Source organism: Salvia splendens, chromosome 3 (genome assembly GCF_004379255.2).
Source record: "Salvia splendens isolate huo1 chromosome 3, SspV2, whole genome shotgun sequence".
NCBI lineage: Eukaryota > Viridiplantae > Streptophyta > Magnoliopsida > Lamiales > Lamiaceae > Salvia > Salvia splendens.
The window spans coordinates 2,097,400-2,223,018 of NC_056034.1; the positions used below are offsets into that span (position 1 = coordinate 2,097,400).

The 125,619-nt window shown below is 37.1% G+C and overlaps 14 protein-coding genes and 4 long non-coding RNA genes across 22 annotated transcripts in view; 9 read left to right on the top strand and 9 right to left on the bottom strand.

Moving 5' to 3' along the window:
* LOC121794282 (probable inactive ATP-dependent zinc metalloprotease FTSHI 2, chloroplastic) overlaps window positions 1-3,068 on the top strand; it is a 5,058-nt gene extending 1,990 nt beyond the window's left edge. The window contains exons 2-12 of the mRNA XM_042192373.1: window positions 118-290; window positions 659-760; window positions 849-1,013; window positions 1,081-1,221; window positions 1,401-1,559; window positions 1,650-1,735; window positions 1,804-1,882; window positions 2,040-2,162; window positions 2,273-2,329; window positions 2,401-2,650; window positions 2,737-3,068. Of these exons, the coding sequence (XP_042048307.1) occupies window positions 118-290; window positions 659-760; window positions 849-1,013; window positions 1,081-1,221; window positions 1,401-1,559; window positions 1,650-1,735; window positions 1,804-1,882; window positions 2,040-2,162; window positions 2,273-2,329; window positions 2,401-2,625 (1,310 nt within the window). The 3' untranslated portion in view covers window positions 2,626-2,650; window positions 2,737-3,068. The remainder of the gene's footprint in view (window positions 1-117; window positions 291-658; window positions 761-848; window positions 1,014-1,080; window positions 1,222-1,400; window positions 1,560-1,649; window positions 1,736-1,803; window positions 1,883-2,039; window positions 2,163-2,272; window positions 2,330-2,400; window positions 2,651-2,736) is intronic.
* Window positions 3,069-3,618: 550 nt separating this feature from the next.
* LOC121794283 (pectin acetylesterase 11-like) lies at window positions 3,619-6,865 on the bottom strand. 2 transcript variants are annotated; one of them, XM_042192376.1, is made up of 13 exons: window positions 6,718-6,865; window positions 6,184-6,306; window positions 5,990-6,072; window positions 5,746-5,887; window positions 5,574-5,653; window positions 5,283-5,369; window positions 5,076-5,200; window positions 4,918-4,978; window positions 4,754-4,807; window positions 4,356-4,433; window positions 4,162-4,258; window positions 3,923-4,080; window positions 3,619-3,841 (listed from the first exon to the last, which is right to left on the bottom strand). In XM_042192376.1, exons 2-13 carry the CDS (start codon window positions 6,293-6,295, stop codon window positions 3,695-3,697), a joined length of 1,224 nt encoding a protein of 407 aa, XP_042048310.1. In that variant the 5' UTR covers window positions 6,296-6,306; window positions 6,718-6,865; the 3' UTR covers window positions 3,619-3,694. The 2 variants fall into 2 exon arrangements, with proteins under 2 accessions (XP_042048310.1, XP_042048308.1); XM_042192374.1 differs by having other exon boundaries at window positions 3,619-3,853.
* A 3,023-nt stretch (window positions 6,866-9,888) lies between these two features.
* On the bottom strand, window positions 9,889-10,947 carry LOC121793770. The gene is made up of 3 exons (XR_006049161.1): window positions 10,635-10,947; window positions 10,480-10,548; window positions 9,889-10,268 (listed from the first exon to the last, which is right to left on the bottom strand). It is a non-coding gene; the product is annotated as an uncharacterized LOC121793770 (long non-coding RNA).
* Window positions 10,948-21,347: 10,400 nt separating this feature from the next.
* LOC121793397 lies at window positions 21,348-22,710 on the top strand. The gene is made up of 2 exons (XR_006049101.1): window positions 21,348-21,530; window positions 21,695-22,710. It is a non-coding gene; the product is annotated as an uncharacterized LOC121793397 (long non-coding RNA).
* Window positions 22,711-31,761: 9,051 nt separating this feature from the next.
* On the bottom strand, window positions 31,762-35,057 carry LOC121795512 (wall-associated receptor kinase-like 1). The gene is made up of 4 exons (XM_042194054.1): window positions 34,659-35,057; window positions 33,885-34,380; window positions 33,625-33,786; window positions 31,762-33,008 (listed from the first exon to the last, which is right to left on the bottom strand). Exons 1-4 carry the CDS (start codon window positions 35,055-35,057, stop codon window positions 31,762-31,764), a joined length of 2,304 nt encoding a protein of 767 aa, XP_042049988.1.
* A 17,384-nt stretch (window positions 35,058-52,441) lies between these two features.
* On the top strand, window positions 52,442-53,575 carry LOC121793606. The gene is made up of 4 exons (XR_006049129.1): window positions 52,442-52,579; window positions 52,700-52,755; window positions 53,099-53,140; window positions 53,232-53,575. It is a non-coding gene; the product is annotated as an uncharacterized LOC121793606 (long non-coding RNA).
* Window positions 53,576-53,707: 132 nt separating this feature from the next.
* Window positions 53,708-56,433, bottom strand: LOC121793604. The gene is made up of 6 exons (XM_042191636.1): window positions 56,333-56,433; window positions 55,648-55,806; window positions 55,238-55,411; window positions 55,057-55,163; window positions 54,581-54,978; window positions 53,708-54,505 (listed from the first exon to the last, which is right to left on the bottom strand). Exons 1-6 carry the CDS (start codon window positions 56,369-56,371, stop codon window positions 53,799-53,801), a joined length of 1,584 nt encoding a protein of 527 aa, XP_042047570.1. The 5' UTR covers window positions 56,372-56,433; the 3' UTR covers window positions 53,708-53,798.
* A 1,562-nt stretch (window positions 56,434-57,995) lies between these two features.
* LOC121797172 (cleavage stimulating factor 64-like) lies at window positions 57,996-61,702 on the top strand. Its single transcript, XM_042195912.1, has 7 exons — window positions 57,996-58,165; window positions 58,311-58,388; window positions 59,663-59,701; window positions 59,781-60,329; window positions 60,416-60,508; window positions 61,072-61,248; window positions 61,355-61,702. Exons 1-7 carry the CDS (start codon window positions 58,073-58,075, stop codon window positions 61,478-61,480), a joined length of 1,155 nt encoding a protein of 384 aa, XP_042051846.1. The 5' UTR covers window positions 57,996-58,072; the 3' UTR covers window positions 61,481-61,702.
* A 2,538-nt stretch (window positions 61,703-64,240) lies between these two features.
* LOC121794286 (CRM-domain containing factor CFM3, chloroplastic/mitochondrial-like) lies at window positions 64,241-68,409 on the bottom strand. Its single transcript, XM_042192378.1, has 9 exons — window positions 67,557-68,409; window positions 66,776-67,238; window positions 66,572-66,702; window positions 65,996-66,334; window positions 65,634-65,790; window positions 65,231-65,523; window positions 65,034-65,093; window positions 64,784-64,867; window positions 64,241-64,614 (listed from the first exon to the last, which is right to left on the bottom strand). The coding sequence occupies exons 1-9, from the start codon at window positions 68,376-68,378 to the stop codon at window positions 64,525-64,527; spliced, it is 2,439 nt and encodes an 812-aa protein (XP_042048312.1). The 5' UTR covers window positions 68,379-68,409; the 3' UTR covers window positions 64,241-64,524.
* Window positions 68,410-69,244: 835 nt separating this feature from the next.
* On the top strand, window positions 69,245-70,727 carry LOC121794735 (mitochondrial arginine transporter BAC2-like). Its single transcript, XM_042193042.1, has 2 exons — window positions 69,245-69,630; window positions 70,009-70,727. Exons 1-2 carry the CDS (start codon window positions 69,397-69,399, stop codon window positions 70,633-70,635), a joined length of 861 nt encoding a protein of 286 aa, XP_042048976.1. The 5' UTR covers window positions 69,245-69,396; the 3' UTR covers window positions 70,636-70,727.
* An 886-nt stretch (window positions 70,728-71,613) lies between these two features.
* LOC121794287 (kinesin-like protein KIN-13B) lies at window positions 71,614-75,900 on the top strand. The gene is made up of 12 exons (XM_042192379.1): window positions 71,614-72,010; window positions 72,132-72,347; window positions 72,829-73,023; window positions 73,277-73,378; window positions 73,500-73,577; window positions 73,680-73,761; window positions 73,850-74,009; window positions 74,079-74,381; window positions 74,578-74,796; window positions 74,883-75,225; window positions 75,300-75,365; window positions 75,442-75,900. Exons 1-12 carry the CDS (start codon window positions 71,849-71,851, stop codon window positions 75,616-75,618), a joined length of 2,103 nt encoding a protein of 700 aa, XP_042048313.1. The 5' UTR covers window positions 71,614-71,848; the 3' UTR covers window positions 75,619-75,900.
* A 1,503-nt stretch (window positions 75,901-77,403) lies between these two features.
* LOC121795022 lies at window positions 77,404-78,450 on the bottom strand. The gene has a single exon (XM_042193454.1). The coding sequence runs from the start codon at window positions 78,152-78,154 to the stop codon at window positions 77,585-77,587; it is 570 nt and encodes a 189-aa protein (XP_042049388.1). The 5' UTR covers window positions 78,155-78,450; the 3' UTR covers window positions 77,404-77,584.
* A 1,022-nt stretch (window positions 78,451-79,472) lies between these two features.
* LOC121795021 (ATP-dependent DNA helicase DDX11-like) lies at window positions 79,473-83,746 on the bottom strand. The gene is made up of 9 exons (XM_042193453.1): window positions 83,581-83,746; window positions 82,797-83,420; window positions 82,618-82,706; window positions 81,868-82,218; window positions 81,418-81,690; window positions 81,110-81,340; window positions 80,801-81,022; window positions 80,142-80,682; window positions 79,473-79,951 (listed from the first exon to the last, which is right to left on the bottom strand). Exons 1-9 carry the CDS (start codon window positions 83,690-83,692, stop codon window positions 79,731-79,733), a joined length of 2,664 nt encoding a protein of 887 aa, XP_042049387.1. The 5' UTR covers window positions 83,693-83,746; the 3' UTR covers window positions 79,473-79,730.
* Window positions 83,747-84,917: 1,171 nt separating this feature from the next.
* On the top strand, window positions 84,918-86,245 carry LOC121794290 (60S ribosomal protein L37-2). The gene is made up of 4 exons (XM_042192385.1): window positions 84,918-85,054; window positions 85,158-85,293; window positions 85,826-85,927; window positions 86,006-86,245. Exons 1-4 carry the CDS (start codon window positions 85,052-85,054, stop codon window positions 86,050-86,052), a joined length of 288 nt encoding a protein of 95 aa, XP_042048319.1. The 5' UTR covers window positions 84,918-85,051; the 3' UTR covers window positions 86,053-86,245.
* Window positions 86,246-86,631: 386 nt separating this feature from the next.
* On the bottom strand, window positions 86,632-94,757 carry LOC121794288. The gene is made up of 15 exons (XM_042192380.1): window positions 94,180-94,757; window positions 92,865-93,267; window positions 92,598-92,775; window positions 92,347-92,486; window positions 91,058-92,219; window positions 90,861-90,961; window positions 90,358-90,502; window positions 89,357-89,425; window positions 88,649-88,694; window positions 88,207-88,574; window positions 87,948-88,027; window positions 87,710-87,845; window positions 87,309-87,501; window positions 87,121-87,203; window positions 86,632-86,920 (listed from the first exon to the last, which is right to left on the bottom strand). Exons 1-15 carry the CDS (start codon window positions 94,289-94,291, stop codon window positions 86,792-86,794), a joined length of 3,345 nt encoding a protein of 1,114 aa, XP_042048314.1. The 5' UTR covers window positions 94,292-94,757; the 3' UTR covers window positions 86,632-86,791.
* A 1,180-nt stretch (window positions 94,758-95,937) lies between these two features.
* Window positions 95,938-101,185, bottom strand: LOC121794289 (RING-H2 finger protein ATL79-like). Of its 3 annotated transcripts, none has more exons than XM_042192384.1 (2): window positions 99,185-101,185; window positions 95,938-96,050 (listed from the first exon to the last, which is right to left on the bottom strand). In XM_042192384.1, the coding sequence occupies exon 1, from the start codon at window positions 99,752-99,754 to the stop codon at window positions 99,209-99,211; it is 546 nt and encodes a 181-aa protein (XP_042048318.1). In that variant the 5' UTR covers window positions 99,755-101,185; the 3' UTR covers window positions 95,938-96,050; window positions 99,185-99,208. The 3 variants fall into 3 exon arrangements, with proteins under 3 accessions (XP_042048318.1, XP_042048315.1, XP_042048317.1); XM_042192381.1 differs by lacking the exon at window positions 95,938-96,050 and adding an exon at window positions 96,112-96,301; XM_042192383.1 differs by lacking the exon at window positions 95,938-96,050 and adding an exon at window positions 96,112-96,343.
* Window positions 99,604-101,997, top strand: LOC121794291. The gene is made up of 2 exons (XR_006049278.1): window positions 99,604-99,741; window positions 101,193-101,997. It is a non-coding gene; the product is annotated as an uncharacterized LOC121794291 (long non-coding RNA).
* An 8,767-nt stretch (window positions 101,998-110,764) lies between these two features.
* On the top strand, window positions 110,765-113,881 carry LOC121797115 (calcium-dependent protein kinase 32-like). Of its 2 annotated transcripts, XR_006049796.1 has the most exons (9): window positions 110,765-111,774; window positions 112,039-112,162; window positions 112,243-112,386; window positions 112,563-112,715; window positions 112,797-112,912; window positions 112,995-113,162; window positions 113,246-113,476; window positions 113,548-113,763; window positions 113,863-113,881. XR_006049796.1 is itself a non-coding variant. In XM_042195839.1 (8 exons), exons 1-8 carry the CDS (start codon window positions 111,280-111,282, stop codon window positions 113,701-113,703), a joined length of 1,587 nt encoding a protein of 528 aa, XP_042051773.1. In that variant the 5' UTR covers window positions 110,765-111,279; the 3' UTR covers window positions 113,704-113,831. The 2 variants fall into 2 exon arrangements, 1 of the variants encoding a protein (XP_042051773.1); XM_042195839.1 differs by lacking the exon at window positions 113,863-113,881 and having other exon boundaries at window positions 113,548-113,831.
* Window positions 113,882-125,619: the final 11,738 nt, after the last annotated feature.

The following is a 125,619-nucleotide window of genomic DNA, read 5'->3' on the forward strand; positions in this document are numbered from 1 at the left end:
ATTTAAAAAATTGACTCGGTTTTAGGATCTGAGATGTGAAGAATATATGATCTATGCAACAATTCGGTTTAGGAAGTAGAAATATATGTTGCCTAATGTTGGGTTGGAATACGTCAGGTGGTATACTTCTTTGTGGCCCTCCAGGAGTGGGGAAGACATTATTAGCAAAAGCTGTTGCTGGTGAGGCAGGTGTAAACTTCTTCTCCATATCTGCATCTCAGTTTGTCGAAATATATGTGGGAGTTGGTGCTTCTCGTGTACGAGCACTCTATCAAGAAGCAAGGGACAATGTGAGATTTCAATTCCTTTTATCTGATTATGGCGATTGTTGGACTTCATTGGATCAAGCAAATAGGTTCACTAGTCAGAACGTGGAATGCTTTTGATACTCGATTCCTAAATTCTATTATTTTGTTATGATTCCACCTTTGAGCTAGCATTTTTTTTGTGGGGGGGGGGGGGTTCCATTTCTTGCAAGTTCGATGAGAGATCAGAACATGTTTGCTCTCTTTGCTCATTAATTCTAATATTTGCTCCTTTTTGTCTATGAGATTCTTACTACATTTGCTCATCAAAGACCATGCATTGTTGTTTTCTTACTTTCACATAGCTTATATTTGTGGAAGTGATGTGATGTGAGTGAGTCGTGCATTTGCAGGCTCCATCTGTTGTTTTCATCGATGAACTGGATGCTGTTGGAAGGGCACGTGGTTTGATTAAGGGGTCTGGTGGGCAAGAACGTGATGCTACTTTAAATCAGGTCTCTTGCACATATTTGATTGCTTGTAGTTGTGACACAATAATGGTATGATTCGACTCTAATATAAAATACCTTATCGATCCTCTAGCTTCTTGTGTGCCTGGATGGGTTCGAAGGCAGAGGAGAAGTCATTACCATTGCTTCTACAAACAGGCCAGACATTTTGGATGCAGCGCTTGTGAGACCAGGGAGGTTCGACCGGAAAATACACATACCCAAGCCTGGACTGATTGGCCGTGTTGAAATTCTGAAGGTGCGATTTGTTGCTTCCATCAGCAGTACTTTCAATTGGTCTACGCAGTCTCATTGTTTGGTCTCAGGTTCATGCTAGGAAGAAACCAATGGCCCCTGATGTGGACTACTTGGCTGTTGCGACCATGACTGATGGAATGGTTGGTGCTGAGCTGGCCAACATTATCGAGGTTGCTGCTATCAACATGATGCGCGATGAAAGAACAGAGGTATTTCACTTGAAAACCTTCACTGGCCACTCCTCGCTGTTAAAATAGGCAGAGATTGTTAGTTTGTCATTTGCGAGTCGAAATTCTTTTATGGAATATTTATATGCCTGTCTTTTATTCGTGTTTTATCATCATCGATGGTTCCATAATTGCAAATTTGTTTGATGCGCTCATGACAGATTACTACTGATGATTTGTTACAAGCTGCACAAATAGAAGAAAGAGGCATGCTTGACAAAAGAGAGAGAAGCCCCGAGATCTGGAGGCAAGTAGCTATAAATGAAGCTGCAATGGCCATAGTTGCTGTCAATTTCCCGGATCTCAAAAATATCGAGTTTGTATGTTATGATCTTTGCCTAGCAGCACTTTTATTAAATTCTGTTAATGAAATAGGAATTTCTTAAGTACTATCGTTTTTTTCGTTTTAGGTGACGATTTCTCCAAGAGCCGGAAGAGATTTAGGTTATGTCCGCCTAAAGATGGACCATATTATATTTAAGGAAGGAATGTTGAGGTAGTTACCCTTTCAATTATAATCAAATTTGAAGTTCTGCCACACTTGCTGATTCAATTTGTTTTCAGCCGGCAGTCTCTCTTGGATCACATCACTGTCCAACTTGCTCCACGTGCAGCAGACGAACTCTGGTATGGGGAAAATCAGGTAACAAGACCCCAAGTTTCGATCTTCATATTTAATTTTGGAAATGAATTTCATATATACAATTCTGTTCTTAATAAACCGGTGTAAGTTACCCGAGTATTGTCCAGTATCTGGAATTTTGTTTCTGATGGTCCTACTGTTGAATTGATGTACTCAGTTGAGTACCATCTGGGCAGAGACGGCCGATAATGCTAGATCTGCTGCACGAACCTTAGTGCTTGGTGGTCTTTCCGAGAAGTATTTTGGCTTGAACAGTTTCTGGACCGAAGATAGAATTGACGTAAGTTTCCTTCCATATCTCGCTCGCGGTCATGAAAGCAAAGAAACCGAGATGTTATATGATATATCAGTCATTGTATAATGCCCAACATACAAAATCTTGATTTTCAGGAAATTGATTCAGAGGCGCTGCGGATCCTTGACGTCTGTTATGAACGTGCAAAAACGGTACTGTGTGAAGAGATTCACCGTTTTTTTCATGTCTGTGGGCAAAAGATATTAAGACTTTGTTCATGCAGATTCTTGGGAGAAACCGCGAGCTTTTGGATGCCGTTGTGGACAGGCTCGTGGAGAAGAAGAGCTTAACCAAGCAAGAATTCTCCGACTTAGTTGAGCTCCATGGATCTGTACAAACTATGCCGCCTACCATACTTGACATTAGAGCCGCCTCACAGTTACAGCTGCAAAACATTCTTTCAGACACCGAAGAAGCGGCAGCTCGTTCGAGCATTGTTTCAACATGATCATATATATATATATATATAAAAGGTATAATCCACGTCCTCTGTATTCCTGGGGATCATCAAATGAAGACTCTCAAATATAACTTTTAAACACTGTTTCTTATGTTTTAGGGAAAAAATCATGTTTCTTCACCCCGGGAACAGAGGTATGGGCTTATTATATTCTCAATTGGTAACACACGATTGAAAGCCGAGCTTCGTCCCTAGAATGCAAACGAGCAGCTCCGGCCTGAGTTTGTTCCTGAATCCGGTATATTCTCAATTGTGTTTTAGCAGTTCTCCTCTTTTGGTTTGAATCAGTATTGTGACTGTATACATAATATGTTATGGTAGGTATGATAATCTTTGGTTATGTAATCCAACAACGAAAACATAGTAGTAGTAGATCATAAGATAAAAAGACATTGTTTTAAGTAATTAATCTTATATAATTTGATCATAAACAATTTGTATCCATAATAATACAATTACTATTATTTAAATGAAGTTAGAAAGATAGGGTTATGATCAGCCTTGACAATGTTGAAGTACGGCTGAAGCTCTACCGGGAGCGGCGTCAGGGCGTTGGCAAGGGTAATTGTGTATTAAGTCATCAACAATTGCATAGTAGCAATCCCAACTCATCACCACATCATCAAGGAAACCACAACAAATACCATTAGGGTAATCATCATCATAAATAAAATTGCAGATCTCTTTCAGCAGCGAAAATTTACAATCATCATTCCAAATCTTGTAGCACTCTTTCACATCCACGCTTACTGAATCACTCATTACAACCATACTACTTATCATAATCACCATCACCACGATTGAGTTTTGAGGACTCATGCTTCTAAGATACTATAATATCCATACAACATCCCATCTTGCTTTTATACATCTCATATCACCCACCTACTTCCATTCATTTCATAACTCGTAACCTACATTATCAGTTAATAACCTCAAATTTAACCAACCATCAATTAAATTGTAATTAAGAAGCTGAACTTAAACTGAAAATTTTAAGCCTTCGTTCATAACTGAAAATAGAAATTTAAATCCACATGCTGTCAATTCTTGGCATCTAATGATGAATATAATAATCGATACACTTTTTCTTCAAAATAGGTAGGTCGTCGCCAGTGCAGTTCCGTGGCAAGTTGTTCACCATATCCATCTCCTGGAATTCGCTCCGGTCGAAATACCAGTCTCCCACGGCTTCTGCTATATTCTGAAAAATGCACTTCATATTAAATTAGTAGTGTGTGGCCAAACAATTTGTGTGACAGATACTTTATATAGTTTCACTTACTTTGTTAGCAAGTCCGTTTCCAACAATCAATGAGCATGTCGAACCGCTTATCTCTTCCATATGGCCATGTCGGTAGCAGCTATGTACAAAATAGCCTCTCCTTGAGGAGCTATTCGCAATTGCACTTTTCAGCGTATTTATCAATATGAACCTAAAACCTAAACAAAAATAAAACAAATAGTATGAGAGATAGATTCATATTAAATCGAGTTAAAAAATAGTAATTATATTGTATATACCTTTCATGATTTCTATCTCAGTCCAATTGCAAGACATTAAGTTATGGATGCAACTGGTCCATTTCGGGCTTCTATTAGGGAACAAAGTAACTCCTATCTGTGAAGATTGGAAATAAAAAATATATATTATTAATGACATCAAAGATTTTATGAATACTAATAATTATTACTGTGCATTATAAGATTGCCCATACCTGATATGCGTCAAATGCTGATTCAATTAAAAATAGTGGGGTTTGGATATCCGGGACCAAATTTTCAGGAAATAAACACTACAAAGATAAATATAATTATGAGGAATGCTTAATTATATTGTCCGGAAAAGTAACGAATATAAGTTAGCTAATACTCCCTCTTTCTCGCGTTACTTAAGTCACTTCTTTTTTGCACTCGTTTCGGAAAATGATAATAAATAGTTAAAATGTAGAGAGAGCAAATTAAGAGAGAGAATAATATAGAGAAGAGTCTTCTCATTTGTATTCCCTCACTTACTTTATTCCTTTTTTAACTATTTATTAAGTATCATTTTTCCAAAATAAGTGCAAAAAAATGACTCAGGTAATGTGAGACGGAGAGAGCACTATAATCATACCAGAGTTGGGCTAAATTTGGATGTGCATGATGTGGGCAACATATTCGTCAAACCCTATATATACATAATAAAAATGAGGAATTAATGTAAGAATCCACGTGTTAATAATATATAATACAACTTGATTATATAACAAAATAAACTGAAAGAAAAATAGTACATACATGTGTTGATACCACTCTATAGAAGAAAGATTCTCTCCAATCAGCCCCCAAAAAATGCTCTCTAGTAGCCAAACAAAATTAATCAATGATATAGTAGTTTACAATAATACATTCATAATATTTTTTGATAATTAGGTAATTAATCTAGATAGTCTTACCCATGAATGAAAAAGCCTGAATCAGATACGCACTTCACTCTAGTTGTGATGTGAAACAACGATTGAAACTTATCACAATGTAAAGTCGTGGCTAATCCACCTGCCGAACCGCCTGACAATAAAGCCTATAAAAATAATATAAATTAATATCACATAGCAATCAAAATTTAACTAATTCAAGAGTTATTATAATTTAATAGCACATACATTTTTTGCATTTCCCATTCCGATACGTAGGAGCTCATCCATCATGGCATCATATATTCTCGCACCTCTATAAGTCAGGTTGTACTTCTATGTAAATGTTTCAAAAATTGAAAAATGAGTGAAACGATGTAGCTATAATTGAATTGAGTAAAACATACAATTAGGACTAAACTGGACTCATCAACCTTCTAGTTCGTGTCGAACTATCCAGTCCGGATTTAAAAGAGTGAATGTTAGTTTAATATAACTAATTGTGCTTATTGGTGACATGCAAAAAATTTAAAAACTTACCGGGTCTACATCTTCAACATCGGACATGAAAGATGAGCCGTCACAGTAGAAGATTTTGAACACGTTCCAATTGTAGAAATCTGAAATCATACATATGCGAGAATTAAGGTATATATTTCAAATTAGAGAAATGAAATTGTGATTTTGATAATATTTAACTACACATATATACCAGGGTTCAAGGTGGAATTGGCTTCGAGCATCCCTCCGAAGGTTACACTACCATTAACCTTCGATATAAGCTTAGCACTACTTCCTAGATCATTTTTGGATCTATTGAGGCATTCAGTTACATCCCAACACCACCCACCACCCTTGCAACTCCAAATTGTTAATCATAAAAGCTTATAAACTCAATAATATATAATAGAAGTATTTATGATAAAAATCCACAAAAGTTGTTCATATTCATATACCTGAAGGATTACGTGCCAATTGTCGATTCCGTCTCCGAACCCTGGACTATAAGCATAGGCTGGAGGGGTGCCGTCTAGACAAACTATATATATATATATAAATCATTTATAGTTTAGTTAGTTAAGCAAACAATGAATTAGTAATAATTAAGAATTAAACATATACTACTATATGTGCGTGTGTATGTATATACCAGCTCCTTTGGCAATAGCGGAGTCCAATAGGGAGACGGTTACTTTTTGGTCTGCTTCGATTCCGGCCATAACCAAACATAATATAGTCAGTGCCACTAGTAATGTAGCCATCACTTGTGTCTCTGCACAATGATTGAAATTAAATTAGCTTCTTAATTACTTATCAATGACAAGAAAAAACACAAAATATGAAGTAGAAACACAACAATAATTCATCATAATTTTCAAAGGGCATAGGACTCACAGATATGAAGAAAACTGAGGTCAAGTTTTTACTATATTAAGTACTATATAGCATCATTAGTTTGGGAAGGGATTAATTAACCTAAATTACAGAAGAAAATTACTATTAATTGATAAAAGCAGTGATTAATTAGAAGGGTATATGAACAAGCATTCTGAATTACACCTAAAAATTCATATATAGTCAACGGAAGTAATTTTTTCAAAACCAAGGTTTCAAAAATGAGATTTGTGCAGCAGATCTGAAAGGAAAGGAAAGGAAAGGAAAGGAAAGGGGAAGTATAACATACGTAGACAGAGACGGAGATGGAGACGAGTTCAAAGACGAAGCTGAAATTCGAAGCAGAGGCAGAAGTGTGTGTGTGTGTGTGTGTGTGACTGAGAGAGGCGGAAGTGTGAGACTGAGAAGCAGTATGAATCTCCACTCTTTATTAATAGAGCTGGAGATGGAGATAAATTTTCCTAAATCTGCATGGAATTGGAGCATTGTGATTGGTCTACACAAATAGTATTATTCTTTATTTATATTCTCACTCTCAACATACATATCCCAAATTTAAAATAACTCACACTCCTACTAAATTACTCCACCTATAAATCAGATTATATGCTACTAAAACTTCAAATAAAGAGCTTATATTTTTATCAATAAAAATAAAAATGATCAACAAATATTAGGTCTTCAAGACTTCAACTAATATAGATTATTGATACTATATCGTATTCGAGTTTTACTTAGTTATTAATCCAACCAATTTTGAGATTTTTCTCTATAATATTTTAATCAATACTATATGAAAATTAATGGATTGTTATATGCCCGTTAATTTTTTGGATTATAGAATAGGGAGTATTTCCAAAGAAAAAATCATTCAAAAATTACTCCCCCTTCCGCCAACAGGAGTCCCTTTTTTCCATTTCGGTCCGTCTGCAAACCGTGAATAGGAATCCAGGTTCATTTTTACTACTCCATCCGTCTCGACTAAGACGACACATTTCTTAGCCGACACATGATTTTAAGAGTTATTGGTTAATGTATTTAACTGAAGAGAGAAAAGTGATGGTAAGTATTAAAATAGAGAGAGAAAGAAGATGAATATTTAAATAGGAGTGAGAAAATGTGGTTAGGTGTATTAATTGAAGAGAGAAAGTTACCAAAAAAGAAAATGTGTCATCTTAGTTGTGACAAACTAAAAAAGGAAAACGTGTCATCTTAAGTGGGACAAAGAGAGTATTATATAGGCCTTACGTTCAACTAATTCATTCCACTTATATTTCATTTAAAACTACTCCGTATATAATATAAGTAGACTCTTATTCCACGAACTTTTTTTACACACTTTTCTTAACAATTTTTAAAACCCGCATAAAAATATGAGACTCCTATTTGCGGATAAGAAGCTCTCCGTGTTTTAGAGTTACATCTATCCTTAGAAATTGACTCAATAATGTATCTAGCTACTCCCATTGTAGTAGGAATTCACGTGAATTTGTATTCCCAAGATAGGAATTCATTTTAATTTGACCAATTTGACAAGTTACATTTCCCAACTTGATGTGATATATGCCCACTATATAATAATGGAGCATTAACATTAATATGTCAAAACATATCAATTGATGCATCTTGATATTGCATTCACTTTTTTGCCTGCTGAATCTTGTAAAACATGGGCCATAAATTTATTATTGCACCAAAGGTAGTGTAAATGAAGGCGAGATAAGTATTTTTGACAATTGATTTTAACTTTAAATAGAACAAAATTCCTAATCTTTAGGTATATCTGTTTTGCCATTAAAGGAATGAATTTTGGCCTACCATCCAATTTGTCGCATTTGTGATCTTTCGCAATATCATATCCATAGATTAGCAATATAGTAATTATTTTCAATTTAACTCTTGAAAATAGCAAGTGACGATATTATTTCAACAGTTCAACTCAAAGACAAAGAATCATAAATGGTTGTGAGTACTCCATTAATTAGAGATCAACAAATTGGTAGTATGTTTTTCAGATAATACATTATACTAGTATTAACTAAAGTTAACCGATAAGAATGAGTATTAATTAGAGATCAAGAAATTGGGAGTTCAATGTATTAAAACCGAGGCTTGATAAATATCCTTGTGATAAATTTATTTTCATTATAAATTCACAAAAAAATACACTTATTTATTTTGGTCTATAAAATGACTTTGTGACTTAACCATAGTACTCTTATAAGACACTCCTAATTATTACTACTAGAGTTGGGTAGTATTTCCTGACCCAGTTATTTTTTAATGTACTAAATAAATATTTTGCATAACTTAATTGAAAAAACTTAACTCTTCTATAAAAGTAACTTGAGTAAATGATCTTTCGCAGCATCATAATCCTAAATCCATACATTAGCAATATAATTATTTCAATATAACTCTTGAAAATAGCAAGTGACGATATTATTTCAACTTAAAGAGAAAAAATCATCAATAATGTATGTACCCTTATTGTGAGTACTCCATTAATTAAATATCAACAAATTGGTGGCTGTTTTGGCGATAATACATTATACTACTAAGCTAAAATTATCACAAAAGTTAGACTAATTTAATTCATGAAATAAATCAAAAGCAAGTTCACTAGTAAATTATTTTAGACAACAATGCAAATAATATATAAACTCGCCTTATTTTGCAATTTGGGTGTTCCTTTCCAATTTGGGAGTAAGTATTATGCAAGACAAGATGAATTGAAAATTAAATGTTAATAACTAATAATTATGATTGAAAATTGAAATACTAAGAATTTTGATTTACTCACAAAGCAATAAATGGGCTGTCAATATGGGCTTGTCAATAAAGAGGCTAATGGGCTATGAGTCATATTGCTATTCTATTTTCTATTTTCAGCCCAATCGCTCAACACTTCACCTCCTTCGAAGTTTTTATTTTTTATTTTTTTATTAAGAAATCAGTGTATTATTCGAAACTTATTTAAAATAGAAGAAAATTTATATAAAGATCACAAGTAGACCAAGACGATATAATATCAGCTATGACCCTATGTCTTGATACATTCCATTTGTTGTTATCTTTTAATCTTTTGTATGGATTGGGCCTTTCCTAAGTAGGAGTATCAACCATTTCTCTATATGTGTAATATTTTATTTATATACATAATATCTTAAGGTAAATATGATAATCTTTGGTTATTTATTTTACTATTTTTCAATAAATAAAACATGTTTGTTATGAATTAAGAAAGGATCAACTAATAGGACAAATGAATGAAAAATAGACCATAAGATAAAAAGACATTGTTTTCACTAATTAATCTCATATAATTTGATGACTAATACAATAACAAATTTGTATCCATGATCTACCCTTATTAAAATTAAATGAGTTTAAAATAAATGATAGAAGTATCAGTCTACACAATTTAGTCACATATATGTAGCTATACTAAGAATAAAGATTAAACAAAAAATTTACCCTTCATTAATTAACTAAAAGTACAAATTAAACTTCAAAGACTACCAATTTATGGTTTCTTATGTTGCATATTATCAATACATTTTTTTTCTCTCAAAAGTAGCTTCGTCGTCGATAGTAGTGCAGGTCCGTTGCAAGTCGTTGAGCATGTTCATCTCCTAGCACTTGTTTTGATCAAAGTACTAATCGCTCTGCTATCGTCTGAAAAATACACGTAAAATTAAACTAATAGTGTGTGATCAAACAATTCTTTTCTAAAAGATTGAAATGGATTGGGCTAGAGTTTATATATACGTATGTATGAATGTACCCGCTCCTTTAGCTATAGCCAACTCCAATAGAGAGATGGTGACATTGCTGGCTCTGTAGATTCCCACCGCAACCAAAGAAAATATAGTAAGTTTATAAATGAATTATTTATAATTCTTATATTGTGAAATTCAAAAGAATGGTTTAGTTTAATTATTACTATGTGAATATATGTTCATTCAAATTGGAAGACAAAAGTTTTATCTATTGAATCTATATATCGTGTTTCACAAAAAATCGAGGAAGTGTCATAATTATATAGTACCTCTAAACACATGCCAGTTGTCGATTCCGTCTCCAAATCCTTGGGGCGGAGGGATGCCATCCAAGCAGACTATACAAAAAAAAATCATTTACGCTAGTGAAACAAATAATGAATTAACAATTAATAATTAGACATATATACATATGTATATGTACCTGCTCCTTTGGCAAAAGTAAGAGCAGTCTCCAATATGGATACCGTAAACGTTGCGAGCTCCATTGATTCCGACCACAACCAAGGAAGGCATAAGCGCCGGTAGTAATCTAGCCATGACGTCTCTTGAAACTCTGCAACGGCGAAACCAGGTGACGGCGGAAGGCGATAAGGGAGAGGGAGATGAGGGGAGAATTAAGGAGGGAAATGCCAAAGAAGATGAAGAATAATGGAGGGAGAGTGCCTTGTATATATTAACCTTTTTGATGATACTCTTAAAAATATCCAGCTGTCAACATACTTTCACTTCAAACATAAACAACACACATGAAATAGATTAGGAAGCCATATTTGAACTGAGAGTAAAAATTAAAATAAAAGGCTTACTTATAGCATTTTATGATACATGATCATGTCACAAATCAGATAATTTTCTAATCTGATAAAATTACAACTCCAGCAGGGGTTGACTCTAATCTGAAAAAATCTAAAAATTTCTGATTTTCACAACAGATTTCTAGCATATCATTATTTAATTAAAATTCGTAATTTTGTGATGAATTTGACCCAAATTAAGAAAATAAATGTGGTTGCATTTGCATGGTATAACATTCTTTAAAGTTGAAATTTCTTTGCGTTATTTACTCGCATAGAATATATATTGCTTTCCAATTCGTGTATATTGATTTAAAATGAGTATTTAGAAAGATCTCAAAATGCAATTCAATATGAATTATTACTACTAGTTAAGCAAATTTCGTATACTAATTAATGGAGATATAATCAATCAATCAATCTATCTATATTAATTAGTTGCAGACCTAATAATTAAAATGTCGTGATGCAAAATGTCATAAATTAAATTAGTAATTTTGATTGTAAGTTAATAAATGGCTTATTAATTGTAGCTAGAGTAATTAGTAGGATAGTTTTCACTTGGATTCCAAATCTAATGCACTCAGTTTTACAATTTTGTGTTACGATGATTGTAAAAGGAAATAATTTCATGATAATATTCAGCATTGACGAGTGGGAGTAAATATTGTGGTGAATGGGAGTAAATAGTGATGGAAGTAGAAGTAGTAATAGTCATGATTTGGGAAATGAGTGGGATCATGATTTAGACATATGATAGGAGTAAATAATGGTGAATAAAAATGAGAGAAAAAGGGAGGGTAGGTGGGTTGATAGGAGTAAATAATGGTGAATAAAAATGAGAGAAAAAGGGAGGGTAGGTGGGTGGTGATGTGGGATGTGTCAGTAATTAATATTCCATCCGTCCCAATGAAGATGACCTATTCTATGGGCGACACAAGAATTTTATGCAATATTATTTTGTGTGTGAAGTAAAGAAAGGAAAGTAAGGGAAAAGAATAAAGTAAAGATAAAGATATTTTCATTTTTAGTAATGAGTCATCTTGGTTGGAACAATCTAAAAAAGAAAGTGAGTCATCTTTAGTGGAGTGGAGGGAGTAACAAAATGTGGAGTCACGGGGCGGAAGTATCAATGGATGGTTTGATGGATTGGCCTGAAATCGGAAAGTTTCACGTAAGTGTTTTAAATTTTTAACAAAAAAAATTATAGTAACTCGAATGGCTTTTAAATTTTTAACAAAAAAAATTATAGTAACTCGAATGGCCCGTACATAAATATCACTTTAGCTGACCCGATTGACATAGGCAAAAAAAAGTGTTGCAAAATGAAAAGGAAGAATAGACAAAAATATATTATTGGTCTTTTATTGATAACTCGTGACAATTTGTGAAAACTATTAGTAGTACACTAGTACTACTAGTTTATAATTATAATTTAAATTTCTCTTTTTTGTTTATTGTACATACTATCTGATGAAGCCGCGAATTTCTGATGTTTGTAAATGCTGGTAGAGAATAAAGATCACGACACAATGAATTTACGTGGTTCGATTTACTGAAGTAAATCTACGTCCACGGGAAGAAAAGAGGGCAGAGTTGTATTGCTTGATCTGGGATTACAGCTTACAATACACACTTGCTATATAGTCTATTCTGTCTCTAGAGAACGAAAGAGAGAGAGTCTTTCTGTCAGATCTAAGTTCTATTTATATATTGAACTGAGATTGTGGCTTGCATCACCACCCTAAGTCGTGGAGGTCATGGAGGTCATGAGATCCTGCATGGCCTCTAACTAGGCAGTGGCTTACATCATCAGTAATTATGTCGTGGATGTCGTGGAGGTCATGAGATCCTGCGTGGCCACTAACTAGGCAGTGGCTTACATCATCAGTAACTATGTCGTGGAGGTCATGCATGAGTCCGCTATCTCCCAGTTCGGTCAAATACTGAGACCGAACTGCTGAATTATTGCCGAGTAGCTTTTGCCGATCTGAGAGTAGAGCTTGATGCCGACCTGAGAGCAGAGTTTGATTGGTTGGCTTTTACCGAGCTGTAGGCTGGGGCCGAACTCTTTGGTTGTGCCGAACTGAACTCTTGAGTCATGCCGGACTGATATTCTTTAGCCATGCCGAACTGATACTCTTTCTTGGGCTTTACTGCTGTTGGGCTTGTTTAGTATTTGTTTAGTACGTACTCCATCACTACCCCCCCCGAAAAGTGAAGTGAATCACTTCGGCATTCTGGATAAAGGTACGGGGTAAGTTGATGTTTGTCCTCGGTCTGATGAAGTGAACTCTTCTTTGACCGGACTTGGTTTGTGTCCTAATTTGGCGAGTTTTATCGCTCGGATCGAACTTTCCGTTGTCCTAATTTGGGGATCGAACTTTCCCTTGTCCTAATTCGGCGAGTTTTATCGCGTGGATCGGACTTTCCCTAGTCCTAATTCAGGCAAGTTTTATCGCGAGAATCAGACTTTTGTTGCAGTTCGTTTCAGACGAAGTGCTTGATTCTTAAGCTGAATTGTGGTCTTGTATCTTCTGTAGAAGCTTGGACTTCACAATCGTTGGCTTATTGCAGCTCGTTTCAGACGAACTGCTTGTTTAAGCTGAATTGTGGTCTTGTATCTTCTGTAGAAGCTTTGACTCACAATCGTGGGCTTGTTGCAGCTCGTTTCAGACGAACTGCTTGTTTAAGCTGAATTGTGGTCTTGTATCTTCTGTAGAAGCTTTGACTCACAATCGTGTGCTTGTATATGTTCTAAGAAGGGGATCAGCCTTCGAAGAACAAGATACCTCAGTAACATTTGTAAGAGACGACACGCACAGAGACAGACAAAACACATAGACAAAACGCATAGAGGCAAATAAAAAGCACATAGAGAAACAAAGATCAAGCAAACCAAATAAAGCACATTGACCGGACAGGACTCAAGACTGACTGACCGGACTGTCTCTTACAAATGAAACTTCTTGAGGTTGGAAATGTGCCATGTTCGGGGTACCTGTTCTCCTGACATGTGAGCCAATTTGTAAGACCCTTTGCCGAGGACTTCTGACACCCGATACGGACCTTCCCATGTGGGTTCGAGCTTGCCCAGCTTTTCTGCTCGGCTTACTTCGTTGTTTCTCAGGACGAGATCTCCCACTTGAAATTGCAGCTTCTTCACCCTTTGGTTGTAATACCGGGCTACTTGCTCCTTGTACTTGGCTGCTTTTATGCATGCCAGTTCTCTTCTTTCTTCGGCAAGATCTAGCTCGGCTCTCAGTCCGTCGTCGTTTATTTCTGAGGAGAAATTTAGAGTCCGGGGACTGGGTACGCCGATCTCCACCGGAATTACGGCTTCAGTGCCGTACACCAGACTGTACGGAGTTTCACCGTTGGAGGTTGTGGGTGTAGTTCGGTAGGACCATAGGACTTGAGGGAGATTTTCTACCCATTGTCCTTTGGCTTGTTCTAACCGAGCTTTTAACCCTTTCACCAGGATACGATTTGTTACCTCCGTTTGTCCGTTTGCTTGTGGATGAGAGACCGAAGTGAACCGTTGTTGAATATTCAGCTCTTGGCACCAATTCTTGAACGTCTTGTCGGTGAACTGAGTCCCGTTATCCGAGATGAGGATGTGGGGTATGCCGAATCGGCACACTATGTTCTTCCAGACGAAATCCAATGCCTTCGAGCTCGTTATCGTAGCTAATGGTTCAGCTTCCACCCACTTCGTAAAGTAGTCCACGGCAACGATAAGGAATTTCATTTGCCGAGGAGCTTGTGGTAGTGGTCCTACTATGTCTATACCCCATTGCATAAAAGGCCAAGGGCTTTGCATAGTGGATAGATTGGTCTGCGGCATCCTTGGGATATTTGCATGGATTTGGCACTTCGGGCATGTCTTGACGAGCTGCACTGCTTCTTGTACCAAGGTTGGCCAATAATATCCCCATCTTAGAACTTTTTTAGCTAAAGCTCTAGCTCCGATGTGGCTACCGCACGATCCTTCATGAACTTCTCTGAGGATGTAGTCCGTCTCTTCTGGTCCTACGCACCGCAATAACGGCTGGAGGTAAGACTTTCTGAAGAGGACTCCTTCATGAAGTTCGTACCGAAGTGCTCGGCACGTGATCTTCCGAGCTTCTCTCTTATCCTCGGGCAATTGTCCTTGATCTAGATATTGTAAGATCGGCGTCATCCAGTTCGGCGGGCTGGTTACTGAATGTACCTCAGCTTCATCAATGCTTCGATGCATCAATTCCTCCACCTTTGAGCTTGGACATGCGGCTAACTTACTTAAAGTATCTGCTCGGCTGTTTCCTGCTCTGGGAATGCGGACTATCCGAAAATAAGAGAAACTTCGGCTAATGCTTTGCGCTTTGTCTAAATATTTCCTCATCCTCTCATCACGGGCTTCACTTGTACCCAGCATGTGATTCACTATGATTTGTGAATCACAATGGATTTTGAGAGACTTGATACATAGACTTTGTGCTAGCTGGAGTCCGGCAAGGAGGGCTTCGTATTCGGCTTCGTTATTAGTGGTTGGGAATGAGAACCGAAGTGAATAGGTTACCTCGTGTCCATCGGGAGCAATAAGCAGAATACCAGCTCCACTTCCCGTTTTATTCGAAGCTCCATCTACGAATCCGCTCCAGCAGTCCGGCGGCTCTTCTTCGGATTCCAAGGGCTGTGCTAGTTCGGCATTGGCAGAATTTTTCTGTTCGGCAATGACAGGGATTGCTTGATCGAACTTGGCCTCTGCAAGAAAATCTGCCAAGGCTTGTCCCTTGATGGCTTTTCGAGGTAGGTACTCGATTGAGTGTTCTCCCAGCTCTATGGCCCATTTGGCGATTCTGCCTGATGCTTCTGGCTTGGTCAAAACTTGCCGAAGAGGCAGATCGGTTAAGACGCATACCTTGTGAGCATAGAAGTATGGCCGCAGTCTCCTTGCTGCATTTACTAATGCCAGAGCAATTTTTTCTAGAGGTTGATACCTTGTTTCTGGACCTCTTAATGCTCGGCTTGTAAAGTAGATGGGAAACTGCTTTAGGCCTTCTTCTCGTACAAGCACCGCACTAATGGTTTGATCGGATGCCGCTAAGTATAAGAAAATCACTTCGGCATCTGTTGGGGCAGAGAGAATTGGAAGCTCGGCTAAATAACTTTTGAGCTCGTCAAAAGCCTTTTTCTGCTCGGCTCCCCACTCAAACTTTGGTGCCTTTTTTAACACTTTGAAGAACGGCAGTTGCTTTTCGGCTGCTTGGGAAAGGAATCTATTCAATGCGGCTAGACATCCAGTTAGTCTTTGCACATCGTGTATGGACTTCGGCATCGCCATGTTCTGAATAACTTGAACTTTTGAAGGGTTTGCCTTGAGTCCGTCCTTTGAAACCCAACAACCCAGAAATTTTCCCGAATCTACCAAAAAGGTACATTTTTGGGGGTTGAGTTTGAGGTTGGCTTTTTGGAGCACGTCGAGAGTGGATTTGAGGTTGTCTTCGTACTCCGAAGTGCTTTTGCTTTTGACAACTATGTCGTCGACATACACTTCAACCTGTTTTCCGATTAGGTGCCGAAAAAGCTTGTCTACCATCCTTTGATAAGTGGCTCCGGCATTCTTTAAACCGAATGGCATCTTTTTATAAGCGAAAATGCCGAAATCGGTAATGAAAGCTGTTTTCGGAGCGTCACTCTCATCCATCAACACTTGGTGATATCCTTTGTATAAATCAAGAAAACAGAAAATTTCGAAGCCGATCAAAGCTTCTACTTTTTTATCTATATTCGGAAGGGGATAGCAATCTTTAGGACAGTGCCTGTTTAGATCGGTAAAATCTATGCACATCCGCCATCCTCCTCCTTTTTTCTTGATCATCACAGGATTGGCCACCCAAGAAGGATATTTCACCTCGAATAGTACATCCGCTTTTAGTAATTGGCGGACTTCGTCATGGATGACTTGGCTTCTTTCTGCCGCAAAGAGTCTTTGCTTCTGTTTTACTGGCCGGATTGAAGGATCAATATTTAATCGATGAGTGATTACCTCGGGGGGCACTCCGGTCATGTCCAAAGAAGACCATGCAAAGACATCTTTGTACTCCTTGAGGAGCTGAATGGTCCTTTCTCGGAGTAGAGGTGTTCCTGCGAAGCCGATCTTGACCGTTCTGGATGGATCATCTTCGTATAACCGGACGGTCATTGAGTTCGGCTCTGAAGTGACTTCGGTCATCTCGCTTGCCTCTGACTCCGGTTGCTGTGATTGCTATGCTTGATGGTGCCGAACTGATTGCTCGGCACTTTTAAGCGCAATCTGCAGACATTCTTTTGCTCTCTTTTGATCACCTCGGATGACCGCTATCCCACCTTTAGTGGGGATCTTGATGGTGAGGTGATAAGTAGAGCAAACGGCCCGAACTGTGTTGAGCCAGTCTCTCCCCAGGATGATGTTGTACGGGGACCGAGCTTTTACCACAAAGAACTCGATCATCGTGCTGGAGCTTGTAGGCGCTTTTCCCACCGTGATCGGAAGGCTGATAATACCTTCAGGGCGGGTGTCCTCCTGGGCGAAACTTTTCAGAGGAAGTGGAGCCGGACTGAGCCGAGCTGGATCCACTTCCATTTTATCGAAACATTCTTTAAAAAGAACGCTGACGGACGCTCCCGTATCCACAAATACTCGGTGGATCAGTTTGTTTGCCACTCCGGCTTGAATGACAATAGCATCTTGGTGAGGAGAGATGGCTGGGACGGGATCGGCATCTGAAAATGTAATCACTTCGTCTTTCTTCAGCCTTTTATGTGTCGGCTCCTCTTGATTGGGACCTCTGCGTTCTGCTTTTAGGGACGACTTAGTCTTCCCGGCAGGGAGAGCATCAATAGTCTGGATTACTCCATCATATTGCGGCTCGTCGTCGTCTTCGGGATCTTCATGCCTTTTCGGATCCTGAGGATTGCAGTTCGTACCTCTCTGCTTTTTGTTCTTTTTCGGCTGCTTGCTTTGGTATTTTTTCAATGTTCCTGTTTTCACAAGAACATCAATACCTGCAGCCAAATTTCGGCACTCCTCGGTATCATGACCGTGGGCCTGATGAAAGGAGCAATATTGATCCTGAGGTCGCCGCGCGGCTGATTTCGTCATCCGCTTTGGTTTTTCGAACATATCGGAATGTAGTTCGAAAATTTCCGTTCTTGACTTGTTTAATGGTACGAACTGAGCGGGCGGCTTCTCAGGATTGAGCCGTGGCCCCAATCTGCCTTGGACCGGTGCCCTTTGAATTCTTTCAAAAGGAGTTCGGCGAGGAAGCACCTGGCCGCTTTGATCGGGCTTCTTTTTCTCTTCTCGGGATGAGCTGTCTAAAGACCGTTTTCGACGGTCTGCCTCATCCGCACGGGAAAACTGGTCCGCAATGTCCCACATTTCTTGAGCTGTTTGCGGGCCGCACTCCACGAGCTTTCTGTAGAGAGCTCCGGGCAGGATTCCATTTTGGAATGCCGAAATGACAAGTAGATCATTGAGATTATCTACTTGTAGGCATTCCTTATGGAATCTCGTCAGAAAGTCGCTGATCTTTTCGTCGCGACCTTGACGTATAGAAAGCAGCTGAGCCGAGGTAATTCGGGCTTCCGCTTTCTGAAAGAACCTCCTATGGAAAGCATCCATTAGATCTCGGTAGGATCTAATGCTGTCTTGAGGAAGGCTGTCGAACCACCTTCTGGCGTTCCCGATGAGCAGCTCGGGGAACAGTTTGCACATATGGACCTCATTGAGACCCTGGTTCGCCATATTATACTGATAGCATCCCAAGAAGTCATGAGGATCCACTAGCCCGTCATAAGTCATTGACGGTGTCCGGTAGTTCCGCGGCAAAGGAGTTCGGGTGATATCTTCCGAGAACGGAGTCTTTAATGATCCGTACATGGCGAACCCGACATCTCTTCGGTACGGAGGAGAAGGAGTTCTCCTGTGATTCCGGTGCCGAGGAGAAACAGGAACATGTCGGGGTTGAGGATTCTTCTTCCTGGAAGACACGGCACTACTGCGGTAGTGACTTTCATGTCTGGATGAGGAAGGGGAATCCACCGCTTTCGTCTTCGGTTTTTGGCCTGTTTGCAGGAATGCTAAGAATTCATCCTGCTTCTCGGCCAAAAACAACTTGACAGCCTCGTTCAAATCGGGCTGCTGGGAAGACTCGGTGCGACGACTTCTGGAGTGGCTTGTTCCCTCACCGTGAGAACTGGAGACAGACTTCTCACGAGGCTGCTTTCCAGGCCTATGGGCTGCTGGATTAGCTTCCTCATGGTCATCACGGACGGAGGCACGGGAGTTATGTGATCTGGCATGCATTTTTTTTTGTGGTGGAAAAAGGGTCAAAAATTCGCTTTATCACAGATTTGGTTCTCTGTTTCCCACAGACGGCGCCAGTGATGAAGCCGCGAATTTCTGATGTTTGTAAATGCTGGTAGAGAATAAAGATCACGACACAATGAATTTACGTGGTTCGATTTACTGAAGTAAATCTACGTCCACGGGAAGAAAAGAGGGCAGAGTTGTATTGCTTGATCTGGGATTACAGCTTACAATACACACTTGCTATATAGTCTATTCTGTCTCTAGAGAACGAAAGAGAGAGAGTCTTTCTGTCAGATCTAAGTTCTATTTATATATTGAACTGAGATTGTGGCTTGCATCACCACCCTAAGTCGTGGAGGTCATGGAGGTCATGAGATCCTGCATGGCCTCTAACTAGGCAGTGGCTTACATCATCAGTAATTATGTCGTGGATGTCGTGGAGGTCATGAGATCCTGCGTGGCCACTAACTAGGCAGTGGCTTACATCATCAGTAACTATGTCGTGGAGGTCATGCATGAGTCCGCTATCTCCCAGTTCGGTCAAATACTGAGACCGAACTGCTGAATTATTGCCGAGTAGCTTTTGCCGATCTGAGAGTAGAGCTTGATGCCGACCTGAGAGCAGAGTTTGATTGGTTGGCTTTTACCGAGCTGTAGGCTGGGGCCGAACTCTTTGGTTGTGCCGAACTGAACTCTTGAGTCATGCCGGACTGATATTCTTTAGCCATGCCGAACTGATACTCTTTCTTGGGCTTTACTGCTGTTGGGCTTGTTTAGTATTTGTTTAGTACGTACTCCATCACTATCATCTTTGGTAAGTATATTATGTTCGTGTAATGAGGGAATAATTACTTTACACAAATAAATTGGAATTTAATAAAAAGAAATACGTATATAGATAGTATCATCATTGACACGCCCATTCACAATGATTCATCACATCAACTCGTTACATAACCATTTCATATATATATATTATATATATATATATATATATATATAGTAGAGCTGTGATCAAATACAAACTCTCTAAAATACAAACTATACAAACTATGTCAACGGAGTGTACAAATTCTGTCACCGGGGTGTACAAATTATGTCAACAGGGGTCGATGTCAATATGTCACCGGGGGTCGATGTCAACGGAATGTACAAATTCTGTCACCGGGGGATGTACGGAGTGTACAAATTCTGTCGATGGGGGTGTCCAAATTCTGATTTTTCGATGTCAAAATGTTGACATTAGAAAAATCTCTTATATTAACCGTTGATTAATTGTATTAAATGAGTAGGATTAAAGTTTGTATAGTTTGTATTTTAGAGGGTTTGTAGTTTATCACACCTATATATATATATATATATATAGATATATATCTCAATTATTTTATCATTTTCCTATCTTAGCTTATGCAGAGTTTTACTTTTTCATCCCAACTTCTTTTTCGATGTATACACAGAGCTTGCAATCAGAGTACCCAATATAGCCCAACGTCTTAAAGCATATGTAGTACAATGATTTGTTTTGATTTAGACAAGTAGAGTGTACTATACTATTACTATATAAATTTGTTTGGGATAAAAATGGTGATGTGATTGTGTGAATGAGAATGAGGAGGAAATTTTTTGAATTAAATGGGAATATGGTTTATATGGGTATATTATTAAGTTTTACCTATAAAAATCTTGATAATTGATATGGCACGAGAATTAAGACAAAATTGGTAAAGTATGAGAGATGATTAGAATGATAGTTAAAGTAATATAAGTTGTAAATAAGATGATGTATATGAATAATAAATTAGGATAACTTTTTAGAAATGGAATGCACAGATTTTTGTGGGACGGATGGAAATGAAAAGTGCACGTATTTTTATGGGATGAAGGGAGTACTTTTTTAAAAAATGTCACAAATACATTGGAATTTAATAAAAAGAAAAAAAAATCTTTTCTAACCCTACCCACCTTCTTTCTCAATTATTTGAACATCTTTTTCGTCTCTTGGCTTTCAATAATTGTACTATGATATAACACGTGAAGGCACATTAAATCAATCAGAAAGAGGGGTCCTTATTTCTTACTACTATGTTTCTCTCTCCCCTCTCTCTCTAAATTTTATGTTATAATTTGCAGAATATTCAATGAATGTTCAAACCCAGACGCCAAACAACGCCTCAGAACAATGTAGGTGAGAAATCATCTTAATTTTTTTAGTATAATTTTTTTAATATCAGCTATCTGTTAAAATGTCAATTAAGTACTAAATGCAACTAATTAAGTACTACCTTGTTAAATTCACATGCTAATTAATGGTGTTACATTTAATAAATTATGTTTACTCTGCCTATTTAGGGACAACCCAGCCTCAAAGCAGCAGCGACACATCGAAAAAGCACAAAGAGATAACAATAGAAAAGATATGGAAACGATATGCTGTTGTTTGACGACGGAAATCAGGTGAATATTTGGAGTTGACGGAGATCGCAAGGTTACTGTATCCGTATTGGTGGCTGCTCTTGCCAAATGAGCAAATACATCCATATATAAGTATAATTCTTAACTGTTAAATTATTTGCTTAACTAAATTATAATCGAATTTTTTTTGTACTATAGTTTGTCTAGACGGCAACCATCCTGCTCACGCTAATAGTCGAGATATTGAAGATGAATAGACAATTGACATGTCTTTAGTTGTGCATAAATATGAATAACTTCCTCTGAAATAATCAACATGTATATATATTTAAATAAATTGAAGCTAATGTTATTGTTTGAATTTACATAGTCATTTTAAGTTCGCTAATGTTTATGGCACGAGCGAACTAAAAATGGTTTGCTTGTGAATTTAAACAATAATATGATATTAAATTTATTTTAATATAAATGCATGATGATTATTTATGAGGCACTTGTTCATATATGTTCCTTCAACTAGATATACCAATTGTATGCTCTATCTCAAAATCCTCAGCTATAAGCATAAGCCAGGGGTTACCGTCTAAACAAAGTATACAGAAAAATCAATTATGACTCAATTAGTTAACCAAATAATATAACGGTTGATAAATATACATATATATGAATATATTTGCTCCTTTGGTAAGAGCAGTCTCCAATATGGATACGGTGACATCGTGGCCTCTTTCAATTCCAAAGATTTCGACCGCAATGAGAGAATATATGAGTGCCGGCGAGAGGTATTAATAAATATGTATGTAGGTGGGTTTGGAGTTGAATTATAATTATTAATGTATCTGTATAAAAGATGGAAAAGCAATAATGTTGTAATTAGGTTATTAGCTGATTGGCAAAGCTATAATGAGTAAACCAGAAATAATAGCAGTGATTCTAGTTTATTTTTTGTTCAATTTCAGATTGAATGCATGTTTTATTTATCTTCATTTATTTGATTTTTTTAGAATAATTGATGGTTAATAATTTAGTTGGTGGGAATTTGACTGCACATTAAAAATCATGCTCTCTCCGTCCACCAATACGGAGTTTTGATCCGGCACGCGTTTTAAGAAATGTAGTTGAAAGTTAGTTAAGAAAAATAATGGTACATGAATCGTACTTTTATATATTAGTTTTAGAATAAAATTTGAATGAATTAAAGCTAGTAGAATGTAGGGTTCAATACTAAAAATAAAAAAAAAACGAATGAGAAATTTATTAGTGGACGTAGATAGTAGTATATATTTTACATTATATTCAAAATTGATTATTAGACATAACTTAAAACTATAATTGCTAGTATATTTTTAGGCTGTTAACCCAAAAATAAATGGGCTGGTCAATAAATTGGCTAATGGGCTATGTGCCATATAAATCTATTGTGTATTTTCAGCCTATTCGTTAATCTAAATGGTTTTTAACTATTTAATTATTGCAATGATAATGGTTAATTGTTTAATTGAATTAGTTTTCACCTGCCAATGTAGAACTGTAGAAAAATGTGATGTAAATAAAGGCTAGTCAATTAAAAAAATTTGGATGTATCAAATCAAAAGCTTGACGATCACTACCCACAAAGAAATAAATTATGAAAACTAATAAAATTCTGAAATCTGTTTTGCACAACAGTTTAATAAATTCGCTATTGGTTCAAATTTTAATTCTGTCATAAAAATTAGTCTTGCATTTTTTTAATAAGGGTTCCTTCCCTTATAATCATTCAGTCTTAGTATTAACTAAGAATATCTTTTTGAGGATGGATTCTCTTCTATGCTAAAAAATAAATTTAAAAAACGCAGAATAGCTTACAGAGATATTTAATTGATGTTTACAGAGATACTCCTACCAGCTAAAATTAAGAAGTATGCATTTTAATTTTATATTGCAACGTTTCTTTTATTTAAATACTAAAAAGTATTATAAAAATTTATATAATGCCTTTTAATCTATAGCAGCTGAAAATAAGATAAGACTTTATTGTAAATGTTATGATCAAAATAAAAAAAATGCTCATGTGAAAAACATTTGTGAAGTTCTATCAAAGGAAATAATTTGATTTAGAAATACAAATAATTTGTCGTATTCTAAGTAAAAAAATTAGAATTATACTGAACTACTTTTGATTAGTATGAATATATATATAAACGATATTCTTAGAAGTCGACATTTTTTACATTGCTAATAATTTGTCATACCTAAATAATTATTATAAAATGATCAAAATTTAATTTTAAACAACTTTTGGTGTCACATTTTAAGCTCAAATAAGTTGGATCTAATTGAACCGGATCTGATCCGATTGACTTCTGGGCCGACCCGTTTAATGAACCAGCCCAGTAAAAAGTTGGCCCATTGAAAAGCCCGTAGTGTTCTCCATTGCTAAAATGTTTGGACCCATTGTTTCCGTACCTATATATGTGCAACAATATAATTAATCTAGAGTTAATTAAGTTAAATATGAGTTATATATAGAGGAAATTAGACGCACCGAATCTACCTTGTCGACATCAGCCATAAACGATGATCCTCGCAATAGAAAATATGAAAACATTCCAATTGTAGAAATCGGAAGTTATATGCATAACAAATAAAGTTATAGTAGTACTACTATATATAGTTAAAATTAAAAAAAAAAACAAAATTGAGATTCAACTTAGAATTAACTGCGTATATATACCGGGATTAAATATTTGAATATGAATTCATTTCAAATTAGTTTACAAGTTCGAATACAAAATCACGTGAAATACAACTACAATGGGTCAAAATCAGGAGTGCCATTATTGAGTCAATTCCGAAGACCGTAATTTTCAAATTTTAAATTTCTTCAAAAAAATTGTTCATTCATCCAAAAAAATTACCAAATATAAATCTACTAATTTTCATATATTGATTAAAAAAGTTAGATAATGGAATGAGACACTACACGGGCGGGCGGATCTACCTTTTGCTTAGGAGGAGCAAATGCCGCACCTCTTATTTTCCAACCCATTTGCAATTTATAATTGAAATCTTTTTTTATTTCTCACCAAATATTGCTACCTAAATTCTTAAAATTCTTTACCCTTCCTACAAATTCCCAGCTCGGACCTTGCTTCCTTCACACAAACACACACTATTACCAATGTTTTTTTGCTGAAATTGAGTGGGACCCATCGAGCAAAATCATCTAAATTTTATGCAAATCATGCAATTTCTAACATCATTTCATATGTCTTGAGAATAAAGAGATCAATATTCCTTCTTTCAGCTCCTATTATTTATGTCTAGGAAGGTAGCGGATCAAGTATTATGCGGATTTTTGGTAGTGTAATTTATATGATCATTTTTTATTTTGATTTTCTTAAAACAATCATTTTTGTGAGGCAACCTATTTGATAATTACAAAGATGCCTTCTGAGATTTTAAAATAAGTGTGTTTCTTCAAAATTGAAATAGGTTAATAAGAAATGTATTATGGGTCACTTTAATGGCTCTCATAGTACTAGGAGTAGTAATTAATTATTAACTTGAAATTTATTTCATTCATTATGCAGAATTCAAGTGAAAGAAGTCATGGCTAGATTACTACTTGCGCTTATATTTTCGTTGGTTGCTATCGGAATTGTCGGCGGTTCCGATAACTTTATTGGAGACTGCAATTGCCAAAGGAGCAAGTACATACATGCATATATATTTATAATTATTACTCCATCCATTTCTAAAAAATTGGCACTTTGGAAACGACTCGGGTTTTAATGTAAAATCGGTAGAGTAAGGGAGAGATAGAAAGAAAAAGTGTGTGTTTGTAGAACATGAATATCGCCTTGTAGAGAGAAAAAAGTTTCCTAAAATGGAAGGTTTCTATCTTTAGGAAATGGACCAAAAATGAAAAAAAAAACTATTTTTAGGAAACGGATGGAGTAATTGTTAGGTTATTATTTGTTTAACTAACTAAATTATACTCCCTCTATCTCGCAATAAAAGTTACATTTTGTCATTTCGATCTGTCCCATAATAATAGTCATATTTCACTTTTACCATTAATGGTAAGTAGGTCTCACATTCCACTAACTCACCCCACATTCATTTTAGACTAAAGTCCCAAAATGGTCCCTAACATTTGGCGTTTTTTTTTTATTTTGGTCCAAAACATTATCTTTTGAATTATTTGGTCCCTCACATTTGAAATCGGGCCACATTTAGTCCTAAATTGACGGTGCCGTTTAAAGATGACGGTCAACGGCAGTTTACACAATTTTGACTAATATAGAGATTTAAATCAGAATAATTAATATTTTTCTTATTTTAAAAACAAATTTGGACTCTCTCTCTCCATACAAACACTCTCTTGTATCCTCTCTCGACACCCTCTTCTTCCCCTTCCACTCCACCACTCTCCTCCGTCGTCGTTGCCCGCCCCCACCTTTGCCGCCGCTCCTGATTTGGTTCCCTCTCAGGGCTCACACGCCTCGCCCCAAAGAAACCGATCTTCTCAAACGCCTCGCACCATTTTCTTCTTCCGCATTCCGATTCGGACTCTTCGGCACTTCCTCCTCCTCCTCCACCACCACAATCACCTCACGCAATTCGCAATAATCCGAATCCACCGGCGGAGAGGCGGCGACAGCGGCGGCGCGGCACAAGGGGCAATTGGAGTTCTATTTCAGCCACGCGTCGATGCACGGCACGTGGAATGCGTGGCCGCATTTCGGCAGCAGCCTCAGCCGCTCCTCTTCCTCGAACTCGCTCAAGCACACCGCTGGCCGCCGCCGCAGATTGCCACTGATTACCCGCCGGAGGATACTCGGCGTCGCCTGATCGGGCTCTGGTGCAGTACCTGGTGACGATGGTGTAGTAGCTGACGAGGACGAAGGCGCTGAAGAGGACGCCGATTACGGCGATGATGAGAGGCGTGAAAGGGGAGGTGGAGGCGGAGTCCGGCGGCGGAGGCTGAGGGAAGATGAAGTAGCAAAATTGGGGGCAGTAGATGCTGCACATTCCTGTGAGCAATCCTTGTAGTTGTATAGCGTCCATGAACTCTGATCCGATCTATTGATCTCATCAAATCCTAATCTATTGATCTCAGATTAATTCCTCTGATATTTCTGTGAATGAGTTTTCGTTGTTTAGGGATTGAGTTTTGGTGGATTGATTGGGTTGAGAGGCGATTGCAAGCCAAGAGAGCTTAGAAGGGAAGAAAAATAGGGTCTTAATCTTTTATTTTCTCTCTCATTAATTCCTCCGTCATCTTTAAACGGCACAGTCAATTTAGGACTAAATGTAGCCCGATTTCAAATGTGAGGGACCAAATAATTCAAAAGATAATATTTTGGACCAAAATAAAAAAAACGCCAAATGTTAGGGACTATTTTGGGACTTTAGTCTACATTTTATTACAAAACTAATATAAAAAGTGGGTCTCATATTCCACTAACTTCCTAACTCATTATTATTTACATTTCTTAAAACCCGTGTCCACACCAAATGTGACTCATATTATGGGACGGAGAGAGTAATTGATTCTTTTTGTGTAGTTTGCCTAGACGGTAGCGCTCCGGCTTATGCTTAGGCCATCCACAACGCTGTCTCTATACCGTCTCTTAACTACTATTAGAGCACTATTTGAGGGCCCCACTGTCCTTTTTTCCTTCATCCCTTAACTAAGGGACGGAACCTGCAACGCTCCGTCTCTTAACCGTCCCTTAATTACTATTCATTCAATTTAATTTATAATTTTTTTAACCCAATTCAATTTAAACAAACACACTTTATTAAAAAAACACACAAACTAAATAAACACACAAAATAAAAAAAGACACAAAATAAAAAAACACACAAAATAAAAATAACATTACAACATAAAAAAAAACAACTTAAAATCCTAAAAAAATAAAAATGACATAATTTAAAATACAATTTTATAGAGACAACAAAAAATGAGTTTGTCCCATATCGAAAGTGGAACATAAAACATTCAAGGATGTCTCTATAAAAGAGAGACAACCAAGAATAAGTTTGTCCCACTTTCAACCAAGAATGAGTTTGTCCCACATCGAAAGTGGAACATAAAATATTCAAGGATGTCTCTATAATAGAGAGACAACCAAGAATAAGTTTGTCCCACATCGAAAGTGAAACATAAAACATTTAAGGATGTCTCTATAATAGAGAGACAACCAAGAATGAGTTTGTCCCACATCTAAAGTGGAACATAAAACATTTAAGGATGTCTCTATAATAGAGAGACAACCAAGAATGAGTTTGCCCCACATCGAAAGTGGAACATAAAACATTCAAGGATGTCTCTATAAAAGAGAGACAACCAAGAATGAGTTTCATAAATTCGCAAACTCATCAAATATATATGGGCTATTACGAATTTCTTATACTCATTTATTTGTAAAAATTGTTTTTAAATATAAAAACAATTTTTATAAAGAAAAGTATTTTTTAAAAAAAAATCGATTTTTTTAAACAAAATTGAATTATTGCGTCAGCGTGACGACGCCCACTCGCGGGCTAGCGAGTGGGCGTCACGCATGCATCGGGCGCGCGACACGTCGCCCAGGCACGTGGCGGGATGGCGCGTCCCGTGTCTCGCGTGTACGGGCTACGGGACGGGCTGGCGCGCGGCTCGGGACGGGATGACGTTGCAACGCGTCCCGCGGAGGACCCGTCCCTCCGAGACGAGACGCGTGCCCGGCGCGGGATGCGTTGTGGATGGTCTTATAGCCAAGGGTATGGAGACGGAGTAGACAATTGGAGCATCTATTTACAGGTGCTCAATATGAACAACTTCCTCTTAATTAATAATATAAATTTATAGGTGTATCTTCAAATATTACATATTCTAGTATATTAATCACTAGTACAAAATTTTTTTATATGTATATATACCATCAACTGTACAACACAATGGAGTATTTTCTTTTGTGAAATACGATAGATAAATTCGATAAATTAAAACTTTTATCTTGGAATTTGAAAGAACACATATTGACTTTGTAAATAATTAAACCATTCGTGTGATCTTCACAATATAAGTATTAAAAATAATTCACAAATTATGTTTTAAACTTTGATTTTAGTTTGATCAATAGGAGTATTTATTTAGTGAAAGCACTTAGAAGTTTGAAAAGAAAAAAATTCATTATAGTACAAAAGAACAACTTGATTAATAGATATATTGAAACGTTAATATATAGATGCAGAGTAGATTTTATCTTGTGCTGGTACTACTAGATGACCCAAGACAGGTATAGTGAAACGAACCGGGACTTGTGCTGAGCTCATAGGTTGAAATGAGCTTTTAATTGTGCCATTTTTCAAACCCAGATCCAAATAAAATCCACAACTATAAATCCTTTATTATGATTATTTTCAATAATCTTTACATGATTTTGATTAACAATATGGAGTTTCAAGGGTGGTGGGTGGTGTACAAATGTAGATGATCAAGAGATACATTCAGAAGTAGTACAAAGGTTCTATCGAAGCTTGGTAGCAACATGCATTTCGACGGGATGTATGAAGATAATTCCACCATTAATCCCGGTATATATACTTAGTTAAATCTATTCCAAATTTCAATTTTTCCGCTGTAATTTCAACTATATATATAATTTTATTTGTTCCACATATATTTCAGATTTTTACAACTGGAATAATGTCCATATTTTTTACTGCGATAATTCATCCTTTATGTCTGATGTCGACAAAGTAGATCCGGTGAGTCTAATTTCCTCTATGTATATAACTACTAATAAATAACTTAGTTGACTATAGTATTAATTACAATGTTGCACATATATAGGCGCTCAATCTGCATTATAGGGGTGCAAGAATCTACGATGCCATGATGGATGAACTACTACGGCTCAGAATGGGAAATGCTAAGAATGTATTGAATTATGAAATTATTACTAAACTTGAGTTAATTTAATTATAATTGATGATTTGATATTATTTGCCAAGGCGTTATTGTCAGGCGGTTCAGCAGGCGGATTAGCCACAATCTCGCATTGTGACAAGTTCAATACACTATTTGCTGATACTACTAGGGTTAAGTGCCTATTGGATTCTGGATTTTTTATCCATGGGTAAGACTCTCAAACTTAGTTACTTAATTGTCACAGTAAAGTTTTATTAAACATAAAATAGAAAACTTGTAGTTGATTGCCTTTTTCTGCATCTGTGATAGAGATCATTTTGTTGGAGCTGATTGGAGAGAAAATATCTTGTCCAACGTGATATCAACACATGTATATATTCTTTATCTTATTTCAACCAATTTCGGTGCTTAATCAAGTAGAATATATTTTGTTAAGACACATCATCATGCATTTTCCCTCATTTTTGCCATGTTTATATATAGGGTTTAACAAATATGTTGCCTGCGTCATGCACATCCAAAGTCAATCCAGATCTGGTAAGAGTATATTACTGAACTTATGTTTCACACCATTATAGATACATTCATTACTTTTTCAAAATAATATAATTAAGTATTCATCATAATCATATCCATGTTTGTATTGTTTATTTCCTGAATACTTGGTCCAAGATGTTAAAACTCCACTATTTCTAATCGAATCAACCTTCGACAGACATCAGGTATGGGCAAGCATATAACGTTAATATAGAAATAAACTAACAAATGCACCTTCCATGTTTTTGTTTTGATCATTTTCCATTTCTTTTCCAATTTACTTTCATGTCACAGATCTCAAATCATGTGTTCCGAGATATAACTCCAAGATGGCATATGATTGCACATCTTGACTTTACGCTTTGCGATTCTAATGAGATAAGTATATATTATCTTAGAAGCATGAGTCCTCAAAAATCAAACATGGTGATGGTGATTACGATAAGTAGTTTGGTTGTAATAAGTAAATCGAATGTAATTAGTGATGCTAGAAATCAACCAATTCATTACCATGGTCCCTTGCCAAGACACAAACGCTGCTCTCACTATGGCTACAGAAATGTGCAATCTTGTAGATTTTGATATAGTTATTTCCAACATTTAGTAATAATAATCTATCCTGGATAAAAATTTGGTCATTGCATCGGTGATAAATGATTAGTTAGTGAAAACTTATGTCTTTTAAATTTCTTTCATCTTATGATCTACTATGTTTTATTCATAACAAGCATATTTTATTTGTTGGAAAAGCTACCAAGTTTTGATCAATTCTTACAACTTTTAAAAATAACAGATTAATTATATTATAATTTTGATACTTTTTCAATTGTTCTATAATAATGGATTTGTGGGAAATTATGTATGATGTGGTAGATGTAAAAACTATGTGGACAAAATGTTAGACTACTTCAACGATGTCGTTTAATACATCTATATCCAGCAACATCTTTAATTTTTACGTATGTATGCACCACGTCAATAAATTCAGACATGTAACACGCCGAAATTTTTTGCAATGAGGTTATTGAGAAAAATGTCAAAGTGCATATAATTGAAATTATAAGTGAATTTTAAATCAAATATTTTTTTTAACTATATTTTTAAAATATAATAGGGGCAATAAGGAAGTACATAATGAAAGATATTGTTGGATCGTTGGCACTAAAATTTGTCTTTGTTTTTGATTGAGATAATGGTTGTATAATTTCTGTTTTAGGAGCTGTTACGGAGTTGTTCATGTGCATTGTGGCATCGTGGGGTCAGAGACAAGTAGTTGTGAGGTTGGTGGAAGCTTTACCCAATTTCATTAGGATTCATGATCTGTTGGTGGGCTCAGTCAACTCTGCCGGATTTCAATGGCACTCGTGGACCGACGATGGGGTTGGTCAACCTCGCTTGACCCCACCTAAATTCAGACCTACATGTGGGCAGGATTGAACCTAAACTCCTATATGCACGGATTATAAAAAAAATCAAACTAAAGTTACTAAACTAACAATCTAGAAATTACAAATTAAAAAAAATATTGGCAATATATAATTAGCAGCCAGCTGGCTTATTGCTTAAGTTCCTTCTCAAACATGATAGGAAAAGAATCTGGAAACGAGTTAGTCGGAAAATCAAATCCATTTGTCCAATCATAGTTTTGATCATCTATCGACAAAATCAATGTTCCTTCTTTAGCAGATGAAGATTCTTCTGTCGAATTTCTATTTATAGTAGTTATTCCAATTTGAGCAAATCTGAGAGTATCCAATTCCATGGCTACTTCTTTCATATATGGCCGGTTCTTACCATTCAAATTCAAGCATCTTTGCGCAAGCTTCGCTACCGCGGCTATAGACTCCTTGTCCCCTTCGCCCGACCCCATTCGTTCGTCTAATATCGAGTCGAGTTTGTTCTCATTCATCGATAGCAAGAAACGCAAAACTAGGCTTTTTTGCTCTTCCCCTGTCTCGGGGGAAGATATTATCGGCTTCAACCCGGTCAAAAGCTCGACCAGAACGACGCCAAAACTATAAACATCGCTCTTTTCAGTGAACTGATTTGACTGGAAATACTCTGGGTCAATGTACCCAAAGGTTCCATTCACATTGGTAGTTAGGTGGGTCCGGTCCACAGGGATCGACTTGGATGTCCCAAAATCCGACACCTTGGCAGCGTATTTCTCGTCCAACAGTATATTACTAGACTTGATGTCCCTGTGAAAGATGGGCAGTGCAGTGGCGGAGTGTAAGTACGCCACTGCCCCTGCTATATCTGCTGCGATTTTCAAACGCATGTTCCACAGGAACATAAACTCGGTGTTCTTGTCATCGTGTATGAGATGATAAAGCGTGCCATTGTGCACGTACTCGTACACGAGAAGAGGGACTTCTGTCTCCAGACAACACCCCAATAATCTGACCACGTTCCTGTGATTGATCTGTGACAGTATCACTACCTCGTTGATGAACTGCTCCACGACGTGCATGGACTTGTGTTCCTCAACGAGTTGCGATCTCTTGACCGCCACTATCTGGCCGTCGGATAACATTCCTTTGTAGACCGTGCCTTGGCCGCCCCGCCCAAGGATTCGGCTCTCGTTGAACCGATCGGTGGCTTTCTCCAACTCCTTGGCCGTGAAAATTCGTAGCTTTCCGAGGATGCCATCGTTGACTGAAGTTTGTTGGTTTAGTAAGAGACCACCATTTTTCTTGAAGAAGTTGTCTCTTCGTTTTCTGTTTTTTCTCTTTTTCATGAACTTGGTCAATAGAAATGAGGCTGATAGCAACGTTGTGATACCCATCCCAGATATCAAACCTTGTAATAAACTAACACACATAAGCCAAAATCTCCGGAATAATTTCATATAATAATATCCGGAATAATTATAGGCCGGCTTGCACCAATAAAAGACAATAGTTCTCCCTCCGTCCCATTAAATATGCAACATTTGCTTTTCGGCACATGATTTTATTTAGAGTTATTTTGTGAGTTAATGAAGAGAGAAGAAAAAGTAAGAGAGTATTGTTTCCATTTTTAGAAACATTTCATTTTTAATGGGACAAATCAAAAAGGAAAACATTTCCTTTCTAATGGGACAGGTGGAGAGGGAGTATCTATGAAATGCATGGTAACACCCCAACATATAAAGCAACAAGAACAACCAAGTTAGTAACTAATTTAATAGTTTGAGTTTTGACCTTTTCATAATTCATATAGTAGTAAGAATCAATCAAGCATAAAAAGAGAGAGTTTATCAATAGCAATTTGGTCAAATTCTGATCAGTTTCACAACTTTAAAAATATTAGAAAATTCATGAAGTTTAGATTTGTTTAAAAGTATCCCACAACAATAATTTTTGGTGATGTTGTGTTTGACATCCGATAGTACATGTACATGTTCGATAGAGTATCGCCAAAAATAATACTGTACCTATTGATAATTTGCTGAGCTTCGGCGTGACGGCAAGACAGCCACTGGTTTTTTTCCCTCCGTGACCAAGATAGCCGGCCGGGCATCCGCACGTATAGCCTCCGGGCGTATTGGTGCAAATTCCGGTCACATGGCACGGATTTTTTTCGCACTCGTCAATATCTAATTAAGTACGAGAGTGATCAAATTATTCTAAAATTTTTATTTTTAGTACCAAAATCGTAAATTACACAACGAATTTAGTAATTTTATGTACGCACCTTGGCAGCCAGGGGCAAGGTAAGGATTACCATTATACCCTTTAAGGCATTTGCAACGATATCCTCCAATTGCACCACTTGCATTGACACAGCTGCTGTTGTCGAGGCACACGGCGTCGCGGCTGCAGCCGCCCGTCCCGATCCTCCAGTCGAGGACGACGTTCCGCGCCTTCATGAAGCTCCACCGAGGCTTGTCGGGCTCGTAGAGCTCGGAAACGGCGCGGACCGTGGCGTTGTCTATCTCCCCGAGGAACGAGTACCTGCAGCGTACATCCTTGGTGTTCTCCCACTTGTTGGCGACTCCGGAGACCGACACGTTGAGGTACACGGTCCCCTCCGGGATCCGGACCTGGCAGCAGGCGTTCCCGGGGCAGGAGCTGTTGGCGGCCGTGCCCGAGGAGAAGTTGGTGGAGGAGCAAAATGTGACGCAGCCGCTGACGAAATTCTCACCCGACACGACGCTGCCCTCGAGCACGGTGAGATCCGTGCAGCCGACCTGCGTCACGAATATCGAGAAGGATATATTAATTGCACACTTTTTGTATTTTTTTGTCCGCATTAATTAATTAAAGTTCAATTTTAATTAATTAAAGCAGACAAAAAAAGAAAAAAAAAAAAGAGATAGTGTATTTGTATGCATTAATTAATAAAATTTTAATTTAATTAATTAATGCAGACAAAAGAGCACAAAATGAGATAGTGCGTTTGTCTGCATTAATTAATTAAAATTAAAGCGTGATATATATCTCAATCTAGTCCATATATTTTTGAGACCTGTGTGACGAAGTTGAGATTCGACATGGTGTAAGGGGACCCGGTGAAGTTGATGGTGGTGAGGTTGGTGGGGGCGAAGCGATCTTCCGTGCAGCGGGAGGTGTAGATGGGGTTCTTGATCCGGATCGAGGATTTGCTGATGTTGACAACATGGTGGTGGTTGAGGTCGGAGAGGCGGAGGAGGAGTTGGGGGGGTTGAGCAGTGGTGTTGCAGTAGAAGGAGAAACCCGGGATGTCGATGGAGCAGTTTGAGCCGATGCCGAAAGGGTACGGGACTTTGGTGGCTCCGCATCTCCCGGGACAGCCGGGTTTGGTTCGGGTGAAGTCGGATAATTTTGAGGAGGCGATCGGAGAAACGAGGGAATATAACAAGATTAGATGGAGGAGTTGGAGAGACATTTTTCTTTAATTGTTCATGTCATTGCATATTTGTAACCTATTATTCGATAGAATAGATGTTCCATAGTGTAGTACTGTGTGAGAGTTATATATAGTAGTTTTAGTTTTTTCGTTTTTTGTTTAGTACTCCCTCCGTTCCACTTTAGGAGTTCTGGTTTATCATTTTTTAGTATTCCTATAAAACTAATTTATAAAAGTAAGATCCATATTTTACTATATATTTTCATATATTTTACTTTATATTTCTTAATATCATTAATTTTACTTTACATTTCTTAATATCATGCAGAACTCAAATGAGACTTTTATTTACCAAAATGTTGGTTTGAGCGAATGTGAAGAAATGGGTGGCTGTGTAAATATAAAACAAGGAAGAAACGGCAAAGTAAATTAAACTTTCATCACCAACTGCAGGCACTTCAAGGTACGATTAATAATTAAATGATAGATGTATGTTTATATGAATATTTTATATACTAGATTATTACCAATTCAACTAATTTAGTTTGAAAAAGTCTTGTAAATAGTCCGACAAAATTCTAGTGAACATGATATATACCTAATACCTATGTGGATCGTTGTTTTCTTATGGAATTTAGTGGCTTTACAACTTTTATGAGATTATATAGTGTTTATTATATTCAGGTCGTTTACTACTAAAATCATGAATTTTAGGCTCATTTTAGTTTGTGGTGCATGTTTCAAAATTTGAATGGCGGTTTACGAAATTCGATTTTAAATTTTTTATACTTTGAAGAAACTTCTAGAAGCTTCTTTACTGCTAGCATCCAAGCCCACCTTCCGCCGGGCTGAGATTAATGGGCTTCAATCTATATAAAAACCGTATTAATTTACGATCAAATTATAAAAATCATTTTCTAATAGAGATTACTAATTAAATCAGCTAAGGTCCAATGTCTTGGTCCATTCCTATTTTTTTTATTTTTTTAATCTTTTAAGTTAGAATGGGCTTTTGCTAATAGATAGTGATTTCTCCTATTTCTTTTATGCGACAGTATTAGATGCATTAGCCTCATGTCTAACTAATTAAATTTGCAGAAATTACCATTTCTCTCCTCCTTTTTATCTCACTAATTGTGATTGGTTCGATAAACGTGTCAATATGCCCGGCCACTGGAGTTTTTACTCGATGGTATATGATATAAGAGACAGATAAATAAATTGCAAATGCAGTTGAGACAAGGCTTTTCGCCAACGATGAATCATATTTTGCACATAAACATTTGGTATTAAAACGCAATCTAAATATAATCTATTGTTGTTTAAAATGATTATAATGCTAGTACATAAAACTGTATTATTAACAAAAGAGATCCGAGCCAAATCTATCACACGTTTGTATTAATTTATATAATATATATAATAATTTGATAAATATAATAGTGGCAATATTTAGCAGAGAGATTGTATAATGATAATATAAGAGAACTAAATGTGATAGTATATTAAACTGATTGGATGTCCGACGTGATATATTATTGTGAAAATCTAAGATTTATTAGTTATTTTGGCCTGCATTTCGAATATTATTGTAAATCGTTGGAGTAATTTTAGTAATAAAATTATCTAGTTAAAATAATTTAATAACTGGATTTTTCTTGCGAGTTTTTTCTAAAACATATAATTTTATATATATAGTGTTTGGACAAACAAATCATCAGAAACAGAAGAAAAATTAATCAAAAAAATGGAGCAGATATCTTCAAAGCTTTTATTCATAACAGTCATTATTTTGGCAATGTCTGCAAAAATTTTAGCAGAAAATTCGCGTCATTGATGGTGTAAAGATCACTGCAAAGATAAGATAATTAGTACATAATTTAGAATAATTATCATTTAAATCACAACTTCCATTGTGGGGTACTTGCAGTTATCTCACAAAGATCAAATCGAAAACAATGTGACAAAGTGAAATAAGATATGACAACAAAACGATGTTGTTTTAGATAAAGCAGTGTTGATTTAATTGGACAAAATAGTGTTGATTAAAACGACACTGATATATCCAAAACATTGTGATTTTGTGCTACATCAGTTTTGATTTTGATCATTGTGGGAAAATTGTGGAAAATAGAAAAAATGTTGATATCGATCATAAATATTAGAAATATGAACTATCAACAAGTTTTATGTATTCTGAAATAAATTTGTTTTTTTGTTCAATTGTGATTAGTTCTAAAATATAGAATATTTGAAATCACATTTGTAGGGCTTCCAGACACGGGGATTAGTCAAGTTTTTAAGCACAAACGGACCAGCAGTGCAATCCGACCCCACCCGAATCAGCTATTGCTCGGGGCTACCTTATACTTGTGGTTTTTTTGAAGTAAGTGTCATTCTATACTATGTGGTTACTTAGAATATTCCTGCTTCCATTTTAATCAGGAATCATCAATTTATTCTCCATAAGAATAGCCATTTCACGATTTACAATTGAATGATTGGTTGATTTGTAAAAGAAAGATATATGTACTTATTTATGCATGAGGTGAGTTAGAGAATTTACATGCTACTAATATTTAGTGATTTTCTATAATTTATTTCCGTGGTTTTGTATATTTGATTTGATCAGATTTATTTGTTTAGTAATAAATTATATTTTCTTAGCTCTATAAATATTGATGGAGTCTTTGGTTCTCTAGTGGAAACCCTAAACCCAAACTTGAGTTTCCAATTTAAGCTCTTCCTAATCCTCCAATCTTCAATAATTTGATATCCTTAAAAAAATTGTAAAAATAATTTTGAACATTTTCAATAAAATCACTTGCCCATTGCTCATTTCATTCACATATAAAAGCAAGAACAAAAATTACGCAAACCTTTTTCCATTTTTTATAGCCACATTCAATTAGCAATATATGATTTAATAATCCTTTTTCGTAAGTTAAAAAGAAATCATTTTGAACCATTGGTTCTTTCTTTTTATTTGGACCATTGGTCTTAAGCTTTAATATCTAGATTAGTACTAAATATAAATTATTATAATCAACAAAAAATTATATGCATAAAGTAACATTATTAAAAATGAAGAACGTACAATTGTATAAATAGATTACTAATTACTAAAAAGTAAAGTTTCCACCTAACCATCCCTATACATCTTTTAAAATGAACTACTACTATTAGTCAATTGTAATTATAAAAGTTCTCGATTGCATGAACATTTGCAATGTACGACACCTACTATTAAATATTTAAAAATTCAATATTATAGATTTTTAACCACTATAAATAACGGCCCTCGAAACAATTTTCGCAAGTGTGACAATCCAACCAAAATATTTCTATACATACAAAAACAAGAATTAGAGATGAAGTGCAAATTAGGGTTTGGAGGTGTGTTTGCAGTTACATTGATAGCTTTCCTAATTATAATTTCTGTTACAAATGCAGATAAGTGTGAAGATTGTCTTCAAGGCTGCATCGATAAACTTATCATGTCTCTTTGCAAGTTAAAATGCAGAAAAGTTTGTTCGACATCGTCGATGCAGCCTTGAAGACACTCTTCACACTTTTCGTGTTGACGCCACAGTCGCAATTGCTATTGGGGTTTTAATGATCTGTATTTTGTAACGGTCCGACTTTTTTTATTAATAAATGTTTTGAGCTAATAAATAGAATTTTTTTATATATATATGTAGCCCCTTTGGAGTGCATTGTACGAGATTTGTTATTATTAATATAAAAAAAGTGGTTTTTTCAATAATTTATGAACACTAAAAGAGAAGCAGCACTGGTTTATTAGATGAAGATAGAAATAAATAAATGTAGTGCATCTGGATGTCCGAATTTTTTAATTAATGATAACAAGAGGTTGATTATAACTTATGAATAATAGTAATTATTTAAATTATACTAAAATTTAATCAAATTCAGGTCAATTACATAAAATTTAAACACGGAATATAAAATCACAAATTTCAATTTTGCAGTCCTTATTTTGTTTATTTATGTGAACACAACCTCTACTTTCGGATAATAAATATATATGCCCACATTCTTATGCAGTAGTCTATAAATTATACTCCACTAGTATAAAGCGAATAAACAGCCTTCCAAACTAGGTGTAATGATATACTCCATCCTTTGGCAAATTTTGGATTGATAATTTATAGAGGCTTGTTTGCTTCATATATATAGAAGCAAAATTGTAATATCCCTAACTTTTGGAAAATTAAATAAGAGGTTGAGCGTACATTGTAATATTTTACCTCTATATATATTGAGCCAGTAAGCCTATATAATAATCATTCTAAGACAAAATATATCATTACAATATTTCGGCCCTATATACAGGGGCGGACGCAGTAATGTTTTCATTACAATATTTCAGCCCTATATACCGGGGCGGACTCAGAAATAAACATTAGTAAGGGCTATATTTTTAAAATATTATTTAAAAATATATTTTTAGGTAATTCATATGATTAATAAGGGCTTTAATATTATTATATATATTAAATAGGAATAAATTATAAAAGTTTATAAAAGAAAAGTATAAAAAAAATGAATTCATTAAGGGCCTAAGCCCTACCCTATCTCTACATAGATTCGCTCTTGCCTATATATATGAAGCAAATAATTAAGCCTATACAAATCTTCAATACAAGACTAATACCCCATCCGTCTTATATTACTCACACTTTTCTGTTTTAACTCATCCCAAACTACTTAGACTATTTCTATTTTAAGTAAGAATTATGATATTTAATTACTCCCTCTGTCCCCCATAATTTGTCACCATTTGACCCAGCACGGATTTTAAGAAATATAATAGAAAGTTGGTTGAAAAAGTTAGTGGCATGTGAGTCCTACTTTTATATATTAGTTTTATAATAAAATGTGAATGGGAATGAGTTAGTGGAATGCGGGGTCCACTACCAAAAATGGTAAAAGTGAAAGGTGACAAATATTTAGGAACGGACGAAAATGGAAATAAGTGACAAATTTTCAGAGACGGGGGAGTAGTATATTTAGTGTTCCCTTATTAAGTAATCTCTCGTATAAAAATACTAATTTAATTACAATAAAAAAATCAATCTCAAATTTACGACTTAAAAAGAAAATTGCAAATAACATAGAACGGAATGAGTATTTTATTATAGTAATGAAACATTCACAGATATAGAGACAACATATTGTTGCTTCATATATATATAGGCAAATGATTTGCAGAGACTTCATATGTATAGAGGCAAAATATTATAATGAAATTCCACTCGTTATTTAATAATCTGATTTTGGGTACAAAGATCTCAAGTTCAAAACTTATTAGTGTGTCTAAATAAAAAACATGGTTTGCAAGCTATTGTGATTTAATTTATTGATATTGATCCTTAAAATTACAAACTTCAAACGAAACAAGGAATTTTGCGAAAAAATTAAAATTGGTTAGATAAACCGAACTTAGACCTTGTACTGAATTTAACATTATTTGGAATTCTAGCTACAATTTAGAGAAAATTACTGTAATTTCATTTGTTAATTAACCAGTTTGTCCACTACAACTATTCGACGTCGAATTTAATTTCGAAGAAAATCAAACTATGAGAAAATCGCCCAAATATAAGTTTATGATAACACCTTATGGTTGAATTGAGATATTAGGTAAAAATAATTTCTAATTAAAGTGGATGTATTAATTAATGAATCACATCATATATAGTGTATCCTCTAAATTTCCTCAAATATCCCTACAAATTAATCACAAATCCCATCATTACATAAGACTCCTTTAACCACTTTAAACAACCATAACAATCAATGGTCTTGGCTAATCCACTCATTTTACATTAGGAGGGTGAGAGGGTGATTGATAATAAATTATTTTAATTTGCAGAGTTAGACTTTCTTTGATCCTACCTTTTCGTTCAATGCAAAATTAGTTTTAATAACAAATTTACTAATAATAAATTAATTCGTAGACATCCCAACTATAGTTAAGTTTTATGGGACAAATGGAATATCTGATATGGGTGGTGAGAGAGTATGCATAGACAACACCGCCGGTGAATTAGAAGATGTCATTATGTATAATGTCGTTTGATTGAAAAACATCATATGTAGGCAATCTATTTTTTCGGTCGTGAAATAATTGAGAACAATGACAAATTTTGTGTTATTTCTCCCTAGTTTTTAAAATACAGGAATGAAACAGAATTTGATTAAATTTTATAATTTTTCTAGCAATTTGCCAATGCATATATTGTAATGATGTTATCCTAAATATTTGTCATTTTGTTTTGAGATGAAAATACATTATGCTAATTCAGTTAATCTTATATTAATATTTTGAGGATGTAACGAAAGTTGGTGGGTGTATCAGTGTGCGACTTAAAAAATGTGGCGCTTCTCTTCCAATCTCATGAAATTAACGAAAAATTGAAAGAATTATAGAGATATAAGTCTATATTTATAACATTTTATTTTATTTTATTTTATTTGCCATCTGAATTTTAATTGCGATATCTTATGTTTCTTCTGTTAGTTATATATGTGCTACATTTATCTCATAACACTATTTTTCTTTTTCTATTTAAGTTCATTCAATAAAATTATTCTACTTTCATTTTAGGTAAGTTTTTCTCTATTATGAGTTGAGCCGTATTCTCCATTAACAGCATTCCAATCACTTTTTTTCTGTCTCAATCTTTATCAATTTTACATTAAAAATTATATTGTCCTCAAAGTCCTTATAATATTATGAAGCAAGATGAAGTTAGTATGCATGCTTCACTAAATTTTTTTTAGAAAATATTACAGTTAAAAATGTTTATATAGACACAAAATTCAGTTATATCTTCTGTACAATATATATTTCCATGAGGGGGAAAAATGTTATTAAAAAGATTATGAAGAAAATATTTGTTTTATAAAATAATAGAATATTATACGTAGAATATAAATTATTCATAAGCCTTAAACTAACCCAAAAGCACATCTATAGAAATCCAAACCCAAGGCCCATTTTATTTTCAACCAAGCCCAGAAGCCATGACCCACTGCAGATCTAACCCAACTAACTATGAGTCTTGACCAATAAATATGTAAATGTATGATCCAAATTTAATCTCGAATAAAATAAGTTATGTTATGTACAAATATATTATTGCAAAATTATTTTGCCTAGATGAAAAAATAATAGGCGTTAACAAATTAAAACCAAACAGTTTCGTCTCTTCTTTACAATATCTTAATACATTAATTTTCTCAAAATTCTTTTAATTAAAATTATTTTTCACAACTCTTATTACACAAGATAATAATTATACAAAAATTCTAACAAAGGAGTATGTTCCAAAAAATTGATATTTTTTGTTGGACACAATATCATATTTACCGAAAGTCCAATATCATCCTCCTAAATAAATATTTAGTCTTGTTGATGATTTGCAAAGGCTTATTTGCTTCGGATATGTTTGATAAGTTAGTAATGTCTAAATATAGATACTTATATGACTGTTTTCAATTGTTTTGTAGCATAATTAACTTATTAATTAATGAATCACGTCCTATATTTTGTATCCTCTAAATTTCGTCAAATATCCCTACAAATTAATCACAAATCCCATCATTACATAAGACTCCTTTAACCACTTAAAACAAATATAACAATCATTGGTCTTGGTTAATCCACTCATTTTATATTAAGAGGGTGGGACTTCAGGGTGATTGATAATAAATTATTTTAATTGCAGTTAGACTTTCTTTGAACATATCTTTTCATTCAATGCAAAATTAATTCTAATAACAAATTGATTCGTATATATCCCAACTATAGTTAAGTACTCCCTCCGTCCAGAAAGATTGTCCTATTTCCTTTTTCACACTAGTTTTACAAAAATAATAATAAATAGTTAAAGTACAGAGAGTAAAGTAAAAGAGAGAATAATTTAGAGAATAGTCTTATCTAAATTATTCTTTCTTTTATTTTACTCTCTTTCAACTTTACCTATTTATTATTATTTTTGCAAAATAAATGCATAAAATGATATGGGACAATCTTTCTGGGACGGAGGGAGTAGTTGTTATTAAATTCACTCATATCCATCCCAGTGAAGACAAGTTAATCATAACTTTTTAAAATAAATGCACCTTATTTGTTTACCTCTATATAAATGAAGAAAATAAGCCTATGCAAATCATCAATCCTAGACTAAATATTTACAAAAAGAATATCACAATTTATTCAATGTGTATCAAAGCAAAGCTACAATTGTGGTGCTTGGATTGATGTTAGTATTTGCAGGCCAAGCAAGTGCAACAAGCTTCAAGAAATGTTTTGCCAAATGTGTTCTTGGTTGTGTTGTTAAATCAGACAAACCTGTTTGTGTTGCAAAATGTTTAGCTAAATGTGTCCTTGATAAAAAGTCTGATGCTTCAAGCTAGGCCTGCAATTATAGTTGTGCAATGGATCAATGTGCCAAATTTGGTGATGGTATGTACCACTTAATAAATAGCATCTTGTACATACATGTGTTCTTGCTATTGTCCATCCCTTAACTGTAGTCATTATTTTTACTGTCTCGAAAAAAATTTCAAAATAAATCACGAAGTTTGGTATGTCCCATGATATAAAAACCAGTTAGAAAAGGGTTTGGAATTTTATTATTGAACTAGTGTCTGGTGTTAAGTGTTGAGAAATCATACGTGGATGTTACCACCATTAGTATTTTTTGCTATTAAATTTTAAAATTTTAGGAAGAATCAGAATTTGATCAAATTTTATATTTTATGGTCATATTTAGTAATGAATTGAAGGTGTATTATGCTAATTTAGTTAATCTTATTATATTTCAGATGTGACTAAGGTTGATGAATGTGTGACCAATTGCGAGACTGTAAAATGTGGTGGCGTTGCTCCTCCGTCTCCATCTACACTCCCAAGAAATTAAAGAAAATTAGATAAATGAGAAGAATTAGAGAGATATCAACAGTTTAGTTATGATGTCTTTGTTCATTTTTATTAATTCCCATATATAATAATATTTGGATTGTTATCTTGATCTCACATAGTTTTATACTATGCATGGTTTAATATAAATTTCATAAGGAAATAATTGTTAATTTATTTTTCTATAGATGCAAAATTTAATCATGTTTATCAGTTTATGGATAATTTATATCCATAGGGAGAAAAGAAATGTTACTGTTAAAAATATTTTGCAAGAAATATTTAGTTGATATGTAGAATATTGATGTGATTAGGCCATCCGCAATGCTGTCACTTATCCGTCCCTTAACCGACCCTTAAATTACTATTCATGGGCCATTTTACAGTTTATTAGCCTGCGAATAACACGATAGCTTATTAAGATTGGGATGGATAGTTTGGTCAGTTGATAAATGTTGGGGAAAAAACAATAAGAAAAAAAAGAAGAGAAATAATATATAAAAAGCAAAAATCCCTTAATCTGAAAAATTCTATGAAAAGTTGCCAAATTTTATCCCAAATCTCGAAAGGTCAACAAATTGAAACTCATATTCCAAAATCTATCAATATAAGTTTATTATAACACCTTATGGTTGAATTGAGATATTAGGTAAATAATTTCTAGTTAAAGCAGATGTATTAATTAATGAATCACATCCTATATTTTGTATCCTCTAAATTTTCTCAAATATCTCTGTAAATTAATCACAAATCCCATCATTACATAAGATTCCTTTAACCACTTAAAATAACCCTAATAATCAATGGTCTTGGTTAATCCACTCATTTTATATTAAGATCGAGGGTGAGACTTCATGGTGATTGTTCGATAATAAATTATTTTAATTTGCAGTTAGAATTTCTTTGATCCTACCTTTTTCATTCAATGCAAAGTTAATTCTAATAACAAATTTACTAATAATAAATTGATTCGTATATATCCCAACTATAGTTAAGTAGTTTTTATTAAATTCACTCATATCCATCCCAATCAATAGAAGTCAATCCTAACTTTTTAACATAAATGCACCTTATTTTTGCCTCTATATAAATGAAGAAAATAAGCCTATGCAAATCATCAATCCAACACTAAATATTTACAAAAAGAATATCACAATTTATTCATTATGCATCAAAGCAAAGCTACAATTGTGGTGCTTGTTTTGATGTTAGTATTTGCATGGCAAGCAAGTGCAACACCTAGATTCAAGAAATGCTTTTCCCAATGTATTCCTAGTTGTGCTGTAAGAATAGATCATGCTGAATGTCTTAGAACATGTTTAATGATATGTGTCCTTCATGAAACGAGTGATCCTGAAGGCGAGGGCTGTTATTACTATTGTGCAATGAATCAATGTCTCAAATTTGGTGATGGTATGTACCACTTAATTAATACTAGCATCTTGTACATACATATGTTCTTGCTACTGTCCATCCCTTAACTTCAGTCATTTTTTTATTGTCTCGAAAAAAATTTCAAAACAAATCACGAAGTTTGGTATGTCCCATGATACAAAAATCAGTCAGAAAAATCCTAGGGTTTGGAATTTTCGCATTCATCTCACATGGGATTTTATTATTGAACTAGTGTTTGGTTTTAAGTGTAGAGAAATCATATGTGGATGTTACAACCATTGAGCTACATGATGTAGTTTATTCTTAAGAAAATAGTACCGAGTTGTTTTGATGAAGCATATCAACAACATATACATATAGGGGGAGTAGATTGTTTCAGTGTAGGATAATTACAAACAAATTTAAACTTTATGTTTTTCATTTAAATTTTAAAATTTCATGACGTGCGGGCCTGAATTTAATCAAATTTTATTATATTTCCGGCAATTTACCTTATTATATATTATTGTCCTCAATGTTTGTGCTTATATTTAGTAATGAATTGAAGGTATATTATGCTAATTCAACTGATCTGATTATATTTCAGATGTGACGAAGGTTGATGAATGTGTGACCAATTGCGAGACGGGAGAATGTGGCCGCTTTAGGGCATTAGCAATGGGGCGCCCTAAGGCGCGCCCTAAGGCGCGCCCTATGGCGCGCCACGTTAGCAGTTTTATCCTCCTACCTCCTCACCTGCAGTGGGGCGCCCTAAGACGCGCCCTAAGGCGCGCCCTATGGCGCGCCACATCATCATTTTTTTAATATTTATTACAAAACTCATACGAATTTAACAAAATTAATACATTAAAATACGAATTTCAAAAACTTCATTTCATTGAATAAAAATTAATACATTACAATGCGAATTAAAAAAACGCGAACTCAACAACGGCGGTTGCGAGCCCACACTTCTTCGATCATGTCGTTCATGAGCTGCGCATGATCCTGTTGGTTGCGCATTGAGGCCTGTCTAGATAGAACCTCGTTGAAGCCTAACGGTAACCCTCTATCGGGTGGCTCGGTCGACGCGCCGGCCAAACTAGATGCACGATCATCTTCATTCCAATCGGTGATGCTTCCGCCTTCATTCTCGACTATCATGTTGTGCATGATTATGCACGCATATATGACATCGGCGATGACATCCTTGAACCAGAAACGAGCCGGCCCTTTCACAATTGCCCACCGTGATTGGAGCACGCCGAATGTCCGCTCGACATCCTTCCTCGCCGACTCCTGCTTTTGCGCAAATAAAACCCTCTTCTCACCAATTGGGCAGCTAACCGTCTTCACAAAAACAGGCCACCGTGGATAGATGCCATCGGCCAAGTAGTACCCCATATGGTATTGGCGTCTGTTGGCAGTGAACTCGATGGCCGGGCCGTTGCCATTACATTGATCGGTGAAGAGGGTGGACGAGTTGAGGACGTTAATGTCGTTGTTCGACCCGGCTACGCCGAAGTAAGCATGCCAGATCCATAGCCGATGGTCAGCGACGGCTTCGAGGACCATCGTCGGGTGGCTGCCCTTGTATCCACTTGTGAACTGGCCTCTCCACGCCGTCGGACAATTCTTCCACTGCCAGTGCATACAGTCGATGCTCCCGAGCATCCCAGGAAACCCGTGCGCCGTCTCGTGCATCTGCATCAGACCCTGGCAATCAGTGGCAGTCGGCTTGCGCAAATATGTGTCGCCATAAGCCTCTACTATCCCCCGGCAAAAGCGCTTCAGACAATCGCGGCCTGTAGAATCCCCGCAGTGGAGGTACTCGTCGAAAAGGTCCGCCGTGGTGCCATAGGCCAACTGACGGAGTGCAACCGTGCACTTTTGCAATGGTGTAAGGCCGGGTTTGCCGATGCCGTCCTCCCGAAACGTGAAGAATTCATCACGTGAAGACAATGTCCGAACAATGCTGAGAAACAGGTACCGCGACATTCTAAATCGGCGCCGAAAAACAGCCGGGCCCCATCGCGGTTGATCGGCAAAGTAGTCTTCAACCAGACGTGTGTGAGCTTCCGCGTGGTCGCGTCGGATATACGACCTATGTCGAATAGGTCTATGGACTTGCTCAGAGGCCGCTGCCGCTGCCGCCTGGCGCTGCATCAACGCATAGCAATGCGTCATCGCCGTTTCAACGACTGCATTTAATGCTATATCTATGCTATTACTGGACTCATCAGAGGAACTAGAACTATTGGTGTCGTCGCCGGGATTCATATTGGTTGGATTTGTGAGAGAGAATATGTAGAGGTATGCACAAATGAATGACAAACGCTCTTTAAATAGAAAACCAAACCGCGTGCCATCGTCCGCGACCTATCGTCCGTGTACGCCACAATGGGGAGGACGATGGCGCGGACGATGCCTATCGTCCGCGGCCATCGTCCGTGTACGCCACAATGGGGAGGACGATGGCGCGGACGATAGGCATCGGGCGCGCCATCCTCCGCGCCCTTAGTATCGGCCGCGACGATCGTCCGCGACCTATCGTCCGTATCCGCAATGGGCGCGGACGATCGATGGCGCGGACGATGCGCGCCATCGGGCGTGCCATCGTCCGCCCATTGCGGATGGCCTTACTCCTCCATCTCCATCTCCATCTCCACTCCCAAGAAATTAAAGAAAATTAGATAAATGAAAAGAATTAGAGAGCTATCAACAGTTTGGCTGTGATATCTTTGTTCCTTTTTATTAATTCCCATATATAATAACATTTGGATTGAGAACTTGATCTCACATAGTTTTATATTATGCATGGTTTGGTATAAATTTCATAAGGAAATAATTGTTACTTTATTTTTATATAGATGCAAAATTTAATCATGTTTATCAGTTTATGGATAATTTATTTCCATAGGGAGAAAAGAAATGTTACTGTTAAAAATATTTTGCAAGAAATATTTAGTTGATCTGTAGAATATTGATATGATTAAGTAGTCTGCTATTTCTTTGAGCTTCATAACGATAAAATGAAGTGATGAATGTAGAGTAAATTATTCATAAGCCCTAAACTAACCCAACTATTAATTAATCTTGATTATTAAATAAAGAATTAAAATGAGAAATAATGATCGATCCAGTCGTAATGAATCTTTCAATAAATATTTGAACAAGACTTTAAAATTATTGCCATATTTAATCACACTTATTTCGAGAGTTAAAGATGGAGTATATATTAACAAATAAAAGCAGAAAGTTATCAATCAAAAGAAAAAATATTATGCAATTTTGGTTGTGAAACTTGATCTATGTGCCAAATTTGGTGATGGTATGCTCTTGTTATTTAAATGACTTTTACTCGTTCCATTCCTAAAGTAAATTCATTTTTATCATAAGTCAAAAAAGTCTATTTCCGCTTTTATATAGTGCAAATTACCAAAAAAATTCATAAAGTTTGGAGCGCCTCATACTTTAAAAGTCAACGGAAAAAACTTTAAATGTTGAATACATTTTCGCAATTATCACACATGGAAATATTTTGGTAAAATTGTACTTCGCCCGTCCCACACAAATAGGTAGTTCTGAAACCAAGAGTTTAATGCGCAATTGCAAAAATAAGATAGAAAAGAGAAAAAATAGTGGGGTCCATATTATTATAAAGAGAAAAGTTATCTAATTTATAATTTTGATCTAATTTTAATTGACATGCCAAAATGTCAAAAAGTAGTTTATTTTTATGGGGCAGATGGAATACCCGATATGGCTGGTGAGAGATCACATATAGACGTCACTGCCGGTGAATTAGAAGATGTCAAGTCGTTTGATTGAAAACATCAGTAGGCAACCTATTTTTTCGGTCGTGAAATAATTGAGAACAATGACAAATTCAATATTTTTTCTTCCTAATTTTTAAAATACCGGGATGAAACAGAATTTGATTAAATTTTATAATTTTTCTAGCAATTTACCAATGCATATATTGTTATGATATTATCCTCAATATTTGTCATTTTGTTTTGAGATGAAAATACATTATGCTGATTCAATTAATCTATACTACTCCCTCCGTCCCGGACTACTTGCACTTATTTCCTTTTTGGGCGTCCCAAGTTATTTGCACTCTTTCCATTTTTAGTAAAAAATTTCACCTACAGCCGTAATATTTGACTTTGCTATACACTCATTCCTTAATCTCCGTGCCGAAAAGGAAACGTGCGAGTAGTGCGGGACGGAGGGAGTAATATTTTGCGGATGTGACGAAAGTTGGTGGGTGTATCAGTGTGCGAGCCTTTTGCAACTTAAAAATGTGGCGCTTCTTTTCCAATCTCATGAAATGAACGAAAAATTGAAAGAATTTATAGAGCTATAAGTCTATTAAATTTTATTTTATTTACCATCAAAATTTTAATTGCAATATCTTTTGTATTATAGTTATATACCTATTACATTTATCTCATAAAACTAGTTTTCTTTTTCTATTTTAATTCATTCTATAAAATTAGTCTATTTTTATTTTATGTATGTTTTTCTCTCTTATGAGATGAGCCGTATCCTCATTACCAACTCTTCAATCATTTTTTTCGCTCTCTCAATCTTTATGAATTTCACATTAAAAAGAATGTTGTCTTCAAAGACCTTATATTTATGGAACAAGATGAGGTAATTATGCATGCTTTACTATAAATTTCAGGAAAATTTACAGTTAAAATTTTTTATATAGACGCAAAATTTGGTAAATGTCTTCTGTACAATATATATTTCCATGAGTGAGAAAAAATGTTATTTAAAAGATTTTGAAGAAAATATTTTTTTTATTTTATTCTCTTTTCATTTCTCTTACTTTATTCACCATTCACTAACCACACTATTTTTAATTTTTGTTTCGAAAAAAATGTCTCAATTAATAAGGAACGGGGGAGTATATAAATTATTCGTAAGCCCTAAACTAACCCAACATCACATCTATAGAAATCCAAACCCAAGGCCCATTTGAAGTTCAACCAAGCCCGGAAGCTATGACCCACCCACTGCAGATCTAACCCAACTAACTTTGGGTGTTCTACCAATAAATCTGTAAATGTATGATCCAAATTTAATCTCGAATAAAATTATGCTTATTTTATATTCAAATATATTATTACAAGATTATTTTATCTAGATGAAAAAATAATAGGCGTTAACAAATTAAAACCAAACATTTTCGTCTCTTACATTACAGAATGTTCTTAATGATTTTTTGTTGTTATAGTGAGCCGATGTATTAACTAATGAATCGCATCCTATATATTGTATCCTCTAAATTTCCTCAAATATCCCTTAAAAAGACAACTATGATAATTAATTGTCTTGGTTCACCTTGGTTCATCCACTCTTTTATAATTAAGACTTTAAGAGGGTGAGACTTGAGAGGTGATAGATAATATGATTAATTATTTTAATTTGCAGTTAGAATTTCTTTAATCTTACCTTTTCTGCTTTTCAGTCAAAGCACAATTAATTCTAATAATAAATTCACTATTAATAAATTCATTCGTATATATCCCAATCTATAGTTAAATAGTTGTTATTAAATTCACTTGTATCCACTCCAATCAAGACAATTTACTCATACATAATTTTTTAACATAAATAAACCTTATTTTTTTATCTGAATTTCTTTAATCTTACCTTTTCAGTCAAAGCATAACTAATTCTAATAATAAATTCACTTTTAATAAATCGTATATATCCCAATCTATAGTTGAATAGTTGTTATTTAATTCACTTGTATCCTCCAACTCAAGACAATTTACTCTTATACGGAGTATAAATTTTTAACATAAATAAACATTACTTTTACCTCTATATATATGAAGCAAATAAGTCTCTGACAATCATCAATCCAAGACTAACTATTCATATAAATAATATCACAATTTAATAATTATGTATCCAAGCAAAGTTGCAACTGTGGTGTTTGTATTGATATTAGTATTTGCAGGGCAAGCAACAGCTGACTTCAAGGAATGCTTTGGAATATGCATCCATCTCTATCTACACTCCCAAAAAATTAAAATAAATTGGATAAATTAAAATAATTAGAGAGCTATCAACATTTTAGTTGCAATATCTTATGTTCCTTTTGTATCAATTCCCAGGTAGTATAATAATATTTGGATTGAGAACTTGATCTCATATACTACTAAGTTGAAATAAAAATAACATTGGCAAATAAATACCTATTTTATTTTTTTACTATATTGTCCATATTCGCGTCCCAATAAGCATGCCCAATTTCAAAGCTTTGCCCATTTGAGAAATGACGATTAGTTCAAAAGCCCAATCCAAAGTTAAAACAAAACCCAGGCCCATTATTTTTAAATTGGTAGGATAGCACTCAATAAATTGATTATCCAATCCCACATTTGTCATTTAAAATTGAGTGATTCTATATAGTGACGTATCCAGAAAACAAAATTTGTGAGGTCGAACATAACGAATAATATCATGTCATGTACCAACTCTAACATCGTTGGTCTCATCTCGTCCTCCCCACTATAATAACCATGTCGTGAATATCATTATTTTTGTAAATTCTCATTTTCTAGCTTGAACACAATTTCAAAATATGTGGCATGGAAATCATAACACATCCGGAACATGTATTTGTTCTTGCTTGGTTATGACAGTTTAAAATTACTAAAATAAAATCATAAGTTCAGTAAATAAGAAGTCATGGATAAAATGGCAAGATAAATAAATTTATTAACGTCCAAAAAATGTTAAAATCAACCTATGTATAGTATAGTATTTAATAAATCTTATAGTTTCCACTCAACAATAAGTATGATGAAATCTGCCATAATTTCGATTCAGACAAAAATCGATTGATTTGGTAGTGATTTAGTAAAACAATTAATTCATATATTTTTTTCTTATTACCTCTACATCATTCGTTGAAGTGGAATAATGTTTAAAATTTTAAAATTTCATTACTGTTCCTTTTTACTCCAATTTACAAAAATATCCTTTTCAAAATAACTTCGTCCATTGGAATATGGGAGGGCACAAATGTAAATCCATATGAATCCACGGACCTGTATAACAAAGCTAAGCTAAATTCCAGAAAATTTCCCAAATTCAATCTTACGAATTCGATTAGGGTATCGTGCTGATCTCTTTAATCCGAAGCTCAAATTTGCGATCACTGCGAAATCCTAACCAAATCATTCAATCATGTCATCCAAGCAAGGTAATTGTTCATCTGATACGCGCAACTGTTTCCTACATATGCGATTATTTCTTTTTTCTTAAAGAAGATGTTTTTTACTGATTTTTATTGCTGTATTTTGATTTTGTTGCCCTGAATCAGGTGGAAAAGCCAAGCCTTTGAAGCAACCTAAGGCTGAAAAGAAAGAGTATGACGAGGTATTGATTTTTAACTCTGTTTCCTGTTTTGTGTGTGTGTGTGTGTGGCATCTTAAGGAAAAAGTTGTGTTATGAATATATAAAGTTCTCTGAATTGCTTTCATTTGAATTATATTTGTTGCATAATGTTGAAATTGAACTTCCTGCCCACCAAAGTCATGATCACATTGTTTCTCTCTTGTTTTTGTTCTTGATGTGCAAGAGATTGCATACTAAATGTTCAAATTGTACATGTATTGTTTTCCTGAGCTGTATTACTTTAATTTTCAAGATACTTGAAAATATTGGAATAAGCATATGCTTATTTGGATGGCTTTTCTTATTTCCTATTTTAATTTTGCAGACTGACAAGGCTAATATTCAAAAGAAGAAAGAAGAGGAGAAGGTAAACTATTTGCTCTGCATAATTGAATTCTGGATCCGTCTCCAATATCTCCGATGATAAATTGATAATCGTATTTTGTGTTCTTGGCCAGGCTCTTAAGGAGCTCAAGGCAAAGGCTCAGCAGAAAGGGGCATTTGGAGGTTCTGGTTTGAAGAAGAGTGGCAAAAAGTGAGTCTTGAACACGACTTGGTGAAACAGCTAGCTCGTTGCTTGCCATTGCTGTCGTGTTCGTCGATTTTTATGTATGCTATTTAAACATGTTATTTTAGTGCCTACTAATGGTTAATGGATATAATATTGTTATGAAATGGCTTGTGTCTGAATGTATCTCTGTTCCGTTTCTGGTAGCAATTTCTATTGAATGGTGATGTACTATGAATTATTTGATGTATCCTAAGTTGTATTATTGAGATGATTAGCTCAACTTCACTGGAACTCTTTATGAGATCATAACACAAATGTATCTGCAAAATTCTTAGTTATTGTTCAAAAATATAACATGGGTTAACCTGTATTGAAGCTTTTAGATTACAATAAAGTATCTACACATATATACTTGGCACTTAATAGATTACAAAATTAAAAAAAAAAAAAAAAATCATGCATGCTAATTACCAATATGTAATCTAACTAATAAACAGATCAAGGGGAAAAATATCTAAGTGTCAGTAGAGCAATTGAAGCACCCAATAATACTGTGCGCGTAACAACGAACACCGCCATCATCCCATGTTGGATCATTCTCTAGCATGTTTATTGCATCAGCCAAAAAATGCTCACCAGTTGCTGAGCCATTCTGCACAGAACTACTTGGGATCTCAGAATGCTGCTGTGGAACAAGAAATTGGTTTTGTTGAACCGAACTACATGGGATCTCAGAATGCTGCTGATGAGATGAACTACTCACGCTCTCAAAATGCTGCGGATGAGATAAACTATTTGGGATCTCAGAATGTTGCTGATGAGGTGAACTACTCCAGATCTCAAAATGCTGCGGATGAGATAAACTATTTGGGATCTCAGAATGTTGCTGATGAAATGGATACTCCTGTTGATGAACAAGTTTTTGGTTTTCTTGAACCGAACTACTTGGGGCATTCATGTAAGGGGTAGCCATCTCATTGTGTTCGGAATGCTGCCGAGGAGATGAGTATTGATGACGAACACGTAGTTGGTTTTGTAGATCCCAACTGCTTGGGATCTTCATGCTGGGAATAGCCATCTCATTGTATGCAGCAGAATGCTGTTGAAGAAATGAGTATTGCTGCTGAGGATCAATAAGTTGGTTTTGTTGTGATGAGTCGACCAATGTTGCCTCGTTGCTGATTTGATTCCCCGACAATGCCACCACACCGTTGTTTCTTGCTGTCGCAAGGGAATATTGTTGGGATTAGTATAACAAAAGATTGGTAACTATATCTATACATATAGTTACAATACCTGGTGTTGTGACGGTAGAATTCAAGGATTGGTGAAACAAAACTGCTGTGGGACGACGATGTTTCTGCTGTGAGCGATCAAAGTTCTGCTGTGATGGAAAAAGTGGACCTTGGTGTTGATGCGGATGCTGCATCTCGTGACCAAATTTACGTTTTGATGGCATAACAATGGGAGAATTCAAAGATGTTGTGGGATGGTTAGAGTTTTGGTGTAACCGCAAAACTGGCTGTTGTTGCAGCTGTAGTGGGGTGTTCTGCAACGGAAAAACTGCGTAGAAATAAGGGAATTCATGGGCCGGGAAGGTCCTCCTATTAAGTCCAGCCAGGTGCGCGTCGTTTAGCATAAGCTTCTCGTAGTGTTCATCAAATTCCTCGGCAGGGAACAATACAGTATGTCTCCTGTTATATTTAGACAATCTTAATATACGTACGCGCGGATTGGGGAATGAAATACGAGATTGAAATATGTATGTATACCTGCAAAGTAAGGCCTGGCCATAAGTGAAATCCTCTGCCTTCTCCCAGATGGTATGCTTTCTTGGTTGAGGTTCGATTTCTCGGAAGAAGAGAGGGGGCTTAGCCAGCTGCATATTAGTTCAACTAGTCATGTTTAATTCATTACAAAGCTAATATAGAGACGGAATGCCGAAAATGAGACCTGAATTCGAAGCCATCCTTGTTTATCAGGGTTCACACCAGTCTCGATGGCAGTGATATCGGACCACGAAACTTCCATCTTGCTCTTCAATTGACCATCAAGAAACTCCCACACTAGCTTCTTCTTGGCATAGTAGATTTTGGCAGTCAAGTTGCCTTTGTGAGTAGACTCCCTCTGCATAAACCAATGATTTTTTAAAGGATAATTTGTTTGAAAAACCACAAAGTCTGTCAATTTCTGGTCAAATTATATCATGATTTTAACATTAGCCTAGTCACATCATGCACAACACCACTACCCTCGAAGCGAAATAAATGAGACAATTGAAAAAAATGTCAAAGTTAAGATATAATTTACTACTACTATTTTTAGTGATTGATTGGAAATTTACCAAACTTCGTGGTTTTTACCTTCCAGTTTCCTACAACAAAGGTGTTGATTGGAATATGGGAAGCCTTCATCTTCTCCTTGTCTGCCGTTGCGGCTCTTGACATTCTTGATTCCCACAATTTGAGAAACGACTCGGCATTCACCGGTCGCAATCGGAGAAGAGGCATCGATTTTAATTCCTACAAACATCTTAGTTAGTAGTAGATTGCCCATAAACTGAGAAATTGTAAGATAGTGAAGTGAAGTTTAAAGAATGGCTTTTCTTAGTTTTTCTTATGTATCAAACAAGTGATAATCCCATAAAATAAGGACTTTCTTGGCTTTTCAATTCAAGAGTAAACCTAGATAAAACCCTACTTCAAATTTCTAGTAAAGATAGTGTTGGGAGAGAATGACTTAATTTAAACACATTGGATGATCAAAATAGCCACATCAAATGTGGATGGATGAAAACTATCGACGAAATAATAAGAAGCGAGAACGACACAACACTAAAATTTCCGCGGAAAAACCATGGGATGAAAACTATCTACGAAATAAATAAGAAGCAAGAACAACAACACAAGTATACTCAAATTTATGCGGAAAAACCAAACGCATACAAATTCACCATCACCAACTCGAAGTAGGAGAATACATATATTGAGAAATCAAATTGGGAAAACCCTAAAAATAATGATTCATAAATTCATTCATCTGACTCACATATATAGGTGGTAGTTTAAATTTGTCATCGTTGTCCATGCTTCGAGTTTGAGGCAAACTATTGTGATTGCAGAAAAACAATGCATGTGCGTAAATCGGTGATCGATCAGCTAATATATGCAGGAGAAAAAAAACACAGGAGATATCTGGATTGAGAGAGAGGGAGAAGTATATATATACATTATCCACTTCAATTATGACAAGGACTAGGAGCCATTAATTAATTAATTAATTAGATTTGTTTTCATTAATTAAACTAAATAACCGGAAGCTTAATTAAGGTTTGACAACGAGTCATCGTTAATGACTCCTTAATTACCAAAATAAAAGTTAATATTGATAACATCACGTATCAATTATCTATGATGCAAAATCTATATATCTATTTTAAGATATGTTATCCATATAGTACTCCATATTATTGATTCGTTTGAATATATTATTGTAAAATTAAATATATTGTGGAGATTTGTACTCCTATCATCTTATTTTATAATGCGATTATAATAGGTTATTTGATTACATGAGTCAAATACATTATTACTACTTATTTAAATAGACGTGTTAATTATTTAATGAATCTAAATATTGTTTACTATATCATTAGATGATAGCAAAAGTTTCAAACAATTTGATCATAGTATATTTTATGAATTTAAACACGTTAGAGATATTAATGTCTGGATATTGAATTATATAATTAATTGGAAATCTCTTTTAATAACATTTGCGCCATGCATGAGAATGAGGGAGTACCATATTTCGAATTGCTATATATAATGGGTGGTCATTAGTATTCGAGTTCGAGAATATATATAATTACAACATTATGAAATTGTGTAGGTTTTATTCATCAATTGTATAAGTCTAATATAAATACCGTAGATATAAATATAATACTAACGACTAAATTATTTAAACACATCCAAAAGCTGAATTAGTTGCTGCATTTAACTTTAATTGGTATATACGATTTCCAATATTATTACCTTATAGATATAAGATATTAACGCTATAATCAGAATTTCCTATATTATTTTATAGGAATATTGACCCTTAAGATCATGGAACTTTCAAAAAGTTGGATTTTTCCCACGAAATTTTAACCTGGCAAATAATATCACGAACTTTAATATATGCACCCTCTTTCACTCTTCTTTTACATTCTGATCCCTAACCTTACTTATATCTCAAATTATAACAACATATGTAAGATATGACCAAATTAATCTGCACATGAAGAGATTGATTGCCAATTAAAAACCATAAAAGAAGTTATGAGAAATTGAGAACTGAAGTTGAAGAAAACAGGGGCAGAAACACATATGCAATTATGGAAAGATCGTGAAGTTTGACAAAGCAAAATTTTATTTTTCACCCCATATCAAACATATAAAGAGCTTTTATAAAGTCCATATCATTTTTGTAATATTTATTTACAATTGATGTATATTATTTTTATTTTTAAGGTTCAGATTATTTTTATAGTAGCAGTAGTAAATAACTTTGATGTGGGCTGGGCTAAAATTTTGTAAATAATTTTCTAAAAGTTACTAATAGGCCCAAATACATTGGGCCTCATGAATAAATTAAAGGTTTTACGAATCTATTAGAATTTCAAATCTGAATTTCTAAATCAATAAAATCTGTTGCGCCAAACAAGCCCTAAACAGACATCAGTATTTCTTCCACAACGCTCTCTTTCTCAGTGGAAAAAGGAATTTGGGCGTGGAAAGAAGAATGGCGGGAAAGCAACTCTCCAGCGACGGGGTTCCACCGAGCCTCGCCGGAATGTCCAAAAACCAGCTCTACGACATCATGTCCCAGATGAAGGTTCTGATTTCTTCTGTTACACAATGTTTATTCGTACCTACAGGCTTATCGATCGATTGCTGTTGTTCGGTTAATCATCCCCAATTCTTAATTCGGAACTCGAATTGGATCGCTTCAGTTAAAATTTGATTTTTTGTGCGTGCAGACATTGATTGAGCAGAACAAGCAGCAGGCGAGGCAAATACTTATCCAGAATCCTGCTTTGACTAAAGCCCTTTTTCAGGTATGCCTTAATTTAGGGTTTCCTTTGCTAGTCTTAATTTTGATTTTATTTTTGGATTAGACCTTATGCCATGAAATATTCCATCGCATTTCCTTTTTTTTGTCTTGGGGTTTTCCAGTCATGATAAGTAGTATTCTTATTTTAGTTTCTTCAAATTACTTAGAAATAAAAAAGCGCTGGCCAAAAAGTTTTACATCTTTGTTGGATTGTTATGGAAGCAATTGATCTTTATAGCGTGTGATGACAAATGAGGGTAGCTATTTTTTATTTGGTTGGGTGTGGAGCTGAGTTTTTCATGGTAATTAACTGAAGATGCGGAAGAGGTAAGTTTAAGTGAATGATTTGGGGAAGCATACTCTAGCAGGGTTAATCTGGTTGCTTGTATACCAGATGGATAGCATGCCTTATGTAAGTTGTTAGTGGTAGAGTGTGTCAGATTGCTGCATTATCAGGTCCTAGAGAAGATGATTGACCATTTTATTACGTTGATGCACTATCAGAATGTTGCAATTTGTGATCCTTTTATTCTCATGTTGTTCTTTACATATGCTATATGAGTTATGAAAACTGAGTAGATATATCTATTCCCTTTTTTGGGTGGCAGGAAGTTCTCTGTTAGTGTGTAACCTCTCTCTTCTTACTCATATTTTCTATCCAGTTGTTGTAGTTGTTTTGTAGGTTTATAGTTTGCTTAGTGCTGTTTGGTAATTATTTGTTACGTATATGATTGTTGATGATATAAAGAATAATGGTGTAGAATGCTACTATCACCCATAAGGTTTCATCATTCCACTGTGTGGGAAGATTGCCAGTTACATTACCTATAATACAAAAGGAGTCTTTGCAGTAGTATCAGTCATTGGCTCCACCATGCACAACACCACTTTCTAAGTCAATTACTGTTTAAAAAACCTAGAAGCTCCTCAATACTTGTCAGATGAAATCTGAGATATTCTTTGAGTTAATCACATATGCTGTAATGAATGGAGTAATCATAAGTGAAAGTATGCTAGTCATATGTGGTTATTACTAGTCCGGGAGACCTTTTCTTGTTATGAACCCTGTCAATCCTAATTATTTTCCTCATTGCGAAGTATTTTCTGTCAGTTTCATGGAACCTTTTCCTCGGCTTCTGCACATTTCATGTTCTTGAATCGCTCTTAGCACATGGAATTTTATGATTCATCCACTCATCTTTCAGTTATTTTAGTTCCCATTCATAAATAAATTAATTTTTTCTGACATTTAACCTATTGTATCATTTCTTTCATTAGGCACAAATCATGCTTGGAATGGTGCAATCCTCACAAGCAGTATGCTCTTTTGACTCATTGATACATTTCTTTCTTATTTTATTCTTGAAAATTGTCTAACCACTTTGGCTTTGTTTAGTCACCAGCCATTTCATCTGCGGTGTCTAAGAATCCACAGCCATCAGCTATCTCAAATCAGCAACCTGCTATTCAGGCTTCAGTACCAGTTTCTGGTCCGATTGGTCAGAACCAAATAAGAAAACAGCAGCTTAACCAACCTTTGCCATCGCGCCCGCCCTCACAACCTCTTGCTCCTCAAAACCCCCAACCACAGTCCATGCCCACACATCCTTTACAACAACCACAGCAACCTAAGGTACATATTGGTGCCCAGTCAACACCAATGTCTGTACCACAACACTCTCAAATTTCTAGTTTGGCTCAATTGCCGCCGCATACAGCTTCCCAGCCACCCTCCCTTCACCAGCACCCTATGCCTTCATTGCCCACTCAACAACCTCTGCCAAATACTGGCAGCCAGTATATGCCCCTCCAACCGCCACTGCCACCCCAACCAAGACCACCAATGCCAGGCTTCCCTCACCAGGCTCAAGCTCAAATGGGACAAAATCCGAGCTTTCAGCATCCTAGTGGACAACAGATGCATCATTCGCAACATATGTTTCATGTGAGTTTAATGTGGGTACTTTCAGTGATTTCGACCAAACATGAACTTGTCTTTGTCTGAAAATCTTGATATTTATGTAATTTCAGTCAGGTTCAAAGCCTCCTGCTGGTATGGGGCCTTCGTTTCCACAGGGACAGTTACCACTTCCAAATCAACCTTTGTCCCAATCAATGTATCAGGTTTGACCTGCAATGCCATATAGTATAAGATTGCAACAGTGTGCCCTTGTTTAATTTGATACGATCTGGCTGTTTCTGCTGGATTTTACTATGGATTCATGAACCTATTTGACTTTTATTGTCTTGTTTAGCTAATAATTACTACTCCCTCCGTCCCGGACTACTTGCACTTATTTCCTTTTTGGGCGTCCCAAGTTATTTGCACTCTTTCCATTTTTAGTAAAAATTTTCACCTACAGCCGTAATATTTGACTTTGCTATACACTCATTCCTTAATCTTCGTGCCGAAAAGGAAACGTGCGAGTAGTGCGGGACGGAGGAAGTATTAATAATTAGTAAGTATGACTGGCTGAACATTCAAGTGCTCCCATACACATCTGTCGTTATATTATTTTTTTCCTTGAGCAACGCTTCTCAGCAATTGAGTTCATTCGACAAAGAGTACTATGATATTTTGAAATGTGACTTTGGTATTGAGTTCAACTCTTTGGCACTTGTGTCTACATGATGATTTTGGCAATATGGATCGTTAACCTAAGCTTTACATATTCTCATGGCTTTAGGCAGGAAGCCCTCATGTAGGAATGGATTTCAATCAAGCTGGAAGCTCCAAGCCAACAGACAGGGGATCCAATTGGATACCTGGCCTTCCTGAAAATCCGATGGGTCAGCTTTTAGGACCACAACCTGGGTTTCCTGGTCAAGCAGGTCCCAGCAACCAGCATCCTCAAACACAATCGGTATTCAATCTTCATTTTATATATATTTGTCTATGCTGATCTCTCAAGTAAACAAGGGCAAGAACTCCCACTTTATATTGATGATCCAATCTTTTGTATTCTGCAGTTGACTCCTGAGTTCGAAAAGGCATTACTGCAGCAGGTTATGAGTCTCACTCCGGAACAGATCAATATGCTCCCAGCTGAACAAAGAAACCAAGTTCTTAACTTGCAGCAAATGCTTCGTCAATAAACATAATGTTTTTCGACAAACTTATTCAGTTTAGAGCATCGTTTTATGCAAATGAGACCTCTATATCTTCGGTGCTAGTTCTAATGTATGTGTGATCTTTTTCTTCTTGTGACTTGCAATATACCTCAGGGCTTAGATTGCCTAACAAAACGAGCTATGTTTTCTATGTATGCTTGCATTCAATTTTAATGGTGAAAATTGACAAATTTGTTTTTGGGGCAATGTAGATTCATCCTGAGTTTTTTCATTTATCACTGTCCATTTTCGGGGACAGCTAAAACGTGTACAAGCTCTATATATTACTCCCTTCATTCCACAATAATTGTCACTCTTATTGTGAGTACGAGTTTTAAGAAATGTAAAGAAAAATTGGTTAGAAAAGTTAGTGGAATATGTGACTCACTTTTTTATATTGGTTTTATAATAAAATGCGAGTGAAGTGAGTTAGTGGAATGTGTAACCTACTTATCATTTATGGTAAAAATGAATTATGACAATTATTGTGGGACAGACCAAATTGGTTTTATAATAAAATGTGAGTGAAGTGAGTTAGTGGAGTATGAGACCTACTTATCATTTATGGTAAAAAAAATAAAGTGAGACAATTATTGTGAGACTTGGCGATTAATAATAAATTATTTTAATTTGCAGTTAGACTTTCTTTGATCCTACCTTTTCATTCAATGCAAAATTAGTTGTAATAACAAATTTACTAATAATAAATTGATTTGTATGCATCCCAAATCCCAACTATAGTTAAGTAGTTGTTATTAAATTCACTCCTATCCATCCCAGTCAAGACAAGTTAATCATAACTTTTTAACATAAATGCACCTTATTTTCACCTCTATATAAATGAAGAAAATAAGCCTTTGCAAATCATCAATCCAAGACTAAATATTTACAAAAAGAATATCACAATTTATTCTATATGTATCAAAGCAAAGCTACAATTGTGATGCTTGTATTGATGTTAGTATTTGCAAGTAAGTGCAACAACTAGTTTCAAGTGCTTTGCCAAATGTGTTCTTGGTTGTGTTTTTAAACCAGCTAAACCTATTTGTGTTGCAAAATATTTAGCCAAATGTGTCCTTAATAAAGAGTCTGATTCTTCAAGACAGGCTTGCAACTATGGTTGTGCAATGGATCAATGTGCCAAATTTGGTGATGGTATGTACCATTTAATTAATAGCATCTTGTATATACATGTGTTCTTGCTATTGTCCATCCCTTAAATGTAGTCATAATTTTTACTGTCTCAAAATTTTTTTTAAAACAAATCACGAAGTTTGGTATGTCCCATGATATAAAAACCAGTTACAAAAATCATAGGGTTTGGAATTTTATTATTGAACTAGTGTCTGGTGTTAAGTGTAGGAAATCATATGTGGATATTATCACCATTAGTATTTTTTGCAATTAAATTTTAAAATTTTAGGACAGACCAAATTTTATATTCTGTGCTTTTATTTAGTAATGAATTGAAGGTATATTACGCTAATTCAGTAGATCTTATTATATTTCAGATGCGACGAAGGTTGATGAATGTGTGAACAATTGGCGGCGCTGCTCCTCCATCTTCATCTACACTCCCAAGAAATTAAAGAAAATTAGATAAATGAAAAGAATTAGAGAGCTATCAACAGTTTAGTTATGATGTCTTTGTTCATTTTGTTGGAAATATTGCAGTCTTTACACTGACAAACTCTTGCTATTACAAAAGAACAACAAACTAGAAGGTAAATAAAACGAAGTAAATACAATAAAAGGAACAGGATGCAAACTATAGTCTTCTTTAAGTCGAGTCGAGGTATTCCTCTCTCCGCAAGACGAGATACGCCCCGGCTAGTGCTCACGGATTGGCGCAACGTCCCCAAAGATGAAACGACTTTCCTCCTACCTAGTTGAAGCACCTCAAACTCGTAGGCTCCGGCGAACTTGAATTGGAGGCGAGAACCGAGCAATGCAATGCTCCTAATGATGCGAACTAGAATGCTTGAGAGCTAGAGAGAAGAGAGAATGATTTGTTGGTGTATTCTTCCACTCTAAGATCAAGCCTATTTATAGGCTAGAGAAAGCACTTGAAAGGCAGTTATCTCTTTATATATTTGGGGGTTACCTAAGATGAAAGGCCATAGGTCTTGGCCACATCAAATGTCTCCCACATTTTCCACATGTTTCTAACACATTTTTATTAATTCCTATATATAATAATATTTGGATTCTTAACTTGATCTCACATAGTTTTATACTATGCACGGTTTAAGATAAATTTCACAAGGAAATAATTGTTAATTTATTTTTATATAGATGCAAAATTTAATCATGTTTATGAATAATTTATATCCATAGGGAGAAAAGATGTTACTGTTAACTTTTTTTTTGAAGAAATATTTAGTTGATTTGTAGATATTGATATGATTAAGTAGTCTACTATTTCTTTGAGCTTCCTAACGATAAAATGAAGTGATGAATGTAGAATAAATTATTCATAAGCCCTAAACTAACCCAATTGCAGATCTATATTAAATAATGAATTAAACTGAGAAATAATAATCGATCACAGTCATAATGAAACTTTCAATAAATATTTGAACAAGACTTTAAAATTATAGCCATATTTAATCACACTTATTCGAGAGTTAAAGATGGAGTATATATTAACAAATAAAAGCAGAAAGTTATCAATCAAAAGAAACAATATTCTGCAATTTTGGTTGTGAAAAGTGATCTATATAAAGAAATGAACAAAATATAATGTAGCAAAAATTAAAACGAAAATAATATTAAAACAAATCAATTGTAAATTGAGTCATGAAAAGTCTTTTTTTGTACAACAACTATACATTATACATTGTTTGAAGTTCATCTTCCTTGAAGTGTTGATAGATAACCGCTGTACAATGCCTCCAAACGCATAAAAATCCTCAACAAAAAATTGGAGGGCAGTTCTCTGATAAGGCAGATTCTTTCTTGTCTAGCCCCCCTCTTCCATCTTCGAGTAAGTCTTTGTGCACCGGCACCACTTTTGGTTAGCCTAAGCATCAAAGACTCGATAAATCTGAATCTTCTTCGTCATCCTCCGACTCCCAGTCATCTTCGTCTTCATCACCTTCCAAACCCTCATCCTCGCTCTGTAAATGCGGGAAAAAAATGATGATTCCATGTTTCGTTCTTGTTTGTGTGAAAAATAAAACACTGTTATTAACGTTCGACTCTCAGCAGGAGTTTTGTTTTAGGTGTTCGTTATAATCCAAGTAATCTAAAAGCAAATATGATAGATGGATAAGTGAACTAGCTTACTTCACTCAGTTCTGAAACATTAGAGAACTGGTCATTGTCCTCCGACTTCCAAAGATCACTTTTCTCCAGTTTTGCAGGATTGCCCTAGCGGAATAAAGAGAATTATATCTCAAAAACATAACGAATGCTGCATCCGTAAAGGCATACATCAAATGGTAACATCTTGTCATGTCAACCAAGAAAGGTAATTATATGATGATTTGCAGAAAAGATCATCCACCACAATAGGTGCAAAAGCAGCATAACTTACAATTTCCTGCTTGGTTTGCTCAATTGTTTTCTCCACTTCAGCGATGTGCTCACTGAGAGCCTACACAAGAGTGTGAGACATAAATTAGCATGCATAATCATCAGTAGCTAATGAATTCATTCAATTTATAGCTCCATTTCAAAGAGATCATCAGGTAAAGCTCCATATTACAACTGGAATATTAGTGGATGACTAACCTCATATCGTTGCAAGGCCATTCTACGCTTCAGTGCTTTCGCTTTTGTCAGAAGGTTTCTCGGTCTTATAGTGATAGGGCGACGATAGTTCTTTCCACGGTAGTAGATCAAGCTATAACCCTTTGGAACCCTGTCGATTGACACTAGTATGCCACCACTCTCATATTCCAAAAGTCTCGCAGTTTCTTCAGCAAATGCAAGTTCCTTTTCCTTCGATATTAACTTTACAACCTCTCTATGTTTCCAGTGCAGATGCATGTTCTCAATAACACCATCGAAAACACCACGAATACCTGGAGATTGCAACAAATAAAACATGATTCTCGCTTTCCACATTTAGAATGTGTACTTCGCAAAATAAAGTTTTAATTTTGATGATTAGACTCAGAAAAAGGAAACCCACCAAGTGGCAAGTATGGTTTCATCCGTAATCCAACCTTACGGAACATAACTCTTTCTTCATCAGTAATTGTCTCCTGGTCATCTGAAGGATCAACTGGAAGCCAAGACTCCACTATTTTAGATAGCAGTTTCTCTGCTTTGAGCTTCTTTGCCTGAGCCTGTAGATGCATTAAGTTGATTAGAGCAAATGCTAGAGAGAATAATCCACAACGACACCAATTGATCATTCAGCAAATAAGACACACTTACAATGGCAAGTTTGTGTTCAAGTCGCCTGATAAGACACACTTACAATAAGACACACTTACAAATAAGACACACTTACAATGGCAAGTTTGTGTTCAGCAAATAAGACACACTTACAATGGCAAGTTTGTGTTCAAGTCGCCTGATTACTCTCTCATGTTTGGCTCTGGAGGCCTCATCTAGCATCTTTTTATGTTCTTCACTAGATACTTCCGTTCCCCATCGAGCCTGAGCCTCGTAAAACTCTGCCAAAGTGCCTGCCATAGCTCCCTTCTCTTCGGATACTGGCATGGGTACAGGTCCTCCCCTGACCTTTTCTTCAACATCTTGTATTTGCTTTGTCATTTCCTGTCTCTCGGCTAAGGCACTAGCCACAGTGGGAGGAAGAAAATCCTTCCCGCGGTACATAACAATGAAATATTTGTTTCTTAGAAGTAAGACTCCCCCTGTTAATGCCTACACCAAACCAGTAGGAGGAAAGGTGATGAGAACTGACTAGAAAATAGAAAAGTAACAAAAAACAAGAGTACATATGTTATCCAACTTTTCATATGTACTTTACGAGACAAACAAAATATCCAACAAACTCAAAATGAAAAGAGATGCAATAAAATGCTAGTGACTCAGTTTTTACCATATGTTATCCACTGGAATTAGCCAATTGTAACATTTTTATTGCACAAATCTGCATACCTTCAGTTCCTCGGACATAATTTTGTTATTTGTGTTCTGGATTCCACGCTTCACAGCAATTTTCACTATTAAACTTTTCTCCCATAGCTTAACAATGGATCTAGCTAAACCTTGATGATTTCTATTTCTTCCTGGGATATAAAACAGACAAAACAAATCAGGGCACACTTTACTTATTGGAAGAACATACAGAGGGTAAATTACCAAGGGCAAAGTGGCAAGGAAGCGACTTAGCAAGCTTCCGTAAGTTGGTCATCTCAGCATTGGTTAGTCGTGGGCGCATTCCAGTAGGAAGAAGCCTAAACGGTGTCTTGTATCCAGGAATAGTCGGAGGGAGTTGATCAGCATCAACAGGAAGCACCCCAGTTCCCCACCAATCTTCAAACCGTGGACCCAAACCATCTAATAGAGCATTGTACTCAATTTCCTCTTCTGTAACGTTCTTGACACGGTTAGGTGTAACTGGATTGGACTTCACAAGAACCTGAGTCTTTTCATCACTACTTTTTGTTGCTGAATCGCCAGGGGAGGAAACATCAGGGATAAAAAGAGTATCATGTTCACTGTTTTCTCTCTGTGGCTTTAACGTAGGGCCTTCGTAGTTAGCTCCTCTATACACCACCATAACACTTCCAGATCTCCAAGTGACTAGGCCTCCTGTTCGGCGCTGATGAGAGAAGCACAAACAGCTTTTATAACCACTACATTCTTTGTTACTGAAATGAATCAACAACAATAAACTAAATAAACTAGCAGTAAGGGATTAAATTTTCTAGTTTCTATATGCATAAGTTCAAATCATCTCCACTATCATACTTCAAGACAATATTTGCAAGCCATCGAATTTAAGTGCTATATTGAGAAACTGATTTCAAGAAAATAATAGAAATTCCAGTAAATGGCAAAATGAACTAACTTTCAAGCAAATGAGATTTGAGATAATAAAAATATTAATAATAACAAAACAACACTAAAACTCACCAACCTCAACTATTTCATGAGCAGTCTTCATATCATGCGCCAATTCCTCATGAAACTTCAACCTCACCAATTCACACCTCCTCCATTTCTCATGTATCTTCTCCAGAACCGCAGCCGTGATTCCAGCCTTGGCAACGCTCACCCTCTCCCTCAAAATCATCCCCATTCTCCGCAGCCGCCTCAGCTCCCCATCTTCAATCGTCAGCTCCGCCAACGAAGGCGCCCGCATTGTCCTCTTCTTCACCCCACCTTTATGCTCCACCACTTCTTCATCCTCAATCGCGCCCCTCTCCCACGGAAGCAGTGATTCAGCTTCCAATCCCTCATCCTCCACCAGAATCGTGTCCGGTCTAACCCAATCTCTTTTCAGCAAATCCCCCAATTTCTCATCGCCGAATTCAGCATCCACCGAATCATTCGAATTCAAATCACCATTCTCCAAATCCAAACCTAACTCTCCCCCTTCCTCCTCCTCCTCTTCATCGGAGCCTAAACCTAAATTCCGGAGGCGGAGAACAATTCGATCAATCGCCGTGGTACCTCCCCGGATTGTTTCCGGTTTCGGTTCTGGCTTCTTCGGAGCGGATTTGGAGCGCGGCGGCGGTGCCGGTGGAGGTGACGGCCATTTTTTAATCCAGGTAGACGACGGTTTTGGGGGAATACTGGGCTTTCCGGGAGGCGTGTGGGGCAATTTGGTGGGACGGAGAGAGGAATAGAGAGGTTTGAATAGGAGGCGGTGGAAACACGGCGGTTTGCGGCGGGGAAATGAGAAGGTGGAGAAGAAATGCGGCTGTAGTTCGGTGAATTTGGCCGTTGAGAGCGCCATTTTTTGGCTTCTGATGAAGCTCGAGATATCACCGAAGGTGTGAGGTTTTTAAAGATAAAACAAGATTTTTTCAGGAAAAAGAAAAGATAAATTTAAAATATTTTCGTATTGGGCTACATATTTATTTTAGATGGCCCAAATTAGAATTTTGTTGGGTTAGGCCCAAATATTTGGTGAACATTCATTTTAACTAAATTTAAAACTCGAATTTACTCATTGATTAAAGCTTAATTATAGCAATAATCATGCTTATGTCTTGAAAAGAGTGTGGGTCATTTCATTATAGTGACGATAAAATAACGAATAACCTATTTAGTTCAAATTAAAACATGACACGTAGATTATATTCGGTACGACAGTACGAATGTAATCGACATGACATGAGCACGTCAGGAACATAACAATGTCCGATTAGGACAAGATAACAATCTGATAAACACGATAAAAATCCAATTTCGCATGGTAAGTTGGTAACCATGCAAATTCTGAATTCTCCTAATTTAAAGATTAATACTCAAAGTCTCAAACGAACCATGACTGGTAAATTGAGATTTTAAAAAATAATTAATGAAAATAATAATATAAATAACGAGTTACACTAACTTGACATTGAATTTAACAAATCAAATTTGGTCTGTGGATTTTCTCATGTCACAACACAACTACAAAATTCGTAGAATCTTTGTGGATATTGAAACAATTTAAATTAAACATACTCCTATTAATTAGAGATATTGTTGAGTAGTTTTGGACATAACCAGGTGATATATGATCCAAATAAATAGGGTATATGTTTCAGATTCTATTTAAGGAAAAACCGAAGTTAGTTCCGAGGCATCGTAACACAATCAAATATACATCATCAATTCAATCTTCATATATTCAAAAAAAAACAAAAACAAAAAAAATCAATAACCATAATCTCCTTTCTTCTCGATCGACGACGTATCTGAATTTTAACGAATTCAGGAACAAGAAAAACGAAGTTCGATTGTATAGGAGAAGAAGGATTAATTCTATGGATTTGTGGCGGCAGTTTGTGGCGAGCAATTGGGGAAGAGAATTCGTGGCCGGAGGAGCCGGTGGGACCGCCGGTGTTCTTGCCGGATATCCTCTCGACACGCTGAGAATCCGGCAGCAGAATTCGGCCGGAGAATCGGCTTTCACCATCCTCCGCAGTGCCCTCGTCAAAGAGGGGCCATGTAGTCTCTACCGCGGGATGTTTGCTCCCCTGGCTTCTGTTACTTTCCAGGTATAATAGTCATTTAAATCACAAACTTAGTTTAACTTTTATCAGTTTCACAAAATTTCTATAAATAATATATAAAATCACAAAATTTCACTGTTTTCTCAATTAAGTATATCTATTTGTGTAAAAAAATAAAACATAAATCACTTTTTTCTCTCAAAAGTTTAATTCATATACAAAATTGAAATATTAAATTATAAGTAATAATTTGTTAAAACTCTTAAAATCTTGTCCCACATTGACTTGGTATTGATCTCAACTCATCTATATAAATATGGATAACCTTCCCCTTATAAAGTCTTTTAAGGTGAGTGACCCATTTGGGCCATTTCTAATATATTTTTTTCAATTGTCTACTTCGTGTACAAAACGATGTTGCAGAACGCTATTGCCTTCCAAACATACGCAACCCTATCACGAGCAATCGACGGAGGCCGCGAGGAGCCCCCGTCCTTCGGATCCGTAGCCCTAGGCGGGATCGGGACGGGGGCCACACAGAGCCTCCTCCTGAGCCCGGTCGAGCTACTCAAAATCCGCCTACAACTCGACAACAAAGCCGGGACCCTGCGCGGCCCCAGGGACGTGGCAAGGAGCATAATCCGGTCCGAAGGGTGGCGCGGGATCTACCGCGGCCTAGGCATCACCGTGCTCCGCGACGCCCCCTCCCACGGGGTCTACTTCTGGACGTACGAGTACGTCCGGGAGCAGCTCCACCCGGGGTGCAGGAAGGCAGGGGACGAGACGCTGCGCACGATGATGGTGGCCGGGGGGCTGGCCGGGGTGGCGAGCTGGGTGTGCTGCTACCCGTTGGACGTGATCAAGACGAGGATCCAGGCGCAGTCGAGCTCCTCCTACAGCGGGATGGTGGATTGCTTCGCCACCAGCGTGAGGAGGGAAGGATACAGCGTGCTGTGGAGGGGGCTGGGGACGGCCGTGGCTCGGGCTTTCGTCGTCAACGGCGCTGTTTTCGCGGCGTATGAGACGGCGCTCCGATGCATATATAAGTAGGTTTTCCGGTTGGGGTTTGTATGGATAGGTGTATATCTAACCCTAGTTTAATGTAGCACCGTGTGTGTATACTGTATAGTGGTGTTTTCTAGCTAGCCACTTCTAATAAAAAAAAATTACTTACTACTTATTTTTGTCAAACCATCGACTCCATTTTTTATTGGGATATTGGAGTCTAATATCATGCAACTTTCAAAAAGTTGGATTATTCTATTAACTTTGAAGTTGGCAAAATAATATCACGAACTTTACCCTGGGTTTATTATTTCCCACTAATAAAAAAATTTCGACTATATTAATAGATTGAAGAACAAATTTGGAGGAGGTGCTTCAAGAAAAACAATTCTCAAAGATTTTAAATCTTGAAACTCTCGAAGTTGTTATTGAAAAATTACGAAAAAATCTTTTAAAATTCATGGAAAAACCCAACTTTTTTAAAGTTTCATGATATTACGTGTCAATATCCCTTTCTAATTTTGTTCCTTGTACTACATAATAGTTACTCATTTAATAAGAAAAGGGCCTAATTAAACAAGTATATTAATTAATATATGTAGAAAACATGTGGTGAAGGAAATAGAAAATTGATTGAATTCATCACTATAATCAATCGGATATAATTTCACTAAAATAATTATGTAGGAAAAATGCAAAGAAGGAATACAAAAACTCATAAACCCAAAAAAATAACACTATTTGCTTTGGATGGAGGAAGTGGAGTACAATTTTATTTGCTTTAGAAAAATAATTTTATTAAAATATACACTATATACTGAAAATCGATTTTTAACATAATTATTTTATTTTATTTTATTTCAGTTTGAATAATACATAATCCCGCGGTTAAAAACAGAACTAAAAACAAATTCAAATTTAAGCGGGACCCACATCACGCGTGCCATCGCACGTACACAATTCTCACGCGTGCCATCGCACCATCTTCAAAATTCAAACAACAAAGGGCCATTTTTGAAAATCCAATAATTCTGCACCAGTTAATCACCTTCACCAACAACAAAACTCAAATTTCTCTCACTGATTTCTGTCTCTGTCGCTTCAACATTGCTTTTTTTGAATGCGGAGTTAAAGCGAAGACGAAATCACAACCGTTCAATTTCAAAGGCTCCTCAGATCAAGTCATCTCCAAATCAATTTTACAGAGAAGCGAAAAAAGAGGGAACTCTGGTGAAAGAGGGCTTTTGATAGGAGAGGAATGAATACGATGGGGCGGCAGAGATCAGGCGCGCCTCCGGCGCACCATCAGCGGCAGTACTCGGATAATTTTCTAGAGACTTCGTCGAACGGCAGATGGCTGCAATCGGCTGGTTTGCAGCATCTACAGTCGACAAATAACGCGGCTCCTCCTCCAGTTCAGGTGCATTTCCTGTAGCTTTTCATATGATTTAAATTGATCGGGTTATAGATCCTTTTATTGAATGTAAAACCTAATTTAGTATTAATTCTGATTGATTTTCTGTTTATACTTGGAAATCTAGGATTTTGGGTACAATAAAGGTGGGGGTCATGGTTCAGGATTGTATAGGAGTTTGCAGGGACAGAGAAGTTACACTGGAAGCAGTGACCTGTTTTCGGAGCCATTATCGCCGCCGGGGAATCTGGGAAGGCAGAACGTGGAGGGGCAAAATTCACCGAATGAGTATAGCCCGGGTCTTTTGGATCTTCATGCTTTTGATACGGAGCTTCTTACTACGGTATGATTTTAAGTTGGATTTGTGACTGCTGAAATCTCATTATCGGTAGGATTTGTGTGGCATGCTTCTGGATTATGTTTTGGGATGATGAAATATTGTGTATTTGGGGCTGACTGTAAAAGATGGAAATTAGACTGTGTTAGAGGTTCTTGTTGATATGACATGGTTGAGCTACTGAAATGCAGTTTCTAGAGTAACCTGATGTTCTGTTTAATTGATCGAGCCTCTTTCGATGGTTTAAATGATTTGAATGTTGTTATTTCATCCAATGAATGAATCTTCTAGTGTTAGTTTGTTGGGGGCAAGAGCAGTTTGGGGTTTGTTGCACGAATATGCGAATTAAACTCTTAAATGGCAGTAGCTTAAGAGAATTGATTGCTACCCAGATCACTAAACACTGATCTCTGGTCTATATGATGATTGCCTGATTCTTATATTTAATGTTTGTTTGGTCCATTTTGGGCATGAATGATGGAAATAGGTGCCAGCTCCTGGTTTATATGATGGCCCTTCAATTAATCACTTTCCACGAGGCAGAAGTTTTGACGACTTGGACACTTTCTTTGGAAACAATAAACAAGGTGGCAGAACCGGTGCTTTGCCCGATGGAAATGTTCTGAAAAGTATAGCAGCTGATAATGTGAAGGCTAGCAATGTGGCAAAGATCAAAGTAGTGGTATGTGCATTCTGCTTTCGTCATTTTGATATGTTCTCAACTCTTATGTTGGCTGGCTAGCAGTTCGCTGTCTAGACATGGGCAACCTCATTCAATTGGTATAATACTTGCAGTCTTTGAGTGGATGTAGTTTTCCATTTGGTTATTTGATAAGGTTATGCACCTGTGTGCAGATGAATTCTCCATGTCAATGCCATTTCACTCTTGATATTTCAATTGAAAAACGATGTTGTTGTGATTAATTTTTTTACAGGTACGAAAAAGACCTCTTAACAAAAAGGAGTTGGCAAAGAATGAAGAAGATATCATAGAAACTTATTCCAATTCTTTAGTGGTCCATGAGGCAAAACTTAAGGTTGATAAATTTTCAGATTTTCTTCGTTTATTTCTGCACTTTCTAGAATTGTTAAGCAGTTTTACTTTTTGGTTGCCTCAGGTTATCACATATTTCTTGGATCTTACCTGTTGTGCTGCAGGTTGACCTGACAGAATATGAAGAAAAGCACGAATTTGTTTTTGATGCTGTGTTGAATGAAGAAGTTTCAAATGACGAAGTAATTATTTAGGATAACTAAGCCTGATTTTGAGGTGAATTCACTGTTGTGTTGTGGATGTCCGAGTTTTTTCTTAATTGTATTCTATATTTTTCTTGTTAGGTGTATCGTGAAACTGTTGAGCATATTATTCCAATAATTTTCCAACGCACAAAAGCCACCTGCTTTGCCTATGGCCAAACAGGTAATGAGTTGCACGGACTCTTTAAGCAGAATTCTATTTTGTAATCTTGCTACTATGTAGAGGATCTTAAGGCTCATGAAACTTACAGGTAGTGGCAAAACTTACACCATGAAACCACTGCCCCTTAGAGCAGTAAGGGATATCTTGAGGCTCATGCACCACACTTACAGGAACCTAGGATTTCAGCTGTTTGTCAGTTTCTTTGAGATATATGGAGGAAAGCTTTATGATCTGCTTGGTGATAGGAAGTAAGCTTTCTTACTCATTTTGCACTATTTAAGTCTCAAATACTATATTTCTAACTACTGCTCTTGCAGAAAACTGTGCATGAGAGAGGATGGAAAACAACAAGTTTGTATTGTGGGCTTGCAAGAGTACAGAGTGTCAGATGTGGAGATAGTTAAGGATCTCATTGAGAAAGGAAATGCAACAAGAAGTACAGGGACCACAGGTGCAAATGAGGAATCATCGAGGTCTCATGCCATTCTTCAGCTTACGATTAAGAGATCAGCTGATGGCTCTGAAACTAAACCTGCCCGGGTTGTTGGCAAGCTCTCCTTCATAGACCTTGCTGGAAGTGAGCGTGGCGCAGATACTACTGATAATGACAAGCAGACCAGGTATATATCTTATTAGATTCTTCTTATGGCCGGTTAATTATAATTCATTATGCAGAAATTGATTAGACAGAGAGGTATTGCTATCTGAGACATAAAACTTAAGTTACCTGCAAGGCTCAGGAAGTAAAACTAAAGACTTAGAAATTCTTATTTATTTTCGCCCTCTATGGTCATGGCCAATATTCTGACTACACAGGATGGAAGGAGCTGAGATTAATAAAAGTTTGCTTGCACTGAAGGAGTGTATTAGAGCACTTGACAATGACCAAGGGCACATTCCATTTAGAGGCAGTAAATTAACTGAAGTTTTAAGGGACTCGTTCGTTGGGAATTCTCGTACAGTTATGATATCGTGTGTTTCCCCAAACGCTGGATCGTGCGAACATACCTTGAACACGTTAAGATATGCCGACAGGTTAGGCTGTGATCTTTTATGTAAATAGATAGGTTACATTCTGCTCCCATAGGAGGCCTGACACCTTCAACTTGTTTCCAATCTAGAGTAAAGAGCTTGTCAAAAGGAAATAACCCCAAAAGAGATGTTTTCTCATCAACCTCAAATCTGAAGGAGTCGATGATGCAACCCTCGTTGCCAGTCGCAGCACCAGCATCAAGTTTTCAAGATGATATGGGTGAACCCTGGACTGAGCAAACTGATAGGGAAGAATATGTCGAAGATGAGCCAGAGAAGCCATCATGGAAGAATATGAAAGCGGAATCTATTAGCTTCTCCAATCCAGATGATAAATTGAAGACATCCAACGGCCAATCAAAATGGATGGAACCTCCTAAAGCAGAACTGAAACGTTCAAACTCTGAAGATGATTTGACTGCCCTGTTGAAGGTAAAGAATTGATCTATGGTTTTTAAACTTGAGGGTCTGCAGTGTTAGGTATTGATACTCTTGGAAATTTTCAGGAAGAGGAAGATCTTGTCAATGCTCACCGGAGGCAAGTGGAGGAGATTATGAATATTGCTCGTGAGGTTTGTGACAATCACTCTGTTATGCATGGTTTCTAATTGCCCTTCTCAAATCAATGTGTTGTTTCACTCGGAGCAGGAAATGAATCTATTAGTTGAGGCCGATCAGCCAGGCAATCAAGTAGATGATTATATCTCCAGGCTGAGTTCCATCCTATCTAAGAAGGCTGCTGCTATCTTAGAGTTACAGAATCGATTGGCTCGTTTTCAAAAACGCTTGAAGGAACAGAATGTCCTCGTCTCTTCAGCCTACTAATATAGGCAGGCATTTGTTTGATGCAGCTTTGCGTGCGTGCATACAAAGGCGAGGAGGCTTGTGTTCGTGTCAGCCTTTGGCTAGTGATGTTTGTATGCATATGTTTCTAAGCCAACCACAATATTTTCTTAGCCCATATTGTATAATCTTGAGAGTATTTGTACAAGTCGTCTTTGCACCTTGAAATTTTCTGTTTTCTGCTTTTGTACTAGTGTAGTTGTATATAGCCCATGATTTGATTTGAGCTCTACTGTTTATATATAAATGATTTTTTAAGGTTTATTGGCATTAAAATACTTGAATTATTGCAGTTTTTTTAGTCTTGTTTAGAGCCCAACAAGTTCAAACCAATTTTTCCAAAAGAATTTTCTATATAAAATTAATCAAAATCTATCCTTACCTCCTTCGATTGTTAATATGAACAGTGATTTTTCAAAGTTTATTTGTATTAATTTATTACTCAGTATATTATACTACTATATCTCCCTTTATGTCACAATAAAAGAAGCTTTATTCTTTTTTCTGGTGCAATGAGCTGAGTGTTTCATTTCATTTTTTTTTTCAAAAATCAACATTTTCTATGTTTCATAGGAGTACTACGTTATTCACTTATTGCTTTTGTTTTCCCTTTTCACTTATTTAATTTATTTTTCTATTATACTCTATTTTATTTGGAAAGCTCAAACGAAAGCGATTTTTTCGAAAAAAAAGGTGAAGACCAATGTTTTAAAAACCGGACCGGCAAGCGAACTGGCGTCGTTACTGGTTCACTGGTTCAACCGGTTCACTGGTCGAACCATTTGTTGAACCGGAACATTGTTTATATATATATTTATTTATTTATTTAGTAGTAAATAATAAAATTTAATTAAATGTTTTATCAATAAATATTATAGTATTATACATTTAATAGTATTATTATAGAAAATTAGTATATTAGAATATTTAATGACGTTAAGTTTAAATACAATAATAAATTATACTACACAATATTAAAAACTAGTATTAAACTCTATGTATAATTATAAACTCCTATATTGTAAAATATTAGTGATTGTAAAAGTATAATTAAAATATAAGAAAGATATTATAATTAACAATTTCTTAAAGGAATATAAAATTAAAATGAATTATTAGTTTCGGTGAAAAAGAATTTCAGATTTAATGTATAAGGATAATTAATGTTCATAATGTTTCAAAATGACCATGTGGTAGAGTGGTAAATGAGTAGGTATTTAGAGATAAGGTCATGTGTTCAAGTCCTAGCAACAACAAATCTTAAAAAAATATTTTGAACCGGTCCGCATTCAATGTGCTCAATGTGCTAGTCAAATGAACATATTCTTAAACTTATTATATTATCTCCCATGAATGGACGCGTGTTGGCATTCCACTTTTTCTTCTCCTTTCAGTGCATATCCGAATTAAAATCTAGTACTTATTTTTTTGTCGTGAATATCTCATTTATTTATATTTTTTCACTTTATCTCCTTAAATATCAAGTTTTTAAAATACTCACAATCAACAAAAATGTCCTAGCAACAACAAATCTTAAAAAAATATTTTGAACCGGTCCGCATTCAATGTGCTCAATGTGCTAGTCAAATGAACATATTCTTAAACTTATTATATTATCTCCCATGAATGGACGCGTGTTGGCATTCCACTTTTTCTTCTCCTTTCAGTGCATATCCGAATTAAAATCTAGTACTTATTTTTTTGTCGTGAATATCTCATTTATTTATATTTTTTCACTTTATCTCCTTAAATATCAAGTTTTTAAAATACTCACAATCAACAAAAATTTATTCCATGAAAAGAAATACTACAATTTAAAGCCATTACATTATACAGTAACATTATTTCTGCATGCTATATAGTAAATAGAACAAACTTGTAATTTGCATATGATCACACAATACTACATTCACGTCTTACCAACTCAGATGCGTTTCACCGCACAAATTCAGAGCTTCAAAGGCGCGAGGCTTCTCATGGAGCTGTAATTGGTCTCCGGCGCCAGCTTCCTCATGGAAGCGTTGAGGCTCCTCCGCCCCGACACGTGGAACTCCGAATACATATCCATGAGAAAATCGTCGACGATCTCCACGTAAGCCGGGCAAGTGAGCCGCGAGTAGTAGTGCAGCACCTCCTCCACATCCACCGCCTGATCGATGTCGCTCGAATCCGTCATCTCCAGATCTATCATCTTCTGCGCCAACACATCCGCGCCCGACCACCGCCATTTCGCCGCCTCCTCCTTCACGGTATGTTTCTCTCTCACCGCGGTCTCTGACCGATTTTCGATTTTCTTCTTCGTCGCTGTTTCGATCGGATTAGGAATCGGATTAGGGCTGGAATTAGGGTTAGTTTCTGAGAAGATCGTGTAGCAATCATCTGAATTGTTGGCGTTGGTGTTGGTGGGGGATTTTGTTGGTTTGAGGGGTGTGAAGGATTTGGTGAGGAATTTCATGGTTTTGTGAATGGTTGATTTGATGAGCGGCTTTCCGTCTCTTGTGATTGGCTTGCTGCTCATCTTTATCACTCTGTGTGTGTGTGTGTGTGTGTGTAAAGTGGTGGAAAACTTCCAAATTGTGTTGTGGAGTGGAAGAAGTTGCAGGTTTTGTTTGGTAAGAAAACAGAGTGGAGACAACAACAATTCAGGTTTCTTTCTATTGCCTTGAGACAAATGGCAATGTGATGGGAATGGGACACTTTTTATGTGCTTTTTGGCCCACAGTGTTTCTGTCTCCTCAGAGCATGTGCGACGTTGTGTCGAAATGGCGTACTATGTGTAACGCAGTGTTTTAGAGGTCCGACATAATATGTAACACAGTTGTGCGTGTAAAATTGTGGTTGCGCCGTTGAGCTTCATTTGAAAAATGTGAATCGAAAAAAGTTAACGGAAAACAAATCTTGCTTTGGCTTTTATATGTATGCAGAATGAGTTACTTCAAAAGTGAAATGAATAAAATAACAAAGCAAAAGTAAAATAATTCCAATCAAAATGGGAGTACATGATATTAATCATATGGAGTCCAATTTGGTCACAAAATAAATGGTTGTGACCATCACTCTCTCTATTCACTCCCAGTCAAGCATCACATGTGATTATTTATATTCTGATAATTATGAATCCAAATGTTTAACTAACAACTTGTTGAAACCACTTGTTGAATTTGAAATAATGAGAAAATGTTTCAGCATTTATGTGAGGAGATATATTAATAATTTAATATGGTCCCAATCTATAACATAAAAATAAGGTTAGTGGTAGGCACCTCACATTTGTTGAGGAGTGAGATGATGATTATAACAACTCATACAAATTTTTTTAATTGCTCCACAAGGCAGTCACTCTCATACAGTTATATAATAATAATAATAATAATAATAATAATAATAATAATAACAATATTATTATTATTATTATCTCTCTTTTTTCATCCTTTAGGAAGAACTTCATGTGGACGATAATATTATGATTTTCCCATAAAGATTGATTCCAACTCCAAAATGAACATCAAGAGGTAGGATAACCAAGCTTCCTACATACAAATTCAAATATCAATCATCTTCTTTAATCTTAACTTAATAAAACATATAGTAGTAATTAGTTACTTTTATTTTCTTTTGACAATTAAGTTAATTGTGTGATTAATATTAATGTATCTATAACTATTTGAATTACTAACATAAAGTTCTGCCAAATTTATAATTTTATGTAATTCAATTGAGATCTAAAAAGCATTTTTTATTTGATTTCAACATTTTAGTCATTTCACACAATCTTTATCTACTATTTTCCCTACAATATTCATCAGACAAATAGGATGGACAAATATGCAAAGTTGTTTTAGAAAAATATTAAATCAAAGTCATCCCTGCTTTTCATTAAAAGAAAAATGTGTACAATTGAGCATTGATAATTAGAAACTTCAACTACCCAACTTCTACCACTTGAACCCTTTCACACACACACACCTCAGAGCTGGCCAAGAAATGAAGTTGGGACATCATGACAGCAAGATAAATACATGTATAACAGAAGAGATGTACACAGAATGTATTTCAGCAATCCTTTGTGTTAAATATCAATTTCTGATGTTCAATTATTTACTTGTGGCTTCCTTATTCTTGTGAGATTTGAAAAACTGATGCAACAATCTGTGAACTTCTCCATAATTATTGGTTGTAGGAACCAGATGGCTTTTGATCCACTGTGGCAGCTTGTCTGTTGTGTGTGGAGTGTTTCTCTTCATAGGATCAGAAGCATAACGTGCATCCACCAATAATATTGCAGCATAATCGTTCACATGCCGAATTGCTCTGCCTACAATCACCAATCAAGAAAATCTCGAATTAATTACAAACCGATGTAGATTATAGAGAACATAGCATAAAATGAAGAAGCTTTGGCAAAGATGGTTAATTGCATGAGAAAATTGAACTTCTTGAGATGGCCAACAAAGACAGAAACGATTTTCAGCAAAGATTTTTTATTTTTCTGTAGCAGCACTTACCAATGGATTGATTCACTGCTTTCATGCAAAGATTTTCATAGTACTCTTTTCCTCTCCCTTTACACCTTTTAAGGATTTGAAGCCCAGACTCGGCATCCCTACCGCCACACGCAGTTTCGCTTGGGATCGCCTTGCCAAGACCCTCAATATGCTTCACCCTCTCCATTAACTCAACATCTGATGGGCTAGGATAGGGCAGTCCAACCATTACTATGCACCGGCCAGCACCGTCGTTAAAATTGATGCCTTCGGATATCTTGCCCCCGACAATGGCAAAGAGGATTGCACCATTGCAAGACGTGGAACCTGTGATGGACAACGTGTCAATTGTCTCTTTGTATTCTCTCAATACAGCTTCAACATCTGTACTCTTTCTTGGCTCTCTGAAAATACGCTTCTTCTTCATGATCCTTGAAACGATTCCCGATTCCTTCCATGCATCATAGACCTGGCTCTCGTATTCGAATGATGAGAAGAATACAACTACGCCTTCTGGAACAACTGTCACTAGATTAGACAGCAGAAGACCTAGTTCCCCAATCTGTGATTACGTCCAATATGTAGTAGTTAATCACCGGAAAAAAACATGACATTGAGGGATAGTAATACTTGAAATAAGGTCAGGAAACCATGACACAGTGAAAAAGAGGATTCCTCACCATGGTTGATGAACTCCTAGCTTTGTAGCTAAAATCAAAGGACTGACCAGAAGGCCCGAGCTTAACAGCAACTGGCAAAATGTTTTTAGAAGGAACTATGTGTCCACATGAAAAGAAGGGTAACTCATTTAAATGTAGCGACCGGAAAAGTCTTTCCTTGGTTTCCTCTATAGGTTGTAAGGTTCCGCCAGCCAAGACGACAGCATGGGCTTGATCCAGCACCTGCCCAAAAATTAATTTTACATTGATTAGAAGTGAAAATTTTGTCTAAGAATTCTGCAATCAAATAGTTGTAGCAAACAGGCAAACCTCAGAAAATATTTTCTCTCCAGTCAGCATAACATACTTTACATACCCTCCTTCCAGGCCGTTACATGTTTTCATTGGTCTCGAGACTACCATTTTCCCATCACTGTTATTATTGATCAAAGAGGAAAGCATATCAGATAATGCTCTGAAACCAGAGATTGCACTTTCCTCAGCATCTCCACCAGGACCGATATTTTGAGATAAGACAAGTTTATCTCCGTATCCACAGACCTAAAGAAAATAAGAACATTCAAATTGTAAAAGTGGGTGATGAAGAGATGTTAAATAAGAAACAGAAACGATTCTACCTTGTAAATTATGTTGCTTTCTTTCACGTATTGTAGCAGTTTGACCAGGTTTATGTTGTCAATATTCAGAGCAAATAAGAATTCATTGATGGTCATTGTATCGCATGGAACTGGATGGTCAGTGCCGTTTACATGCTTCTCATCACAAGACAAGATTCTTAGAAAGGCCCGAGTGATGATCATCAAAGTCTGGATATATCTTCGGTTTCCTGGTCCTAGAACATTACAAAATCTTTGGAAATATCCATCTAAGTGAGACAGCAATTGTTTCAACTGCAAAGGACGAGATACAATTGCAAAAATTACAAACGGCCCATGATTAAAAAAGAGAACAATTGTCAAAGAAATGATCGAATAATATGCCGGACTCAACAGCTATTCTGGAGATACAATGAAGAACTTTAGTAGAAACATTTACTAATGCCAGCTAAAATAACTTTAGAATTTTACCTGGGACCATGAGATTCTTGCGTCATACATACTGATGAGAGTGTCTGCTAGATTATGAGCTTCGTCTATGATAATAACGCTGTCTTTCAGATTTAAGCCCAAGGATTCACGCGATGATTTTGAAAGAAGAGACTGATATGGAAGAACCACAAGGTCAGCTGCAGGTAACATTTTTCTCGAACCATAATATGGGCAACCTCCTATATCGCGTCCAATATGCACAAGATCTTCAATGTCCAGAGCCTCCATTTGAATAACATCATTTGCGAACTCTTCTATCTTCTTCCTTCTTAACATCGGACATCCAGAAGAAGATTTGTTGCCACGAATCCTTTTTCCAGAACCCACCTTCTGCTTATATAAAATAGAGCTTCAATAAAACAGAGCTTCAATAAAACAGAATACAACTACTATTTACGTGGCAGGGAAAAGGTATTAAGACTTTTAGTCATGATGGTTTCCGGGTTCCATAACCAACAAAGCTGCAACCAACCATGGCTGCTTGATAACTGATAAGGTATTCTACAACTGCCTCAAATTAATATCAATGGGTGGTGTACAATTATCATAGAGCACTCATGTTAGGACTGTGAATAACATATGATTATCTTCATGTTTTGCATGAAATGGAAGATTCGTAGCTGAGAAACATGATGAAACATGCTTATTATGGGAACAACAAAGTTTCTTAATTTCGTTGTAATGTAGGGAGTATTATATTTGAAGATAAAGCATCTGAAATCTGAATACCTTCATTTTAGAAGCTTCATTTTTCTTATTCTTTTGGAGCATTGAGCATTTCTCATTTATGCGATTGGAACCCCCCAGCTTCAACACCTCTGAAAGTGAAGGTTCAGCATTATGAAGTCAAGCATCCTCTACTAACACAACGAATTCTAACACCAAATTAGACCAGTATAATGCCATACCTTCATTGATACAGAGATTCTTCCTAGAACCCAAGCATACAACCTTCAACTCACTAGCAAATTTAGTCTTCCTCAGCTCTTTCATAAACTGTGAAAGCTGTGAATGTGTCCGACTGCAAAAATAGATCTTCACTCGCGACTCCTCTTCCTTCCCAACCAGCTCATCCACCTCGTCCTCTTCCTCACTCGACAACACATCATCCCCTCCAACATTCTTCCTTTTCGATTTCCCACCTACTTCCGATTCACTGTCATACTCTTCCAACAAAAACTCCGCGTCATCCACCTCACTGATCCCGTCATTCTCCTTCGTGCTTCTCTCCTCCTTCTTAACCCCCCTACCCTTTTCACCTTCTCCACTACTATAGCTAGATAAATCTCTAACATTTTCTCCCTTTTCCTTCAAATGAGATCCAATTCCCCTCTTATGCATTATAGGTTTACTCTTGACTACATCAGCTTCTTTATTTGGCACAAAATTTCTAAGCCAATCCGGCTCATCATCATCGCCATCCTTACCCTCGCCCAACTTCTCCTTCCCATTATTCTCCGCAGTCTCCAATTTCTTTCGATCGACATGCCACTGCAGTGCACTGCATATCATGCTAAGGGTTTTTCCAGTCCCTGCAACAACCCAACCATCAATCCCTCTAACACCTTACAACAAAGAAACAAATTACAGAAGAATACGCAAATAACGAATAAAACAAGGGAAACCACATTCAATCGCTAATGTTAAATAGCAGAACCAACAATCGGGCCGCGGAAATGGCAAAATGCGTACCGGTGGGGCTTTCCAGCATCGAGAGGCCACCTCTGTTGAGCGATTCGTGAAGGAATTTCATGAAATCCAGCTGTATCGAGTAGGGTTTGTAGGGGAATGCTGGAAATTCCATTGCGCCGTTCTTCTTCGTTTGGGAGTACTCACAGCTTATCGAGTTGTACTCAACTGGGAAATCATCCGCAAAGCTTTCACGGCGAGTTCAATTTTCCCGCGTTTATATACATTCTTTTTGTTATGTTCTCATTTCCTACATTTATTTTAATTTTAATATCTAACTCTATTATTAGCTTTATTAACTACCACTACTATAAATTAATCTCATAAATATCATAGTTTAATATATTCATTTTTGGTCGAATTCTAATCTCTCTGCGACTTTAAAACTCAACTAAAAAGAGAGAAATTTGGGTTGCTACAAATCACGTGATGAATTGCTAACTCATCCTTAATTGTTAACTACAACTAATTTCAAACCATATAATTTTAGACATCTAATTATGTATAAATTGTCATGTATAATTTCATTTTATTATTATTTAGATTTTAAAAATTAAAAGAACTATTAAATTTATGATTTTGGATCAAAATATCAATATAGTGTATTAAACATATCAATGTGATGCTTGGAATATGTCAACATAATTTCGAATGAACATTTTATATGTATTATGTTGACCTATTTTATTAGCTATGTTTACATTAATCCGGCACTACAAAAATATAAAAACTCAATATTTTTTTTTCTAAATTTTGATATTGGAACATATGCAAGTAGATCTCGTTATAATCCTTATAAAATTATGTTTAATTTTATATGTGTTGTGTGAAAAAATAATTTAAATTGAGATAGTTATATGCATTTAAACTTTTGAGATATTTTTAAAAAGTTAGTTATAACTATTTTATTGTTAATTGACATAAATATCATAATTGACATTTTTTGTTAGATACATTGATACTAAAAAATGATAGATACTGGCCCTTGATTTGAAGATCTTATGTCTTAGGTAGCAATTTAAATACTATGAGTTAGCAATATAACACCCTATAGGTAGTATAATGTATTTTCAACTAAAAGACAATAATTTTGAATATAAAACATATGATATTATTTATTCATTGACGATAACATCTATCTATGAAAAAATTGCAAATTATTTCATTGTAAATAATTTCAAATAAATATAAATGTCCTATTTTTTCTGCTAATTTCTAAATTGCAAAACACCTCTACTAAATTTCATGATCTTCCCATTATTTACCAATATTCGTAAAAATTATGCATGATAAGTTAACACTCGCTTTAATGGGCCGAAAATGCACTATCAGCCCAAAGCCAACAACAGGCCTATTTTGCTGATTCCGAAACCCTAAAATCGTTTCTCTCATTATTTTGGCTTCGCTCTTCGTATAAAACAACTCCTCTCAACGCAGCTCTCATTTTCCTCGACCGCTCTGCAACTCTACAGCCATGGTAATCTCAAATCTCTATTCCTTTCTGCTCTTCCCGTCGTTGTATTCATCCGATTAGATCTGTGTCGACTGAAATAGTAATGCGCGTGTGCTTGAATTTTTAGACCAAGGGAACTGGGAGCTTCGGAAAGAGGAGGAACAAGACACACACACTGTGTGTGAGGTGCGGCCGCCGCAGCTTCCACCTCCAGAAGAGTCGCTGCTCCGCCTGTGCTTATCCTGCTGCTCGCAAGAGGACATGTATGGCATTCAATTTATTGATCTAAATTACGTGTTTCTATTTCTGCGATTATGTTTTGGCTTTTCGTTTGAGCATGATATTAGAGAAATTAATTGCGGAATCCGTGTTTGCTGTATGAAAATGTATGATTGTGGTTGTGGATTTTCCTTTTTCGTGATTTAGTTAGAATTAGAGCTGTAATTGTTCTCATTTATCGGTGTGATCAAGTGTGTATGTTTTAGTTTTGTATAGTTGAATCATTTAGCTGAGCGATTTCCGTGTTAAATTTCACTTTAGAAAACTGGAGTGTTTCTATTTCTGCGATTATGTTTTGGCTTTTCGTTTGAGCATGATATTTTAGTGGAACTAATTGCGGAATCCGTGTTTGCTATATGAAAATGTATGAGTGTGATTGTGGATTTTCCTTTTCACGATTAGTTAGAATTAGAGCTGCAATTGTTCTCATTTATCGGCGTGATCAAGTGTGTATGTTTTAGTTTTGTATAGTTGAATCATTTAGCTGAGCGATTTCTGTGTTGAATTTCACTTTAGACAACTGGAGTGTGAAGGCTATTCGCCGAAAGACGACCGGCACTGGGCGGATGAGGTATCTCCGCAACGTGCCCCGCAGATTCAAGACCAACTTCAGAGAAGGTTTGATAACTTTTTTGTAACCCATATTTTTCTGTTGCTTGTAACTATTAGCATTGTATTTATGTGTGATGAATATAGGTACTGAAGCTGCACCGAGGAAGAAGGCTGTTGCCGCGTCTGCTTAAGTGTTGAAGAGTGCTGTTGATTGGAGTTTCTTTTGGTAATTTTATAGTACTAGAGAGCAAATGAATTTTGAAAGCTGTTTGGATGGTGATTTTGCCAGTTGGAATCTTAGTTTCTTTATAATTATGTTGGTGTACTTTGTTTTGAATTTTAATACATATGGCTGAAAGACCAATCTTGTTCGTTTGCCTCGAATTTTTGATCTTGTTACAGTTTTATTCTTTAACACCTTGTTATTATTAGCCCAGTATTTGATTAATGATTTTGAAACTCCAAAATAGTCCATTTATTGTACTCTATAAATGATTTACTTTTGGCTTTGCAAGTCAAAAAATATTTTTTCCTGGACAGTATGAATGAAATATGAAAATGTGTTTATGTTTGGCTTTCTGTTGATATAATTATTGGTGACATTAGTTAAAAAATGTGAAGGCTAGGCGTAAATTGGTGTTCACCACTCTGTTACTCTTAGTCTTGTATAAGTGAATCATAAGCAAATAAAAAATACTTCATAGATTCAAGATAATAGAAATTGAAATGTTACTGAGCCAACTATCAACATTGAACACTACTCTTTGGAATACACAAAATGATTGCAAAATTTGCTTTTTTTTTTTTCTTTCAATGGTTTATGAAACAAAAGATCACTGTACACACTTACTCGACAGAACTGATATTCTCTCAAGCAAAAAAACACTCTTTACTTTATAGCACATTTTTATCCCTCAAACTATCCTATCTCTATGTGGGTTTGCCAAACTTCTCTTTGTCCTGATCCAATTCTCTGAAAACATGATCAAGTTCCGGGAATGAAGCTACAAGCAGCAGCTCGAGAAGATCGAAAGCTAGCTGCTTCATGAAAACGGATGACTGCAAGAACAAATCAAAACATTTACGACAATTACATCAGTTTCAGATTGAAGGAACAAAGACCACAAGTAACATCGATGATTTAACACTAGACAATGGAACTTTAATTATAAGAAAAGTGCCACACATACAATAGATAGAGTAAACTGTTAAGAGGAAATGCAGTTAAATTGCGGTCACGATGATGCAAGAAGGATAACCTGAATGAAATAGTAGAGATCTTTTGCGCATTGCTCATATTCCTTGCGTCCAACGAGGCCTACTATAGCTGATGGAGCCTTGTCTGCAGGAAATGTCTCAACTCATTACTGTCTCCAAGAAGGTTCGATGAAAAACTCACTCAATTTCCCATGACTCTATAACCATGGAAAGGACAAACAAATATTACCAATCATCAATTCATAAACAAATTTGGCTCGCCGTACAGCTTCCTGTTGTTGTATTTCCTCCAGAGTCAGTGTATCTTCCTTTTTAGGTGAAGAATATGGAGCGGAAGATTGATCCACAGGGGATGGAGTATCAGGAGGAGGTCGCTGTCTCCGAGGGTGCTTAGTTATGAATATTCCATCAGGCCATAGTATCTGTTTATACCAGTCATAAATGATAATATTATAATCCATTTTTTAATTGGGGGAATAGGTCAGAGCAAACTCATAAAGCATTAGAGAAGTGAGAACTCATATCATCCAAAATTTGACTCCTTGCATCCAGATTTAGAGCTCAAATTTGCTTGTAAGCAAACAGGGAAGCCCACGGTACTGGTAAAATAGATCTGAGATTCCAAATTACCTTCTCCAACCGCCTAATTCCAGAAGCAACCACTGATCCCCTACGTAAAAGCTGTATTTTCTCAATTAACCAATCATCAAAAGCATCACCCATTCCCAATTGTAGAACCTGTTTCGCTACCCAGAAAGCTTTTCTCCTGTAACCACGACATTAGTGTGCAATTAAAGAGAGCCACGAGGGGAAGCTTTTACAAACAAACTTTATAGTGACTTGTCCATATGTATACAACAATCAATACCTGATCCATCCACCATCTTTAAGTTGTAAAATGACATCAACCAAATCGAACACATGAACATTAAGATTTGGCGGCACCCACTGTTGGAAAAAGGGAAGGAGAAAAATCAAATATGATTTTCAGCAAGAAAAATCAAGGAAAAGATATCAAGGTTTGAATTAAGTTATCAAGCATTATGCAACAACGTCACAATGAGAAAATACCATTCTGAAATTTAGATCCATTAAAGAATAGGTCATGAAAGAAAATAGAAATTGACCTCACTGGGAAGCATTGGATCAGAGGAATCTTCAGCAGCAAGAGAATGTGAATTTTCATGGTCTCTATCCACAGTCTTTTCTAAATTACTCGACCGCTTTATGTTCTTTTGCTCTGAGTTTTTTGAGCCATTATTTAAGTAATCAAAACTCTTCTTGAATTCATTTTCAGGCCTTTTTGATGAAGATGGAAGTTGACCTTTTCCTTTCAACCCTGATCCGTCAGTAGGATGATCACCCTTGATTCGAGAAGCAGAATCTTGGTTTCCATGACTAAAAATTTCATTCTTGGATGATAACTGGTCATATACAGGCCCTACATTATCCCTGTAGTCCTTGATCTTTGGACGTGCTATTTCATCTACGTTAACTGAAATAAAACCAGCTGGAAACTATTAAAAGGGTTCATAAAGATGAAAATAAACATGCAATTCAGATATTCACCTGAAAGAGTATCAATTATGGACAACGAATCTGAAAATATATACATCTGCGATTCCATGATAGAAAGCAAAGTGGGACTCGTTAGTGATATGAGGTCTCTAACGTGTTGGAAAAATGTAGGGCTAATTATAGTTTTTAGCCTGAACTTTCATCAAATTTCAGTGTATAGCCTAGCTTTGATTTATTTTCTATGTAGCCTGAACTTTGAAATTTTGTCCAACTATAGCCAAAACCGCATCGCAACTGTGGCAGTCAATAATTTTTGCCACAATTACATCTGTAACAATAGTCAATTGCATGAGACTAGAGCCTAATGTCTTCTACACCAAAGGAGATTTCCAAGGACATGTAGACCAGGACAACCGGTGTGGTCGGAATCACACATGAAAGTTAGTGCAACAGTGCCAACTTTCAAGTGCGACACACCCATGGTCTGGTGACGATGGGCTACCTACCGTTGGAAATTTCCTTTAGTGTAGAATACATTAGGTCACCTTTCATGGTTGTTTGTTCAGCACTTCAGGTCTAATTTTGGCAAAGAACAATGGCAAACATTGTTTGGGCATGATTGTGGCTATAAATAGACAATTTCTTAAAGCTCATGCCGTATAACATATAAATCAAAGTTAAGGCCATAAACTGAATTTCGCTGAAAGTTCAGTCTGTAAACTATAATTAACCTAAAAGTATAAGTCACATAATTTAGACCTGGGAATCAACACTAAGAAAATCCCAAATTTCGATTGAGCAGGAAATAGTTGGAAACTGCAGAAGTTTCTGCAAAACAGTGGAAATAGAGAAAGTTTAAAGATCAGACTTACAACAGAGCAATTCTACTTATACATTAAATCGGTTAAACATATAAATTCCTGCATATCCCAAACCAGTGTTCTAGCAGGTGAAACTGTATAATAATGAAACTACTTTGTATAAGATGGATGATATCCATATGATCTTATTATCAGAATCTACAAATATTAGCATGTAACCAATAGATCTGCATAAATATAATTCTCAAAAATGCTGTCAGTGAAGCTCGTGGTTAACTAATATTTACAATACATGTGTGCAACCATTGCAATCACAAGCAAGAGAAGTGATGTAAAGCAGAAAATGTTACGATAAAAGATTGACGTGGTAGAAAATATCAGACAAATGAACTCGTGATCTTTTAATGAACTAATTTTTGTATGTAAAAATTGTTTCGCAGCTTTTCCAAACTAAAATGCCTAACTATACAGAGCATTTAAGCTCGAATAAGGTGTCAACAGGGTCATTATTAAGAAAATTATTGAAGAATTTATAGACATAATTTGTCCCACAACAAGTAAGTTATATTTAGCTTTCAAGGTTGGCTAAGTGCCACAGCAATAGAAATCATTAGAGATCTCATACTCTACCTTATCCAGAACCTACACAACGATACTCCTTCCCCACGAAAAGGGTGATGCAGAAAAGTAAAGCATATAGCATCTTAACATGACAGCCCTTTCCACTGGTAACAGCATCCTTCCTTTAAATCTCAGACTGGCATCAGTCTAATCGTGTACTACACTACTACTACACACTTCTACTTCTGATTGCCAATTTAGGATTTTAATATGGATTACTATATTAGTTATCTTTGTGGGAAGGAGACAAGTAAATGAAAGTAAAATGTAAAATTGTAAAGCATAAAGAAAATATATCAATTTCAAGTCAAGTAGGACCTTCAGATACTGGTCAAGCAATTTGCATCGCTCTTGGATGACAAACACATCTAAGCCAGTTGAGAGGAAATGCTTTGGTGGCAAATGGAGATTATATTCAGAGAACTCTTTCAAACGCCTATGTAACTCCACAAAGTGTTGATACCTGTAAGCAAAAGAAATAACATTAGCTTTAGAAAATTGTACTCCACCTTTTTCTGTGACATGGTATTACTGTATTTTGAACACACCATCTCCAATATATGCATACCTCCTCAAATAGGAAGATTTTTTGCCCAACCACCCCCCACAACCACTTATTTTGAATGTCGTACAGAGAAAAATTACATCAGCTATTCAGCTGCTTAACTATTTTAAGTCTTATCTAAAACTCTAATTATTAGGATGAGTGCATGAATTCATACGTTATAAAGCCAAACTACCCAAAGAGAATGAAAAAAAAAGCTAAAAATAAACACCTTGCAGGGAGCAATATATAACATGTCTAGAGGACATCACACTACCTTCTTTTGATAGACCAACTGTGACTGTTCATATCTGTAACGGAGATACAATAAACAGCAAAGGTTTTGGATCCACTCTTTACAATATTGGCACCCAATACCTGCAAAGTAAATTAGTACCGTTAGCATCTTTAAGCATAAAACACACAATCAAGCATAGTCAAAATACCAAAAAATGTAAACTTGAAATGGAGTACCTCACATCTTAATTTAAAATAAGAATCAGCAATTAGTGAAGTTTTTGCTGAATTAGCAGCCAGACTTTGACTTTCAGGTAAAGAAGCATAGGACATAGATGATGAAGTTGTTGCTCCACTATTAGTTCTACCCAATAGCTCTGCCTCAGAGTCCTCACTCGAGTCTCCAGGCTTGCCAGTCACTTTGGCGTGGTTCAACACATCCTGCCCTTCTCCTAATAAATAACTCGTTCGTTCTACCTCTTGCCAGACTTGACCATTATGAGTACTAGATCGAGATCTTTTCTTTGCAGACTTTGTTCTCTTTAGTGCGGAACGAAGTTGACTGTTCTTAGTTTTTGTGCTTCTATGCCTGTCAGAAGTTTCGAGAGGATGATGAATGTGGCTGAAATTTCTTTTATTTTTACCATCCCAAACTTTAACCCCTGGGGAGTCAAGACCCGTAGCATTGATCATATCATCCTCCTCAGTATAACTACTGCTCCAGGATTCATCCTCATCAGAAGGCAAACTTTCAAGATCTTCCTCTTCGCGTAAGGATACAGCATTGTCTTCCTCCGGCTTTCTGTTAAATCCAGAGTCCAACATATCTTTCCCATTCACTGTTATGCTCTTCTCCTTATTCTTCTGCGCGGGAAGACCATCTTTCTGCATCACTGAATTGGATACCCCCACTACAGAGTTTCTCTGTGAAGGATCAGGCAATGTATCTGTATCTTCCTTCCTTCTGTAGCCTCTTCCCATTGTCCACATATTTTCAAAATGTTCTGGAGCCAGTGCCTCAGTTTTTCTTCGAGAAAACACATCTAGGGCATTAGCCCATTCTCCCCCTGAGAGTTCTCTTTGAAGACCTCTGTCCTCACCATTATGGGTGTCTGGAAAAGAATTCCAAGAGCGAGTTGACTGTGTATCCATGGCAAGCAATGGATCCTTAGAAAGGAGTTCTCGATTCACGGCATCTGATTTATGACTATTGACCTCTTTCTTCTTTTCACCCTTCTTCAATTGTACCAGTTCAACACCCTTGACAGAAGGATCTGCTGTTTGTGTGCTATGATCAGATGGTGCATTTGTTCTAGACTCTGATGTTGTGTTTGTCACCACACTTCCTTTTTCAACTTTTCTAGAAATAACAAAAGACTCTATTCTCTCATTAACAAACCTGCCATCAAATTTGATGCAGCAGAAAGATGTCAAATCAGGCAGAGCATTAAAACATAAAGAGTGCATGTTGAGCATAAAAATAGAGATGTAGAATGTTAAGATATAACGAAGAACAGTGTGCTTACCTGGGGTTAGCAAGATTCAGAACTGGTCTTATTACAACACAAGCAAGTAATTCTCTGATAATATAGCGGAACAAAGAGCATCTCAGATCCTCTGCCCTAAATGTAACTACAATAAGGCCATCCACAACATGCTGGAGAACCTGTTTACTCCAAAGTTAATCAAAAGAAAACTTAGTCAAGTAGGGGAAGCAAGCAACTATTTTCTGCTTACTGTTGTTAATCTGCAATGAATATACCAAAAGAGTAACAACCTTATGCTCAGCTTCAGCAGAAAATAAAATGGGGTGCAGTTTGTTCTCAGCAGCCAGAAGAGACTTCAGTTCTATATCTCGCTCTTCAACGGTCAAAGATTTTGATTGATGTCTCTCAATCTTTGTCTTTGTTGCACGAAAGAGCTCCAGCCTACGACATACAATTTTGATAATATCCCTGCAAAATGCAAACAAATACTGTCTAAAATGCCACTCATACCCTAGATTGAGAAAGAATTTTGATCAGTAAAATATCGAGGATTGTACCCTGTTAAAAGATCTATTAAATTAATATTTTTCATGCGATTTGAAATTACTCCAAGTACGCCATTCATGATCAATACGATCTCTTCTGGACCCTGTCTATCTGGCGTTATGCGTGAGTACCACAGATCTGTCACCCACTCAGAGACAATATGTCTAGTGAATTGATCAATTGCATCTTCAACAACAGGAGAGTTCACATTATGCTTCCAGTCAGACCTTTCTGTCTCAACTCTGAGGCCCTTAACCTTAAGCACATTTTTATCAGAAGAAATTGTTGCTGATGTTTGTTTGCTATTGTAATATGCAGATTTCCTCCGTATATCAATATCAAAAGACAAATAGCGAAGTGTGATTATTAACAAGAGAGCAGCAGGCAAGTTGACTAGAACCGAGGAACTTGTTACTGCAATAAGAAAAGGAAATTAATTTCTAAACAGTGTGGACGGGAAATTAGAATCTTGCAAGTATCATTAAATAAACAAGACTTAATACTTTTGGGATAATCATATCTAGGTTTGAGATTGTTGGTTTCAGGAAGTATTATATATCCAAATGCTCTGCGTTATAAGGCCTTTCATAAAGTAATAACCAAAATGGTAGCTGAGTCAATGGACATGGATACCTAATAGAATTAACATGCACCTTCCACATACGGCATACCAGATTTCTATTAGCATCTAAGAAAATGACATTATGATAAAAATATCTAATTCTCACTTGGTGCCATTCTTCAAAATGCTACTCCTCATTCTCAAGAAAGCAAACATAACACAGAATATATAATGCTCTCTCAACCACAAGTAACTAAATGTGATAAAGCATCAGTATGTCATAGTAAAAAGCACAGTGGTGACAGTTGATTAACTGGAACATCAAATTTAACAAGAGGTACAACTACCAACATCAAGGTAGTAGTCAGAAAACAGAGTTTGAGAAATGCATAGGCCAACAAACAACAATCAACAAAAAATTGTTTGAAAGTCCTCATTATAAAATGTAACTTCAGTTCCTATTGCAAATAGCTCCATGAATCCCCAAATCTCACTCTTACAGTCTCATCTCCAGTACTTTTATGCAGAGCAATCATCAATTTGCTTATCTAACTTAATCAACATATCAGGTAGAGGAAAATGGAAAAGTAGAACCACAAATCCTATCAAGAATCACGAAAATAACCAGATAGAACTCCCCCAAAAACAGTCGAATAACATGAGAGTGATGGCAATTAAGTTACTCCCACAAAGACCACTAAAAGCAAGCAGTGAACATAAGCAAAAATAAGCTAAGAAAGAGATGAACAAGAACATTCACTTACATGACATGAGGTAGGACAATCCAACAACACTTACGATCACAAAAACAATCCGCTTCTTAGCTTCCTCGACCAGGTCACGAACACTCACACCTTTCCCCTCGCTGCTGCTCATTTTGCCCACCACCAATCGTCACTTACTGCCACTTCTCAAAACTCAAACACTCATCTAAAATTCGATCAACATAAACCACAAAAACCGATGATTCAAAACTTTATAATCCCCGCAATCGGATTCTCCAAACATTCTTCACGCGATCACTTCAAACAATCTCAGATCGAGGTGAAGAAAGAATTCGATGCGAGCACGGCACGCCATTTTCCTAACAAATCCACTCGAAGCTCGCAGACCACTAGGTTTTTCAGTGCACTACAGTTGCGGACTATGAGCTCTCCCTCACTCTCTCTCAATATTTGCAACGGAGAATAAATAAGTTATGAATTCCGAAATCTGGCGGTAGGTTCGTTTAGGGTTTAAATCATCAGCAGTAAGCAATCTAATCAACGCTTCCACGTTCCTATTCGAGGGTTGCTTAGAAGCAGACAAGTATTGTAGTTGTAGGAGTATAAGACGGAGCATTGCGCCATTGATGGTCACTGACAGTTTGGTAAATTGCTGTGAAATTTACCAAATTGTCAGTCGCGAGCCCTTCTTCGAACTAGTGCGGGCCCGGGCCCGGGCCGGTTGAACAATGCGATTCTCTCTAGAGGTATACCTATTTACGGATTTGCCCCTGTCCACAATTCTAATTCAAATGTTTGAATTTAGGGAGAAACATTTTTTTTTTTTCCACGAACTTTGTCGAAGTATCATTTTAGGTCCGCGAACTTTAAAAATATCATTTGAGGTTTGTCAACTATGGGTTAATATTAATCGAAGTACTTTTTTACTATTTCCAAATTTTTTAGACGAAAATACCTTCAATACCGTAAGGGTATTTATTTTTAATAAACTTATCATATACTCATATTTTTTATAAATATACTTACTATATATTTTTGGCGAATTTTTTACTCCATAATTATTAGGACTATATTTTTTACTCCATAAATATTATATTATCATACTGTATTAGTTCCCCGTCCTTGAAAAAAAGTATTATGAACTATTTCTTTATTAATTAATATTTGAAAAGTATGATCTTTTAATTTTAAAATAGTTAAGCAACATGTTACTTCTAAAAATCATTTTATTTACAACTCATATCATTACACTACACAACTAAGATCATTCACAATAGGGAGTCGTCTCGCACTCCACCGACGGCGCCTATTGCACGCGGAAGGCTGTGGGACGACGCTCTCTCGGGGCCTATTGCGCGCCGAGCGGGAGCCATCCCGAATTTTAATTTTTTTTAATTTTTTTTTCAACTCTATATACACAACTCATTGCACTTCATTTTATTCATACATTTCATTCTTCCAAGTATAAATTTTCCCAAAGTATGTTTGAGTTTTTATTTTTTTTGGGTCCAATTAATTTTGTATTTGTTGTTTTAATACTTTGATAACACCAACAATTAAAATGAATTAAATGGGAGGATTGTGAGAGGCTATAGAAGGGTTGTGAGGTTAGTTGATGATGTGGCAAGATGAATTTTTGGGAGGGTTGTGGGAAAGACCTAACTCCTCCAGTGAGAAGGTTTCGAGACCGATGAACTGAGTCTCCAGTGGAGTAGAGACCTGGGAACCACCTGTCAAGTGATCCAAACTGGACCGGTAGACATTGTCCCCAAAAGGCGATTGGGAGACCCCCGATCTACTGCCCTCGGTAGCGGCGGGCATGCCCGAGACCATGCCGCTCCCCCTTTCGGGCATCATCCCGCTCATCTCGGTCATCCCGGGCAGCATCCCCCTGTCACACCCAACCCTATCTGGCATAGCTACTTATAGTAAATAAATTCAAAATTTAAAATAAATAATCCACACGTCAAGTAAATAAAACACACATATTATATAATTTCAAAAACCTACATTTAACAAGTACATATTTCAAAACATTGTAAACCGTAATGAGACTCTCTCACCACTTTATATACTACACATTTATCTACATGCAAAAATGACGAGGAGGAGAATGTTGCCAAAATGCGTCAGCCGCCGAACCTGATAACACGTGCAGTTCCTACAACCCACGTCAACCAAAAACTTCACTAATATCTTATTCCTAAAAAATAATAGTGGTTTATATGAGCCACAACTCAGTGTATATAAACCTTACCTTTAATTTCACACACAAATATCAAACACATTCTTTCACCAACATATATCACCAGAAGTAATAAATATCATAAACCATTTAATATTCATATGCATATGCCTCTCCGTTCTTTTTATTATTCTGTGACAGATTCAGTCTGGTATCTGCCCGGGATTTCCATTGTATACGACCTGAAGGTCCCTTTTTATTATTTGACCTTTACACGAAGGCCCCTTTTTGATTTGACCTTTCCACGAAGGCCCCTCTTTGCATTTTGACCTTTCCACGAAGGTTCCTCTTTGCATATTTTCTTTGACCCGTAGGTCCATTATCATTGTATATGACCCGTAGGTCTATTGCCATTGATATCGGACCCAGAGCAAGACTCTCACATATCCTCTTTAATATAATGATTCAAGATATTCTAATGCCATATAAAAACATATCAATTGCACCACTCACATATTCATTGCACCCATCACATATCCATATCACATTCCACAAAATAATTTCAAATAACACAACTATATCAGATTCATATCATATAATGAATAATGAATGTGTGTATTTATAGATGATTTTGTGATTAAATTTTTAAAAAAAATTCAAAAAAATTCAAAAAAATCGTAATAAAACGGCTATATTTTTTAGAATTCGGAAATATATATATATTTTTAAATTTTTAGTATTATTTACGATTTTTTTTAAAAAAAGGAAAAAAAGAAAATGTCAACGGCCAATAGAAACGGGCACGTCGCCCTGCTCGCTGGCGTGCTCTTAGCGCTAAGAGCACGTCCGTGCCAGCGGCAAGAGCGCAGCGGCGGACAGGCGTGTCCTTGCCAGCAGCAAGGACGGACGGACAGCGTAATACAACAGCTGCGGATGCTCTGATTCACAACAATATTATCTAATATTTCCATTTTAAATTATATATTGAATACAACAATATTTTGAGCTATTACCCTAAATTATTGCATTAAAAAAATCCTAAAACGAAATCACACATCTAAACCAATATCGACGAAGAATGTCGGTTAGCAACTGTGAAACTTTTTACGACGACGTTACCAATAGCACGGATATGGGCCCGCACCCACCTTTATTCATTTTTAATTCTCTGCTCTTCCGCATTAAAAATTATATAATTAAATTCATAAAATTAAAAAGAGGAAGATGAAAGTGAGTTGTATGAAAAAAATATGAGAGACGTATGAATGAGAGATAATTTGATGTAAAAAATGGATGATGAATGTGGGTATTTATAGATGATTTTGGGATAATTTTTTTAAAAAAAATTTAAAGTGGGTTAAAAAATGGCTATATTTTTAGGAATCCGAAAATTATTTTCTTATTTTTTTCTGAATTATTTTCGATTTTTTATGAGTTTTATTAAAAATAAATAAATTTAATGGAATAAAAACGAGCCCAATAGGGCATGGGGGCGATTGGGCATCCCTGCCCAATCATGAGGCGCCACGTCGGCGTGCTCTTAAGCAAAAGTACAGTGGCGAGCACACGTGCTCTTGCCAAGAGCACCGTTGGGCATGCTCTTACATAACATCAACCTTCTCCACTGTGTTGATAATTTTTGTTGATGTTATTTTATTTTACATTTTCTAATAATTTGAAGTTTGTAAATTTGAATTTGATTATATCAGTTACATTTTCTAAGGCCATCCACAATAGGCGCCCAGCGACCGCCCAGCCGAGCGCCGGCGCTGGGCGATCTATTGCAGCCGCCCAGCGGGCGATTGGAGAGAGAAACCGCGCAGTGCTGGGCGGTGCGCTGGGCGGTCCGTTCGGCGCTATTGCAGCGCCCGGATCGCCCAGCGCACAGCCTAGCGCGAAAAAATAATTTTTTTTTTCGAAACACTATATATACGCGCTTTGTTCGTCATTTTCATTCGCACCACTTGTTTTAACGAGTATTCTCTCTATCTTAATTTCTGTTCAAGATCAACAACGGTAAATGGATCTCAACAACGAGCCTAGTTCCGGAAGAAGGTCGGCGAGTCGTCGCAGCCGGGTGAGGAGGAGGTACGGAGGAGGTGGACGGACGACGAGAACGTCGCCCTCAGCAAGGCGTGGGTGAGTGTTTGCGACGATCCTCTCGTTTCAAACGAGCAGAGGATCGTCAACATGTGGGGCAAGATAGCAGCAGCCTACAAGATAGCGGCAGCGGCGGCGGTGGTGGCGACGGCGACGGAGGCGACGGCGATGGTGGCGACGGAGGCGGAGGCGGCGACGACGGAGACGAGGAGTGAATTGTCACTCCTTTTTATTATTGTATTTTTTTAAAATTTATGTACTTTTTTATTATTGTATTTTTTTTAATTAATGTACTTTTTAAATTATTGTACTTTTTTAAATTTTAATAGTATTATTAAATTTTTCCCGTATATGTCTCGTAAATTAAATTTCGCATATTGTGTGATTGTTAATTATTTCATTTTGTATATATTTGTTAATAGTGATGTGGATATTAATGGCTAGGCTATGACTGGGCTATTGCTGAGCTATTTGCTTGTTTTGTTGATGTGGCATGAGGATTTTTAGTGCTGCTGATGTGGCAGTAGCTGGGCTATGGCTGGGCTATTGCTGGGCTATTTCTATTGTGGATGGCCTAACAATTTGAAGTTTGTAAATTTGAATTTGATTATATCCCTCCGTTCTTTTTAGTATGCAATGCATAAAGCAAACTTAAATACTTTTAAAAGCATTCTAAAACAAAATTAATGCCAGAGTCTACATTAAGTAAATGATAAAAAAGTGAGCAAAAACAGAAGAAAGGGGGTAATATTTCCATACCAATAACCGTGAGAGAGAGGGTTTTCATGGAGGCGATGGGGTTGAGCAATTGGTTCTGCAAGTAGGGCACGATGAGTGTGAAATAAGCCATTTCTGAATGCAATTGAGGTGGAATCCATGGTTGCATTTGTCCAGAACTCTGATCTTCTCCCCCACTGCGAAATCCGCCAAACAGATTATGCACTCCGTCTCCTCCCCTGCCAGCTTCATCCCCTCCGCGTAACTCAGACCTGGATCTGGAACCCCCTTGTCGATCTCGCCTTCCTCGCGGCGCCTCCGCCTGCAATGCAGCCGCACGATGTAGCGGATTCCGGCGTTGAACGCCAGCGCGCAGGTCAGCGCGCACAGGAGCACCACGATGATCAACGCCGTGTTCGCCTTGAAATCCTTCGAGCTAGAGTACGGCCACCACGGGCATTTTTGGGCGTCGCACCTCACCGCTGCCCCTGGATGCGATTCAGGCGCCGCTGCCACCTTGGAGGCCGGTAAAGATGGCGGTGGGGATAAGTGTGAATTGAATTCCGCCATCGCCGTTGCTATTCGTGCTCCTATAGAAGGTACCTTCCTCATCTTCTTCTCAATTTAATAACTCAATTTCGAATTATCAACACTTGAGTTTAGTATGAAGCCAGTTAGAGACTAAACCCAAGTAGAGTGACCAGAATGAAGTAACTCTCAGCAAAATGTGCTTAAATTTACTGTAAGAAAGAGCTCTGCAATTATAACTCCCCAAATAAAACCAGCATATTGAGCAACAATAACTTAGGGATTTGTAGTGAAGCAAAAGAAAATGTTTGAATTTTTTGGTGAAGTAGAGGTTTATGGAAGGTTTGAGTGAAGCAGAGGAGTGTGGTGATAAAAGAGGGTGCTGGAGAATTGGGGAATGAGATGACGATGATGATAAAATAATAGAGAGAAAGAGAGAGAGTTAAGTACGCAGCTTAAATTTATTGGTAACAAGATAGGTGGCTGCTGCAGAGGCTTCTGTTTTATATAAACTGCTATCTGTCTTGTAGCTGAATTTGGTGGGTCATCTCACTTGCGTTGATGGTTTTTGGGTAGTCCAGCAGTCAAATTTCTTTTACTGCAAATGATGTTTGATGGCATTGGCCTATCCTATGCGATGCTTTTTTATGCTTCTAATTGTATGTTTCTTTAGTGAAACATCAATTCCCACCCAATGAAGAGAGGATGGGAATGAGAGAAAAAATGTATCTTTAGGTGACTCTTGAAGTGGGAAGTTAGGTTATATGAAAGGGGTGTATTGATCACAACATGTAGTACTAACTTATTTGGAAGTTAGGTTATATGAAAGGGGTGTATTGATCACAACAATAGGGGTGTTGCTAAAACAGTAAAAAGAAAGAATAAATTTGTGGTTGCTTCCCTTTCTCAGATTCCTCCCCAGACAAGCTTTTATAGCACCACCGTCTGCCTTTTTATAACCACTCAACATGATTTCTTGATCCATGATTTATGGGAGTTGGTACAAATAAATTACTAACATGAAACAGAGTCAGCCTAGGAATCCTTGAATGCAAGAACCATCCACTGATATTCTTATTAATTTTTGTTTACAGTAACCTTTTTTTTATACAGTAACCTTGTTGAGTGGGGTGCTTTTCTTAATGCCCGTTGAATTGGTTTTGTTGGAACAAAGAAAGATATTTATGTGTATGATTAGCAAGTGTGCTTTTTCTTGCTTTCAATCATCACTAAACTGCACTTTTCATTTTGCAATTATGATTTGCCAAAGATAATTCTTATCTATACATTTGTGCCATCTAATAATGCTTATCATTTTTATCTAGTACTATATGTTTAGAACTGGTAAATAATTCTGTTTGCAAATTGGGAAGAATGTTTAATAGTCTATGCATAGTTCTGTGAAACTTAATTATCAACTGCATTATTCATCATCCATTTTATATGCAAACAAAAAAGGTTTATCCTATTTGTGCAAATAGTCATGACTATACTAAATGCTCATAAGTATTTCAATATGTAGCAATTGCCAATTCATCATAGAAAAAATGGGCGACGTGTTCGTTTGGGAGTGGTGACAAATGAGATGAGCTAAGACAAAACCAGAATAGGCCAAGGAGAGTGGTCACTTTCTTTGGCCCTCGAGAATTAAATGAAAACAGCATTCATGAAGGTGTGACTAAAATGTTATAAGCTCGAATGATAGGCAGAGCGGCTTGTTGATTGCAGTTTGTATGCGAGCGTGGTTTATTTGAAAAAAATGAAGAAAAATAATTCTGGAACATTAGAGAGAGTGCTGCAGCGTGTTCCACATATGATTGAAAAGAATAATCACCTCTCACTTGGACTAGAGTTCAAACATCATTTAATGTTGGGAAAGTTCTATCATCTTCTTTATGCTGCTATATTTAATAAATGTAGACTTCAAACTAGAATTTTAAAATAACAATAAACTCGGTGTGCTAACATTCTGTCTAGTATACAAAGTTTGATTTTTTGTGTGGCATGGATTCTGTTTTGGCGATTGCGATTATGTATATTCTCTAGTTATTTGAGGTGCCACTTTTTTTTCCTTCTCCATTGAGAAATTGTGATCTGATCCAATTGGTTATGTGAGTATTATATAGATATAGAAAGGATCATACAAGGATGAGTCCGGTAGATTGTGTAGTTACCAATGCCACGACAATCCAAATCACTGAAAGGGACCACGTCAATTTATTTATTAATTCATGACCGTGGCTGCTTCATAAATATGAGTTTGCATGCCCTCGAGGACAGGGAAGTGAACAGAGAGAGAGGTATTTAAGGATACGACCATGGATTAGGTGAGTGACTCTGATCAGTGATATACCCTCGCTGTCCTCCAACAATAGAAACATTTAAACCTGATAGTTTTTAATACAAAATTGATAAAGTAAGAGAGATATAAAAAGAAAATGTGTTAGTGGAAAATGAGTCTCACCGTATTAGAGAGAAATGAATTTCCTAAAAAGGAAACTTTTTATTTTTAGAGGGCAGACAAAAAAGGAAAAAAAAATTCTATTTTTAGGAGACGGAAGGAGTACCATTTTTTCAATGATTATAGTATAAATAAAAAGTTCTCCCTCCGTTCCATAGTAGTTAAGACATTTCTTTTCGGCACAGAATTAAAAAAAATGTGGGTAATGTATTAAATAAAAAGATAATTAAAGTAGGAGAGAATAAAGTAAGAGAGAGGAAAAAGTAAGTGAGAAGAAATATGTTGATTTTTACTTAAAATAGAAATGACTTAACTATTATGGAATGTACAAAAATGACAAAATGACTTCACTACTATGGAACGGAGGGAGTAGTAAGTAGTACTATTATCATTTATTTAAGTTCTATTCAAGTTTAGCAGAAAAAGGGTATTCCGGTCTATGTTGGAAGGTGAAGAGGAATGCTCGTACACTCACTTTATCATCCTCTTAAAGAATCACAACAATATATTGCAATCTCAGCCACTCAGAGCATCAACAATAGACATAGACTAGCAATAGCCTAGCCAAAAACTCCTTCTGTCACATCATCATGTCATTCCCACATCCTATTAATAAGCTAACCAAACAACAGCCTAGCAATAGGCTAGCAATAGCCTAACCAATGCCCTAGTCCATCAAATAAATTGACAAATACGAAATTAAAATTGGACAAATTACGGAGAAAGTGCAAAATAAATTCCATAAAATAAACATAGTACAATTAAAAAAAAAGTCTACTGGGGAACGACATTGGCGTTTGTGATTTGCTAGTGATGGGAGAGTCACTGTCGTGATCCATTTTTTTCTACAGAAATAAAAGAGGAGGAAAAGCTACTCGTTAAAACAAGAGAAGTGAATGGAATGAAGTTCAACGAGTCGTATATATAGAGTTGAAAAAAAAATTTAATTACGACCGTTAGCCGATCGCTCGCCGCACAATAGGCGGCTAGCGATCGGCGAACAGCCGAAGTCCGCGCCCGACCTCTCGTCCGTCGCCCGCTCGCCCGTCGCGTTAGCCTAACGCAATAGTGGACTAACGTCACGCCCGAGCCGCTAGCCGGTGGCTAGGCAGGGCTTTAGTCCACTATTGTGGATGCTCTAATATCCTCCAACAACATACTCTCAATTGAAGATTTACCATTTCATAAGCCATCCAGAATAGATGTATCTCTATATTAATTTTCTACTTATATTTTTGGTTTGTTCGTGTGCATGTTGTGTGCAACAAGTGTATTGTGTATGTAGTGCGTGTTACGTAATAGTCTATGTATTGTGTGCGTGTTGTGGGTGGGTTTGCGATATGTTTGTATGCCGTTTGTGTTTGAGAGATGCTCAATTTTATAATAGCGATTCCAAATATATATTTTGAGTATACTAGAATTTAAATTATAAAATTTAGAAGATTTGGAATCGTATTCAATTTTAAACCTAAATATATTTATACTATTTCTAAATAATGGATTAAGTTATAAAAACTCTAATTTTAAATCTGCAAATGCAATTTTGACTAATCTTCCTTTTTAGTATAGGGTAAAAACTCAAAATTGAAAATTGTCGGAATTTTAAAAATGTTATGTTTTGATTGCAGCGACTACTAATGTATGCGGAAATTATGTAGTATGTTTGAGTCAATATATCTCAAACTTTTGAATTGTTTATTATCGATATGCAAGGAACGTGTATCCTCTTTTTGGCTCTTTCTTCATGTCAAAATCTCTTGCCTTTTTGGACTAACCATTACCAAATGGATTTTCATTTTTTGTGAAGAAGAATAATCTTGATTTCAAGATGATTTCTTTCTAGTCTGCTATGACTGTATTCTGTATTCTTATTAGGTCGGAAGGCATGATCTTCATGAAATACTCCTTGGGCTGACAAATTCAATTCTCTTTCATTTGTTACGAAATATAATCATACAAGTAGGCACAAATTCAATCACTCCCTCGTGCATCCGGATGTGCAAGAAGTAAGACAACAAAGAAATCGCGTTGAATATGTCATGACGAACGAGAGCTAGCCTAATATGCGAATGCAACTATCATCCCGGAATGTTTACCCTCGCCTTCTAGCTAGTCTGAACAAGGTAGGAAATATATTTTAACCTTCATCATGTGTGAAGGTGGATTAAATATATAGCAATAGCAGTATAGAGCTGTCAATTTTACTTGTATAATTTTAGTGAATTCTGTTGGGATTATTTGAGGAAATTGAGTGCGTAAAAGAAACAAATTATCTTTTTATTTTGATTGCATGTGTTTCTATATACTCCAATAGTCTAAGATGCCAGACTCTTTGTTTATATTCCAAGTCGAGATGAAAAAGATGTAGACATGTTCAAGGTCAAGAAAATGGTTGTAAAGCTGAAAATTCTATTCCTCATTAAAGATTATGTTAGCCACTAATTTGAAGAAGCTTCTTAAAAAAAATGAGACGATTCACATGAAGAAGAAAACGTGTGCCTTCCAATTAGTATCCAGTCCAATCTTCCAAATTGTAATACTGTATTAAATATTTCACATTAAAAAGGCATTTTATTCCTTAACAAGTATCTCTTGTGCTTTTGTTTAATGCTAAGATATATTGAAAGTGTTAACTCATCTTTAATCACATTCCTTAAATAGTTCATTTCATTTATTTTTCACGAGTCTCACATTCCTTATTTTTTTTATGTTGTAATTATTTATCTCTGTTAGAAAGGAAAATATGTAAGAAAGGAAAATAGGTAAGCAAGGAAAAAAAATTAATTAGGGAATGGGTATTATGGCAAATCTTGCCAATTTTATGTAACCCTTGGTCTATTTAAAGGAGGCGTACCGATTGTAATTCTCTGAACAAGTTGAATGAATAATACTCATATCTTTCAACATGGTACCAGAGCAAAGGCTCATAACAAAATCATCATAGCCTAATACCTTTCCCGACCAAGAAGGCGGTTATTTTCAACCTGCAACATGTCAGACGATGAAGAGAAACCAAATATGGAGGAGACACGATTAAAGATGAGTAAGAATGTTACTCTAGCCGTTAAACTCAACGGGATGAATTATCCCCTATGGAAACGGCTGATGAGAGTAGCCATCGTGGGAAGACGAGCAAACAGGTATATCACCGGTACACCGCAGCCACCGGAACCTGGAATGAAGGGGTACACAGAATGGGAGGAAGCCGATATGACAGTGTTCTCATGGATAATTGACAACGTCGAAACAGAAATTGTTGTCGACTTTGCACATCACCAAACCACGCAAGCTCTGTGGGAGAGCCTACAAACTACATTCGAAAGTACTGCAGATCCATATCTGTGGTACGATCTAGAGGAAAAGGCAGGCCGAATCGTGCAAGGGGAACATGGGCTAGAAACATATTGGCGACATCTCCACGGAATCTGGGTCGAAATTGACCGATGCCAACATCAACCTGTGGATTGCTGCGACAAGGGGATTAGCCAACTTCGAACGTTTGTAGCAACAAGACGGCTGTTCAAATTCCTAACAGGCTTGAATGCAAGATATGACGGGATCCGAAGGGATATTCTCAAGGAAACCCCGTTGCCCTTAGCCGAGACCGCATACGGTCTGGTAAAACGAGAAGCTACGCGGTTGAAAATCATGCCGGCAGCAGACATCGATCTCCAGACCGGCGCAATCAACGATGGATCATCATCGGGCCAAGTCGGACACGGGTTCGCCGTCAGAAACCAGCCACCACCGCGACCAAAACAGCCACCACCACGAACCGCCGCGCAACAGCCCAATCGCCTAGGCGGTTTCAAACCCGACAAATCAAAATTTTGGTGCTCTCATTGCGGAAAACAAATACATACTCGAGATACATGTTTCCTCCTCGTTGGATTTCCAGAATGGTGGGATGAAAATCAAAATGCTAAAGCTCGATTAGCCATCGGAGTCGAAGATGGAGGCGGATTATTTCTGCAAGGAGCAGGGAATAGGGAGATGACTAACACCCGTGGGAGAGCAAGAGATACCGGTCCTCAACCAGGAGGAGGCGGCAGGCCCGGCGAGGCAGCCTTCGCGGAGAAAAAAAGAGGCGGGTCATATGGAGGTAACAGATTGGGGTTGAGAAACCCCGATCCCCAATTTGATTTTCAGAATAAACCCCAAAGCATGAGTAATTTAATTTCTGGTCCTTATAGTTCATAATATATGCAATATGACCCGGGAAAATTACAGTTAGAACCCCAGAAAAACTATATTCCACGTTTGACCCCAAAACTGTCTGAAAGTTCCGTCTTAAGCCCAAATCGTTTTGCACCCTTGGAAAATATACCTATTGCATGCATTGCCCAAAGTAAAATTGACCCTAAGGAGAGTGAGTGGATTTTTTATTGTGGGGCAACTGATACTATGACCTACGATCTGAAAGATTTTTGTGAATTTAATGGGGCAACTAAAAGCCAAATTCAAACTGCCGATGGAGAGTTGACCGCTGTGGGTGGGAGTGGAACCATTGAAATATCCCCAACCCTGAAGCTTACAAATTGCCTCTATGTGCCCAAATTATCTCATAAACTTATGTCTATCAGCCACGTGACGAAAGAATTAAACTGTACGTTACTAATGCATCCAAATTTCTGTGTATTACAGGATATCAGGACGAGGAGGATAATTGGGTGTGGCACTGAGCGTCAAGGTCTTTATTATGTGGATGAGATTACTCAACAAGGTGGCACCGCGATGCTTGCTCACGGATCTGCAAATCGGGAAGCTTGGTTGTGGCACCGCAGATTGGGGCATCCATCCTTGGGTTATTTAAAATTGCTTTTTCCAAAGTTTTCCCATTTTAAGGATATTACTTGCGAATCTTGTGTTTTGGCAAAAAACCACAGACAATCCTTTAGATCAAGTGATACTCGTGTTAAGACTATTTTTTCTCTAGTGCATGCCGATGTTTGGGGTCCAGCTCCTATTGTTGGTGATCATGGTTTTAAATATTTTCTCATTTTTGTGGATGACTGCACTAGATTGACTTGGGTATATTTTTTGAAGCATAAATCTGACGTTTTTGAAAAATTTACCCGTTTCTTTACAATGATCCAGACACAATTCCAAACCACAATCAAAATTCTTAGATCCGATAATGGTAGGGAAATTGTTAACAAAGACATGACTGATTTTTTTAAAGAAAAGGGGTTAGTTCATCAAACTACTTGTCCTTACACTCCTGAACAAAATGGTGTAGCTGAACGAAAGAATAGGATAATCCTAGAGGTCAAGAGAGCCCTGTTTTTTGACTCAAATGTTCCTAAATTTTTATGGCCCGAAGCTGTTGCCACTGCTGTCTACCTGATTAATCGTTTGCCTACAAAAATTTTGGGTATGAAAACTCCTTTGCAGACTCTCGCATCCCTTACTGATATTCCCCCACCTCTCATACTTCCGCTCAAAATCTTTGGTTGTTCCGTTTATGTGCATGTACCGAAACACGAAAGAGGAAAATTTTCTGCATGTGCAATAAAATGTGTTTTTTTGGGGTATGGGGTAAATCAGAAGGGCTATCGATGCTATCACCCGGGGTCTAGGAAGGTTATAACAACCATGAATTGTAATTTTCTAGAAAGTGGGAGTGTTGTTCAGGGGGAGTGTGATAAAATTGGACCCCTCAGTTTTCCGATGCCACATCCAAGTATCTCGAACGTGGAACCAACAGAACAAGCTAGTGTCACTGCCGAGTCAGTCACATCTGCTGTAGAGCCTCCTCAACCGCCTACGCCTGAATCGAGTCCTCCTCCAGTGATATCCGAGGTAATTCCTGAAACTAGCTCAGATAATACAGTTATTACTCCTGACAATTTTGGCGTAGACGAGAATGAGAATGCAACAATTGATGGTGATACCGGGCGCTATATACTCCCCAACAGAACTACTCGTGGGGTCCCGGCTAAGAGATACAGTCCTGAGAGGATTAGTAGAAGCCGATATTCTATGGCGAATCTGGCTAAAGCAAATCTAACAGAGATGGCTAGGGCGTTTGAAGCAGCACTTTACGAAGAATAAGAAATCCCATATTCGGCCGAGGAGGCTATGAAAATTGCTCACTGGCGAGAAGCAATGCTAGTAGAAATGCGGGCTCTGATGAAGAGCAATACAATGGAAGTATGTCTTAAACCTGATGGAGTTCGAACTGTGGGATGCAGATGGGTCTTCACTATCAAACGGAGGCCAGATGGGTCGATTGAAAGGTATAAGGCGAGACTTGTGGCCAAAGGATACACTCAGACTTATGGAGTTGATTATGCTGAAACATTCTCACCGGTAGCAAAAATGAGTACTATTCGAGTGCTCTTCTCAATAGCGGCAGTCAGGGAATGACCACTACATCAGTTCGACGTGACAAACGCATTCTTACATGGGGAACTGAAGAAGCCCATTTACGTGGAGCCACCACCTGGATTTGTTGGAGATTTCGAAGGAGGAAAGATTTGCAAACTAAAACGAACACTATATGGGCTAAAGCAGTCACCTAGAGCTTGGTTTGGGAGATTCTCTGAGGCAATGAAGAAGTATGGGTATAAACAAAGCAACTCTGATCATACATTATTCTTGAAGAAAAGAGAAGGAAAGATTACATGCCTCATCATCTATGTAGATGACATGATTCTCACGGGAGATGATGAAGAGGAAATAAGCAAGCTAAGGAAGAATTTGTTTGCAGAGTTTGAAATGAAGGACTTGGGATTACTAAAGTACTTTCTGGGTATAGAAGTGCTAAGGTCAAAGAAGGGGATCTACATCAGTCAGAGGAAATATGTACTTGACTTGTTAACCGAGACAGGACTACTGGACTGTAAGCCAGCAGATACTCCTATGGTTCAGAATCATGGTCTGCGGATAGTTGAAGGAGCTAAAGCCACTCACCGCACGAGATATCAACGTTTAGTTGGGAAATTGATATACCTATCCCACACTAGACCCGACATAGCTTATGCAGTTGGAGTAGTTAGTCAGTTTATGCATGCACCTCAAGTAGCTCACTGGGAAGCAACACTGAGGATTGTTCGATATCTGAAAGGGACAGCGAACCATGAGATTCTATTTGAGAATCATGGACATTTAGAGATTCATGGATTCACGGATGCTGATTGGGCAGGGAACCCAAATGACAGAAAATCAACTGCTGGATATTTTACCTTTGTGGGAGGAAATCTTGTCACGTGGAGAAGCAAAAAACAGAAAGTGGTAGCCTTGTCAAGTGCAGAAGCTGAATTTCAAGGGATTAAGAGTGGGTTGACTGAGATTCTGTGGCTGAGGAAATTGATGACTGAGTTGACCTTAAACTCACAGAAGTCATGTAAGTTGTTCTGTGATAATAAGGCGGCAATCAGTATATCTGAAAATCCAGTTCAGCATGATCGGACAAAACATGTCGAGGTGGATCGACATTTCATCAAGGACAATATAGAGGCCAAGACGGTAGAACTTCCTTTTGTGAGATCTGAAGATCAGTTGGCGGATATACTCACGAAAGCTGTCGATGCAAGAAGCTTCCATGAGGTATTGGGCAAGTTAAGTATCGGTAATCCCATTACTTAACTTGAGGGGGAGTGTTAGAAAGGAAAATATGTAAGTAAGGAAAATAGGTAAGCAAGGAAAAAAAAGTAATTAGGGAATGAGTATTATGGCAAATCTTGCCAATTTTATATAACCCTTGGCCTATTTAAAGGAGGCGTACCTATTGTAATTCTCTGAACAAGTTGAATGAATAATACTCATATCTTTCAACAATCTCAATTTAATTGAAATGCATAATTGTACTTGTCATATTCTTTTATGTTGATTCTCAATTCTCCATGTACCAAAGTAATAGTAACATTGTTAACATCCTCGTCAATGAACTTGCTCTCATTGTTAGAAACTAAAAGAAAACTATTGAAGAGGAAGATAAAGACGATATGTGTGAACATGTATTTAAGTGTAAATACATGGTATTGGGATTTAAAAAATAACATGAAAAATAGGTAAAAATCCGTTGAATAATAGTGTTGCTTATTGTCATAAATTAAATCCATTGGTTTGGTACCTCTACACCAAGTCCCAACAACCGAATCACACGTTGAACAATCTATTGATTAGATAATATGTCTAAGAATAATTCTGCATTACTAAGCAACTAACATAATGATTTGTAGAAGTCGTGCTCTTGATTCCAACAAACTTTGAACACGTCTCACACAAATTAAAATATTAACAGCTGTTAAAATTACGAATGATAAAAATAGTGAAATGATACTATTTAAATGTAGTAATTTAGTAGAAGATGAAATAAATGACGATGATCCTTTAACATTAATGATAGTGGCTTTTCTGAAGGTATAACTACAAGGTTAATGTATGATATAGTACTATATGTTTCTAACCATTAACAAATTAATCCATAATATTTGCTTATAGCTTAGACCACGTATAAGAACGTGGCAATCATTTTTATTTACTAAATAAATAATTAAATATTATCTACACAACCTGATTTTTGGTAATTGTCTGATTTAGTTAAAATTGTAGTAAATGTACATCGATGTAATTATAATGCCATCTTAAAAGTCATGGTAAAATACTTCCATATCTTTGAATAGTAATTTTGTTAGTTTGAGCTCTGTTTGGGACTTTTCGAAATACTTCTGTTTCAACATTTTCTTCCATCCCAAACCCCCTTCCCTCCAAGAAATTTCCTTCTCCAGCTCCCAAAATCCTTAGATAAATTAGCCTAAAATCATACATATTGCAGAGAATTGTTTCTTTCAGACCTTCATCTTTTTTTTTTCTTGAGAAAAAACTTGCACTTTTCTCTGGGTATTTGTTTCCCACTGAAAATTTCCAATCTTCAAGGATCTGTTTCCTTTTGCAGTTTGAGTTTCGAAGCAAATTATTGAGTAACAAACCATTCTATTTTCACGTCTTTTTTCATTCCTTGATTGTCACGAACTCCACTGCTACTTATCTTCAATCTTTGGCTTATTGATCAAGAAAAGTGAGAATTTTCAAATATTGTAGCGCCTGTTGGTCAAAGATTGAAACTTTATCCTCTTTTCGATTTATCTGCTTTGGTTGAAAACCAGAAAGAGAAAGGCAAAGGGTTTGATTTAGTGAAACGATGGGAAATTGTTGTGCAACACCACAAACATCCGATGAGAAGTTGAACGGAAAGCATAAAAGAAATCCATTTGCAACGGATTACGGTGTGCCAAATGGTGGCCACAAATCCTATGTGCTGAGCAATCCAACAGGGCACAATCTGGAGGAGGTTTACGAGCTCGGCCGCGAGCTCGGGCGGGGGGAGTTTGGGGTGACATACATGTGCATTGACAAGGCGACAGGGGAGAAATTCGCCTGCAAATCCATCTCCAAGAAGAAGCTGAGGACTAGGGTGGATATTGATGATGTTAGGAGGGAGGTTGAGATCATGAGGAAACTGCCTAACCATCCCAACATTGTCAGCTTGAAGGATGCCTATGAGGATGATCATGCTGTGCACTTGGTTATGGAGCTCTGTGAGGGCGGTGAGCTATTTGATAGGATTGTTGCTAGAGGGCATTACACGGAGAGGGCTGCAGCGGCCGTGACTCGGACCATCGTTGAAGTTATTCAGGTGAAGGGGTCTCATCTGATTTGTTTTTTATCTTGGTTGCTTTGGTGGATGATGATTTCTAGGTTTATGGATCACTTGCTCTTTTGTGTTTGGATTACTTACTATAGTAGATTTCAAAAATGTTTGATAATTATGTGATTCCAACTGCTTTTAGTTCAATGGGCTGATTCTTGGATGTTTGTTGTTTTCTATTTGTTGCATTATTCCATGTCTCTATAGGTTTAGTCCAATTAGTGGTGTGGATTGTGATCTCTCCGTTTGCAGGTCTGCCATCAGCATGGGGTTATGCACCGTGATCTCAAGCCCGAAAACTTCTTGTTCGCCAACATGAAGGAAACAGCACCACTTAAGGCCATTGATTTTGGACTTTCAGTCTTCTTCAGTCCCGGTAACAACATGCTCATTATTTCTTTCCTTCCTTCAATTACTCCTATATATTAATCTGTTTCAACTTTCAACATTGTACAGGACAAAGATTCAACGAGATCGTGGGAAGTCCTTACTATATGGCCCCGGAGGTTCTAAAGAGAAACTATGGTCCAGAAGTAGATGTCTGGAGTGCTGGTGTCATCCTCTACATCTTGTTGTGTGGTTTCCCGCCTTTTTGGGCCGGTTAGTTAGCTTGCGCAACCTCTCGAGATACATACTTTCACATATAACTGATCCTAGTTCAAGTTTGATATTGCTTTTGTTAACTAGTTTGATTTAGACTGATATAATTTGAGTGTACTCACAAGAGTTTTATTATTATTGCAATTCGTTGGCATAAAATTTACGTCTAACTGCAGAAACTGAACAAGGCGTGGCTCAAGCAATCATTCGTTCGGATGTGAAATTCAAACGGGATCCTTGGCCTAAGGTCTCCGATAAAGCCAAGGACCTGGTGAAGAAGATGCTCAATCCAGATCCAAAACTGCGGCCTACTGCACAGGAAGTTCTAGGTAATGTAAAATTGGTGCATTGTGCAAACTCCTTGCTCATCTTCCAGCTATATGCTAACGAGTGTAGCTGCTCCGTTGCAGATCATCCTTGGTTGCAGAACGCTAAAAGTGCTCCTAATGTTTCTCTGGGTGAAACTGTAAGAGCTAGACTGAAACAATTCTCCACTATGAACAAGCTCAAGAAGAGAGCATTAAGGGTAACTTCATGTCTCCGGACTTGCATTAGTTGGTTGTGTTGCATACGCGTTTATCTTTGCTAAGTCTCTTTCCCAAACGCAGGTCATTGCTCAGCATTTATCCGTGGAGGAAGTGGCCGGAATCAAAGATGGATTCCAGGTGATGGACACTAGCAAGAGGGGGAAAATAGACACGAACGAGTTGAGAGCCGGTCTGCACAAGCTTGGCCATCATATTCCAGAAACTGACATTCAGTTTCTCATGGAAGCTGTAAGTGTTCCTGTTCCATCGAACTCTAGATTCTGATGAGACGGTCGCCTCTCATTTGTCCTTGTTCCCAATCTGCTGTGCAGGGTGATGTGGACAAGGATGGTTTCCTCGACTATGGTGAGTTTGTGGCGATATCTGTGCACCTGAGGAAGATGGGCAGCGATGATCATCTACGCAAGGCCTTTGAGTTCTTCGACAAAAACGAGACTGGCTATATAGAGATCGAAGAACTGAGGGACTCCCTCACAGATGAGGCAGAGGCGTTGAGTGAACAAGTCATCAATGCCATTATCCAAGATGTAGACACAGATAAGGTCCGGTTTTATTTTTCGTTGCTTTCTTGTGTTTTCTAATGTTTCGCCTCATATAAACAATGTGTGAGCAGGACGGGCGCATAAGTTATGAGGAGTTTGCGGCCATGATGAAGGCGGGGACGGACTGGAGGAAGGCGTCGAGGCAGTACTCGAGAGAGCGGTACAACAACCTCAGCCAAAAGCTTATGAAAGATGGATCTCTTCAGATGACCAACGTCCCTAGCTAAGAAGAAGATATGGTTTTTGTATGAATTCCTCTTGGTTTTGGTCAAGACTAGAAAAAATAGGTTGTAATTTTGTTTTATGAAAATATGAGTTGTAACTATTTTCTGCTCCAAAATATTCGGTTAATATATACTGATGAGTCCGCGAATTGTTGATGTTAGTGAATGCAGGAAAATACAGATCACGACACAGAGAATTTTACGTGGTTCGATTTACTGAGGTAAATCTACGTCCACGGGGAGAAATGGGGGCAGGTTTGTATTGCTTGATCTGGAATTACAGCTTACAACACAGACTTGCTATATGGTATTTTTCTCTAGAGAGCTTCTAACCCCTTTCTATCAGATCTAAGTTCTATTTATACATTGAACTAAGATCGTGGCTTACATCATCACTCTAGGTCGTGGAGGTCGTGTAGGTCATGGCCTAAGATCGTGGCCTGAGTTGACGCCACGTGGTAGTGGGTGTGTTGGAAGTTGTGGAAATCCTGCATGGGTCCACTAACTCCTTGTTCGGTCGAAAACTGAGACCGAACTGCTTTGGTTGCCGATCTGAGAGTAGAGCTTGATGCCGACCTGAGAGCAGAGCTTGGTTGGCTTTTACCGAGCTGTAGGCTGAGGCCGAACTCTTTGGTAATGCCGAACTCGCAGAGCTTGATTGGTCGGCTTTTACCGAGCTGTAGGCTGAGGCCGAACTCTTTGGTAATGCCGAACTCATACTCTTCCTTGGGCTTTGGGCTGATGGGCCGTCATTGCTGTCGGGCTTGTTTAGTACGCACCCCATCACTACCCCCCCGAAAGACGAAGTGAATCACTTCGGCGAAGCGAGTCACTTCGGCATTCTGGATAAAGGTACGGGGGAGGCTGACGTCAGGGGACGTGCCTTGCATGTGGCTGCATTAAATGCGACAGTAAAATCCGGCCGTTGAATCCTGAAAAGGTGGGATTCGAAACGGTGCGACGATTTTGAAATCTTCGCCGAATCTGATAAATACCTCCCTTCTTCATCATTGAAGCACTTTTGCGACTGCTTCTTCTGCACTCTATCTCCTTTGCGAAAATTCTCTCTCCGCTTTCAAGAACTTCTTCAGACTTTCTTCACCTTCAAAAAGTAAGAAAAATGTCTTCTTCTTCTTCGGAGTCGGGTAGCGGTAGGAAAGGGGATAAGGGGTCTCCTAGCCGGAAAGAATCCGGGGAGAAGACCGTAGAGTACTTTCACAGCGTCTTGAGTAAGGACACCGTGATATCTCTACACGAAAAATATCTTCTTCCCGGGGGGAAGGCGGTGGTTCCCGACGATGATCATAGGGCTAACGACCCGCCGGAGGGTTATGCCACCGTTTACGAAGCCTGCTTAGAATGCGGGCTTCGTTTCCCTCTTCCCCCACCTTTTGTAGAGCTTCTTGATTTTTTTCAACTCCCTTTAGGTCAGGTGACTCCGAACTCTTGGAGGCACTTATCGGCTTTTGCTGCCGAACTGCGTAGGCTAAATAAGGATCTGTCTCTGAGGGCAATCCTTAATTTTTTCCAGTTTAAAAGGAAGGGATCTTGGTTTTACTTGATCCCCTTACAGCCTTTTAGGGCCTTCTGCAAAACCAAGTGGCCGAAATGGCAAAACCGTTTCTTTTTTTATAATAGGACTTCGGCTCCGGGCTTTCCTTGGAGAAGGCCGAAGTCCGTGATTCCCCATCCTCGGTTAGAACCGTTGGCCGAGCTCGAGGGCGAGCTCAATAAGATTCCTATGATTAGGAAACAGTATTCGGAAACTGAGCTCGTCAAGGGCGACCTCGTGTTCAATATCTCGTCTTCGGACGAAGAGGCCGAGGGTGAGGATTTCTCTTTTATGCTTTACTGCTTTAGCGGCGAAAACTAACCTTGCTTTCTTGCTTTTTGGCAGTGTACATGCTGAATAAGGCTATCCGAAAGTCCTCCGGGCTTGAGGAGCCGGAGAAAGAGAAGGCTACCAGCTCGGCGCCTGATGCCGAGAAGAATCCGAAGAGGCAAAAGACCTCTTCGGGTCCAAAGAAGCCGGAGTCGACTTCGGCAAGTAGGAAGGGGAAGACCCAGAAGCCCCCGAGAGCGCCAGAGAAAGACGTGGTCTTGGCGCCTCCTTCGGAGCATATCTGTGAGCCATTTTTATGGCCCACGGACTTCGCCGAGGTGAATTGTCTTCTTGATTCTTTGGCTTGGCTTCTGTCCTGTATTTTTGGTGCCCTCTGTTGACTTTTTTCCTTATCCATTTTCAGAGGAACGATATGCTCTCCAAGCTCGTCGCCGTCGAACTCTCCAAAGCGTCCAACGACTATGCTGAGATGCAGAGGAAATTGGCGGCTGCTTGTCACCGGGCCGAGCAGGCCGAGGCAAACTTTGAGAAAGCCAGAGCTGCTAGGATTTCGGCCCAGGATGAAGCTCAGTTTGCCAAAAACCAGCTCGTCATCCAGCGAGAGCAGACGAAACGGAGTGATGCTGCCGCCGTGGTTGCCCAGGGGGAGGCTCTCCGTGTTTACACGGAGAAACTCTTTTTGAGCAGCCAGTTCTCGGCTTTTGTCGGTAGTCTGGTAAGGCTAATTGCCGATAAGGGCGAGCAGGGGGCCGACGTCGTGCTGCCTCTGTACAGCCGAGAGATAGCAGCTCGGCTTCAGAATCTGCCGCTCCTTGAGGAGCTCGCTTCATCCTCGGTCCTGCTTTCTGCAGACCGAGTCCGGAGTTGTCGAGCTGATCGGGACGAGAACCTGGAGGCTATCTTTGCCTCCGTGGGACCCGTTTCACCCGCTTCGACTTACAACGGAGAGGGTGAGGCCGAGCCGCTGGAGCTGGAGGCCGAAGTCGAGCGGGCCGGGCATCCGGAGAAGGAAGCCGATCAGGAGGCGGAGGCGAGGCCGGCAGGATGCGAGGCCGAGGCTGAGGTAGCTCAGGAGAAAGAAGCTGAACCAGACCAAGGAGCCGGAGACGAAGCTGGCGGAGTATGATTTCGTCTCCCTTCTCTTAGTCTAGTTTCTTCCTTGTACGGTGGCCTTGAAGCCCTCTTAGTGTAAAAAATTTTCCTTGTGAATGAAAAATTCTCTACACTTGTCTTCGTATAGCTTTTCGTACTCGCCTTTATTCCTGTTGTTTTTTACTATCTGCTCGGTACAGCTGCCGAACTAATATAGCTGCTTTGTACTCAAGGAGATGGAGATACTTCACTGGAAACGGCTGTACTCTTCGGCTTTAGACGAAGCTGAGAAAAGAGCTATAGCCGATCAGACGAAGAATGACGAGCTTCTGGCTCGTTTAGTGAAGCTGGATGCCGATAATAAGGACTTAGAGTCCGATAAGAATGATCTGGAGGCCGAGCTGAATACGACCATTGCTGAGAGGACTGCGTACGAGGATTACATCCGTGTGCGCGGGGGAATGACCATATCAGATGTTCAGAGTCGAGTTGACGAACTGTGGGAGGAATATAATGTACTCCGGAGGAACAATGCGCTGGAGAGCTCGGCTTGCCAACAAGTCGTGACATCATTGCGGCGCTGGGCCTCTCGGTACGACATAGTTCTTGCCCGGCGTCCCTCAATTGAGAGATTCCTCCGGCATTTCCCGCCAACAGATGCTAGTACTCCAGCTCAAACCTCTGATTCACTTGCTCAAAACCCTACTCCAAGTCAGCAACGAACTCAGGGACAACCGGAGACGTCAAGTCGAGGACGGACTGAAGTTCGCAGAGGAGCTGTGGTTATGAGTGAGCAAGATCGGCAAATGCTTCGTGAAGAGACTCTTCGCCGCCGAGGTGCTAGGGCTTCCCGGGCTCAGAGAAGAGGTGGCAGGTCGATTAGAGCATCTCGTCGACCTGCTTATTCTGCAGCTGCCTGGAACGCCCGAACTCAGCTTCACGAGGATTTTGTGAATAGATGGCTCAACTTTAGCAACCCTGGACAGTAGAATAGTCCTTTGTAATAGCGTAACGCCATCTTGTAGGGTAGCGGAGTTGTGTGCCGAACAAGATTTGAAAATGAAATTTTGTTTTTGTTTTCGCTTCTAACACTGTGTATTTACAGCTTAGCGAAAAAATTTCATCGTACTTGTCCTCGGTCTTATGAAGTAGACTTCTTTGACCGGACTTGTCTTTGGTCTGATGAAATAAACATCTTTGACCGGACTCGTCTTTGGTCTGATGAAATAAACATCTTTGACCGGACTCGTCTTTGGTCTGATGAAATAAATATCTTTGACCGGACTCGTCTTTGGTCTGATGAAATAAACATCTTTGACCGGACTCGTCTTTGGTCTGATGAAATAAATATCTTTGACCGGACTCGTCTTTGGTCTGATGAAATAAACATCTTTGACCGGACTCGTCTTTGGTCTGATGAAATAAACATCTTTGACCGGACTCGTCTTTGGTCTGATGAAATAAACATCTTTGACCGGACTCGTCTTTGGTCTGATGAAATAAACATCTTTGACCGGACTCGTCTTTGGTCTGATGAAATAAACATCTTTGACCGGACTCGTCTTGCGTTCTAATTTGGCGATTTTTGTCGCCGGGATTGAACTTTCCCTTGTCCTAATTCGGCGAGTTTTATCGCGTGGATCGGACTTTCCCAGTTAACCGAAGTGGTCTTATGCAGTAAACCTCTTTGACTAGACATGGTCGTCCTCGGTCTTATGAGGTAAACTTCTTTGACCGAACTTGGTCGTCCTAATTCGGCGAGGTTTATCGCGTGGATCGGACTTTCCCTTGTCCTAACTCAGGCAAGTTTTATCGCGAGAATCGGACTTTCGTTGCAGTTCGTTTCAGGCGAAGTGCTTGATTTTTAAGCCGAATTGTGGTCTTGTATCCTCTTTAGAAGCTTGGACTTCACAATCGTTGGCTTATTGCAGCTCGTTTCAGACGAACTGCTTGTTTAAGCTGAATTGTGGTCTTGTATCTTCTGTAGAAGCTTTGACTCACAATCGTTGGCTTATATATGTTCTAAGAAGGGGATCAGCCTTCGAAGAACAAGATACCTCAGTAACATTTGTAAGAGACGACACGCACCGAAACAGACAAAACACACAGACAAAACGCACAGAGACAAATAAAGACCAAGCAAACCAAAGAAAGCACATTGACCGGACTGTCTCTTACAAATTGAACTTTTTGAGGTTGGAAACGTACCATGTTCGGGGTACTTGTGCTCTTGACACGTGAGTCAATTTGTAAGACCCTTTGCCGAGGACTTCTGACACCCGATATGGACCTTCCCATGTGGGTTCGAGTTCGCCCAGCTTTTCTGCTCGGCTTACTTCGTTGTTTCTCAAGACGAGATCTCCCACTTGAAATTGCAGCTTCTTCACCCTTTGGTTGTAATACCGGGCTACTTGCTCCTTGGACTTGGCTGCTTTTATGCAGGCCAATTCTCTTCTTTCTTCGGCAAGATCTAGTTCGGCTCTCAGTCCGTCACCATTCATTTCTGAGGAGAAATTGAGTTCGGGGACTGGGTATGCCAATCTAAACCGGAATCACGGCTTCAGTGCCGTACACCATCGAGTTCGGCTCCGGTGTGACTTCGGTCATTCCGCCTGCCTCTGACTCCGGCTGCTGTGATTGCTATGCTCGATGGTGCCGAACTGATTGCTCGGCACTTTTAAGCGCAATCTGCGAACACACTTGCTCTTTTTTCGATCACCTCGGATGACCGCTATCTCTCCTTTGGTGGGGAAGGTGTTCGGCGAGGAAGCCTCTGATCGCTATGATCGGGCTTCTTTTTGTCTTCTCTAGATGAGCTGTCTAAAGACCGTTTTCGACGGTCTGCCTCATCGGCACGAGAAAACTTGTCCGCAATGTCCCACATCTCTTGAGCTGTTTGCGGACTGCATTCCACGAGCTTTCTGTAGAGAGCTCCGGGCAGGATTCCATTTTGGAATGCCGAAATGACAAGTAGATCATTGAGATTATCTACTTGTAGGCATTCCTTATGGAATCTCGTCAGGAAGTCGCTGATCTTTTCGTCGCGACCTTGACGTATAGAAAGCAGCTGAGCCGAAGTAATCCGGGCTTCCGCTTTCTGAAAGAACCTCCTGTGGAAAGCATCCATTAGATCTCGGTAGGATCTAATGCTGCCTTGGGGGAGGCTATCGAACCACCTTCTTGCGTTCCCGATAAGCAGTTCGGGAAACAGCTTGCACATGTGGACCTCGTTGAGACCCTGGTTCGCCATGTTATATTGATAGCGTCCCAAGAAATCATGAGGATCCACGAGTCCGTCATAGGTTATCGACGGAGTTCGGTAGTTCTGTGGTAGGGAAGTTCGGGTAATATCGTCCGAGAACGGAGTCCTCAATGCTCCGTACATGGCGAACCCGACATTTCTTCGGTATGGAGGAGATGGAGTTCTCCTGTGATTCCGGTACCGAGGATTCTTTCTTCTGGAAGACATGACACTACTGCGGTAGTGACTGTCTCGTATGGAGGGAGAGGGAGAATCCGCCGTTTTCGCCTCCGGCTGCTTTTGGCTTCTCTGCAGGAAGGTTAAGAATTCCTCCTGCTTTTCAGCCAAAAACAGCTTGACAGCCTCGTTCAAATCGGGCTGCTGGGAAGACTCGGTGTGACGGCTTTTGGAGCGGCTTGTTCCTCCGCCATGAGAACTGGTGGTGGATTTATCCCTAGGCTGTTTTCCAGACCTATGGGGTGGATTGGCTTCCTCCTGGTTCTCACGGGCAGGAATACGGGTACTCTGCGATCTGGTATGCATTTTTTGGGTTGAAAAAATGGTAAAAAATTCGCTTTATCACAAATTTGGTTCTCTGTTTCCCACAGACGGCGCCAGTGATGAGTCCGCGAATTGTTGATGTTAGTGAATGCAGGAAAATACAGATCACGACACAGAGAATTTTACGTGGTTCGATTTACTGAGGTAAATCTACGTCCACGGGGAGAAATGGGGGCAGGTTTGTATTGCTTGATCTGGAATTACAGCTTACAACACAGACTTGCTATATGGTATTTTTCTCTAGAGAGCTTCTAACCCCTTTCTATCAGATCTAAGTTCTATTTATACATTGAACTAAGATCGTGGCTTACATCATCACTCTAGGTCGTGGAGGTCGTGTAGGTCATGGCCTAAGATCGTGGCCTGAGTTGACGCCACGTGGTAGTGGGTGTGTTGGAAGTTGTGGAAATCCTGCATGGGTCCACTAACTCCTTGTTCGGTCGAAAACTGAGACCGAACTGCTTTGGTTGCCGATCTGAGAGTAGAGCTTGATGCCGACCTGAGAGCAGAGCTTGGTTGGCTTTTACCGAGCTGTAGGCTGAGGCCGAACTCTTTGGTAATGCCGAACTCGCAGAGCTTGATTGGTCGGCTTTTACCGAGCTGTAGGCTGAGGCCGAACTCTTTGGTAATGCCGAACTCATACTCTTCCTTGGGCTTTGGGCTGATGGGCCGTCATTGCTGTCGGGCTTGTTTAGTACGCACCCCATCATATACTTATGTTTCTCCATTATTTCTCTTCTCTCTTCCATGACACTACAAGATCATTTTGTCTAATGTTTCTGCGGTGATAATGCTTTTTGTAATTATATAAATTTATTTTATCATAGATGAATGTTGCAAATTGATTTTTAGTTGAGGATCGTAATGGGCCAAAATGTGTTGGTAAATGGTGATGGGCTTTAATTGATGAATAAATAAACCTTTTCTCTTCTAATATAAATATTGTTCACACAAAATAAAATAATTTGTGGTCGGCGTAAATAAAATAAATTGATTTAAATGATTAGTAATAAATGATTTAAATTGTCGACATTATAACTCTGGTCCCACAAAAATTATTTAGCCGCCTACATGCGTCACGATTGAGACAGTGATTTATTATTAGTATGGTTTGTCACAAATCGGAAACCATCCTAAAAAATAAAAATGCATATATGCATTGGGTCACATGTTGCTTTTTGCAGTTGGTGATGGGGAAATGAAATCCATGAGAAATTTTTATAAAATAATCTACCATTAACTTACAAGATTTAAATTAATGCTAGAAAATATGTATATATCATAATTGGGGTTTAATAAACCCTATTGAACAATTGTAAAACTAAACTAAAAAGAAAGAAGTTACAATTGACACACCAAAAATTAGGATAGAAGATCCAAGGGACTAGCATCTAAATCTGATTTATTTCCGATTTCATATCATATTTCTATTATTCCATATTATATATATGTCCGTATACAAATAACTAAAACTTAAAACAAAATGTATTATTCCATGAAAGAGAGCCTAACACCACTGAATTTACAACAAGTGGAGTGAAATAATAGATGAAAATGATCATTAGTTATTTGTCTATATCTCAAATTATGAACTTATGCTTGTGCACTTATTCAATATTCCATCTGTCAATTTGCACATAAAAGAACAAACTAATTTCCATCATCATACACAATATTTCAATCTTTACTCTCAACCTTGCAATTTTTTTACACATGAGGCATCATCATGAAGTAGAATTGGGGGTCACATTTATTTCTTTTCCAGCTATGTAATAGTATACCAATCAAAGATTGTGACAAGTTAATCTCCTAACTTTTATTTATGTATAAATAGATTTTTGACTGGTATGTGAAATCGAGGTTATTTTTTTTCCTTTCAAAATCGGATTCATTAATCCGGACGTTTAATTTGCTAAGTAAAAAAATAAGATTATTTTACCGATTATTACTCGAATCTAATTAAAATTCATAGTGACATATTTATAATTATGTTATTTGGAACAAAATATTGGCACTATATACTATTTTGACCGAAAAGATAAATCTCATATGAAATGGTTAAAAGTTTGGCCAGAGCTTAAAACCACCAGATTTAAATTAATTTCACCCAACCTACCCCGATCTAAAAATATAATTTTTGAATAATACTACTCCATATCACTTTAATATCTCAATCGCCTACAAATTTAGAACCATAAAAATTAATCGATGACGATTCTAGGAGTTCATTTTTTGGGAGTTGAACCTATTATTTTTTTAAGATATATAGTGACAACAAATATGTCTTGATTGAAAAGAATACAAAGTTTCTTGGGGTTATATGATCAATGCAAGTAATAATTAACAGAGATAGACTATCGTCTCTATCAAATTAATCACGCATCTCACTCAATTTGCATATTGTATACATTTAATATGAGACCAATTATTGTAGAAGTGATGATAATAGTTTCTTTGGCTACTACCATAAGTTTGAACTCAGACGAAGAAAATCTTATGTCAGCAAATTACATAAGTATGTGATAAATATAAAAAACTTATCTTTTAAAAAGATGCTGACATAAGTATGTGATAAATATAAAAAACTTATCTTTTAAAAAGATAAAAAAAATGTGACACAATTACTTGTGTTGGAAAATTTTGAAAAAAATTACTACTCCCTCCGTCCCGGCTAAGATGACATATTTCTTGGTCGACATGAAATTTTAGGAGTTGTGGGTTAATGTGTTTAATTGGAGAGAGAAAAGGTGGGTAGAAGTATTAAAATAGAGAGAGAATGAAAGATGAATATTTTAATAAGAGTGAGAATAAGTGGTTAAGTGTATTAATTGGAGAGATAAAGTTTTCAAAAAAGGAAATGTGTCATCTTAATTGAGATAAACTAAAAAGGAAAATGTGTCATCTTAAGTGGGACGAAAGGAGTACTATAATTTAGAACGCAAAAGAAAAGCGTGGTTAAGTTGATGACAAATTAATGTAATAAAACAGCTATACATTAGCATAACTCAAATTGAACTTGATGTTAACCAGTCCCATCAACCTCACCCAATAATACAACAAGAGGAAGACATATTTTCGCCATTTGTATGTAAACCCCATTCTCTAGCATGTGTCACCATTTTGTTTTTTTTTTGTTTCTTATTTCTTATTGTTTTGCTCTGGAAGGGTATGTAAGGGTTGGGGGTTAGGGGTTGAGGGTTGGTCATGATTAGACGATCTAACTAAATAATTCATGTACATTCAACTAAACTACATAAATCTATGTGTAAACTTTGCTTTTAGTAGTGATCTATCTTTAAATGACATACCTTCACTGATTAAACCATTCTAAATAATTCTTTATGTTTTTTCTTTTTATGAATTTAGAAAGGCACAAAATCATAAATGGTGAGCAGAGATCCAACGTACAAAAGAGATTTAACATGCTACCAAAAACAGCAAAGTAACAACTGATAAGAAGGCCTATAAAACCACAAAAAAACACCACAGTAACCAAGCAACAACACCTCGTCGATTATTATAACCAAGCAACAACAACCACAAAAGGCCTATAACAACCGATAAAAAGGCCTATTAATTATACATTAAATTATTGCCAAAATAATTAGGTGTTGGGACTTTTATAAACTATGAGTATATAGCTAGTTCTAGATTGGATTATTATAAATTACTAATTGGGCTAACAGCCTAAAAGTACGTAAACTTCTCGTCGATTCACATTTTTACCATAAATTTTAAATATTGTAAAAAAAACATCAAATTTTAACTTGTACTAGTAAATTTCCCACAATATTCAATTTTGCCCAAATTTAATTATAGGTAGCGCATTGGGATGTCTACGTCATCCGAACGAAACGACAGTTTCCTTGGACGATGTAGTTTTTATAAGAGGGGTTTATAATGTTGGAAAAAATAACAAACTTTAATCCGCGGATTATTTACTAAGTTTAAAGTTGGTATATTTTTTCACCACAATTAGGCCATCCACAACGCTGTTCCTATACCGTTCCTATACCGTTCCTTAAACCACTATTTGAGGGCCCCACTGTACTTTTTTACTCCATTCCTTAACTAAGGAACGGAACCTGCAACCCTCCGTTCCTTAACCGTTCCTTAAATTACTATTCATTCAATTTCATTTTTTTTATTTCCAACCCAATTCAATTTAAATAAACACACTTCATTAAAATTAAAATAACATTTCAACTTAAAATTCAAAAAAATTAAAAAAAAACATAATTAAAATACTAAAAAAATAAAAAATGACATAATTTAAAATACAATTTTATAGAGACAACCAAGAATGAGTTTGTCCCACATCGAAAGTGGAACATAAAACATTCAAGGATGTCTCTATAAAATAGAGATAACCAAGAATGAGTTTGTCCCACATCGAAAGTGGAACATAAAACATTGAAGGATGTCTCTATAAAATAGAGATAACCAAGAATGAGTTTGTCCCACATCGAAAGTGGAACATAAAACATTCAAGGATGTCTCTATAAAATAGAGATAACCAAGAATGAGTTTGTCCCACATCGAAAGTGGAATATAAAACATTCAAGGATGTCTCTATAAAATAGAGATAACCAAGAATGAGTTTGTCCCACATCGAAAGTGGAACATAAAACATTCAAGGATGTCTCTATAAAATAGAGATAACCAAGAATGAGTTTGTCCCACATCGAAAGTGGAATATAAAACATTCAAGGATGTCTCTATAAAATAGAGATAACCAAGAATGAGTTTGTCCTACATCGAAAGTGGAACATAAAACATTCAAGGATGTCTCTATAAAATAGAGATAACCAAGAATGAGTTTGTCCCACATCGAAAGTGGAACATGAAACATTCAAGGATGTCTCTATAAAATAGAGATAACCAAGAATGAGTTTGTCCCACATCGAAAGTGGAACATGAAACATTCAAGGATGTCTCTATAAAATAGAGATAACCAAGAATGAGTTTGTCCCACATCGAAAGTGGAACATGAAACATTCAAGGATGTCTCTATAAAATAGAGATAACCAAGAATGAGTTTGTCCCACATCGAAAGTGGAACATAAAACATTCAAGGATGTCTCTATAAAATAGAGATAACCAAGAATGAGTTTCATAAATTCGCAAGCCCATCAAATATATATGGGCTAATACGAATTTCTAGTATTCATTTATTTGTAAA

Excerpts from the sequence above, each read along its gene's own strand:
- LOC121794283 (XM_042192374.1), bottom strand. The coding sequence starts at position 6,295 with ATGGCTACATTACTAGTGGCACTGACTATATTATGTTTGGTTATGGCC. Across the intron at positions 5,888-5,989 it reads ATTGGCACGTAATCCTTCAG|GGTGGTGGGTGGTGTTGGGA; the intron begins GTATATGAATAT and ends TGGAGTTGCAAG. Across the intron at positions 4,081-4,161 it reads TGAGATAGAAATCATGAAAG|GTTTTAGGTTCATATTGATA; the intron begins GTATATACAATA and ends ATTTTTGTTTAG.
- LOC121795512 (XM_042194054.1), bottom strand. The coding sequence starts at position 35,057 with ATGTCTCTCCAACTCCTCCATCTAATCTTGTTATATTCCCTCGTTTCT. Across the intron at positions 33,787-33,884 it reads CCTTGCCCCTGGCTGCCAAG|ATATTGACGAGTGCGAAAAA; the intron begins GTGCGTACATAA and ends GTACTTAATTAG. Across the intron at positions 33,009-33,624 it reads GCTCAGCAAATTATCAATAG|GTTTGATATCTGGGATGGGT; the intron begins GTACAGTATTAT and ends GTTTATTACAAG.
- LOC121793604 (XM_042191636.1), bottom strand. The coding sequence starts at position 56,371 with ATGGACAACGATGACAAATTTAAACTACCACCTATATAT. Across the intron at positions 55,412-55,647 it reads TTGTTGTAGGAAACTGGAAG|AGGGAGTCTACTCACAAAGG; the intron begins GTAAAAACCACG and ends TGGTTTATGCAG. Across the intron at positions 54,979-55,056 it reads GGCCAGGCCTTACTTTGCAG|GAGACATACTGTATTGTTCC; the intron begins GTATACATACAT and ends TAAATATAACAG.
- LOC121797172 (XM_042195912.1), top strand. The coding sequence starts at position 58,073 with ATGGCGGGAAAGCAACTCTCCAGCGACGGGGTTCCACCGAGCCTCGCC. Across the intron at positions 58,166-58,310 it reads ACATCATGTCCCAGATGAAG|ACATTGATTGAGCAGAACAA; the intron begins GTTCTGATTTCT and ends TTGTGCGTGCAG. Across the intron at positions 59,702-59,780 it reads TGGTGCAATCCTCACAAGCA|TCACCAGCCATTTCATCTGC; the intron begins GTATGCTCTTTT and ends GGCTTTGTTTAG.
- LOC121794286 (XM_042192378.1), bottom strand. The coding sequence starts at position 68,378 with ATGGCGCTCTCAACGGCCAAATTCACCGAACTACAGCCGCATTTCTTC. Across the intron at positions 66,703-66,775 it reads TCCTTGCCACTTTGCCCTTG|GAAGAAATAGAAATCATCAA; the intron begins GTAATTTACCCT and ends TTTATATCCCAG. Across the intron at positions 65,524-65,633 it reads GAAACCATACTTGCCACTTG|GTATTCGTGGTGTTTTCGAT; the intron begins GTGGGTTTCCTT and ends TGCAATCTCCAG.
- LOC121794735 (XM_042193042.1), top strand. The coding sequence starts at position 69,397 with ATGGATTTGTGGCGGCAGTTTGTGGCGAGCAATTGGGGAAGAGAATTC. Across the intron at positions 69,631-70,008 it reads TGGCTTCTGTTACTTTCCAG|AACGCTATTGCCTTCCAAAC; the intron begins GTATAATAGTCA and ends ACGATGTTGCAG.
- LOC121794287 (XM_042192379.1), top strand. The coding sequence starts at position 71,849 with ATGAATACGATGGGGCGGCAGAGATCAGGCGCGCCTCCGGCGCACCAT. Across the intron at positions 73,762-73,849 it reads CTTTGCCTATGGCCAAACAG|GTAGTGGCAAAACTTACACC; the intron begins GTAATGAGTTGC and ends TGAAACTTACAG. Across the intron at positions 75,366-75,441 it reads TTATGAATATTGCTCGTGAG|GAAATGAATCTATTAGTTGA; the intron begins GTTTGTGACAAT and ends CACTCGGAGCAG.
- LOC121795022 (XM_042193454.1), bottom strand. The coding sequence starts at position 78,154 with ATGAGCAGCAAGCCAATCACAAGAGACGGAAAGCCGCTCATCAAATCA.
- LOC121795021 (XM_042193453.1), bottom strand. The coding sequence starts at position 83,692 with ATGGAATTTCCAGCATTCCCCTACAAACCCTACTCGATACAGCTGGAT. Across the intron at positions 81,691-81,867 it reads CAAGAATCTCATGGTCCCAG|TTGAAACAATTGCTGTCTCA; the intron begins GTAAAATTCTAA and ends CGTCCTTTGCAG. Across the intron at positions 79,952-80,141 it reads AGCAGTGAATCAATCCATTG|GCAGAGCAATTCGGCATGTG; the intron begins GTAAGTGCTGCT and ends TGGTGATTGTAG.
- LOC121794290 (XM_042192385.1), top strand. Across the intron at positions 85,294-85,825 it reads TGCTGCTCGCAAGAGGACAT|ACAACTGGAGTGTGAAGGCT; the intron begins GTATGGCATTCA and ends ATTTCACTTTAG. Across the intron at positions 85,928-86,005 it reads CAAGACCAACTTCAGAGAAG|GTACTGAAGCTGCACCGAGG; the intron begins GTTTGATAACTT and ends TGATGAATATAG.
- LOC121794288 (XM_042192380.1), bottom strand. The coding sequence starts at position 94,291 with ATGAGCAGCAGCGAGGGGAAAGGTGTGAGTGTTCGTGACCTGGTCGAG. Across the intron at positions 92,487-92,597 it reads CTGCTGAAGCTGAGCATAAG|GTTCTCCAGCATGTTGTGGA; the intron begins GTTGTTACTCTT and ends TGGAGTAAACAG. Across the intron at positions 88,028-88,206 it reads ATCCAATGCTTCCCAGTGAG|TGGGTGCCGCCAAATCTTAA; the intron begins GTCAATTTCTAT and ends TTTTTCCAACAG.
- LOC121794289 (XM_042192384.1), bottom strand. The coding sequence starts at position 99,754 with ATGAGGAAGGTACCTTCTATAGGAGCACGAATAGCAACGGCGATGGCG.
- LOC121797115 (XM_042195839.1), top strand. The coding sequence starts at position 111,280 with ATGGGAAATTGTTGTGCAACACCACAAACATCCGATGAGAAGTTGAAC. Across the intron at positions 112,913-112,994 it reads TCAAGAAGAGAGCATTAAGG|GTCATTGCTCAGCATTTATC; the intron begins GTAACTTCATGT and ends TCCCAAACGCAG. Across the intron at positions 113,477-113,547 it reads AAGATGTAGACACAGATAAG|GACGGGCGCATAAGTTATGA; the intron begins GTCCGGTTTTAT and ends ATGTGTGAGCAG.